The sequence below is a fragment of the Cricetulus griseus genome, chromosome 5 (genome assembly GCF_003668045.3).
Source record: "Cricetulus griseus strain 17A/GY chromosome 5, alternate assembly CriGri-PICRH-1.0, whole genome shotgun sequence".
Lineage (NCBI taxonomy): Eukaryota > Metazoa > Chordata > Mammalia > Rodentia > Cricetidae > Cricetulus > Cricetulus griseus.
The window spans coordinates 99328678-99470188 of record NC_048598.1 but is presented as its reverse complement, the minus strand read 5'-3'; the positions used below and the strand labels follow the sequence as shown (position 1 = coordinate 99470188).

At 47.3% G+C, this 141511-nt stretch overlaps 5 protein-coding genes across 27 annotated transcripts in view; all 5 read right to left on the bottom strand.

Moving 5' to 3' along the window:
- The window catches only part of Brd4 (bromodomain containing 4), an 81218-nt gene extending 60227 nt beyond the window's left edge, over positions 1-20991 (bottom strand). The window contains 1 exon segment of the mRNA XM_027419485.2: positions 20939-20991. The gene's annotated coding sequence lies outside the window, so the exon portion shown is untranslated.
- A 13184-nt stretch (positions 20992-34175) lies between these two features.
- Akap8 (A-kinase anchoring protein 8) lies at positions 34176-53000 on the bottom strand. 3 transcript variants are annotated; one of them, XM_027419486.2, is made up of 14 exons: positions 52851-53000; positions 50429-50467; positions 49411-49443; positions 48626-48911; positions 47786-48287; positions 47250-47379; positions 47026-47072; positions 45788-45821; positions 43946-44033; positions 41433-41574; positions 41087-41180; positions 39915-40045; positions 37371-37466; positions 34176-36077 (listed from the first exon to the last, which is right to left on the bottom strand). In XM_027419486.2, the coding sequence occupies exons 1-14, from the start codon at positions 52867-52869 to the stop codon at positions 35646-35648; spliced, it is 2073 nt and encodes a 690-aa protein (XP_027275287.1). In that variant the 5' UTR covers positions 52870-53000; the 3' UTR covers positions 34176-35645. The 3 variants fall into 3 exon arrangements, with proteins under 3 accessions (XP_027275287.1, XP_027275288.1, XP_027275289.1); XM_027419487.2 differs by lacking the exon at positions 52851-53000 and adding an exon at positions 52403-52668; XM_027419488.2 differs by lacking the exon at positions 52851-53000 and adding an exon at positions 51009-52306.
- A 208-nt stretch (positions 53001-53208) lies between these two features.
- Akap8l (A-kinase anchoring protein 8 like) lies at positions 53209-89050 on the bottom strand. Of its 3 annotated transcripts, XM_027419490.2 has the most exons (15): positions 88902-89050; positions 77915-77989; positions 71746-71778; positions 71073-71130; positions 70890-70970; positions 68812-69265; positions 68634-68730; positions 68478-68548; positions 68127-68190; positions 67149-67257; positions 65579-65720; positions 65387-65492; positions 65057-65187; positions 53690-53785; positions 53283-53576 (listed from the first exon to the last, which is right to left on the bottom strand). In XM_027419490.2, exons 1-15 carry the CDS (start codon positions 88912-88914, stop codon positions 53283-53285), a joined length of 1824 nt encoding a protein of 607 aa, XP_027275291.1. In that variant the 5' UTR covers positions 88915-89050. The 3 variants fall into 3 exon arrangements, with proteins under 3 accessions (XP_027275290.1, XP_027275291.1, XP_027275292.1); XM_027419489.2 differs by having other exon boundaries at positions 53209-53576; positions 70890-71130; XM_027419491.2 differs by lacking the exons at positions 53283-53576; positions 53690-53785 and adding an exon at positions 64294-64937 and having other exon boundaries at positions 70890-71130.
- A 2870-nt stretch (positions 89051-91920) lies between these two features.
- Positions 91921-121140, bottom strand: Wiz (WIZ zinc finger). 17 transcript variants are annotated; one of them, XM_027419493.2, is made up of 14 exons: positions 120987-121127; positions 120335-120485; positions 119269-119531; positions 112807-112879; positions 108234-110350; positions 106701-107024; positions 101805-101975; positions 100411-100914; positions 99099-99488; positions 97966-98517; positions 96484-97011; positions 95909-96328; positions 95288-95483; positions 93848-94007 (listed from the first exon to the last, which is right to left on the bottom strand). In XM_027419493.2, the coding sequence occupies exons 3-14, from the start codon at positions 119471-119473 to the stop codon at positions 93848-93850; spliced, it is 5640 nt and encodes a 1879-aa protein (XP_027275294.1). In that variant the 5' UTR covers positions 119474-119531; positions 120335-120485; positions 120987-121127. The 17 variants fall into 17 exon arrangements, with proteins under 17 accessions (XP_027275299.1, XP_027275301.1, XP_027275298.1 ...); XM_027419498.2 differs by lacking the exon at positions 120987-121127 and having other exon boundaries at positions 91921-94007; positions 99186-99488; positions 120335-120825; XM_027419500.2 differs by lacking the exons at positions 120335-120485; positions 120987-121127 and adding an exon at positions 110684-110950 and having other exon boundaries at positions 91921-94007; positions 119269-119312.
- Positions 121141-122835: 1695 nt separating this feature from the next.
- Positions 122836-136382, bottom strand: Rasal3 (RAS protein activator like 3). Of its 3 annotated transcripts, none has more exons than XM_027419506.2 (17): positions 135998-136382; positions 132426-132565; positions 132220-132298; positions 132052-132113; positions 129892-129962; positions 129360-129486; positions 129176-129274; positions 128162-128698; positions 127549-127693; positions 127183-127327; positions 126206-126442; positions 125910-126111; positions 125685-125803; positions 124171-124561; positions 123827-123984; positions 123106-123169; positions 122836-123005 (listed from the first exon to the last, which is right to left on the bottom strand). In XM_027419506.2, exons 1-17 carry the CDS (start codon positions 136380-136382, stop codon positions 122850-122852), a joined length of 3117 nt encoding a protein of 1038 aa, XP_027275307.1. In that variant the 3' UTR covers positions 122836-122849. The 3 variants fall into 3 exon arrangements, with proteins under 3 accessions (XP_027275307.1, XP_035301847.1, XP_035301848.1); XM_035445956.1 differs by having other exon boundaries at positions 132426-132583; positions 135998-136313; XM_035445957.1 differs by lacking the exons at positions 122836-123005; positions 123106-123169; positions 123827-123984; ... (2 more) ...; positions 125910-126111; positions 126206-126442 and having other exon boundaries at positions 127179-127327; positions 129925-129962; positions 132426-132583; positions 135998-136313.
- Between the last annotated feature and the right edge of the window lie 5129 nt (positions 136383-141511).

Here is a 141511-nt window from a genome sequence, read left to right as displayed (position 1 = left end):
AGTGCTGAGATTAAAGGAGTGCACCACCACTGCCCTGCTGCATTTTGTATATTGGTACAATTTAAGGATATTTTTGTCATATTGCACTATACAGTTCTACCTCTGATCAAGACTGTTTACTTTTATATGTGAAGCTTCCGTCAATAAGTAATATATGTTATTGAAAATTACAGGCAATAGTCACCAATGCTTTTTATAGTTATGTAAGTCAGGTTCTCTAGATGCACAGAAATGTATTCAGCATAGATATCTGATCTTCAAACACTTCAAAGACCTACAGAATATGGCATTTAAATATTTTAATAATTTAGAATTCTGTTGACATGAGACACTGCTCCTGTCAGCACGGAGCTCTATCCAAGAGACTGCTGGGCACCAGAGACTCTCCATTTGGAGTTTGTTTGCTTCTTGGCATAACTGGCCTATTGGGCAAAAGACTGTCCTTGCCTCAACTGCTGACAGTAAGCATGCTGTCCAAACTGGACAAGCATGTTAGAGATAAATGACTGCTGAACCTGGTCAAGACAAGGTAGGACAGTCTTTCAAATTTTCCTGCTTCTGATAATGATCTGTAAGATATTCTAGAACTTAGCCAAAGTTGGTTGCCCCAACATTACTGAGAGACCTTGGGTGACTGTCCAGGCAGGCAGCTGTTTCTGTCAATTCTTGCACTACTAGGACTTCACCCGCTGGTATTTCCTATGTGCCCAGGTAATATTATTTTCCGTCTCAGATCTTTGATGAGGTTGAAAACTAAATAATCACAGCTAATATCCTTTCATGTCCTGGCTAAGACATTTTAGATATAAGACTCAAGACTCCTCAGGATAGAAAAGCTGTTGGAATAATCTCAATCTCTGTATTTTTGCCAATTACCTACAGCCTGGACATTTAGTATGTGTCTCTTGCTTGATGTTGTTCTTGCTGGCTGTAGATCTAAATTTATGTATGTTTTTACCTCTTTCTCCTGGACAATACTTGGTATCTGTTCCTACCTTAAATAATTTTTGATTCAGGTTTAGAACCCTCTTATTTAGACAATAAGGGGGAAGTATAGTTCTGCCAATAGTTCAGAATCTTAGGGTGTTATGCAGATGTGCTCCCTTATAAGGAAGACAAGGGGTAACTCTCACTTTCTCAGGGTGATGGTCATCATCCTGATCATCATCCTGCACTGCACCATTCTGCACCTCCAAGGGCAAAAGACCTCAGCAGCACTTCACCTTCATCGTGTGAGTGTTCCCTAATTTAATATTTGTTATTCTTTTACACTTTTACACTATTCAATGACCTTTGAATCTTGTCATTATGACAGCTGATTAGAGTAAAATTTAAAAAGAGATGTCCACTAACCCTTCATGGTCACTACCTACCTTTCTCCAGAAGAACACTCAAAGCTGCCCTCACTGCCTACATCTTTAAACCCACCACAGAATTACAATCCATTCTATTTCTTCACAAATCATTCAGAGGAGACATGTGGCACATATGCCAAAAGCCAACAGATACCCTGCCATCTGTTTGTTTGCCCACAGGAACACAAACTGTGTTGAGCATGCATGATCTCTAAACAAGCATTTCTGCCCCAGAAGGCTCAGCTCAGCTAAAAGCCTTCAGCTAAAAGTGGGAACTAAGTAGGCCTTAGACATAGCCTTGTTTGTGGCCCAACCAGGGATACAGGAAATGGGTAGGGTGTTAGGGTGTTAGGGTGTGTGTGTGTGTGTGTGTGTGTGTGTGTGTGTGTTTACACTTGTGCGTACAGTAGCCAAAGGACAATCACCATGTATTTCCTTAGGAACCACCCACTTTGTTTTGAGACAGGATTTCTCACTAGCCTAAAGCTTGCCAAGTGGGCTAGGCTGCTTTGTCAGCAAGTCAACCTGTCACCACCTATGAATTTTTTTCCTAATTTTTTACATGGGTTCTCAGGTCTCCAAGACCGCAAAGCAAGTGCTTCACAGAAGACAGTCTTTTTGCCTTTCACTGATAAAATGCACAGCTATGACATAAACTAAGACTGATTAAGCACCATGTTAACTACAAGCCAACTACTCCCACTAGAGGATTTGCTGAGCCTAGTTGTCACAACTGGAATTGGTAAGCAAGGCCTTAGCAGCAATTTTCCCAGTTAAGTGCCAACTTTCCCTGAATACCACCTGCTTAAAGAATGAGCCTTCTATGTGAGTTCGAGACCAGCCTGGTCTACAAGAGCTAGTTTCAGGACGGCCTTTAAAACCACAGAGAAACCCTGTCTCGAGGAGAAAAAAAAAAAAAAATCGAAACTGGCAAAATTAATTAGTAACCCATTGATAGTGAAATTATGAATGAACATTTAAAAACTTGGCAAGGGGCAGGGTGTTGATGGCACACGCCTTTAATCCCAGCAATCGGGAGGCAGAGGCAGGTGGATATCTGTGAGTTCGAGACCAGCCTGGTCTACAAGAGCTAGATCCAGGACAGCCTCCAAAGCCACAGGGAAACCTTGTCTCAAAACAAAAACAAAAAACAATAAAAACTTGGCAAGGTAAACTGCTAACAACTGTTCTGAAAATACTTAGCTGGGGGCTGAAGAGATGGCTCAACAGTTAAGAGCACTGCTCTTCCAAAGGGTTCAATTCCCAGCACCCTCATGGCAGCTCACAATTGTCTGTAACTCCAGTTCCAGGGGATCTGCCACATACATGTAGACAAACCACTAATGCACATGAAATAAAAATAAATAATGTTTTTGTTTTTTGAAACAGGGTTTCACCGTGGCTTAAATCATTTTTTTTTTTTAAGAAAAGAAAATACTTGGTCATTTTACTATAGCATCTCTACTGACCCAAATATTCCGTTCCTGAGTATTTGCTGAGAAACTTACACATCTTAAAGGCTCATGACAACACTGCTCTTAATATGACTTAATATGCACTTAATATGACCAATAAAAACAATTCTGATTACACAAGTGTCTACCAAAACTGAATATGTACACATATGCACAATAAATAAGATATACAGGAAAATGAACAAAAGCACACAGAATATAAGATAAAAAGTTCAACATCTATCTTGACCACATCATTCATTCAGGCCTGCACACAGGACCACCCTACAGCAACTGGCTGTTACATGACAAGACTCTCCTGAGAAGCAGTAAGAACAATAAGAAAACACAACTATGAGCTGAGTGTGGTAATACAAATCTCTAATCCCAGCACCGAGAAAGCCAAAGAAGGATAGAGAGCTTGAAAACAGCCTAAATTACATAAAGAGTTCAAAGGTAGTTTTGGCTACTTAATGAAACCCACCCACCCCCCCAAATAAAACAAGGATGTAGAAAATCTAAAAGCCTAACAGCATCCTGGAGAGAATATAACATGGGGCAAACACTTTGGAAAACCATCTGGCAGTACCCGTACATGTACACTTCAAAGAGAAAAAGGAAGCACATTTCCACAAAAACAAAACCCCTCATGTTTGAAAATTCACAGCATTACTCATAAGAGACAAAGCTGAATCAACCAAAACATCCATCAACTGATTAAAAGGATGATCTGTTAAATGGACACAACCAGATTTGGGGGGGGGGGGGGGAAACACCTCTGATGGAGCAAATTATATAGTGTAGCACACAACTCCAAAGCTTAATAGTGGCCTTCTGAGAACTAATATTCAGACCCAAGAATCACTGGACAGGAGAAGAGGAAGCAATTCATACCCATTAAGTGAGTCAGACTACTGAGGCAAAACTTGTCAACACTGGCACTGCTAAATTTTGTTTCTTCTGTTGTATCTACTCAAGAAATGATGGAAGTCTCTGACTTTAAAACATTAAGCTGCTCTAGCCATACTGAAACAACAAATAGAGAAGTGTTACCTTTATTTAATGAAGTTTTACAGAATGAGACCTGATGAATCAAGATATACCTCAGAACTATCCACGGCACATGTATGACGGGGGAGGTCTTTCTGTACGCTGTTTCTCTTATTGGTTGATGAATAAAGCTGTTTCGGACAATGAACAGGCAGGATGTAGCCAGGCAGGAAGTATAAGCAAGGCTACCAGACTAGGAGAATGATAGAAAGGGAAACTTGGGAGAGTAGCCAGAAACACCATGTAGCCACCAGAAAGGTAGGACACCAGGATATTCTCCAGTAAACAGGACCTCAAGGAGATACACAGATTAACGGAAATGGGTTATTAAGAGAGCTAGCCAATAAGTACCCTTAGCCATCATCCAATGTCTTTAACTGGGCTGTGGGACCTAGCAGGAAAGAAACCTTCTGCCTACAAATGGCACCCACACGTGGGACACGTAAAACCTGGCAAAAGCTTAAAAAGGTATTTTAAAAGCAAAAGAATGCTTTAGTCCCAGCACTCACAACTGTCAGTAGCTCCAGCTCCACAGGGTCTGCCCTCCTTTTTGGGCCCCTGCACTCATGTGTACAAACATATGTAGAAAATGGAAATCTTTAAAAAGGAACAATTTGAGTATCAGCTTTGTGTTAAGAATAGGTAAATGAACTAGGCACTGGTGGTGCACACCTTTAATCCCAGCACTCGGGAGGCAGAGGCAGGCAGATGTCTGTGAGTTTGAGGTCAGCCTGGTCTACAGACCCAGTACCAGGACAACCTCAAAGCAATACAGAGAAACCCTGTCTCGAAAAACCAAAAAGGAAGGAATGTAGAGAAAGAAAGAAAACAAAACAAAACAAAAACAAAGTCAAGCAAGGCTTCTTGGTGGCAACATTTTCTCAGGTGGGTTGTTTGCTAGGGGCTAGCAAAGGTACAGCTCTTTAAAGAGAGGCTTCCTAATTCAGCATTATTGGCAAAAACCACAAGGCTTTTAAGAGGCCCTGCTACCAAACAATTAAATGATGTTTAGGAGCAGCCAGCGGCATGCTTCTTGGTAGTGACCTGGACCTATAAATTCCAAAAAGTTGTGGCAATAAGCATGGCTCTCACCAGTACCTCTGCCATTAAGAAAGCTAAAGAATAGGATGGGGCCAGCCTCTGCTTTAATTTTAGCCATGCTATTTAGAGGATAAAGACTCATGGTCAGAAAGAGATACCCAATAAAGACTGATTCAGATGAAGAAAAACCTCTAAACTGTTTACACTGTGTTTAAAAATATGTGTAGGCTTGGGAAAGAAAAGAAAAAAATATAGTCCTTAAAAAAGAAATAGAGAAGCCAGGCAGTGGTGGCATACACCTGTAATCCCAGCACTCGGGAGGCAGAGGCAGTAGAATCTCTGAGAGTTCAAGGCCAGCCTGGTCTACAAACCTACACAGAGAAACCCTGTCTCAAAGAAAAAAAAGAAAGAACGAAAGAACTACAGTAGCTGGGTGTGGTGGTGGCACATGCCTTTGTGTGCAGGCAGATCTCTGTGATTTCAAGGTCACCCTGGTCTACAGGGTGCGTTCCGGGATAGCCAAAGATACCGAGAAACCCTGTCTCCAAATAAATAAATAAATAAATAAATAAATAAATAAATAAATAAATGTTTAGAAAGAATTTTAAAAAACCTAAGTAAAGATGACAACTACAGTCCCCAAAACACCGAACAACCCAATTAAAAAGTGGGGTACAGAACTAAATAGACAATTCTCAATAGAGGAATCTAAAATGGCTGAAAGACACATGAGAAAGAGTTCAACATCCTTAGTCATCAGGGAAATGCAAATCAAAACAACTCTGAGATACCATCTTACTCCTGTCAGAATGGCTAAAATCAAAAATACCAATGACTGTTTATGCTGGAGAGGATGCGGAGAAAGAGAACACTCCTCCACCGCTGGTGGGAGTGCCAACTTGTACAGCCACTGTGGAAATCAGTATGGCGACTCCTCAAGAAAATTGGAATCAGTCTACCACAAGATCCAGCAATTCCACTCCTAGGCATATACCAAAAGAAGCACATTCATATAACAAGGACATATGTTCAACCATGTTCATAGCAGCATTATTTGTAATAGCCAGAAACTGAAAGCAGCCTAGATGCCCCTCAACCGAAGAATGGATAGAGAAATTGTGGTACATTTATACAATGGAGTACTACTCAGCAGAAAAAAAACAATGGAATCTTGAAATTTGCAGGAAAATGGATGGAACTTGAAGAAACCATTCTGAGCTAGGTAACCCAATCACAAAAAGACAAACATGATATGTACTCACTCATATGTCGACCTGCTTTAGGATACATAGTAGTGACCATGCTTTAACAGAGATGTTTTTAATGATGTTGCTCAGAATGGTTTCCTCCCAGATGATGACTGAGAAGCTAATTTAAAAAAAAAAAAAAATGGTGCCAAGAACCACAAGAGTAACAAACAGAACTGTGCTGTTTTCTAAGATTTTGTTTTTTTTACTTTTTTGTTGTTGTTTGTTTTTGTTTTTTGTTTTCTGTTGTTTTTTTTTAAATGGAGTGTGCTGGATGTCTCTACAATTTTGTTCAAATGAATGCAGAACATGGAAAAGCTGTTGCTGCTATTGATGCATAACATATTGCTCTTTTATATAAATATATATATATATACACATATATATATGTGCTAATTGAAACTCAAATATGTGATGAATCCAAGGTGTTTCAGTGAGTGCTCACCTGTGCATGCAAATTTGATTTCATCTTTAGTAAGTAGTAAAGTTATATGCTTGCCAAAAAAAAAAAAAAAAAAAAGTGACACACTGGAAGACAAATGTCACACAATTTCAATTTTATGTGTGACCTGGAAATGATGAACTTATGGGAACAAAAAGCAGAATTGTGGCTATTAGGCTTCAATGTGGGTCTTTTAACAATGGGGAAACGATTGGTTTAAGGATATAACACTGCAGTTGGACAAAAGGCATGGACTCTCTGAAGTCTTGAGGTCTACTGAGAGCATGATAAATATGGTTGATAACAATATGCTATATTTTAAAATGGATTATGTGTGATATAACATGTTAATTGGCTTAATTTAGCCATGCCATTGTGAACATACTGTATTCTGTATCATAATTGTGCATGACTTTATTTATGAGCTAAATAAATGAATGAAAACTACACAGAGAGTCTGGATAGTGAATGTTACTGTATTGTCTTTTAATTTTTTGATTGCTGAGGAAGGAGCCAACAGCTGCTAAAAGATATTTGATTATAAATGATGCTGGATTAAACCAACCTATATATTTTGAAAATGCCTTGACTTCAAATTTTAAGTCTAAGGACAGGTTATTTTGGAAAAGAGGTTCTGTTTTTGTTTCCATGGAAGATGAAAGCTCATCATCAAGACCCCCAAAGCAGTGGCCCAGGTGATCCAGCATCCAAAACAGCTGAGATGATGCAGCCTCAGACCTCTACAGCCAGGATTTGGTCAGTTTTCTGAGTTTTCTCAGGATCCCCTAGGGATTAACAGCTCCCCCAAACAGCAGGAAGCAGTTTGGAAAGAACTACAACCAAATTCCCAAATATTGTTTATAAATGCTTGTTTTCATTTAAACAGGGTTGGTTATAAATGGTTAATGATCACAGTCAATCCCTTTAAAAAAAAAAAAGGATAGATTTTAGTTTACTGATACAAATGTTAAGTCAATTTTAATATATATATTAAACTACATATAACTATATATATATAGTTCTTTTAAAATCCAATGTATAATTAAAAATACAGATTATAGTCACCTATAATAGTCAAAACTTACGTTAGGTGTTCTAGATATAGAGACTTATTTCAAAGTATAGGTATTATTCAAAACCTTTCAAAGACCTATAGAATATGGCATTTAAAATGGTCTATTAGGGTCTTTCATGACAATGAGACATAACTGTTCCTGGCAACACCAATTATGTCAGAGGAAGATGGGCATGGAAGAAACTCATTTTGGCAAAACTGACCTATTGGGCAAAGAAATGCTCTTGCCTGGACTGCTTGACAGCAAGCTGTCCAAACTGGAAAAGCAGGTTACAAAGAATGACTGCTGAACTTGCCAAAAGACAGAAATGGTCCTTCAGGATTGCTGCTTTACAAAAGAAAGCAACTGATGAACTTTGACAAGACAAGACAGATATTCATATTCCCTACTTCCATTAAAAAGTCTACCATACACTATGGTCTATGGGCCGAAGATAGATGCCCCAATATTACAGAAGAACTTTGGGTGACTGTCCAGGCAGCAAGATGTCTCTGTCAATTTTAGAGTTTATGTGTTATCCTTCTGAGGTCTTTGATGGAGTTGAAGACAAGACAGATTTTTTGTTTTTGGTTTTGTTTTGTTTTGCCAGCAGCATTTTCTTTTGGGGGGGAGTTTTCAAGACAGGGTTTCTCTGTGGCTTTGGAGGCTGTCCTGGAACTAGCTCTTGTAGACCAAGCTGGTCTCGAACTCACAGAGATCCGCCTGCCTCTGCCTCCCAAGTGCTGGGATTAAAGGCATGTGCCACCACCAAAAGAAAAATGTTTACAAAAACAATCAACCCATAAGCTAACTGCAGTCAGTGATATATGTAAGTAAAGTCTAGAGCTGGGACTAAAGGCGTGCACCACCAACCTCCCTTTTTATTTAGACAGAAAAGATAAAGGGAATGTCCTTCTGTATGCTGTGAATACATGTTTCGCTTATTGGCTGATGAATAAAGCTGTTTTGGCCAATGGACCAGCAAGATATAGCCAGGTAGGAAGCATAGGCAGGGCTACCAGACTAGGAGAATGTGGGGAAGAGTAACACAGAAGAGTGACCAGGTACACACTATGTAGCTGCCAAAGGAGTAACGTGCCTAACATTTGGAAGCATGTATGGGTAAGCCACAGCCTCGTGGCAATACATAGTTTAACAGAAATGAGTTAATAATTAAGAGAGAGCTATCCAATAAGAAGCCTGAGCCATCAGCCAAACAATTTACAATATAAGCCTCTGTGCGTCTGTTTATTTGGGTCTAAGCAGCTGGGGGACCAGACAGAACAGAAACTCTGTCTTCACGTGTTGAAATGATAAAGCTGGACCTCTAGATTAACTGATATTAGACTTCAGTAAAGTGAAGATATGTGTCTAATCCATTTAACCAGTTGCTTTTTATTTTTGGGGTTGGGATGGGAACCCATGGCCTTGAGCAAGTCAGACAAACCCTTTTCTACCAAGCCATTACCCAGCCTTTGACTTTTTTGTTTTGTTTTTGATACGGTTTCACTTAGTCAAGACTGAAAATTTGAGATCTTCATTCCTCAACCTCCCAACTTTTGGGATTACAAGTATGCCATCACATCTGATAATCGTTGTTGATTTTTTTTTTTTATGGCTGTTGTGAAAGATACTGAATGAACTATTTCCTTGGCCCTTGGATACATTTATCTCAGCTGCCTAATAGCGTCTCCCAATTGCAGGACACTGTTAATGTGTAGGTAAGGGTACAATTCTCATTTGGTATAATTCTCTACAATTGTAGAGAATTGTAGCTACCAGCAGGCCTCTACAGTTCTAGCCTGTGCTCAGAAAGCAGGGAGGTGGTGACCTGTGGCGGTACACATCTTTGATCCCAGCACCCAAGAAGAAAAGGCAGATGGATCTCTGTGAGTTTAAGGTTGGTCTAGTCTTCTGAGTTGCAGGACTATAAAGAGACTCCATCTAGATAGATAGATAGATAGATAGATAGATAGATAGATAGATAGATAGATAGATAAGTGTTTGGGCTAGAGAGATGGCTCAGAGGTGAAGAGCACCAGCTGCTCTTCTGAAAGACTCAGGTTCAAGTCCCAGCACCCACATGGTGGTTTACAAACATCTGTAAATCCAGTTTCAGGGGATTCAACTCAACCCTTTTGGCCTCCAAAGGCACCAGACATGCAGGTGATGCACACACATACATGCAGACAAAACACCCCCATACATAAACAAAATAGATTTTTAAAAATTTAAAAAGGCTGGGTGTTGGTGGCTCCACGCCTTTAATTCCAGTACTCCGGAGGACAACCTCCAAAGCAATAAGAGAAACGCTGTCTCTAAAACAAACAAAAATTTAAAAGAAAGTGTCATAGGCACACGGTGGGGTATTTTTAGCCAATGAGATATTAAGCTACTATGTGGGTGTACCTAGTAAACATTATCTTAGCTCTAAGCCAGTTACAAAACAAAAAGATACCATTCACATAATGTGGTATAAATTCATAGAAACAGTAAGTGTAATTGTCATGATGTAATAGGACAATCTTAATAGTTAACAGATTTAAATTAAATTTTATCTTTACAAAGTAAAGATGTCTGGGAGGAGCCACCAAGGTGACTCAACAGGTAAAGGCACTTGCTGCCACACCTGCTGACCTGAGTTCAATACCAGGAACACACATGGTAGAAGAGAAAAACTATTCATTCCCTTTCTTCCCTCTTCTCCCCTTCCCCCCAGACAGGGTTTCTAGGTGAAGACAGTCCTGGAACTCACTATGTAGACCAGGCTGGCCTCAAACTCACTATGATCCGCCTGCCTCTCCCTCCCAAGCACTAGGATCAAAGGTGTGAGCCACCATGGCCTGCTGCTATTCCCTCCTTACTACACCCTGGTTTCTGTGACAGGCTATCATGCTCCATTTCTGTGCTGCCTTACTTCCTCCAGCCACACTTCCCATTCTTCCTGGTATCCAGTTTGAACTTCACGGTGGACCTGCTCAAATCATTTACTCACTAACTCATTCATTCATTTCTCCAGCCCTTTCTCACTTTCTTTGAACTGTTTTGTTTGTGAGGTGGGAAAGATCTTACTTGTATTCCTGGCTGGAATTACAAACCATTTGAGTGTTAAGAATGGAAACTAGGTACTCTGGAGGAGCAATACTTAAATCCCATGTGTCCACTTAAAAAAAAAAAAAAAATCCTGTAGGTAATCTTACTTCTCTTACAGAAGAGAAAAACTTCTGAGTTAACAAAAGTCATGCTTTTACACTAAGAATAGAATTTAAATAAATGGGAATAATTAAAAGCTAACAATAGTAAATGAATGCAGGAAAATAGCCATTAGTATATAGAGAATTTTCAAACCTTAGAAGTTAGGGAGTGATAAAGGAGTTTATAATAGACACTACACTGTTTTCAGTAGTAATGAATTTTTTTTCATCCTAACTCAATTCTGCCCCAATTATTTAAGTTTATGATATTGTATTCCCTGTTTCTTCCACCAGTCAGCGATGTGGGGAGGGGAGAGTAGAATGAAGTCCAAATATAGCCTGGTATAGTGTGTCCTCATATCTGATGTGAAGAATGGTATTTTCCCATAAACTGTCTTCTTCAGCCTTCAGGTTCAAGTATATGTCTGAACAGTTATTCAATAACTGAGAGCAGGCATTAAGCCACACAAGAGAACATAGCCAAAGTCTATCTATCCAATACCACCAAATAAATAATCAGGTTGGCTAAGGGCCATTATAATATGCCATTATGAATTCTGTTTTTTATTTTTTTCTTTTATTTCATATGCATTGCTAGTTTTGCCTGCATGTATGTATGACGGTGTTAGATCCCCTAGAACTGGAGTTACAGTGGTGAGCAGCCATATGGGTGCTGGGAATTGAACCTGGATCCTCTGGAAGAGCAGCCAGTGCTCTTAACCACTGAGCCATCTCTCCAGCCCCTGAAATTTCTTCTTCCCATTAAACAGCACAAGTAAACTGGGCGGTAGTGGCACACACCTTTGACCCCAGCAGCGGGGAGGCAGAGGCAGGCGGGTATCTGTGAGTACCAGGCCAGGCTAGGGCTGTTACATAGAGGAAACCCTGAGGGGGAGTAATAAGGTGAAGGAGGATAGAGGCACCCCAGCAGTATGGCAGCACTGCTGATTCAAAGTCTATGAATGCATGCAAGAGATCTTCAAATTCGAGAGGGCTCTCCAACCTTCCCTAGAGCTAACAACTGATGCTCCAGAAAAAAGTATGACTGGTCTAATTCTTGACCACCAGACTTCCACTGGGGAACATGGCCTAAAGCCCCAGTACACAGTGTTTTTGCAATGGGGGTGGGGGTGGGGGGGTTTACTATGCCTAAGGCCTCTATCCCAAAGCCAGTGTTGGTAATAAAAGGTGATGCAATGAAAATTCTGCCTCCTGTTTGCTTTTCCTCCCCTCCTTCAGTCAATTTTGACAACTGTTGTCAAGAGCAAGAACCATAGGTAAATGATTATTCTGGTTGATCTTATTTTGATTATAGAAGTAGGCCCTCCCTTGTAATACTAGAGGAATGCTAAGCATCAGATTTTACAAAACACTGGGTATAGAAACAGTTTAGCAAAATCATGAAACTACAACAGTTGCTTCTCTAAACTTGGAAGACAGATCTACCCCATCTTCCAGCAAAGCATCAATCGTGAAACTCCTGAAACTCAACCTATCTGGCTTCTAAACCTTGATGGTGTAAACCTTTCATCTTTGTGTTTCCTGAGTGTTATTTTCAGCCACACTGAGAACCCTATTAGCAGAAGCCTGAACCCTGAATCCTGCCCATCCAGTATAACTCCTCCCCTAGAGCTGAGTCCCCAGATTAGTATATCTGTACAGAGCATTGCCAGTACCTCTCTCTATACCTGACAAAAAGTAAGTAAGGTATAAACCATGTCTTTCATTTCTATTACTAACAGATTTCCCCAGCACTTAGGAGGCAGAGGCAGGTAGATCTCTGAGTGTGAGGCCAGCCTGGTCTACAGAGTTCCAAGACAGGCTCCAAAGCTACAGAGAAACCCTGTCTCAAACAAAAACAAGACAACAACTCTCTCTTTCTCTCTCTCTCTCTGGGCAAGGTGGTCTGTATCAACACTAACATAGAAAGTCCCTGTCTAAAATTAAGGGCATGTTTCAACACATAAAATCAGGCAAAGGTTTTATGAACTTGAAATGTGTGATATCCTTTGTCACATCTTAACCCACTAGTTCATTTTATGACCCATTGTTTGAGAAAAAGATAAAGAATTACTATTGGGTGAGATGACTCAAAACACCTGTAATCTCTACCCTCAAAAGGCTATTGAGGAAGGCTTGCTGAGTTAGATGCCAACCTAGGGTACAAAGATCATACCTCAAACAAACAACCAGCAACAATACTTTCCTCAAACTCCAGACTCTGGAACCTAAATCTTTTTCACTATTTTATATACAAGAAACTGAGCCCTGGAAAATCAGAGTAGCCCAAGGGCAGCTGCCCAGTATGAACACCGCCAACCACTGTCAGGTTCTGTACTCCATGTGGTTCTCAACCCCACAAAAATTATCAGCTCCCATAAAATAAATGCTTCCTCAAAGTGAATGCCAGCTCTTTCAGATATAAAGTCCTCAAATTTAAGTCCCCCTTTAACTATTCTCTTCCTGTTTTTTTTTTTTTTTTAAACACTACCTCAAAGGCCAAACTACCTGTGTGCCTTATTACCTGAGGTAGGACAACTGGGGATATTAACTACACTCAAGGACACAGGAATTACTAATTGGTATTTCTGGAAATTGCATAATACCAAGTCCAACAATACCTCTCTCCCTTGGCACTGTCTCCACAATGTCCCCAAGACTCTTGATGTTAACGGCAGCTAGAAACAAATAAGCAACTCTGGCCTTGAATGGAAAACAAGAAAAGAGTGGACACTGCAAAGCAGAAAAGACTCTCCGTCCTTTCAACAGAACAAATGCTACCGCTTTCCACTTTTTCTACCCAATGGCTAACAAGTACAGCACAACAAAGATGTGTCACACATACAGTGCCACTCTTGTTTGTCCACAAAGCTTAGAATACTGATTCCAGTTTACAAAGTTCAGACCTGTGGCCTTGAATCTGAACCCTGACAGTGACCTTCCAACCACTGCTTGCAGCAGCTATGTTTTAGAGCTGCCCCACCATAAAACAAAAGGGCAAGCCAAGCATGGTAGTACACCATTAATCCCAGCATCCAGGAGATGCCAAATTTACTCAATTTCTCCTTCTTGGTTTAGTTTTGTTTTGAAGACAGGAGATCACGATGTAGCTTTGGTTAGTCTTCAGAATGGGATGGCCTTGCCAGGCATTGGTGGCCCACACCGTTAGTCCTAGCACTCGGGAGGCAGAGGCAGGCGGATCTCTGTGAATTCATAAAAGACCAGCCTGGTCTCCAAGAGCTAGTTCCGGGACAGCCTCCAAAGCCTCAGAGAAACCCTGTCTTGAAAAAAACCAAAACCAAAACCAAACAAAAAACCAGAATAGTATGGCCTTCAATTCAGAAATCTGTCTGCCCTCTGCCATCTCAGAGCTGGGATTAAAGATGTCACCACTACACCGCAATTTTTCTTAATTTGGAGTTAATGTTTACATTATCTGACCTATTTGTAAAAGAAACAATCAGACGGCTGGGAGGCAGAGGCAGCAGATCTGTGTGTTTGAAACCAGTTTGATCTACAGAGTTCAGGACAGCCAGGGATACACAATGAGACCCTGTTTCAAAACAAACAAGTAAAAGAAACACAACACACCTTTGAATTTCACACAAACAAAATGGTCTTTCCTCAGGAACTAGCCTGCTCAACCATCAGCTGCCAGTTTCACCCCTTGCTGGAGACAAGAGTACTTCATCAATCCTGAACATCAATACAATTCAAAAGGAGGCAAGGGAAGCAATGAAGATATAGAGAGATATGCCTGTGTCTCCAGTCTACCAGCATCTTCTGGCTCCTTCATAAACATAAAGTTACATCAACAGGCCTGCTCCTGCTTGAATATTTCCCCAAACTACAGCAAACATCTCAAAGCAGATACCTTCATAACTAGTACATTTCAACTAATCCCATTATCCCGCTCTTCTTGATCAGGCACCATCTCCTACATTAGTCTGCACTGAAATTTGCCCAGAGGGAGACAGCACCCTTGGAAGGCACCTGATGGATAGTGGTATGATTGTGTAACTTGCCTAGAAAAACCAAGCCCTGATTCTTGGAGTCAGGGCTAAATTATTCCTACCTGTGGATACACTCCATGCCTAGTACTTTCTTCCCACCTCACTTACATAAACAAGACACTGCTAACTTCTGACAAAAGGAATGGAACTGAATGTAATCAAAAAATTTCGAAAGTGCACACCCTACTGATATAGTGGTCTTGTTCCTAGAGATGAAAAAGAAAAACTGAAAACCACATCCAAAAGTAAAAGTTATAGTAGAATTAAATGATGGTATAAATCTGGGCAGTGGTGGAGCACAGGAACCCTTTAGTCCCTGCACTGAGGAGACCAAGACAGGTGGATCTCTGAGTTCGAGACAAGCCTGGTCTATGGAGGGAGTTCCAGGACAGGACAGACTCCAAAGCTACACAGATAAAAGATAAACAGAAACCCTGGGGCAGGAGAAGGAGGACAGTTTATGTGCTTTTAGAAATGTTTACCTGTAGCAGGTGTTGATGGCGCACAACTTTAATCCCAGCACTGGGAGGCAGAGGCAGGTGGATCTTTGTGAGTTCAAGGCCAGCCTGGTCTCCAGAGCGAGTGCCAGGATAGGCTCCAAAGCTACACAGAGAAACCCTGTCTCGAAAAGCCAAAAAAAAAAAAAAAAAAAAAAGTTTACCTGTATAGTAATTTGGTGAAAAAAAGAAATTAGGCAGGCTTTGCTGGTGATCCCAGTAATTGGAAGGCAAATGCAAGCTGATGAATTTCAAGACCAGCCAGGGTTACAGAGGGCACTTTTCTCAAAAAAACAAAATCCCAACAGAGGCAAGTGAGACTGCTCAGCAGATCAAAGAGCTTTTGATGTGCAAGCTTGACAAGATTGTCAGAACCTACATAAAGGAGAATAGACAACCAATCAAGTCTAAAAAGTTGTTCTGACTTCCACACTTGCACCAAACACTCACAAACTCTATCACATTAATAAAAACCCCACAGAAATTAGGCTCAGAGGTAGAGTACCTGCCTAGTTTGTGCAAGGATCTAGGTATAATTCCCAGGACCAAATCCTAAAAACAGAGTCCAACCCAATTTTGTTACAAAAGTACAGGGGGATTAAAAGATTAACCCCGGTTCAAATCCTAGTACCCACATGCACACTGTTAACTCCAAGATCTGACACAGTAACACAGATGTACCTGCAGGTAAAACACCAGTGCATATAAAAAGTAAAAAAATTTAAAAAAATAAAAAAAGGGGGGCTGGAGAGATGGTTCAGAAGAGCACTTTCTGATCTTACAGAGGACCTAGGTGTGGTTCCCAGAAACCATACAGCTATCCTTAACTCCAGTTCCAGAGGACTCTATGACCTCTTCTGGCTCCAACACACATATATGCAGATAAAACATGCAAACACATAAAATAAGCCTTTAAAAAGAAGAGAAACGCTGGGCATTGGTGGCGAATGCCTTTAATCTCAGCACTCGGGAGGCAGAGGCAGGCGGATCTCTGAGTTCGAGACCAGCCTGGTCTACAAGAGCTAGTTCCAGGACAGTGTCCAAAGCCACAGAGAAACCTGCCTCGAAAAAACAAAAAAAAAAAAAAAGAAGAGAAACATGCTGGGCAGTGATGTCACAGGCCTTTAGTCCCAGCACTTGGGAGGCAGAAACAAGTGGATCTCCAAGTTCAAGGGCAGCCTGGTCTACAAAATGAGTTGCAGGACAGTCAGGGCTACACAGAGAAATCCAGTCTCGAAAAACCAGAAGTGTAGGTCCTGTGAGATGACTCAAGTAAAGGCATTTGTAGCCAAGCCAGAGGACCTGAGTTCAATCCCCATGACCTTCATAGTGGAAGAAAGAACCAATCCCTACAAAAGACCAGAAGGCCTGGTCTAAACAGTGAATATCAGAAGTCAGAACTACCTCATCTCAAAAAACAAAAACCAAAAAACCAGCATAAATTTTGCCTGCCTGTTCCAGACTTTCTCCTATATACTTATAATCAAACTGTTCTGTGAGCACTTACATTCTTGGGCTTCAACTTCAGTATCTCTTCATTCAAATGTATTTTGCTAGACTTTTCTTTTGACCCTATGACATAAGCACTAGAAAAGCAGTTAAAGTCTCTGCATGTCTGGGGAAGACAGTTCAGCAGGTAAGGCACATGCAAAGCCCAGTATATAATCCCTAGCCATACATGAATGGAGGATGGTGAAGCACACCTGTAATTCCAGCACTCAAGTGGAGGCAAGAGGACCCTAAATTCAAGGTCATCCATCCTTGGCTATTAGACAGACCCAGTCTCAAACAAACTCCTTCGCTGAAGGAAAAAAGTCTCTATATATCTTCAAAATGTTAACTATAATTAAAAACATTCCAGCCTATCAAATTACTCCTATAAGTATCTAGTCCATAAAAATTAATTCATAAACTGGGCGGTGGTGGCGCATGCCTTTAATCCCAGCACTTGGGAGGCAGAGGCAGGCAGATCTCTGTGAGTTCATAAGAGACCAGCCTGGTCTACAAGAGCTAGTTCCAGGACAGCCTCCAAAGCCACAGAGAAACCCTGTCTCAAAACACTCCCCTCTCCCCAAAAAAACACTCAGGATACCAAAATACAAGTCATTGTAGAAAATATCTTTTTTTCTCTTGTATATACTGACATTTATACATGAATCAATGATAAAAACATTATGTTCGACTTTTTTTTTTAAAAAAAAGAACCAATATTTTACTGACAACATGAAAGTTAAGAAATACTACCCATACATGTTTATTACCTAGTTCATCTTCCTTTTAAAATACTTTCTGCACATCAGGTTGAACCACAGCTCTAACCACTCACCCATATTGCAAGTTGCTAAGTAGAACACTTAAGCAACTGTGTATCACATTGCTCAGACTCAGTAAGTTTACCACAATTACTAGGAATTTCAATGATACCTTAGTTAAAATTCACACTCCAGTAAATCATAGTATTGTTTTTCTAAATGAACTTGCATTTAGTATTATGTATGGCAAATTCTATCCAATTGTTTGGTTTGTTTTTTGGGGTTTTTTTTTGGGGGGGGGGTTCAAAAAGGGTTTCTCTGTGGCTTTGGAGCCTGTCCTGGAACTCGCTCTGTAGACCAGGCTGGCCTTCAACTCAGAGACCCACCTGCCTCTGCCTCCAGAGTGCTGGGACTAAAGCCGTGTGCCACCAACACCACCTGGCTCCAATTGTTAAGATGCTCTTTTAGGCACTAATGACACAATGGAGAATAAGAAAAGCAAAGCCAAACAAATCCCTCTCTTGTGAAATTTAATTCTGATGAAAGGTACCTAAGGAAAATCTGTTTAATGTGCATGACACATGTACTGCATGAAATAGCAACAGCAGGGTTTTCTCAGAGTTCTCACTTCGCAAATGTCCATTATTTTCTTACTAAACGAACAAAAACCAAAGAATTATCAGATACTATTAGCAGGGTTTTTGTTTGTTTGTTTGGTTGGTTGTTGAATTTAGGATTTCTAGAGTAGCCCTAGCTGTTCAACACCAACTGACTCTGTAGATTAGGCTGGCCTCAAACTCAGGAGATCCGCCTCACCTGCCTCGGCTTCTGAAGTGCTAGGATTAAAGGCCTGTGCCACCACAACAGGATCCATTAGCAATTCTCAATAGCAAATATTCTTTCTTGATCACAGAATCGGCATGTGGTCCAGACTATCCTATAATTGGGGATCTCTGTCAGCTGGCTGAGTGCTGAGATTCAGGGCTGTAACACTGCCCATCTTCTTTCCAACCAGTGCTATCAATCCCACAAGATTACTCAAATTTAAGGATCACAATTTTAATTTTTATTTTGGGGGTGTGTGTGCAGTGCACGTAGGGGCCCCATAAAGCCGTAAGACAGAGTCAGTTCCCCAAGAGCTGAAGTTATAGGAAGGACATTGTAAACTGGCCACTGTATATCCTACAAAAGAGCAGCTGAGCCATCTCTGCAGACTCTAGACATCAAAATACTTTATATCCACACAGATGATGATGGTGGGTTGTCAGAAGCACACTGCCCCAGATGGCTTTTCTTTAAAAACAATTCCAAGCAGGAAGTTGGGGGCTCACAGCACTTGAGAAGCTGAAACAGGAGGACTGTCAAGTTTGAGGACAGCCTGGACTAGAGTGAAACGTGCTCTCAAAAAAACAGTAATATCCAGGAACTGGAGAGACGGCTCACCTGTAATTGCTGTTCTTACTGAGGACCCAGGTTCTGGTCCCAGCACCCTCATGGCTGCTCACAACCATCTTTAACTCTAGTTCTAGGAGATCTGAGGCCCTCTTCTGGCCTCCAAGGGAAGAATGCACTTGGTACAAAAATTAAAGTAACCCCCAATCTACAAAATTTCTAATTCAAGTCTTTCAACAGCCTAAATTGTAAAACTTTAAAATACTACATTATTCCATTTCCAATAGTGAAAGTTATCTAGTACAAAGATCACAAAAACTGGCTCAAAAAGGTTATCTCTTGGAAGCAAAGTCTAAATTCCTTTAAACAATTCAATAATTTAGTGGAAATTTTACTAAGTGGTCTAAGGTTCTCCAGCAATTCTTAAGCTAATCTCCCCCTTGCATCCCTCTAAACTAGATACAGAAAACTAGATACACACACCCAAACTATTCCAGCCACTTCAGGATCCTAGCTTTCATTAGTAGCAAAATCCCTTATCTTTGGCAATTTGCATGAGCAATATGAAAACAAGATAAAAGGGGGTGGGTTAGTTCCAGTAAAAACTAACAACACCATTTTAAGAGACTTAACTCTAGTTTGAGTCCTACTCTATGGTCTACCAAAGAAATGGTGGGCAACAGGGCAGCAATATATTTTGTAATAGATTAAGGCTCTATCCTTCTTTATTTGATCAACTCAAAGTATTTGAGTTTTATCTTCTCCAACCTTCCTGGCTGAAGCATTTGGATAGGAAGGAGTTGGTTATCTATAAATGCCCTCCGTGGAAAGATCATCCCTATCCAAATTAAAATGAAAAGAATGTTCTTTTAAGTTATTGGAAAGGGCATAAAACACAGTGCCATCCGTAGCCTTGCTGAATTGAAAACATTCACAAATCCTTTTTTTTTTTTTAGTTTTTGTACATGACTTTCTTTACAACTTCCAAGGTCTACCAATTTCAGGGACTATTTATGAAAGTTGACATCTCCATTCATAAAAAATTTTTCAACCATTCATTATAACACTAAAGAGCACACTGTTTTAGAAGTACACTGCGTATTGGATTTTTGTAACCAGGGCCTATTACTGCCCCTTCGATGGTAAGCAAAGACATTTCAATTCTCAAGAGGCCTGCTGCAAGAGATCACTGGCATCCGACACACACAAAACACTAGAGATGGGGGGGGGTGAATAAAAATCTCACCAGGTTGCACAAAGCATAAACAAGCAGATTAAAACACTAAAAAAAAACCTTGTCTTGAGTAAAAGGGAGGTCAGCCACTTAGCAGAAGCACATGACTCATCCACCGACCTGAGCACAAGTATTCACACGGTCCACTATACTAACCTGGGATTTCCCATTCCCAACCAAGGCCCGGCCTTAGGGGCATCTCCTTGAAGTTGTGCTATTTCCGTGTTTGTGTGTGTGTGTGGGGGGGGGTGTCATTTTATTTTGCTGAATCACAACTCCCCCACATCCCCACCCTAAATCCACACACACCCGCAAATAAGTAGTAAGACCATTGCAAGGGACGCCAGCGAGCACAGGCCTGGCAAAACAAAGCACCCAAAGAGGGGGCTTCCGGACTGGGAGTGGGTGGGTCAAGGGGGACTCCTGGTCTTTCGTCACCGGTCCTGTCCCCTGGGTCCCTCCTGGGGCGGGCGGGCGGCCGCAGCCCTTTCCCTCTGGACAGGATCTTGGACCTCTTGATGGCAGAGCTGCGCGGACAGCCAGAAAGGTGAGACTAAGGAAGCGGGAACTCACTATCCCAGCACCGGCACGACTCAGGGAGCGGAAGGAGGGCGCTCCGGGGCACGGCGCGCAGGAGCTGCCAGTCCCGATGGGCAGCCGCAGCGGAGAGGACGAGCAGGGCCCGCGGACAGCGTCCCGGGCCCGGACTTACCCGGGCCGGGCGCGCGCCGCAGCCGCTTCCTCCTCCTCCTCCTCCTCACTTAACAAAATGGCGGCGGCAGGAAGTGCCGGGCGCTCGGCCCGCCCCCGCCCGCCCCCGGCCGCCAGTCCCGCCCAGCGCTCCCGCGCCCCCGGTCCGGGTCTCCGCCGCCGCCCGCGCCGAAGGGGACAGCGGCGGCCGCGGAGCCCGCCCGCCGCCCGCCCGCTCGCTCGCTCGCCCGGCCGCCGTCGCACCAACGGCGCGGGCGGCCCCGGCAGACCGCAAGCAGCAAGCAAGCTCCGGGCCCGCGAAGCTGCGGCCTCCCCGCCCCCGCGCCGCGCCGCGCCGATGGCGTAGGTGGTGGCGCACCGGCTCCATTACGCAATGCAGGTTACGCGGGCCGCGCCGTGGGGCCCGGCGGGCCGCCTCGCGGCCGCGAAGGACACCGGTCCTCACCTGAGACGCTAGGCCGCACGCCGCCTCACGCTGTCCGGGCCCCCCGCGCCGAGCTGGGGCCCGTCCGCCGCTCCCGCCGCGCCGCCGCGCTCACAGGCCCCGCTCGCCTGCGGACACCGCCGGCAGCCGCCGCCGCCGCCGCCGCCGCAGCCGCCGCCGCCACTGCTTCGGTTCCTCGGCTGCGGGAGAGCAGAACAAACAGCCCTGCCGCCGCCGCCAGCGCACTGACGTCACCGCGCACGCTGCGCGCGCGGCCCCGCGTCACCGCCGCGCCCGACGTGCGCGTCCCGCCGGCCCTCCCAGTTCCAGAGGGCTTTCCCGCGGCCGGCGGCCGTGTCAGAGCTGTTTACCATAGGCTGGCTCCTCCGGCTTGGGGCACCGTCGAAGACAATCAAGGGACCCCACGGGCCGAGGGAGCAGGTTGTGCACCCCGCAAACTGAGGCACTAACCCCACAGACAGGCGGCTTCAGGCCAACCAGGAAACAGAAGACTTCTCGGAGGAAGCCGATGCGAAGACCCAGGGAAGGAACCTTGCCGAAGAGTGACGATCGTCACAGGGAACCACCACAAGAAAAGATTTTTTCGAGACAGGGTTTCTCTGTGGGTTTGAAGGTGTCCTGGAACTAGCTCTTGTAGAACAGGCTGGCCTCAAACTCACAGAGATCCGCCTGCCTCTGCCTCCCAAGTGCTGGGATTAAAGGCGTGTGCCACCAACGCCCGGCTAAGAAAAGATTTTTGAAGCTCCAAATATTTAACCGTGGTCAGGTGACAGACTCAAAAGAGGCAGATGGTGGAGGGACATTAAGGCCAGAAGATTGTGGTTAGGCATGCTGGAACATAGAAGGTTGTGACCCGACAATTGCTGAACAGACGTGTTTCACTACATTCAGTGCTCCCAATTACGGAATTTTCTTCCTTGTGTCATTGTGTCAATACATTCAGAAATAGAGACTGGAGAGATGGGTCAGTGATTAAGAGTACTTTCTGCTCTTCGAATGACCTGAGTTGGTTCCCAGCATCCACTTGGCAGCTCACAACTATCTATAATTTCAGTTCCAGAGGATCTGATGCTCTCTTCTGGTCTCTGAGCATCAGGCATACATGTGGTACACTTATATACATGCAAGCAAATATTCATACACATAAAATATTCATACTCACATATATATTCTGAAATAAGAGAATAAGCTATCAGGACATCTTTTGTCAGAAAAGTGTCTTAAGAATTCTTGCCAGCCCCCTAGATCTTTATTTTTAAAAACTTTCCTAGAGCTAGGTGGTGCCAGCACTTGGGAGGCAGAGGCAGGTGGATCTCTGTGAGTTCGAGGCCAGTCTGGTCTCCAGAGCAAGTGCCAGGATAGACTCCAAAGCTACACAGAGAAACCATGTCTCGAAAAAAACAAACAAACAACAACAACAAAAAAAAAAAAAAAAAAACAGAATTCTTAGCCTAGGGCTGAAGAGATGGCTCAGAGGTTAAGAGCACTGGCTGTTCTTCCAGAGGTCCTGAGTTCAATTCCCAGCAACCACATAGTGGCTCACAACCATCCCTTATGAGATCTGCTGCCCTCTTCTGGTGTGCAGATATGCATGGAAGCAGAATGTTGTATACATAATAAATAAATAAAATCTTTAAAAAAAAAAAAAAAAAAGCTTATCCTAGCAGGGAGGTGGTGGTGCACGCCTTTAGTCCCAGCACTCGGGAGGCAGAGGCAGGTGGATCTCTGTGAGTTCATAAGAGATCAGCCTGGTCTACAAGAGCTAGTTCCAGGACAGCCTCCAAAGCCACAGAGCAACCCAGTCTCAAAAAACCTTAAAAAAAAAAAAAACAAAAACCACTGAACATTGTATTCCCAGCCCCCAATGTTTCTGCATTGATGTTTACTTTAGTCCTGTACTATATGTAAGGCCACTAATCCCATGTGTCAATCTTAAAATGAGGCTGTCCTGAATTAAGAGTTGTACATGTAAACTGTATGTTTGATTTAAAAAAATTCAGGTTGGGGCAGGAGAGATGGCTAGGTAGTTAACAGCACTTCTTGCGTTTGTAGGCAACTTGGGATTTAGTTCCTAGCACCTAAATTGTCATTCATAACCATCTGTAACTCCAGTTCCAGAGAATCCAATACATTCTGACTTCCATGAGCACCAGTCACACATGTGGTATACATACATACAGGCAAAACACTCATAAATCTTTATGACTTTTTAATTCACTTTAATTAATGTCTCAACTTCAGGTATAAAATGTAACATACATAATCCACTTTTATTGATTACATATTGAAGTAATTTTTATATATAATAGGTTATACAAAATACAACATTTAAGGGATTGTGAGATTGTTCTGCTGGTCAAGGTACTTTCCACTGAGCCTGGTGATCTGATCTTTGACAGTATGAGACATAAACAACGTGCACTCATCTCAGATAGGGAACCAAAGACAGACCCAAGTAAGGCTACTACCAAAGTCCAACTTGGTAAACCAATGAGTTTTATTGGGGTTCATTACAGAAGTATGGATAAAGGTTATTCACAGGAACAGAAATGACTCCAACAGCTACCTCACCAAATTCCCACCCCAGTATGGGTGACAGCTCACATAGAGCAGAGAAAATGAAGCTTGTATATAACTTATAGGTAGATTGACAGGTGTGGTAGAATCAGCCAGTCTGGTCTGAAAGTGTCTCTTAGTAGTCCTCACTGCTTAATATGAGCTTGGGAAAGGAGTCAGTTTCAGGGACTTCCTGACACCTTTGAGTTGTTAACTTCCTCAGTCTTATAGGGCCACCATTTAGAACACACTGAATTTTACTTTGCTTTGTCTACATAGCCCGAGCTGTCCTGGAACTCACTATATAGAGCAGGCTGCCCTCCAACTCAGAGATCTGCCTGAGTTTGCTTCCTGAGTGCCAGGATTAAAGACGTTAAAGACCAACACACCTTGAAGTGCTTCCCTGAAGGGTAGAATGTATCTAGTCCTGGGAAAATCGTAATTGAACACCTGACTTCTCTAGGAACTTGGTGAAAGAATAAAGAACTCCTGCAAGCTGTCCAATAATCACTGGACTTACATGTGCATACTAAATAAATGTTAAAAAAAATAAAGATTGAGCTTGGCGGTGGTGGCACACGCCTATTTAGTCCCAGCACTCGGGTTGAAGGCCAGACTGGTCTACGGAGTGAGTTCCAGAACAGGCTCCAGAACAATACAGAGAAACCCTGTCTCAAAAAAAAAAAAAGAAGAATAGAAATTAATGTATACATGATATTTCTTTTTCCAACTGCCCTTCTCTTTTCTTTAAAGGGATGACATCTGCAGACAAGCCTCTATCCAGATACTCCAAGGTCATGGACAGGGCAAGTGCCCACTACATTAATGTATCTTCAATTGCCCTCCACCATAAATCAACTTTACCCAGGGAGTCATCTCCCCAGATCTAGTTTGTTTTTGTTTTCCAACGTTTCTCTGTGTAGCCCTGGCTGTACTGGAATTTGTTCTATAGACCAGCCAGTCCTTGAACTCAGAGATTCTTCAGCCTCTGCCTCCTATATACTATGATCAAAGTGCACCACTGCCTCCATCACCCAGCTGGGCCTAGGTTTTTTGGTTTTGGGGGTTTTTTTTGTTGTTGTTGTTTTGTTTTGTTTTTCGAGACAGGGTTTCTCTGTGGCTTTGGAGGCTGTCCTGGATCTAGCTCTTGTAGACTAGGCTGGTCTCGAACTCACATAGATTCGCCTGCCTCTGCCTCCCGAGTACTGGGATTAAAGGCGTGCGCCACCACTGCTCGGCTTGATTTTTGGTTTTTTTGAGACAGGCTTTCTCTGTGTAGCTTTGGAGCCTATCCTGGCACTGGCTCTGGAGACCAGGCTGGCCTTGAACTCAGAGATCTGCCTGCCTCTGCCTCCCGAGTGTTGGGATTAAAGGTGTGAGCCACCAACGCCCGGCTCAATTTCAAGTATTGTCTTGCTTTTTGACTGGAGTGGGAGGAATGTTTTGTTGAGTCAGGGTTACTTGTAGCCCAGGTTAGCCTCTAACACCCTATGTAACTGAGGCTTACCTGAAACTCCTGATCTTCCTGCCTCTATTGTCCAAGTGCTAGGATTACAGGTTTATGCCACCACACCTGGCTTTCAGTTTAACTGGAACTGGGTGTGGTGTTATACATCTTTAATTCCAATACTCAGAAGGCAGAGGGATCACTGTGAGTGTGAGTCCAGCCTGGTCTACAGAGTAATTTCCAAGACAGTTATGGCTGTCTGTGTAAAGAGACCCTGTCTCAATGCACCCCCCAAAAAGAATCCACTCATATGCATCTTTTTTTTTTAAAGCTCTGCAATAGAGAACTTGCTTAGCATATCCAGTGCCATAAATTTGAGGCCCATCATCAACAAACAGAGAGAGAATATACATGTAACACTTAGTAATGATTTCTTAAAGTCAAGAATGCAGCCCGGCATTGGTGGCACACACCTTTAATCCCAGCACTCGGGAGGCAGAGGCAGGCGGATCTCTGAGTTCAAGGCCAGCCTGGTCTCCAGAGCGAGTGCCAGGATAGGTCACTTTTGGAAAAACTTAAGTACGTTTTTTTTTTTTCTTGTACTGATTCTATGTCAGTTTGCACCATGTCAATTGACCACTATGTTTTCACACTAGAATGTCACACTGTAGAACTCAAATCTCCAAACAAACAAACAAACAAAAAAGCCCTGGGAAAGAACAGTTTATTAGTCGGGCAGTGGTGGCGTCCACCTTTAGTCCCAACACTCAGGAGGCAGAGGCAGGCGGATCTCTGTGAGTCTACAAGAGCTAGTTCCAGGACAGCCTCCAAAGCCACAGAGAAATCCTGTCTCAAAAACAAAAATAAATAAATATTTTTATTTATGGCTGGAGAGAAGCAGTTAAGAGCACTGACTGGTCTTCCAGAAGTCTTGAGTTCAATTACCCACATAGCAATTCACAGCCATCAATAACTGTAGTCCCATGGGATCCTATCTGTTCTTCTGGTGTGTATATATGTGGACAAAACACACATATAGATAAATAAATAAATCTTTTTTCTCCTTTTATTGAAAATAGATTCAAGCTGGGCAGTGGTGGTGCACACCTTTAATCCCAACCCGGGGCTGTCTTGGAACTAGTTCTGTAGACCCGGCTAGTATTTAATCCATGGAGATCCCCCAGTCTCTGCCTCCCAAGTGTTGGAATTAAAGGTGTGCGCCGGCCACTGTCTGTCCCTACCAAGTGCTTTAAACCACCAAACCTTTGGGGCTGGAGAGATGGCTCAGCAGTTAAGAGCACTGACTGCTCTTCCAGAGGTCCTGAGTTCAATTCCCAGCAACCACATGGTGGCTCACAACCATCCATTATAAGATCTGGTGCCCTCTTCCCTCTTCTGGTGTGCAGATATACATGGAAGCAGAATGTTATAAACAAATAAAATCTTTAAAAAAAAAAAAAAAAAACCAAACCCACCGAGCCTTTGACCCAGCCTCCAGTCCTTCCCTGCTTCCTGCTTCCTTTTTCTACAAAGAAACTTCAGTTGCCCTGATCTTGAGGATTTTTGTTTTGTTTTGTTTTGTTTTTTGTTTTTTGTTTTTCGAGACAGGGTTTCTCTGTGTAGCTTTGGAGCCTATCCTGGCACTCACTCTGGAGACCAAGCTGGCCTCGAACTAACAGATTTCCGCCTGCCTCTGGATCTTTTGCAAGTAGTCATAGCTGCTCTGATAAAAACAGTACTGCCTGCCTGGTGTTGGTGGCACTAGCCGTTAGTCCCAGCACTAAGGCAGAGGCAGGATCTCTGAGTTTGAGACCAGCCTGGTCTGCAGACAGACTCCAAAGCAATACAGAAAAACCCTGTCTCGAAAATCCAGAAAGGGAGAGAGAGGAGAGAGAGAGAGAGAGAGAGAGAGAGAGAGAGAGAGAGAGAGAGAGAGAAAGAGAGAGAGAGAGAGAGAAACAGTCCACCATGGTGTTATGGCAATGCAGCATGAGCTGGCTGATCCTTCATATCAGTGAAAACCAAGCTGAATGCTAGGGCTCATTCCACATTGTTCTTTCTTACTCATCACCTGACCTGAGCCTATGGGGACAGTGCTACTCAACTTAGGGCTTGTCTTCCCTCCTCAACCAGACCTTTCTGGAAGCATCTACACAGGCATATCCAGGTGTGTTACCGCAGTGATGCTAAAACCAGTTCTATCGGTTTTAGAGAACTTACAGAACTTACAGAATATATGTATTTCTTTATATTTACATATATAAAGGGAATTTATTGAAATGACTTATGGGCTGCAGTCCAATTAACACAACAGTGGTAGGTGTGAACGGAAAATCCAAGAATCCAGTAGTTGCTCAGTCCCACAAAGCTGGGCATTTCAGCTGGTCTTTTGTATATGCTGGAATCCTGAATCCTGAAGAAATAAGCTCCAGAGCAGGGAATCGAAGGGCAAGTGAACACACTCCATTCCTTCTTCCAGCAGAGGGTGCGGCCCAGATTAAAGGTGTGCCCTTCAGCCTCAAGATCTGGATTAAAAGCGTGTCATCCAGCCTCAAGATCCAAATCAAAATCTTGTGTATCCCTGCCTCAAGATCCAGATCACAAGTATGCCCTCCATTTCTAGATTGTAGGTCATTCCAGATATAGTCAAGTTTATAACCAAGAATAGCCACCACACCAGTCAAGTCCAGTGAGGATTGCACACCACAGTAGGCCATAAGACCTATAAAATACAGCCAACACTTGCAACCAGCTTTAGCATAAAGGCTCCATATGTAACACCTAAACAAATAAGTGTGGCTGTGTTCTAATGAAGTTATAGGGATAGGTAAATTAGGATGCCAGGCCCAGGCATGGTGGCACATAGCTTTGATCCCAGCACCTAGTAGGCACAGGTAGGTCTTGGTGAGCTTGAGTCCAGCCTGGCTCATGTAGCAAGTCCCAGGCCAGCCAGGGCTACAAAGAGAGACCTCAAAAAAATAAAAATTGAGGGGCTGGAAAGGTGGTTCAGTGGTTAAGAGCACTGACTACTCTTCCAGAAGACCTGGGTTCAATTCCCAGCACCCACATGGCAGCTCACAACTGTCTGTAAATCCAAGACCTGACACCCTCACATGGTCATACATACAGGCAAAACACCAATGCAAATAAAATATAAACAAACAAACAAACAAATAAATAAATAAATAAATAAAAATTGAGTCGGGTCACCTTTAGTCACAGCACTGGGAGGCAGAGGCAGGCAGATCTCTGTGAGTTCAAGGCCAGCCTGGTCTACAGAGCGAATGCCAGGATAGGCTCTAAAGCTACACAGAGAAACTCTAATAATAAATAAATAAATGATGGGGCATAATGGCACATGCCCTTAATCCCAGCACTCGGGAGTCAGACGCATAAATATCATTGTGAGCTTGAAGCCAGCCTGGTCTACACATAGAGAAACCCTGTCCTAACACTGCCTGCAAATGATCATCATCATAATCAAATGATAATGATAAATAATAATAATGATAAATAGAACATCAATTCATGAGTCAGGAAGTATTTGTATTCTTTTCAACTTGTTTTGTATGTGCATATGTGTGCATGTTCCCATGGATGTAGATGGACGTGTGTTGGGATATGCAGGTGCTCATGTCCATAGGTGTAGGTGTAGGACGGAGAACAAGGGCAGCTCCCCTATGCCCAGCATTTTCTTTCAGTGTCTTGGGGTTGAATTCAGGGCCCCATGCTTGCAAGACAAGCAGGCTACTGACTGAGCTATCTCCCTCAGCCTCTCAACATCTCTTTCCCCTTCTTTTGAGACAGGAGCTCACTGGGTAGACCAAGCTGTCCTCAAACTGACAGAAATCTGTTTGTCCCTCCCAAGTGCATCACCATGCCTGCAGTTTTTCAACAGTGTTTAAAGTCACGAAAGAAGTCTTAGTTGTTGTAATGCTATTCAAAATCAAAGAGCAAGAAGCATCTGATGTGTGGGGTTTGTTCTGACTCTCATCTAGAAGAACTAGTACTTCACAAAGGCACCCCACAACACGTGCCAGGCGGTGGTGGCACACACCTTTAATCCCAGCACCCAGGAGGCAGAGGCAGGCGGATCTCTGTGAGTTTGAGGCCAGCCTGGTCTACAGAGAGTTCCAGTACAGCCTCCAAAGTCACAGAGAAACCCTGTCTGGAAAAATGAGAGAGAGAGAGAGAGAGAGAGAGAGAGAGAGAGAGAGAGAGAGAGAGAGAGAGAGAAACGTTGTATGTGTGTGGTGTTTGTGTTTTGCTGGTTGTGCTAGAGACCAAATGACCACAGCCTTGCTTGCAGAAGATAGACAAGCATTCTACCACTCAATACACCCAAAGTATCAGGGTTGGAAAGACATCTCATGGTTAACAGCGCTTACTGTTCTTGCAGAGGACCTGAGTTCAGTTCCCAGCACCCAAGCCTGGTGGGTCTCAGCTACCTGTACCTCTAGCTTAGTCTATGGCACCTGTAACTCTTGCTCCAGAGGGCCCAATATCTCTGGTTTATGAGTACTTCCACTCACATGCACATTCTACCCTACATACGAAAAATTAAAAGTACATTTAACGAACAGTTGAGTGAAAAAAAATTTGTGTGAGGGTAGATCTCACATATTGACACAAAACACTTTCACCCCAAAGGGAATGAGTCATCCTTGGCCTAGGAACACAGATTCAGGTTGCCTCAAAGGACAGTTACATGAAATTTTTGTAGTCACATAACAGAACAAAGTTATCAGCAAGGCATGCCTATAATCTCAGCATTTGAGAGATAAGGGTAGGATTGTGAGTTCAGAATCATACTCTGGCCCATATCAAGAATAAGGCCGGGGCTGGAGAGATGGCTCAGAGGTTAAGAGCACTGACTGTTCTTCCAGAGGTCCTGAGTTCAATTCCCAGCAAACACATGGTGGTTCACAACCACCTTAAATGAGATCTGGTGCCCTCTGCTGGCATGCAGGCAGAAGACTGTATACATAATAAATAAATAAAATCTTAGAAAAAAAAAACTTTATAAAGAATAAGGCCATAAGCTGGGTGTTGGTGGCACACGACTTTAATCCCAGTACTCGGGAGGCAGAGGCAGATCTCTGTGAGTTCGAGGTCAGCCTGGTCTCCAGAGGGAGTGCCAGGATAGTCTCCAAAGCTACACAGAGAAAGCCTGTCTCCACCCCCTCCCCCCCAAAAAAAGAGCACTGGCTGCTCTTCCAGAGGACACAGGTTCAATTCTCAGCACCCATATAACAGCTCAGTCTATAACTCCAGCTCCAGAGGATTCAACATCCTACTAGAGACATACATGCAAGCAAAATACCAATGCACATAAAATAAAATTAATAAATAAAATATTTTTTGAATTTTACTCATTTTTATTTCATGCATGTTGGTGTTTTTTGCTTGCATGTATGTCTGTAGGAGGGTGTCTGAAACCCTGGAACTGGAGATACAGACAAGTCTGAACTGCCATGTGGGTGCTGGGAAATTGAACCTGGGTCCCCTAGTAGAACAGCCAGTGCTCTTAACTGCTGAGCCATTTCTCTGGCCCTAAGAAGTAAAAATATTTTATATAGGGCTGGAGAGATTGTTAGTATTCAGGAGTTTGTACTGGCCTGCTCTTGGGGTTCTGGCAGGATATGCCCTCAGATGTAAAAACTGTACATATTCACTATGTTCACTATGTTCCCCTTTAAAAAGGCCCTGCCCACCTTCCATCTTCCTCTTTCTCTCCCTCTCTCTCTTTCTTCCCAACCCCCCTCCTATCCCAGAGACTGGTCTCCTCACTCCCCTTCCCCTTTTTTATTTATTTATTTATTTATTTTGGTTTTTCCAGACAGAGTTTCTCTGTGGCTTTGGAGGCTGTCCTGGAATTCACTCTTGTAGACTCCCTTTTTTACCTTTTTACAATCACTTTTCCCTAATTAAAAAAAAAAAAATTTCCCATGTAAGCTCTCACACTTCTTTTTAAAATTACAACAGATATGACTCATAGGTTAAGAGTACTGGTTGCTCTTCTAGACATCCTGAGTTCAATTCCTAGCACCAGATCTGGTACCCTCTTCTGGTGTACAGGCATACATGCTGGCAGAAAATTGTATGCATAATAAATACATTTAAGAAATATTTTAAAAGTAAATATTTTTTTGTCCCCAACAAGCATGTCAGGAGACTTACAACTGATTATACCACCAATTCCAGGGTATCTAAGGATTTTGGCCTCCACAGGTACCACCACATTTGTGGCATATACATACACATACATAAATGTCTTTTTAAAAAGTTTTAGCTGGGCGTTGTTGGCGCACGCCTTTAGTCCCAGCACTCGGGAGGCAGAGGCAGGCGGTTCTCTGTGAGTTCAAGGCCAGCCTGGTCTACAAGGGCTAGTTCCAGGACAGTCTCCAAAGTCACAGAGAAACCCTGTCTCAAAAAACAAAACAAAACAAACAAACAAAAAAGTTTTTGCTGGTCTTCCCAAGAGTTGGTGGTGCATGTCTTTAATCCCAACACTTGGGAGGCAGAGACAGGTGTATCTCCGTGAGTTCAAAGCCAGCCTGGTCTACAGAGCGAGTTTTCGAGGTAAAGAAACAAGCTGGAGCCTGAAGCTTTAATCCCAGCAGGCCAGCTGATCTCTGAGTTTAAGTCCAGCCTGGTGTAGAGTTCCAAGACAGCCAGGGTTACACAGAGAAATCCTATCTCAAACAAACAAACAAACAAACACCAAAAAAACCCAAAACAACCAAACCAAATGCAAACAACAAAAGGAAATCAGCAGGGCTATTACCGAGTGTTCTCTCTTTTTTTAAAAATATATTTTTATTTATTTATTATGTATACAACATTCTGCTTCCATGTATATCTGCACACCAGAAGAGGCCACCAGATCTCATAAGGGATGGTTGTGAGCCACCATGTGGTTGCTGGGAATTGAACTCAGGATTTCTGGAAGAGCAGTAAGTGCTCTTAACCTCTGAGCCATCTCTTCAGTCCCCCGAGTGTTCTCTTTGGGGGTAGACACAAGGTCTTTATCTTACCCTGTTACTCCAACATGCCAAATGCCGGGAATGTATGTGCTACCATGTTTGGCTTATGCTGAGTTGCTGACTTAAGAAAAAGGAAAAGAAACCCGACATCTACACCAATTCATTATCTTTTTCTGATCGTCTTGGTCATCTGTGGTAATTACTCCGTGTTTTTTATTTTTATTTATTTACTTATTGTTTTGTTTTGTTTTTATTTTCTGAGACAGGGTTTCTCTGTGTAGCTTTGGAGCCTATCCTGGAACTCGCTCTGGAGACCAGGCTGGCCTCGAACTCACAAAGATCCACCTGCCTCTGCCTCCCGAGTGCTGCGCCACCAATGCCCGGCCTATTTTTTTTTATTTTTATGTGACAGGTTTTCTCTGTGTAGCTCTGACTGTCCTGGAATGTCCGGTTATGGTTGTGGTCCACAGAGTGCAGATGCCGCTGGAGGAGCTGGTGCTGTGCAGGAATCAGCATGTCACAGGCCAAGCAGTGCGCCGCTTCAATCTTCTTGAAGAAATGCTCCTGGCCAATCCCTGGAATGGAACCCAAATAAGCAGTTCTTTCTCCTTTCCAGCAAGGCCCACAGTCTCCCTGTGTCACTCTCTAAGGACATCATTAGGACAGAAGCTGACAGGGTGGAGCTCACCCTCCTGGACATCCCCACTGTGAGGAGTGCTATGTCCATGCTTCACCCTTGCAGCTGTGTCTAAAGCAAGGAGAGAGCAGCAGCAGCAGGTTGTGTCATGTGTCACTTAGGTAAACAGTCATGCAGCTGTGTTCTCACTTCACCACACCCAGGGCTAGCATTGCATTGTTTTTTGATTTGTTTTGAGACAGGGTTTCTCTGTGTAGCTTTGGAAGCTGTCCTGGAACTGGCTCTGTAGACCAGGCTGATCTCGAACTCACAGAGATAGGCCACACAATCCCCCTGAGGTACCCAATTTTTCTTTGTTTTTCTTTTTGGTTTTTTCGAGACAGGGTTTCTCTGTGGCTTTGGAGGCTGTCCTGTAACTCACTCTGTAGACCAGGCTGGTCTCGAACTCAGAGATCCGCCTGCCTCTGCCTCCCGCCTCTGCCTCCCGAGTGCTGGGGTTAAAGGCGTGCGCCACCAAGGCCCGGCGGTACCCCATTTTTCAACCCACATTAATTATTCCTGATCTTGGTGAGTTTACTTATCTCAATGCACAAGAATAAAACAATCCATGCAGTTTGACATTGAGTGGGGGAACACACACTGAAAAATCAGATGTTTCTCAATGTCAGGCCTGCCTACTCAAGTGGCAGTGGTGCACTGGAGGAAGTTGCAAGTGGCAGATGATGTCTTGAGTTTGAGGTCAGCCTGGCTTATAGAGTGAGTTCCAGGGCAGCCAGGACTACACAGAGAAGCCCAGTCTCCAAAACTTCTTAGTCTGTTCTTCACATTGCTATTCAACTGACAACATGTTTTTTTTTGTTTGTAATCCCAATACTCTGGAGGCTGAGGCAGAACTGCATAGGGAGACTGTCAAAAACAAAGCTGGAGATGGCTCACCAGGTAAGGGTGCCAAACCTGATATTGAGTTGGATCCCTGGGACCCATGACACTGGAAGGGAGGTTCCCACAAGTTGTCCTCTGAACTCCGTATGCACACCATGGTGTACGTTCATGTATAAATAGACTAGTGTTAAAGAAAAAAGAATTCTGCTTGCCATGAGGCCTAGGTTCCTTTCCCAGTACAAAACACTCTTCAGCCCGCATCTACACAGCAGCAATGAACAGAAGTGTTTCAGTGGCATTACTTTATTGCTTATTAAGTTTTGACATTGCTATTCCCATCACAGTTCATTTCATATCCCAGTAATGCTCCTTGACAGGAGTGCTGATGGAATCCCTGCAGTATTTTATTGCCTCTTTTATAGTTATTTCCCACTGGTTCATGTTTCCAAGATGTGAGCTGTGTACAGTCAAGGACGGACACAGCATTGTAATTTCAAAAGGGGGAAAGAAAAATTACCATTCTGATCCTAAAAACCTGGCAATGCTACCTAAGACATGCTAAGCCTTCCTTTCTAGGATTCAGAACTGCCAAACGAATACTATTTGCTGAACATGGAAACATCTTCACTAACTGTATGAGCTTTTTACAGATAGATCCCAGCTATGGAAGTTTATATTTATTTTCCATTAATGGAGTAATTTCATGTTTTCTTCCTAAATACTAAATAGGTGGGAATAACAGAATTAAGGAAAAAACAAAACAAAAATCCAAACCCTAAAATCCCACATTAATGGAGACAAGGAACACAAAAGTGACAAAACATGAACCTAATTAGCAAGCACTGAACATGGAGAAGAATGCCCTTGGCAGTGAGTGTCACAGTTCTAGAGGCTCAGGGGGGGGGGTATGCTTCCTATGGAACAGCAGCACCAGGGGGTACGCTTCCTATGGAACAGCAGCACCAGGTCTTTTTCAGACCTCATGCACAGGCCAAGGTCATTGCAGTGACAAGGCAGATGCCTAATGCTAACAGGATGCTGCCATATCTGGTGAGGAACATAGAATACAGTGTATTATAAAAAGCAAAGCCTAGCTGAGCATGGCTGAATATACATGGTCCCAGTACTCCAGAGGCTGAGACAGGAGGATTGAGTTGAGGCCAGAGTGGGAAGCAACATGCTATCTCAATGCCAAAGCTAAAATAAAGACAAAAAAAAAAAAAAAAACAAAAAAACAAAAAACCTGCCCTTAGGCATGACCATTTCCTGGAGGACAGATGTAGAGGGGGCACAATCTCAGCTCTCACCGACCTGGACGGTTAAACTTGTATGTCCCACATCACATACCATTTGGGTGAATAAGGGAATCCCCATAGAAAACAAAACAAAAACCCAACAGCAAACCCCTCCACAATTCCCCCAAAACACTTGAGCAAGTTATATTCCTATCATCAAGCTGTTTTCCAAGCAAATAACAACAAAACCCCCACATTCTCTCAGTTGCTGTAATTAACAAGTATTAGGAAGGTCTTTTATTATTTTAACTGCAGTGCACAAACAGCCATCAAAGGCCACTTGGGAAAATGATTTACCTCTTTTTGTATCCTAACAGAGGTGGGAAGCCATCCACTGTATAGCATCAGCCCTTGAGGTATATTGGGAAGGAACCGGCTGAGTCTTTCCACCCAGTAACACACACCCTAGTACTGCTCATAAATCAAAGAGACAACACATCCCTTGAAACGGAAGAAAAGGTCACTCAGTGGGAGTATCTTTAGAGTCTGCATCAGTTTGTCCCACTCCATCATCGTCCATGATTCCTGGAATAGCTGTCACAGGTATGGTGCTCTCTGTCTCTGCTGCTGGCATGACTGCCTCACTTCTGGCCTTGTCTTCAGGGTTCCCGTCTTCAGGCGCTGTTTCACAGGTTCGCTCTTCCAGCGGCTTTTCAGTGTGGCGGTCACTACTGGTCTCCATGGTGTTCACAGGGCCTTCCACTTCATCTGGGACTTCATTATGCTCTGCGGCTGGCTCTCCTTCCCCCTCTACAGCTCTCACCGCTGCTGTAATCACCTCTGCTAAGACTTCTGCAGCTACCTCCTCTGGCGTCTCCTCCTTCTCTCCTCCTACATTTTCATCTCCTTCTGTCTCAAGATCACCTGTCTCACTGGCAAAAGGATCCTCACCCTGGTCAAAGAGGAAACACAAATCAGTGCTAGAGCCAGACAGAGGCCCAGCTGTGAGGAGCTCTTGTTTTTGGGAACAGAGTCTACGAAACAGTAGACTACAGCAGTAGACTGCAGCTTTCAGCTCTCAAAGCTTACCCACTCAGAGTTCCATTATTTCTATTTATTGAGAATTTCACGCATACAGAAGTACTTCACACCATTTCCTTTCTCCTTGCTCCAATCCTTCCCATGTACCCCTCTGCCCTCAAATTCATAACCCCAATTTGTTAATTGTCACACTCATTTTGGGAGGAGAGTGTCAGAAATCACATTCAAGTCATCACACATGCTAAACAAGTACTCCATCACTAGTGCCACCCAGAGACTCCACTGGCACTATTTTCCGCTTGTTATTATGGCCCTAGCTGGCCTTAAATTCAGTTATCCTCTTGCATCTGGCTCCCAAGTGCTAGTATTACAGGTGTGTGTCACCATACAACCTGCTTTAATACTTTTCATTTGATTTATGGTTTGTTTCATTATTTTCTTATGAGACCAGGTCTTCCTACATTCCCATGCTGTCCTCAGTTTTCTGGGCTGAGGAGATCCCCGCATGGCTCCAGGGTAGCTGGGACTCAGGCATGTGTCACTGCACCTAGCCTGGATGGCTTTTTGGGGTAAATGCAAGCAGCAATGATCCAGCCATCCACTAAAGAGCATCACAACCCAAGGTCACAAGGCTGTAAGGTACCAAGTCTCTAGAAATCCTCCATCGTCACAGATACAGCCCCCGTGTGTTTTAATATCCCTCAACTTTCCCCCCCCAAAATCCAGAAATTCTAGCCCGATATGGTGGCACACGCCTTTAATCCCAGCACTCAGGAGGAAGAGGCAGAGGCAGGTGAATCTCTTTCAATTCGAGGCCAGCCTGGTCTAGAGACTTCCAGACAGCCAGGGCTGTTACAAAGAAAACCTTGTCTCAGAAACAAATTATTAAATAAATAAATATTCAGAAATGGGACTGGAGAGATGGCTCAGCAGTTAAGAGTGCTGCCTGCTCTTCCAAAGGTCCAGAGCTCAATTCCTAGCAACCACATGGTGGCTCACAACCAACTGTAACGAGATTTGGTGTCCTCTTCTGGTCTACAGGCATACATGCAAACTGAACACTGCACACATAATAAATAAACAAATAAATAAATAAATATTTTTTAAAAATTCAGAAATGCTCAACATTGTACTCTGGCTACATTTCATACAAATCTTCCCTTACTCAAGGCCTTTCTGGCTCACTAGATTCACAAACACAAACCTTGAGGTATTTTTCCAGCATCTTCACTATATGTTTGTTGTTCAAAACACTCTTAGCCACATGAAGACTTGTTTTCTTGAACTGTTCAGCAGCCAACTGCAAAAAGGCAACCAAAAGAAGGCTTTTTAAAATAGACAAGAAAAACCAGAGGACTAGCTAGCATGTGTGATGGTTAATTTATCTGTCAAATTGGCACAACCCAATCACTTGGAATAAAGTCTCAATGTTGTACTGTATAGATCAAGCTGGCTTGAGTCACCCCTGAACTTGTAAGGAGAGAGAACTAGCTGAGCACAAAGCATGCATTCAATCTCTCTCTGTTCTGGACTATAGATGTGACAAATGACTTCCCTGAAATGATGTGCTATAATCCTGGAATTGTTAACCCTTTCTTCACTAAGTTGCTTTTGGTCAGGGTATTTTTTTTTTTTTGTAATTCTTCTCTCATATATTAGATCCAGATGGGTTTTCCCTTCCTCCCCTCTCCCAGATCCACACCATCCCTGTCTTCCCTCAGAAAACAGCAGGCCTCCCAGCAACAGACATCAATTAAACAGGGCATAATATGTTACAATAAGACCAAGCACATACCATCACATCAAGGCTGGCCAAGGTAACTCAGTAGAAGGAAAAGGGTCCCATAAGTAGGCAAAAAAAGTCAGGGACTGTCCCTGCTCCCACTATTAGGTATCCCACAAGAACACCAAGCTACTCAGCCATAATATATGCAGAAGACCTAGATCAGACATCTACAGACTCCCTGATCTCTGAGAGTCCCCATGAGTCACGGTCAATTGATTCTGTAGGCTATGTTCTCATGGTGTACCCGATTAGGGTATCTTATCACAGTTAGAAATGAAAATAGAATACTATGCCAAGGTGTCATGACATGCAACTGCTACCTTCCTTAATTTTGGAGGAAAACTCAAAAATGCCAAATATGAAAGAAAGTACCAGAGAGCCCCCGAAATAAAAGCAGTGCAGCGAGGCAGTGGTGGCGCACGCCTTTAGTTCCAGCACTTGGGAGGCAAAGGCAGGCGGGATCTCTGTGAATTTGAGACCAGCCTGGTCTACAAGAGCTAGTTCCAGGATAGCCTCCAAAGCCACATTAAAACCCTGTTTTGAAAAACCAAAAAACAAACAAATAAATAAAAATAAAAACACTGCAACTAAATGGAAAGCTCATACTCTAAGACAAAAACAGGTATGAAACCTAAGACCATTTATTGTATGCAGAGGTAAGGCACCAGACACATAGTACACAGATACACAAACAAGCAAAACAATTATACACATAAAATAATAAATCACCACGTGCTGGTGGCGCACACCTTGAATCCCAGCATTTGTGAGGCAGAGGCAGGCGGATCTAGGCCAGCCTAGCACACAAAGAGTGTTAGTTCCAGGACAGTCAGAGCAGTTACACAGAGAAACTGAAACCAGGGGGCTGGAGAGATGGCTCAGTGGTTAAGAACACTAGGCTGGCCTTCCAGAGATCCTGAGTTTAATTCTCAGCAACCACATGATAGCTCACAACCTTCTGTAATGAGATCTGGTGCCCTCTTCTGGTTTGCAGGGATACATGCAGACAGAACACTGTATACATAATAAGTAATTCTAAAACAAAACAACAACAAACCCTCAAGCACTAAGAGATGGGTAGGCAGCCACTGGTACTCTATCTTGATTGAGATGCTAACCAGCAATGTAGCCATATCCACTCTTTATCAACTGTCGTTGCTTCTGCTTATCTACAGCAGTTGTGCCACACAGCACAGATCAGATGTTCTGGACCCGCAGAGCCGTTCTAACAACAGGGAACTGACTGAGTTCTTGGTCCCTTCAGATAACAAATTCCAAGGACATTCAAATGTCCTATAAAATGGATCTGCCTGCCTCTGCCTCCCAAGTGCTGGGACTAAAGGCATGCGCTACCATTGCTTGACTCTCTACCATGTTTTCAATCCCCCATTGGTTCAATCTGTGATTATGGAATTTACAGATGTAGGCCAACTATATTTATGATCAGACATTTTATGAGAGAAACAACAAAACCTTGCTAACCCCTGGGTCAAACAAAAAAATAAAACAGTCCTAGAACCCTGGTTGGTTACCTAGGCCACCTCACAGAAACCCAGTTTTCAAGCAACTGAGAAACTTCAGCTTCAATTCAGAATTTCAGCTACTATATACAGCCAATCCACCTACCAAATTTCTATGCCTCTCCCGCTAAGAGAGGGCCAGGATGGGTGTGGATGTATACAACCTTTAGTCCTTGGAAGGCAGAGGCAGGTGGGTCTTTGAGTTCTAGGTCAGCTGGTGCTACCCAGTGAGAACGTGTTTGAAACAAGAGAACGAGAGAATGAAAGTCTGTCTCTCAACTCAGCCTCCAAGTAGGTAGGAAACCCAACTTGCATTTTCAGGAAGATGACAGACTCACTGCAAGGCCTGCTAATGATGTGAGCATTCCTGGTGTAACAGTGAGGGTCTAACCTCATTCAACTGGCAGCAGAGGAGTGGTTACTGCATCAAAAGAAGACTTACCCTCCGGTTATGGTTGTGGTCCACAGAGTGCAGATGCCGCTGGAGGAGCTGGTGCTGTGCAGGAATCAGCATGTCACAGGCCAAGCAGTGCGCCGCTTCAATCTTCTTGAAGAAATGCTCCTGGCCAATCCCTGGAATGGAACCCAAATAAGCAGTTCTTTCTCCTTTCCAGCAAGGCCCACAGTCTCCCTGTGTCACTCTCTAAGGACATCATTAGGACAGAAGCTGACAGGGTGGAGCTCACCCTCCTGGACATCCCCACTGTGAGGAGTGCTATGTCCATGCTTCACCCTTGCAGCTGTGTCTAAAGCAAGGAGAGAGCAGCAGCAGCAGGTTGTGTCATGTGTCACTTAGGTAAACAGTCATGCAGCTGTGTTCTCACTTCACCACACCCAGGGCTAGCATTGCATTGTTTTTTGATTTGTTTTGAGACAGGGTTTCTCTGTGTAGCTTTGGAGGCTGTTTCTGGAACTGGCTCTGTAGACCAGGCTGATCTTGAACTCACAGAGATAGGCCTGCCTCTGCCTCCCGAGTGCTGGGATTAAAGGTGTGCGCCACCATCGCCTGACTCCTAAACTCTTTTATGATTAATCTCAAGTATTTTTTAATCTGAATCCTAAGCTTTTCTAGGAACAGTGGGCTCATCTTCTTTAAATCAAAAAAAAAAAAAAAAGAAAGAAAGAAAGAAAAAGAAAAGGACTTGTATTTTGCTTGCACATATGTCTGTCCATCACGTCTGTGCCTGGTGCCCAAGTAGGCCAGAAGAGGGCACTGGATCTCCTAGAACTGGAGTTACAGACAGTTGTAAACTGCCATGCTGGTGATGGGTATCAAATCCAGGACCTCTGGGAGATCAGCCAGTGTTCTGAAATGCCACTGCATTTGTTTCTTTAGCTCCTGGACTGGTTTTTATGGTGTAGGGATTAAACAAGTCCAGGTCTCATGCATGCTAGCTAAGTACTGTAACATATAGAAGTGTACAAGTTTCTGCACCATAATTTTCCTTCTTCTTCAATCTTATGTGCACAGAAGACAAAAGGGGGCATTGGATCCGGGGACTGGAGCCACAGAAGGTTGTGAGCTGTGGTAACTGGAATCCCAGCCTACATGGAAACATGCTTTGCCCCTTTCAAAACATCTAGAATAGCATGGACACTGGGATCCCTACTGACCTTTGAATGGATCTGGTTTGGGTTTAGGGCTTTCCTTCTCCAACAATTCCTGACGCCGCTTTTCAATTTTCTTATTCCTGTTTATGATGTACTCCTGGAAGAATAGAGAGATGCCACCAAATGAGAGGAGAACACACTATGCGGGGCACCTATTTCTCAACTACACAAAGGGCAAGAAGATGCCACTGTGGTAGCTCCAGCTCCACAGGCAAAACCTGTGACACATAGTTCTAATTTGGGGAAAGAAATTATATTTAGGCCCCCCCTCCTTCTCCTTAGCCCTCTGAAGGCCACTAACACTGGCATGCAGGGCTTTCCACCAGCACTGCACTGCAGTACTCTTTACCTGGAGGAACTCCACTGTCTTGTCAGGCAGTTTAGTACTTATAAACCGCAATGTCTCTTTGTGAAATTTGCTTTGCAGGTGCTTTTGGATTTCTTCATCTTCAAAGCTACGAAACTTGCATACAGAACAGGCAAACTGAATCCTAGAGAGGAAACAAGGAAGGGAGTGGTAATACAGGGTTCACCAGCTCATCTCTGGGTACAGAAATGCAAAAGCAATGGGATTCTTCTTGTATTTCAGTCTGTCTCTCAGGTGTTGAGCCAGTAAGCCCATCTAGGAAACAACTTAGTGAACGTTCCTGTCTGAAGAGTGGGATATAGCCTTGCAAATATTTCCTGAAAATTCCATTAGTATTTCCAAAATACCAACTGCTCTGAGCCAAAGAGAACTCTCTGAATGAAAAGGCCCTTTGAGCTGGCTGATTGAAAAACTACTAAAGAGCTGTGGGGCTGACATTTCATGCTGCGATTCTATTCTCCTTTCCGACAATCTTGTTTTTATGAGACAGGGTTTCCCTCTGTGTGGCCTTGGCTGTCCTCAAACTCAGAGATCCACCTGCCTCTGCCTCCCAAGTGCTTTGATTAAAGGTGTGCACCACCACCATGCCTGGATCTCTCTGACAATCTTAAATTCCTTTGAAATCCTTGGTCATTAATGCAGAGACAAAACAAAACAAACAGGAGGCATGAGGCCACAGATGTAATTCAGTTATTACAGCATTTACTTTGCATGCATTGGGTTCCATCCCCAACATCACAAAAATAAATGTCTTCTCACCTTCTGACTGGCATGAAAATAGACCCAAATCCTCTCATCATTTACAAGTCTGCCTGCTTATGTGTGTGGACATACACACCTATCCAGATGCTAGAGGTCAGATGTTCTGTTCTGTCATTCTCCACCTTATTCCTTTGAGACAGGGTCTTTCACTGAACCTGGAGAGCTATGCTATCAGCCAGCAAATCCCTGTGATCCTTCTGTCTCATCCCCCAGTGTTCCAGTTACAGATGTACATGTCTATGCTTGGCTTTTCCTGTAGGTGCTGGGCATTTGAATTAGGTCATCATGCTTACAAACAAGTGCTCTACCTACACAACCATTACCCCAGAACAAATGGCTTTTGAAAGACTTCATTTATTGGGGAGTGGGGTATGTGTTTGTGCGGGTCAGAGGACAATTTGTGAGAGCTGGCTGTCTCCTACCATGTAGATCCCAGGAATCAAACCCAGGTCAACAGGTGTGGAACAACTGACTTTATCCATTGAGTCATCATGCCAGCCCAAACCAAATGTTTCGATGAGCTTCTAGGAAAAGGTAACTTTGTTTTGCTCTTGGATCCCTAGCTTCTACTGTTACCCCTTTTGCTAAGCATTTCTGAGACAAGGGTTCTCTGTGTAGCTTTGCAGACCAGGCTGGCCTTGAACTCACAGAGATCTTTCTGTCTCTGCCTCTGCCTCCCAAGTGCTGCGATTAAAGGTGTGAGCCACCACTGCCTGGCTGTTAAGCATTTCTCTGTATGGGAAAATGATGATAGTATGCTGCCTTAAGACCAAGGGTTACAGCCTGGAGAAATTGTTCAATGAGTAAAGACACTTAGACACCAAGCTTAAAGACTTGTGTGGATCTGCAGGAAACCACACAATGAAAAGAGAACCAACTCCTACAAACTGTCCTTTGACCTTCATAAGCATGCTGTGGCAGACGCACATAAGCATGCACATAGGGGGGAAAACATCTCTGCACAAACACATGCCCTACCCCATGATAAATCAAATTTAAGAGGTCATTTGGTCTGGGGAGATGGCTCTGTAGGTTAAGACTACCTGCTGTGTAAGGACAGTGACAAGAAGCAACGCATACTAATATAGCCACTGGTGGGTGCCTTTTGATTTCTAGCCAGTAGCTGCTTAATGAATCATGAGGGACAGACGCACGGTGTATCAGAGCATTTTACCACTCTTCTATTTTGAAACAAAATCTGGCTTGTAGGCACGCACGCACGCACGCACGCACGCACGCACGCACGCACGCACTCTCAATCCCCTGAATTGTCTAGATTTGGACAGGGAACCAAAACACCCTCTTCTTGCCACCTCTGTTGAATGAAGGTCACTTTCAAGGCGGCTGACTGTCAAGTCGGCAGACAGGATTGGGCACCCCTTGGGCCTGCTGAGGAGGAAGAGAGACCTCCTGATGGGCATATTTGAGCTCCACAGTTGTAGCACCAGGGCCCTAATTCCAAAGGTGAGGAAAGATGGTGGTCTCAGAGGTGAATTCCCCGAGCAAAACCAGGAAGCTAACTACACCCATCTTTCACACACTTCTCTAAGTTGTACCCCCCAACAGTCTGGCTAAGACTTCTTGATAGATGATGTTACATCAAACCCAACTCCTGTGAACTACAGAGGGAGGACTGGTGAGATTGGAGAGGATGGTAGTGCCCAGATTCAACTGCCTTCAGTAGAGGATCTTTATTTTACCTAGCCAGTCAACCTGTCTCACTGGCCCCTTACCTGTCAGCTGCTCGGTCCCGCATCCGGTCTCTCCTCCTCTGTTTCTCTCGTCTCTTCTTCACATCCTCGTCCTCATCCTCCTTTTCTCCTGTAACAGAAAAGTCCCTTCGAGACACTGAGGAGCCTGCAGCTGAGGTCAGCTCAGGGCCAAGTTAGATGCTGTGGCTTGGCAGCCACACCTTGCACCCAGCTTCCATTTCTTTTGTGGCAGAGCCAGAACAGCCCAAGGCACTGTTAGAACCCAGAGGAGTTGCCTCACTCCATCCATGGCCTGATGGGCAGAGGCCCATCCCACTCATGGCCACCTACTCTGTTCTGTCCTAGCCAACTGGTCCAATATAGCACTCTGTTGTTGGGTCTTCTCCCAAGTCATCAAAAGAGCAGCAAACATCCCCACAGAGGCAGCCGTTGGAAGGCCTCAGGAAATAAAGCAGGCTGCACCGCCGCCCTCCATCCCACCTCTAGGTGGGCTGTGGTGACCATCCAGTTAGCCTCACCTGAACTAAGGACTCAGCAGGTCTGATAGTCCTTGCTGGCCCGATATCTATCTTGCACTCACAAAACCAACAACCTTGGACTTTCCCAAGGCTGAGTGGGAAGCAATCCTAAAAACAAAATGGGAAGAGACCAGTTGGTCCTCCCATCCATTCCTTGGGGCTGGCATAGCTCCCAGGAGAGCCCTGTGGCCAGCATCTCAGCATGAGAGCACGCTGCATCTCCAGGCTCAGGGCCAGGGCTGGATGCTGAAAAAAGGTTGGATAAGCATCTGAACTGTAACCCCTACCCCTGATGCCAGTCCCGAGACTGTCCCACGAAGATGGCGACCGGCGTGCGCTGCTCAGAAGCCTCTCAAAAGGACGTGTGGGACTTTTGGCAAGAGGTCACTGCCTGAAACTATGACTGCTGTTTAATAGCAAAGTCATCCCGGTTGGGTAGCAGGACCTGTGCGCAACAAACATGTCACCTTTGCTTTAGCATTTACCCGGCTGCATGAGCTGCTGAATGCTGGGGGGTGATCCCGCGCTGTGGACAAAACTTCAATGTGTGGACTAGGACTTCTGAGGGTAGCTAACCTGAGACTCTTAGAGGAGCCAAAGGCCTTCACATTATAAGGGTAAGGGCTAGCCTGTGACCCTTAAGGGTAACTAGCTAGGATAGGCCCACAGAACAGGGAGAAAGACCAAGTGGCTGCAGGGGGATCTTAAGGCCTTGCAGCACAGGCTGCTTCTCCAAGTCACCCTAGTGGTATAACCTTGTTGGGCTCTTAGGTCTCTTGCCCTAGAACTGACAAGACCTGTTTAGTGGTAACTGCCTGAGAGCAACTTACAGGCTACTCTCACAACCTCAAGACCAACCACAGCAGGTATTTGCTCTCTGTCCACACACACCAAAGTTGCCATTATTTCTGGCAGAGGCCAGGGTACAGACAGAGGCTCACAACTGAGAAAAACAAAAAAATAAAAAACAAACAAAAAAGTCCTCAAAAATCAAAAAACTAGATGGCAGGAATAGTGAAGATGGGCCAGGATATGGGAAGAAGATGGGAATAAAAAAGGGGCCACATTCTCTTTAGATCCCAGAAACACACTTTCCCTACCATGGGTATCACGGATACCCAGAGATGGACTCCCCAACTCCCACTACCCGATATCTGTATCCACTGAGGCAAATGAACTCTTTTCAGGCAAATCCTGCCCCAAACATTGGACCAAAGCTTTGGGGGTGGTTGCCACAGTGTAGGCCCACTGCCCAGCTGCAGCTCCTCTGCCATGAGCCACGGAGCTCAGCAATGAGTGTGGGTCAGATAGAGGAAGGCTGTAAGGGATACTGGGTAATGCCTACCTCTCTGCTTCCTGGAGTCATAGAGTTCATCCTCCTGAAAAGAAGTACATGCAGTGTTAGGCAGTGAAGTGGCAAGTTCCAGAATTCTCTATAACCAGCCCAAGCTCTAATGCCTAGTGTGTGATCTCACCATAGACCTTGGCCTACCACGGTGCTGGGAAATGAGGCAGTGTCAGTGTAAGGGAAACCTCAGAGCCACAGAACAGAGCCCAAGTGCCCTCTTAACGATACCCTGCCACAAAGGTAATTAATTTCTTTTCTATAGTCACCAACTTGGTTTTCTCCAAAGTGACCGAGCCTGCCTCTGGAGGGGTAGTGGCGACAGTGGAACATTCCCTACAGTTCTGTACCACAGAACAAGAGCCCATCCATTGGTGGGAGAAGCAGCTTGTCTGTGGTATTGGAATCTCAGCACTGACTGGAAATAGGCTTTCCCAAATTTCCAAGTGTGTGCTTATTGCTCTAACAAATTAGGATAAATACAGATCCTAGGATTATTTAAGAAGAGCCAATGCCTTGGGCAGGTCTAACATCTTCAGAGACTTCCAGCATCAAGAGTTAAGTCAACTGAAAGAGGAGCAAACAAGATTCAGAAAAGTGTCAAAGTTATTGGTAATACCAAGTGGGAAGTGGCAGAGCACTTGAAGAGCATTGTTTAAGCCCTGGATTCTATCTATATCCTGCCATACGAAAGAGAAAAGCTATTGAAGACCCTGTTGGCCCACCCTCACCCCTTCTCTCCACCTGACCACCAGAAATACCTAGAGGAAATTTCCTAACATCATAAGCAGGGAGTAAGAAAAATACCCTCCCCCACAGGAATGTGGTGTGGCTCAAGAATTGGCCTCTGCTCACACTCCCCAGTGACTGGCTATCTGGAAAACAGGCTGTAGTCAGTCAGTGGCACCCTAAAGAGCCCCACAATTAGATGACTGATGGCTAGACTCAAGACTGTAAGGCAAGGGAAAGGGTTGGGGTGTGTGTGTGTGATGACACAGGACGGGGAAGGGACAGGGGACCCGATGACTAGGAGGGGAATCTGTGGTTGGGATGTAACCATCCCATATGAGAGGAGGGGAGGTGGGGGGGAGAGAACAGTTGTTCCAGGATGCACTCAAGAGATATGTGGTTGTGTGGTTGAGTCTACCAAGACAGCTATTTTCACCTCTGTGAGGGAGGAAGAAAGATAAAGGACAGAAGAAACCCCAGAGACAAAGAATCTATGAAGGTGAACTTACCCCCCTGAACTCTTCGTCTCCTGACCGTAAGTCACCAGCTCCATCATCTGCCAGACACAGGGAACAGAAGTGTTAGCCCCTAGTGGGGTGTCCCCCAGAACGTGTTCATGTTCCCAAACTCACTAACCAGACTGACAACAGGGACTAAAGCTGCATCAGTCAAACAATGCAACCTCAAGTCCTATCACCTTATCCCACTTGCTGCAGCGGTCCCCAGAGCATACCATTTTCAGACAAGTCCCCGTCACTGTCAGCACGGGCCAGTTTGGCATCAGGTTCTTCATACATTGGAAACTGCTTCCGCTTCCTGCCCATGTTGTCTGGTCCAAAGCGCTCAAACCCTCTCCTCCTGGGCTACAGATACAAGCACATGCCATGTACTGCTGATCTGGGCCAGTAAGATGCCCCCCACCGAGGAAGATCAGAGTTTGGAAGAAAAGAGAGCAAAGGCAGGAAGAAGCCTTCGAAAATCAAAAGATACATTTGGAGTTCAAAGCTAGTGTCACACTCGAAGAAGCCAGACATACAAAGCCATGTGTGATTCTATAGCTATGAAATATCCACACCAGGCCAACCCAGAACAGAGAACAGATGAGTTGATGGAGATGATCTAAAACCAAGTGGTGGAAAGCAGAATTGCACACTGGGGAGTAAGGGCATCTTACAGCAAGGTACTTATAGGAAGATATACAACTTTTTGCCTCCATAAAGCTGTTAGGAAGAAAAAGAAAGAAGGCCTGACAGCACTTGGTCAACTTACCCAATCCCGTATCCGAGTCTGGGACCGGCCATATCCGTAAGGCATGGTGCTACCAAAAGTGCCCACCCCCTGCACGCCCATCATGCTGTAGTCAGCGGCCATGGACTGGGAGAAGAGGGAAGGAGGTGGCCTGTTGGTGGAGGGCCCACCTAGACCACGTCCACCCATGTAGTTCAGCTCATTCCAGGTAGTGGGTAGGGGCTCCGAGGAGGCTGAGGGTGGCATGAAGGGGTCACTACGTATGAAGGTGTTGGAGTTACTCCGGTCCTGGAAGCGGCCTTGGCCCTGGCCCTGGCCCTGGCCCCGGCCTCTCATGAAGCCATCAAGGGAGCCCCGTTCTGGTGTTGGATCCCGACAGTCATTGAATGTCCCACCAAAGGTACCATTGCGGTCAGCCCCCAAGTCAAAGTCATAATCATAGCTGTAGCTAGGGCGGTAGGGATTATGCTCAGGCAAACAGGGTCTGGAGTCATAGGGCTCATATGACTGGAAGCGGAAGGAACTGCAAAGGAAGCGGACAACCTGTTAGGAACAGCCACCCAATCATTAGCCCCCAGCTTAACTTTACACTAAGCTGACCCCGTTACATTCAGAACAAGACCTTCTGCTAACAAAGAGCACGAAGCCCTTGCCAGATGAAGACAGAGTCTGAGATTAACTAAATTAAATCAACCAACAGCTTAGCCTTCAAGTTCTATTGCAGAAACCCCCTCCCTGCAGGGTCCAACTCCTTTCTAACACACAAGAGTGGGGAAGACGTCCTTCTAAGAGTTGGTACCCACTCCCACCTAATGAAGCCAGAAAGGGATTCCACCAGGAAAGTCTTAAGGCGATAATCACCTGTCTCGGTCCTGCATGCCCTCCCCACTGCTGCTGGCCCCGCCCCTGCCTCCTTCCTTGGACAGCATGTCCAGACGTTGGTTGATCTTGGCAATGAGTGTGTCGGAATTGTCAGTGCACGGCTCTGGGGCAAAAGAGGGCATCTGCATGGCAGAGTTCCCAGCTGCCAGGCCACCATCACTGGCCTTGGTGGCCTCCCATGAGGTTGGGCCATAACTATAAGGCGCTCCTGCAGAGACAGTGGCAGTGGTGTTCTGGGCATTGTAGTAGTTGTAGTTTTCATAACCTATCAGAAGAAAGAGGAACCATGTCAGAACTCAGTACATGAGGCTGGCCATGACATTATTGTATTCAGGAGCACTCTCTGCCTGCCAAGAAGGGAAAAGTTCACCAACATCATACCACAACATACAAGTGTGATCAAGACCAGAGACAGGTGGCCACAGGTTGCAGTAGCAGGTTTTCTTTAAAAGATAGTAGCATTTGTTCCCTAAGCAACGCCAGAGGAGGCTAAGAACCTTGAAACAGCAATTCAGGGTACTGACAAAGACTTTAGAAAGCAGCTATTTCTCCACTGTATCCACAATCCCTCTCCAAAAAGTTCAAACTCCCCCTCAGGCCAGCCTAGCTCTGGTACTCCTCAGCACCGGCTATCCCCTCAACTCTTAGCCATCCACAGAGCTGTGTACACAGCCAGGATGGAGAACGGGGACCTATACCTCAGCCCCTCTGGGTGGCTGCTCAGAGCTTCCCTTAAATACCTCAAGACAGCCTTCAGGTCTTACCTTGCCAGCTGGCCATACCGCTTCCATATGCACCTTAGGAGAGACAACACAGAAGCGCTTCAGTGTCAGAATTACAGACAGCTGCCACTTCACTGCACCACAAGACAGGATGTGATAGTGGTGACAGTGGTCCTTGGTATGCTCATGTTTTACAGAATGGAGACAAAGCATTATCAACATTTCTCTCCCAGGGAAGCCTGACTTTCCCAGGGAAGCCTGACTTTCCCAGGGAAGCTAGGGAGAGAAAGGTTAACAGTAGTCCCCACGATGCTGACCTACACTCGAATGTCAACTGAGAGGTCAGTGTGGCCTGGACCTCAGAGTCCCTTATATAGGCTCAGTTCTCACCAGGAGTCAAAATCTAGTTACTGTCAATCATACCAGTAGGGCACCAGTGGAAAACCACATTCTCAGCTGAACAAGATCCTATTATGTGGCATGGGTGTCCTAGATATCACCTCCTGGGACACAGAAGATACACAGAAAACTGGCTTGCCTCCCATGGTGCTAGCGACATGTCCCAGGACTGGAAAAAGGGAAGCTTTTGTCTCCTACAAGGGACTGAGCGTGGCCCAGGTTCTAGACTCAGAAAATAAGGATGAGCAAAAGCTTAGGCCATATCTAGCGCAGTTTTTTTTTTTTTTAAGAGTTCTTGACTTAAAAATAGGTTTTATCCCTCTAAATGGTCACAGGAAAAGTACCCCCAAAACAAAAACATTCCATGACATACTAAATATAAAAGGAAATGCACAATTTGCACATATAGACTACATATAGACTAATTGGGGTGGATGGGTGTTACCGGGGCCACTTGCAATGTTAAGTATTTACTGAGACCCTTCCAGATTTTAAAAGAAAACTGAGCACTGGGAGGGTGGTGGAGTGACACAGGCAGAATTCTATTTACTAAAAGAAAAGGCAGTTTTACTCTGGTGAAGGCTGATGTTGGATTCTATTACAAAGAGGCATCCAGTGTGGGGGAACCCATGATTGAACCCACCAAGCAGGAACCACTTACCCTGGGTGTTGGCAGGTGCAGCACTCCATGCCCCATAGCCTGTGAAAAGATCATGTGTCAAGATTTATCCACCACCAGGAAAATGAGGGTTGTGAGAATCTCTAAATAGTCTAAAGATAGCCCAAAGGCATTTCCCTTTTCATAAGTAAGTGCCCCCGAGTGGTAGTAGTGGGGTTGGTAAGGCACATGCCTTTAAACCCAGAGGTTGTGGTGGCGCTCGACGGTAGGATTTGCCGAAGGAGGCAGAGGCAGGAGGATCATGAGTTCCAGGCTAGCCTGGGCTACACATTGCTGGGCGTTGGTGGCGCACGCCTTTAATCCCAGCACTCGGGAGGCAGAGGCAGGAGGATCTCTGTGAGTTCAAGGCCAGCCTGGTCTCCAGAGCGAGTGCCAGGAATAGGCTCCAAAGCTACACAGAGAAACCCTGTCTCGAAAAACCAAAAACCATTAAAAAAAATAAATAAATAAAATCCAGAGGCAGAGAGGCAGGCGGATTTCTGTGAGTTAAAGAGGCCAGCCAGCCAGGACTACACAGAGAAATCCTGTCTCGAAAAACAAAACACATTAAGTGCCAACTTACAACAAGGGAATGTAATGTAGCACCCTCTCTCATCCACTCCGGCAACTGAAGACAATCACGCTTTACCTGGCTGAGCTGGGGTCAAAGCAGAAAAATGAGGACACAGGACCAGCTACACAGCCCCAGGTCATAGTACCCACCCTACTGGTGCAGCCACCACTTAAGTGGGAAAACAGCTCAGATTGCTGCCAGAAATGCCACATAACTGAGAAACAAGCTGGGAATTTGGTGACATCAACTATAGGGTTTGTTTCCATGTAACCAAACACTCAATGCCCCAAGCTTTCAAGCCTCAGCCTGACTTCCAGTGTTTGTTGCCATTCAAGTCAACCCTACAACACTCTGGACAGACGGGGTTACATTCTCTTGTGTCCCTGGAGTCTAGCACATAGCTTTCCAGAGTGGCACAGCCTCTGGCTACCAAACAACTTCACTTTGATAAAGTGAACTGTTATTTCCATTTCCCGTTCCAGAATATCCCTCACCCATTAACATAGCTCCTTCAGAGTGCTGACAGAACATAAGCTCAGCAAACCCTAGCATACCTAGTTGCTACTCAGAGCAGAGGGAGCTGAATTGCCTATGTTAGAGAACTTATTTACTGGTTCTGAAGCCGTTTGCTTTTCCATCTCTGCAAACTGTACCTGCCCCACCCTGTCAACCAAGCAGCCCTTTTAACAGTAAGTGAACTATCTCTGGGCACTAACTGTGTCCTTGTGAGACACTGGTCTTTATAATTGGGGCCACACAGTCCTAGAGGACTGCAGGCTGCAAGAGCCTAGGTAGAAAGTGGAGGTCAAGGCGGGGTTGCGAAAGATAGCTGGTGGGAAAGGCAAAGAATGGAAGACCTAACTAGGATCTCAAAGGCAAAGAGCGCTAGGTTGTCCCTGAAGATACCCAAGCAGGTGTGCTCATCACACCTCAGGTTTCTGCCAAGTCCAGTTCCAGGGATCTCAAGATACTTCCTCTAGCGGCTACAAGCCATTAGCAACTCCCTGAGCCCACTTCGAGCCCCGTCCCATGTGCTCCAACTGTCTCCTGTAGGTAAATTTTAGAGATTAAAAGTAGCTCGAAAAATGAGGTCTAATTGCAAAAAGATGCTGAAATTGACGTTAGGAAAGGCAATATTCCCGCTTTCGCCATCCTCTTGGCGCCCCCAGGCCACGATCATTTTTTAGTCAAGAGATCTAGTCCCTCAGTAAACTGACACTTGAAGGTCGACTAATCTATGGTCCTGGTCGGAGAACATCAGGTTTTGCACAAAACCCCAAGAGCAGCACACATCGCGCACACTGCAGAGACCCAAGCAGGTTATTCCGGGGGTCGCGCCGCTGGGCTGACCGCGCGCAGCCCGAGAGGCTCGGGAAAGCAAGCCCCGGGGCACGTGCTCTCACCGATGGCCTGCTGGAGAGGAACTCCCGGGACTCCGCCCGCCGCCGCCGCCCCGGCGACCCCAGCCGGCCTCACCCCTCCCCGCACGCTCTAGCTCCGCCCCTGAGCCGCCATTTTGTGTCGTCTTCGGAAGAGAAGGCGGGATCGAGACCGCCGGGGTGGTCGGGTCTGGGCCGCGATGAGATCCTCTAGGCTTGCGTGGTGCAAACGGCCCGAGTGCCTCCACAAACCCGGCCCGGCACCGACCTCCGCGCCTCATCCGCCCCCGGAGCCCTACCGGCCAATCCACACGCAGAGCCCCGGGACCGATTGAGCGGAGGCCCAATAAGCGGCGCGCGCGCGTTCCGGCTGCCACTCGGCAGGCCTGGGCCCCGCAAGTGTTCCGGCCGCCGGTAGGCCCGTGCACCTCCGTGCAGCTGTCCGCCGCGCTTGCAAATAGCCCGCACTCACCTCCGTAGCTTTGCTCCATGTCTTCAACGCGAACCGCCAGCAGACCCTTTTCTTAGCTTTCCTCAGGACGCATGCGTTCAACGTGCGGTCTGCTACTGGAAAACGGAGGACGCACGTCTTTCCTCCTGAGCACTATCATTGGTTGGCTTCCAGCTGAGCCCGCCCCCGCCGTCCCGCCTCGCCTTCCGGGTTGCTAGGCTCAGGAGCTGAGCCTCAAGGGTAAGCCAGTGCGCAAGAGCGGCCAGGTTCGCGCACGCGTGCGCTGCTCTAGCGCTCTCACCCGCGCGCACGCTCACTTAGTCTCTGAACACTTTCCAGGGCCCGCCCCCACTCCTCAGTTACAACACAAATGAGGACCTGGGGTTCGAGAGCACTTTATTATGCTGGGCTTCCAGCCTCGGCGGCGCGAGCCCTTTCCGCTCTTGGTATGGGTTATGGAGCACCCCCACCGCCCTCCTCGTCGTCTTCCACGTCGAGGCCCGGGATCCCTCGGATCCGGCACTGCAGCGCCCCGCCCAGCAGGGGTACTGCGCCCTCCTCCTCTGGAGGCGGTGGAGGTGGCGGTATCGCAGTCTCTGGGGCGGGCTCCAGGGGCACCGGGGGCTGTGCCGGCACGCCCTCTGCGAGCCCTGTCGCTTCTCCTGGTGTCCCCTCATCCAGAGCGCCCGCCTCCACCTCGTCTTGCTCCTTCTCCTCCTCTGGGCTGTCGGTGAAAGGATTCTCACCCTGTAGAGATTGATGGAGACCTTAAAAGAGAGGAAGGATTCACAGGGACGGTGTGGGGACTAGGCCCACGAAGAGCTCAGGGTTAGGGCAGCACTTCTGCCTTTCTGCCTCACCTTCAGATAGCGCTCCAACTTCTTGCTAATGAGCTTGTTGTTGAGAATACTGCGGGCCACCATGAGAGAGGACTTCTTGGACTGCTCCATCATGAGCTATGGGCAGGACAAACAGGGCTAGTGAGGCTGCTCTGGGACCTCAGTAAACTCGGCTGAGGCTCGGATTCACCAATAACTAGACCTAGTGGCTGTAACTGCACCTGGAGCATAATTGTCCAGTCACTGATCTGATCTTGCTGAAATGCTCCATTCATCCACACCGTATTACTGTATGTGAAATCTGATTTGCTCACATAGAAACAATAGTTAAGTGCTAGGCCTACTGGCACAAGCTGTTAATTCTAGCTCCCCAAGGCCAAATGCAAAGCCTACTCGGACTACAGAGTTCAAAGACAAAAACATGGCTAGGGGCTGGAGAGATGGCTCATAGGTAAAACACTTGCTACTGTTTTCAAAGCACTTGCTACTCATTCAAGGACTCAGGTTAGATTTCCAGCACCCAGTAACAGTGGCTAACAAAAGTCTCTAATTCCAGTTCCAGAGGTACTGGCAACTCTTTTGGCCACCACAGGCAACCAGGCACTTGCATGGTGAGCATACATACATGCAGACAAAACACACAGAAAATAATAAAAGGTAAAAAAAAAAAAAGGGGGGGGAGCTGGACATAATAGTTCAGTGATAGATTGCTTAGTTAATACTCCTGCAGCTCTAGGTTCAATTCCTAGATACACATTCACCCACAATACAGGTGAAATAAAACCTATTAAAAGTAAAATGCAAAAACCATAAAGGGGCTAGCAAGATGGCTCAATGGGTAGAGGCATATGTTACTAAACCTGACAAATTGAACAAATCCCCAGGTCCCACGTGGTAAAAAGAACCAACTCCTGCAAGTTGTCCTTTGACTTACACACACACCCAAATAACAAGGAGCAAATTGCCCAAACAAACAAGGAGGTTATTTTTTTGTTTGTAGTTTTATTTTAAGACAGGGTTTCTCTGTGTAGCCCTAGCCATCCTGGAACTTGCTCTGTAGACCAGGCTAGCCTCCAACTCACCGAGATCCCGACTGCCTCTGCCTTTCCAGTGCTGGGATTAAAGGCGTGTGCCGCCACCTGGCATTGTGTATCCTTTTAACCCATAGGATTTGGACATAAAGAAACATAATGGTGAGGTTGAAAAGACATGGATCAATTGGTTACAGACTTTGAAAAGCTGTTTGCAGGACTATACAAGAAGTACAAATTTGCCTCAGTAATTCCTATCCCAAAGTTTAAAAGCTAGAAATTTCCACATTTACTAGGTGTAGGGATAAAGAACTGGAAAGCATTTATGTTCTTTAGTAGAGAAGTAGGTAAACCACTCTTATCTAAAACAACATCCTGCAGCTCCTCCCCCCATTAAGTCCTGTTAACACAGTATGAAGTCTGGGCCTTTGGTTTTGTTTTATTGAGACAAGGTCTTGTGGTAGTTTAGAATGTTTTGGTTTGGGGGGGGGCTTGTTTGGTTTACTTGGGATTATTTTTGTTTGTTTGAGACATTTTGTAGGCCAGGCTGGCCTGAGCTCACTATGTAGGCCATGCTGGTTTCTCAAAGTTGTGGCAATTCTCTTGCCTCAAGTCTCCCAAGAACTGGGAACGTGTGAATATGCCTGGTTTATAAACTGGCTCTGAATTTATGATCCTCTTGGCCTCCTTAGTGCTGGAATTACAGATTTGTACTATCACATCTGGTCATTTAGTCTGTAAGACTTTCTGTAAGACTTTACATCAACTTGGTGGTTCATTTCTTTAGAGGTAGGAATGCAAACATGATTATTAAGCCAAAGAAAGAATGAAATGGTTTTCTCTTCCCATCATGTGTGTACCAGGGCTCAAATGCAGGCTGCCAGACTTTGCAATAAGCATCTGTACCTATGAACACCTCTTCAGTCCTCAGAGTTTTCTTTATACATTTTATTTATTAGCAGACTGAGTGTATGCAAGTAACAGGTTAAGGTTATACAATCAGAATACTACTGCAGTTCCACAGTAATTCTCACTGGCCAACACATTGTCCTGTATTCCCCTCCATGTGTCCAGAAGTTGAAACACAGCTGTTTCCATAATGACCAAAGATGAGAAATACTACTTATATATTTCTTTCAGATTGGTGCTTTTAATTCTAACTAAATTCTAACTAAGTGATAGTGAGGGTCTGATTACCTAGTGCCTCCTTTAGCCTTTAATCCAATAGTGCCTCACACTTAATTGCACAAGCCTTAAAACAACCGACTGTATAGCACTCAAGAGGAAACCTGACCTGGTCAGTGGGGATTAATATGTAGTACCAGCTAATGCAGAAGCAGAGCAGAAAGATGAGGTGAACCCAAAGGTTCAGTTTGAGACCAGGCAAAACAGATTCCTCTTACCTGCCTCTTCTAGGCATTGGTTGTTAAGTTTTTGATGTCAGATAAAAAGAAAGTTTGCTCTTCTGGTGCACTGGCCACTAGCAACCCTGAGAACTCTGATGTGCATGCTGAAATAACTGTCCGGGAGTTTCCATAAGGTCAACTCCCCTTAGCTTCTAGATTGCTTGGCCTGCTCAGGAAGATTTATTTGAACAGTCAAGGTAAACATATGATCTAATTTTCTCTCTGATCTCCTGATCTCTTATTTTTCACATTTATCTCTAGAATTCAGTACATGGTATGAAGCAGGAGTACAACTTTTTTTTCCCAGAAGTTTATAAAATACATTTAGTATTTTCCTACTTAACTGAAATATAGGTCTATAATCTATTTTTGCTTTTTGTTTTTCAAGCTAAGGTTTCTCTGTGTAGTACTGGCTGTTCTGGAAATTACTCTGTAGACCAGGCTGGTCTCAGATCTGTCTGCCTCTGCCTCCAGAGTACTGGGACTAAAGGCATGTGCCACCACTGCCCTGCCCGTCAATCCTATTTTATTTTTTTAAATAAATTTAAAATCCAGGGCTGGGGATGTAACTTGGTGAAACAATAGCATGGCATGTATAAGACGCTGAACTCAGATCTCAGCACATATGCACACATACACACCCTCACACTTCCATAAGGCTTTAGAGAAATAAGCACCCATCCTACCTCCATAAGGGTTCATAAGAGAACAAGTTTTCTTCTCAGTCATTTGGTGTTGAAACATAAGCCAACCTTAGGTTTTTTATTCCACCTTTATATATCCTTGATGAATTATTCATTATTCAACTAATGGTTCTTTCCCAGATTCAGATAGAGGTTAGTATAATACCAGATTGGCTTTCTGAAACTCAAAGAGATTCATCAGACCCTCCTGGTCTTACCAGCACGAACTAACATCGAGTTAAGCAAATGCTGAGAGTTCTGACACACGATGGATTCTTACTAGACTCTGTCTAGTTTTTAATTACTGGCCAACATCAGCTTTTTTAATATTAAATTATATTGGCTTTGCAGTAAGTTTTTTTTTAAAGATTTTATTTATTTATTATGTATACAACATTCTGCTTCCGTGTATATCTGCACACCAGAAATCTCATAATGGATGGCTGTGAGCCACCATGTGGTTGCTGGGAATTGAACTCAGGCCCTCTGTAAGAGTAGCCAGTGTTCTTCACCTCTGAGCCATCTCTCCAGCCCCTTTGCAGTAAGTTTTAATCTGCTTAGCAAGTTCTTGAACTCACAACTATCCTTTGTCCAGTATTTTTGGCCACTGTTAAACATGCCTTTTTAAAATATATATATATTTTAAATCCCATCGGCTTACCACATTCCACTAACTTTAAGATCACTTTGCTATAATCATTCAGCTTCTCTAAGAATTTATTTATTTGTTTATTTATTTCTCTAAGAATGTTACCATGGGGCTGGTAAGATGGCTTCAATGGGTGAAGGTGCAGCCTGTAAAATCTAGGGACCCACAGGATGAAGGGAGAAAACCTACCTCCAAAGAAAGTTGTCCTCAGACTTGCATCTATGTGTGGAACTAGTGCACATGCATGCCACCACACAAATAAGAGACTAACTGTAATTTTTAAAGATTGCTGTTACATTGTATACACTTTCCCTTTCAGTGTTTTTATTGAGAATGTTACTAGATTATTAGAGTTACACACACACACACACACACACACACACACACACACACACACAGAGAGAGAGAAGAGAGAGAGAGAGAGAGAGAGAGAGAGAGAGAAACAAACAGAAAGCCTAAAATTTACTTAGAGTGGACAGACTTCTAGCATAGTAGTATGAAGGCTCTGTGGATTCCAAGTTCTAACGAAACTGATGAAAACTTAAAAACAAAACCTACCATTTGACATCTCTGGAAATGTTCCAAAGGACAAACAGTAGATGAAGAAATGCTTAATAAGGAAAATACTTTGACCAGTGACAGCAACAATTGCATTTCTCTTCTTGCCCCTGCTCCTGAGGCTCAGTTTCAGATGCAGAAATAATAGCTTAGATGCCATATAAGAGCCAAGCCTTGCCTTAGGGCACAGCATGCTAAGTTTATAAGGGCCTGGGCTGAGAGAGGCTATAGACTGTTCATGTCCCCTCATCTGTTTCTAAAAGCTGAGGAATAGCACAAAGAGAAGTGCTTGTCTTCATCCTTCAAGCCTTGGCTAAAATTCTGCCTTGGGAGAAGAGCCTACTCTTAGAACAGTGAACTCTCAGCCAAGCATGGCTTGCATACCCCTTTGATCCCAGCACTCAAGAGGCAGAGGCAGGCGGATCTCAGTGAGTTCAAGGTCAGTCTGGTCTACAAAGGTGGTAGTAGTTCCAGGAACAGACTCCAAAGCTACACAGAGAAACCCTATCTCAAAATCCACCCCCCCCCAAAAAAAAAACTCAAAAAACCAAAACCAACCCCCCCTAAAAGAGTGAACTCTCGGTATCTCCCCAAAGGAATGAAGTTCAAGATGAAGGGCTCTCTCAAACCAATGGAGACTATGGAGAAAGGAGCCTGGAAGATTGGAGAGTGATATAAATTCAACTAAAGGCTGGCTATGCTGCCACAAAGAACTAGCACAAGAGCTAAGAACAACCCCTGGACTGAGAATAAATCTCAGACAATAATCTCAGAAACCAACCCTGAAAGAAGCCCCAACTGGAGTGCTGGGTGCTGGGTCTGAACTCACGGTGTCAATGCATGCTAGTGAGATATTCCACCACTGATTCATACCTCAGTCCAAGAGCCAGAATTTAACTGGCTCAGATTAGAAAGCAAGTTAAATTCTGGGGCACTGCTAAAAACAAAAGAGCAAGCAGCCGGAAATTAATGTAGTTCATTAGCAATGTGACTAGGAAAGAGATAGGTGGCTTAAAGCCATGCTAGGTGATTCACAGTCATCTCAGGGTAGCAGTAACATGTCTATGGTTTCTTCCCTCAAAGGGTAACATCAAATTCTCACTATAGGAATGAAAGACCTCACTAGCAGATACCTCACTAAAGAATTTGGTTTATCCAGGTGGTGGTGGCTCATACCTTTAACCCCAGCGCTCAGGAGGCAGAGGCAGAGGCAGAGGCAGAGGCAGGCCGATCTCTGTGAGTTTGAGACCAGCTTGGTCTACAAGAGCTAGTTCCAGGATAGACTCTGAAGCCACAGAGAAACCCTGTGTGTGTGTGTGTGTGGGGGGGGGAGACAAACAAACAAACAACAAAGGAAAAAAACAATAAAAAACAAGCACACCCCCAAAATAATCAATTAGGAGACAACACTGTTAAGACTAACACTCTGCCCACTGCACCAAGAACCAACGAAAATATTGTAAAATAACAGCACTTCCCAAATTTATCTAAAACTCAACATAATTCTATCAGAATACCAACTAGGTTTTTCAGAGAAAATGACAAGTTAATCCTAAAACCAAATCAAATACAACAACCAAATCAATTTTTAAAACAATGTTGGATGCCACACATTTTGAATTTAAATTTAATTATGAAGCTATGGTACCAGATTACGTAAAGACAGAGAGTCCCAGCATGTGGGCAGTGACACAAAGAATACTTCTAGTTCAAGGCTAGCCCAAGTTAGAGTGAGATCTCTCAACAACAATAAATACACAAGTCTCTTGCCCTGTCACCACCCCAAAAGAACCAACAACAATGGGATAGAATTATAGTTCAAGAAACAAACCCATACAGTATGGTCAACTGACTTTTTTATATGGGGCAAAGGCCATTTACTGGGGGAAAGACGTGTCTCTCAAGTGGTACTGGGATAACTATATCCACGTGCAAAAGAATGAAATTACGTCCTGATCTTATATGATAAAACAATTAAATGGTGGATTAAGGCCTAACTGTAATCAGCGAAACAAAAAAACTCAAGGGCTAGAAACAGTGGCTCACACCTGGAATAGTACCACTCAAGAGGCAGAAGCAAGAAGACTGCCACAAGTTCAAAGCTAATCTCTCTACATAGTAAGTTCAAGGCCAGCCAGAGACAGATACATAGTGAGACTCCATCTCAAGATGGAGTGGGAATGGAGGTGGAGGCCCAACATAACCTTATTTTAGTGCATTTTTAGATGATAACACCCTAAGCATAAACAACAAAAGGAGAAACAGACACAGTGGATTTTTATCAAAATTAAACTTCTGGCTGGCTGTGACAGTGCATGACTGTAGCTGGAGCAAGATGCAGTTCCAGGCCATTTAGGGGCAGCCAAGCAAGTTTCAGGCCAGCCTGACCTACACTGTGAGATCATGTCTCAAAATAAAACAGCTGAGGATGTTGCTCAGTGGTAAAATGCTTGCACAAAATTGTAGATTTGTTCATTACAGCATGGCAAAACAAGCAAGCAAGCAAGCAAGCAAGCAAGCAAGCAAGCAAACAAAAAGCCATTTGTGTGGGGCTGGAGAGATGGCTAGGAGTTAAGGGCTTTTTCAGAGGACCCACGTGTGTTCCTAGGGTTCACATCAGGTGGTTCACAACCACCTGCAGGTCTAGCTTCGGGGATCTGATGCCCTCTTCTGGCTTCCACAGATTCCCACACTCACTCACATGTGTATAGTTGCATGGGGTGGGGTGGGGTGCACACACATTTAAAAATAACATTTAAATAACATAAATCCTTTTGTGAAGTAGAAGACACATTAAGAAGATGAAAAAATAGCTGGGCATGGTGGTGAATTTAATCCTGGCACTTGGGAGACAGAGACAGATGAATCTCTCTGAGGCCAGCCTAGTCTTCACGGTGAATTCCAGGATAGTCAGCATTATATAGTGATACACTGTCTGGAAAAAATAAAGTGAAAAAACTGACAAATCCTATCATATAAGGGACCCGTGTCTCAAATATACAAAGAATTACAAGACTGGGGATAAAGTCTAGTTAATAGAGCGCTAGCTCAGCATGAACAAGGCCCTGGATCCAATCCTCAGCAATCAGCATGAACAAGGCCCTGGATTCAATCCTCAGCAATCAGCATGAACAAGGCCCTGAATCTAATCTTCAGCAATCAGCATGAACAAGGTCCTGAATCCAATCCTCAGCAATGCAAATAAAATCTAACAGCAACACAAAGACTCTGGTAGCTGAAAACAACATAATTTTCAAATGGTCCAGGAATACGAGTAGACTTTCCAAAGAACAGCACTTTTTACTCCCTAGGATGGCTAGACCAAGTTGAAAAGGCTGGGGATGTAGCTCAGCTGGCAGTCTGCTTGCCCAGCATACATAAGGCCATGGTTCCATCTCCAATACTATATGAACTCTTCATGGGGACACATGGTACAATTCCAGACAGGAGGAGTAGGAAGGAGTTTAGCTACATACAGACATCAGTCTGGGGTACATGAGACCCTGTCTCAAATAACATTGGTGAGAATATAGAGAAGCTTGAACACTCCTATGCTGCTTTTCAGTATACAAAATGGTGCAGCTACTTTGGAAAACAATTTCATAGCTGCTTAAAGCAATTAAGAGTTACACTTCAAGTCACGTGGTGGTGGCACATGCCTGTAATCCCAGCACTCCAAGAGGCAGACACAGGCAGATCTCTGTGAGTTCCAGGCCAGCCTAATCTACATGGTGAGTTCCAGAGCAGCCAAGGCTGTTACCGTACTGTCTCAAAAAAAAACCAAAGAGTTACACTTCAATGCAGACATTCTATTCCTAGATATATAGCCAAGAGAAATAAGAAACATACCCACACATTTAACCTGTAAACAAAGGTTCCTAAGAGCATTATTCTTTTAGCCAAAAGGTGGAAACAACTCAAATGCCTGAGAGCAGTGGTTCATGGGAGGCAGAGGCAGGAGGATCTCTGAGTTCAAGGCCAGCCTGGTTTACAGAGCGAGTTCCAGGACAGCCAGGGCTACACAGAGTAACACAAACAAACAGAGCCACAGGGGAGAATTATACAGAAAAGAAAGTTTGTAGATGTCCAGAAGACATGACCACAAGCCAAGTAAGCCAAGAAATGTCTATAGCCAGCAATCTGAACAAGGTCTGCACCCTTGCACACCAGGCTCTTTTATCAATTGAGCTAACCCTTCTACTCTTGCCTTCCCAGTCCCACTCCCTCCCTCTCTTCCTCTTTTTCCTTATAACACTGTCTAATGTCATTCAGGCTGAACTTAAACTTGCAATCCTTCTCAGTCTCTCCAGAGCTAGGATTAGAGGTGTATATCACCAACCCAGATAAACTCTACTTTTGTTATTGTTGTGCCAGGGTCTCATTATGCAGACCAGGCTAGCCTCAAACTCACAGAAATTCCAAGTGCTGAGATTAAAGGTGTGTGCCACCAGTTTGGCTAAACTGTACAGATTATGAAGCTGTTATTATTGTTGATATACATCAATTACAATTTAGTAATCAGTTACCAAAATATTAGTAAGGGTTTCTCTGTGTAGCTTTGGAGCCTATCCTGGCACTCACTCTGGAGACCAGGCTGGCCTTGAACTCACAGAGATCCACCTGCCTCTGCCTCCCGAGTGCTGGGACTAAAGGCATGCGCCACCAACACCCAGCTCCTTTTCTTTCTTAAATTAAGCTTTACTTTGTAGCCCCGTCTGGCCTGGAGCTAACAACAACCCTTCTGTCTCAGCCTCCCATGTGCTGGGATAATAGGTGTGAGCCACTATCTAAATTTTAGCCACTAGTCTAAAATTGCCTCACCTATAACTTCATCAAAGGCAAAGTCTCTATGTCGGGACTGGAGAGATGGCTCAGAGGTTAAGAGCACTGCTGACTGCTCTTCCAGAGGTTCTGAGTTCAATTCCCAGCAACCACATGGTAGCTCACCATCATCCATTATGAGATCTGGTGCCCTCTTCTGGTGTGCAGATATACATGGACGCAGAATGTTGTATACATAATAAATAAATCTTAAAAAAAAAATCTCTATGTCAATTCTGACTTTATATTTTCTTAGCTATTGCTATTTTTCCTTACATTTTATCAATGTTATGCATTCTCTATCTCCTGCAACCTCCTCTCCCTAACTGGACCAGGAAACCTAGTTAACTATCCAGGGCTACTGAAGTCATGGATTTGGAAGAAACCCTACAACCACCACTTCATTAAAGCAGCATAATCCTGAGATACATTTTTTCCCCCCCTGGTGGAGGATGTTTCGAGACAGGGTTTCTCTGTGGCTTTGGAGGCTGTCCTGGAACTAGCTCTTGTAGACCAGGCTGGTCCCGAACTCACAGAGATCTGCCTGTCTCTGCCTCCCGAATGATGGGACTAAAGGCATGTGCCACCAACACCCAGCCTGAGCTACATTCTAAATACTTGTCCTTATCCCAACAGATAAATTCAGTCTTCACTCCCCATCATGGAAACATCTCTTTGTAAAGTCAGAAAACCACAACCAATTAAAACACAGAGTTGTGTCTAAGGCTCAGGAATCATTGAGGAAGAAGGGTGAAAAGATTGTAAGAGCCAAAGGAACAGAGTTTGCTGAGATTGTATCTTCTAGAACTATCAAAAGCTACATCCATGATGTCTTATAACATGACTGTCTAAACATAACTTGAAAAGGACAGGATGAAACCAGTAGACCTGTTAACGCCAAATGGAAAAGGCCTCAACCTAGACAAAGAACTACAGGCAACTAAAAACTGCTGAGTGGCCGGGCGTTGGTGGCACAAGCCTTTAATCCCAGCACTCGGGGCAGAGGCAGGCGGATCTCTGTGAGTTCGAGACCAGCCTGGTCTTCAAGAGCTAGTTCCAGGACAGCCTCCAAAGCCACAGAGAAACCCTGTCTCGAAGCCTCCCCCCCACCCCCACCACCGCCCCAATGCTGAGAGTGGGAGAAATAGTCTTCCCTAGGGGAGAGTGCAGCACTTGGTTATCCAATTTTAGATCAGCCTTGAAGACATAAATACACAAATAACATTATGCAGACTCAGAAGGTTGTATTTATCTAGTTAGGGAAACATAAACACATATGCATACATGCACACTCAATACACACCAATTCTCATATGTAACAACAATTAAAAAGCGGCTATGAAGTCGGGCGTTGGTGGTGCATGCCTTTAATCCCAGCACTCGGGAGGCAGAGGCAGGTGGATCTCTGTGAATCTGAGGCCAGCCTGGTCTACAGACTGAGTTCCAGGACAGCCAGGGCTGTTATACAGAAACACTGCCTCGAAAAAACAAATAAATAAATAATACAAAAATTCTAAGAGGCCATGAATTTGAAAGAGAGCAAAGTAGGGGAGGCACATGGGGGATTTGTTGGGAGGAAAAGAAAGGGGAAAATGATGTAATAAGCTTAAAACAAAACAAACACATACCATATAGTTTTGCTTCAGAAAGGCCTAGGAACAATGAGGTACAATGTAATAATTTTCCTATTAAGTTTGTCTCTCCCTGCATCATATCTCATACACTTCTTCTGTCCATGATCATAACAGCAGCACAGTCTACTCAGCTCCTAGGAATGGGAATCATCCAAGGCTCCTAGTTCCTCCCCTAGGCCAATGTCCTGTTCCTGTATTTTGTCAGCATTCCTCTCCACATGGCCCCAGACCATCTCCCTGTACCCTTCATGGCAGATGCTCTGGTTCATCATTAACTCTAATACTTTACTTGACTATTTGAACATTGCCAATGACTGAAGCAAGCCTCTTAAGTTAATTCTCTTCTCTCTTTTAGCCACATTGGTAATTTGGTAATTGGTAATTTGTTGGCTTCTGGTTTTCTGAAACTAATTTACCTGTTGATCCTTGTACATATGAAGGACCCATATCCCAAGGTGCTCCTTAAAAGTTCAGCTCAACGTCACCCCTGTCGAACAGTCTGCATGTATCTCCTTGGCCTTCCTTCTTGCCCCTGCCTCCCTCACAGTCCCATGTGGGCAAGTGGAGGCCACAACCCCAATAGAGGACACCGGAGCCCCAACTCACCCTGCGGTTCCGGTTGTGATCCATAGTCTTGAGATGCTTTTGGATGATTCCAAACTGCATGGGGATGAAGAGGTCACAGGCTGCACAATGGGCTGCCTCCACCTTCTTTACAAAATGCTCCATAGCAATTTCTGTAGGGGTAGAAGAAAGCAGTCATCACTGATCTCAAGTGCCAAAGACCTAAGACTAGCTTAACTTTCCCTGCCACTTCTACATGAGCCTGAGACTCAGTGAACAGAGGAACATCATGTCACTGCACTGAGAAGCAGAGAAGGGCAGGCTGGGGGCCTACCTGGTGGCAGCCATCCTGGTGGGATGGAACCTCCTCACCTTGGGTCAGATCTTGGTCTCTGTAGATTTGCTGGATCAGACCATCAAGGTCCTCCACAGTTTTTCGCAGCTCCTCTGTCTTCTTGGTCTTGTTGGTGACATATTCCTATTGGAGAACAGATGTTTCTATCAGCTGCCCAGTACTCCCAGACACTGGAGAATCAGTAGCGGACATGCTGCTCAGAAACTTACCTGCAGGAAGTCAGCAGTCTGCTTGGGAAGCTTGGTGCCTACATATTTGAAGTGTTCCTTGTGGAACTTGCTGTCAAGGTGGCTACCCATCTCATCCTCGTAGAAGGTGCGGTATTTGCAGAGAGAACACACAAACTGGATCCTGCCACAGGGGGAAACAAGCAGCTGAGGATGTAAGGGTCCCAGGGAATGTCACTGCTACTTCACCCAACCCAGCTGTAGGCCTTGAAACAGGCCTCAATCTGAAGTGTAGTCCCAGCAGAGGGGTAGGCTGGGACTGATAGGGTCGGGAGCAGAAGGGCATAGTCTGCAGGCTGCAGTTACAGCAACGTAGGGGATAGGGGAAGAACTCTTCCTTCCCAAAGGCAGGAGGCTGAGACCCAAGGCAGCTGCTGCTGCAACAGGCAAAGAGTCGCTGGAAGGTTGTCGGAGGGCCTCTCTACCAAGGCTGGGCAGGAGCTTGTGCATTTGGCCCAGTTGGGGACCAGAAGGAAGGATGCCCTGACGAGAGCCAGGAGGCCCTGAGGTGCAGAGTGGAGTACGCAGTCCCGAGGCAGTGCCTGAAAAGGTGCTGCATCTTCCTTCTGGGGTCGGGGGGGTCTCAAAGGCCCAGCCCATCCTCTGCTCAGAATGCCTGGGGGTGGTGTCAGGAGGGACGGGAGGCAGCAGGCCTGGGCACCTGCTGCCTCATCTTCCTCTTCCAAGAAGAGACCAGTCTGAGCTGGAAGGAGGGTGCCCGCCTGGCCTGCCAGAGGGCAGCCTGGAATCACTGGGCGAGGTGCTCTGTCTGGGCCTCGTGTCCACAGCAGAAGCCTGGGGTCTAGGGCCTGGGCTGGAACAGGCCACCGTGGCAAGGGGCGGAGGAGGCCAGCCGCCACCGAGGCCTCGGGGCGGGTCCCTACCTCTGCCGGACGTCCTTATCTGGGCCACGGGGTCAGCTTTGTCTGAAGAGCCCAGGGGCCGGGCGCCGGGGAGGCTGAGTGGAAGGTCCAGCAAGAGCAAGAGTCTGAGGCGGAGGAGGCAAGCGCCAGTGCGGGAGCCCTGAGGGCAGACAGACCCGACCAAGGGGCGTGAAGGGCTCAGCCACAGACAGGCCCGGCCTGAGAGGGCCGGAGGGCAGGGCCAACAGCCGACCCCGAGGCTGCCATAGCCCACAGGTGCTGTCATCTCTCCTGGGCACGGTGGTGGCCTCTTGGCAGCTAGCTGGGGTGGCACAGGCGCCTTGGACCTTGAGTCTCTGATGAGCTGGCCCCCTCCCTCAGGGGCATCGGCCCCCTGCGCACCTCAGGGCTTGTGCGCTGAGTGACCTAGCGCTGGAACTTCTGGGTAATGGTGCTGAGCAGTGCCAGGTCTCAGGCCACAGATGGCAGCGGTCGCCAGGTGGCCACAGAGGGGCAGGGGATGAGCCAGGACTTGGGAGCTGGGCCTGGCGGGAAGCAGGGTCCATGCACAGCAGAGCAGGTGGCGGCTCCCAAGGGAGGCCAGAGGGCGGCGAGATGGCAGAGCTATGGCCCTGCTCTCCTGGTGGCAGCCCCACAGTGAGGCAGAGGGATGGAGGGAAGACAGTTACCTTTCCACCATGCGATCTCGCTGTCGCTTCTTCTGCTTATCTTGGCTCTTCTTGCTTGCCTGCAACTTGCGCTTGGCCTGGGTGCTCTCATCCTGGGCAGTCAGGGGCCCTGTGGTAACAGAGAGGCAGAGTTACCAGCAGGACTCTCACAGATTAGACCCTGTGGCCTGTGGCTGAATCACCCGCTGTCCACGCAAGAGGGTCCATCTGAGAGCAGCTGTATACATAAAGCCTCAGGCCATGAGCAGGGCTGGGTGCCCTGGGCTGAGCAGGAAGTAGATTTGGCTTAGGCACCAGGAGGGGGGGAACATGTGCTGACCCTTCTATTTTCCGGAACACCCACACTCTACAGAGTGGGTGCAGAGAAGCTGGAAGGCAAAGACAGGCTGTCTTGTTGGGAACACAGGCGTGTTCAGAGGGACTGGGTGGCGGGATGCAGGGAGGCCGTTCACATGGCCCTGCCCACCCCCCACCGGGCACCGCGGCAACAGTGGGCTGAGGCTGGATTTACTGTTAGGTACCTGCTGGCGCTCATCACTCAGGTGGGGGGACACGGACTCCCAACAAGGGCTGGAGAGGCGCTAAGGGAGAGGACACGCAAACCAGAGCCGTAAAAACTGCACCAAGGGTCCCAGCTTGGACACCAGCCACTGAGGACTTGGAACTGTGTGTTACTGAGGGACCAAGGGGAGGGGTTGTACCTGGGGGGCTCCCCACACTTTTGACTGCTGCCCCCACCTGAAGGCAAAACCAGAGTGCTAGGCTGGGGGCCACACCATCCAAAACCTCCGCTTAGGAAAAACAGGAAGACTGGGAGGGCACAAAGTAAGAAGAGGCCCTTGCTACACATACCCAGTCCCCTAAGGAAGGTCCCCAGCCGGCCATGTTTCTGCCACAACCCTGCCCTCAGCTGGATCCCTCCCACTACAAGTACCTGGAAGAGCCTCCCCAGTACCTAGGCACCTCTGGAAAACTCACCTTTCTCTGAATCTTCTTTGCCGTCTTCTCTCCCATCCTCTTTTCCCTCCTCGTCCTCTCCTTCCTAACACACAATTTTAAAATTCAACTTTTAAAAGGGTAGTCACCTATACTGGCTCTAAAAGGTTAAGGGTCAGTACTGAGAGCATCACCCCCTTCCTACCACCTGCTGCACCTACAGATCCCCATCTCTCCCAAAGTTCCCTTGTGTTGGCCACTCACCAACCTTGCATACAGGTGCCACCACATTGCTTGTGACCCCTGTAGCAAAGCCTGTGCTTCTTTAGGCCAGCTCGGTCTTCCTAGACCCCACCTGCAGAGGGCAAGTGCCTGGGGTCCAGGGTTACTTACTGCTCGGGAGCCTTTCTCCATAGCCTCAGCACTTTCAGTACCCTCTGCGGTTTCCCCCTCAGTGCCTTCATCTGCAAGGAGAGAAGAGTCAAGCTCAGTCCAGGAGCCCCTTGGAGGGAGGGGGCAGGGAGCAGGACTCCAGGCTGCCCAATTTACCATTGTCTGAGTCACTGTTGTCTGAGCAGTCTGTTCTGGTAGCTTTGCTGTCTGGCTCATCAGGACTGCCACCCTGCTTTCTCTTCTTCTTTTTGGTCTGGGTCAGAAAGAAGGAGCCAAATTAGAGGTGGTAGCTATACCCCAGCAAGAGTCAGGAGAGGTAAGCCAGCTTACTCACCCGGAAGTCAGCTGTGGTCCAAGTCTTCCAGGTCCGCCTCATCTGCTTCATGCCATTGCCAAATCCGAAGCCAAATCGGGAGCCACCAGAGAAGGCACCCCCACCACGCATGCCCTGGAACATGCCATACTCGGGGATGATGTTCTGGGAGAAGAGGGAGGGCAGCCGGGAGGCACCAGGCATGCACTGGCCCCGGGCCCCCATGGGGTCTTCCCACATGCGCCCATAGCCCGAGGCCATTGGCCGTCCACTCCGGGCATCCCGGGCCCAGCCCTGAGCCCTTGGACCAAATGTATCTCCTCCACGCATTCGAAACTGGTCACGGTAGGCATCATATTGGCCCTCATAGGCCATTTCCATCTCAGGATCAAGCTCGCCATAGTCATAGCCCGACCTGTAGAGGTCTCGTTCACTCAGGATGGCCCTTGAGTCACAGGCCTCATAGGAGTCATATCTGTGGAGACACATGACAAGCATCAGGGAGAGCCCCTTGGAGTTCCTTGACTCCAACTGGCCTAGCCTATTATTACTCCTGCCCTGTCCTGCTCAGTCACTCCCAGTCTTAGCCCTGGAACAGGAAATCCTGTAAGACAGGCTTGTTGTTGTTCAGAAAAGCCACAGAGAAGAACATCAGAGGAGCAAGAGCTCCTCATAGGGAACTTGAACTTAGTTATGTATCTGCTTGGGGACCCTAAGGAGTGACAAATGGAAGGATAGCTCTTATCCTCCACAGCCTTTCCAGAGTGTTTAGTCTGCGGTAATTACAATGGCCAAAGCTGCTCCTTATGAGCAGAGCCAAGCACAGGGAATGCTTTTTCAATACCTGTGACAACACTGGGCTAGTTTTATCTTGACAGTTGGGGGTACCCTTAAATCCTGAAAAGCTCTTCTATCCAGAACAAGTGACACAAAGTGTGGAACATTTCTCAAGAGATATTATGAGCTTACCAAGGGCTCAGAAATGGCTGGATTTGTAGTTCAGCTGTAGAGCATTTGCCCAGCTTTAAGGCGGGGGGGGGGGGGGTCGGGGTCTAGCTCCAGCACAGAAAACAGGCAAACAAAATATTCAACACAGCACCTAGTAGGAAGGCTGGTCTACCTGCCTAGGACAGAGATGCTTTACCCTCAGCTACAGTCTATGCTTAGGCTAACTTCCACCATACCTCTCAGGTATGGGGCTCTCTCTGTACTTTCTCCAAGCCTCATTGGGCAGCATCAACAACTGCAAAAGATAAAGCACCTGCCATTTATCCCAGGCACCACGGCAAGCTGCAGTGTGAACCAGGCAAGCCAAGTCTCTTCCCCAGGAGCCCTGGGACTTTATTTGGCCCTCCCAGTGACCAGTCCAGCCCCTCTCTCCCCCACCTATCATTTGAAGCTATCCAACTTCCCTTCATCCTATGCTAGAAAGATATGTGCCCTTCTTACTATGCACAGGCACTCCTAAACAAAACCAAAACCAATTCAGCCAATGACAACACACTTGGGGGGATCCTCTACAGTGGGGCAGACCTGAGGGCGAGGCACAGTCCTACCACTGACTTAAATTTAGGCAAAAGGTGTGACCTGCTTGCACTTCAGTAGCCCTATCTACAAAACCAGAACAAGAGTTTCCCCCAGGGATGCTTTCAACAAGTACACACTTATAAGGCACCAGCAAGTGGCCATTAAATACTCTTATCTGCCTAACCTCTTGGGTGGAGATGACCTGGCTCGAAGTGTTAGCCCCAAAGGCTTATCTCACCCTTCTCACCAAACCCAATTTGCCCTTCCCTGGCACTGTGGAAGATGCAAAATCTAGACTGAATACCTAGCTGTCATGAAGGGAGACATTAACTCCTCTACTCCCGAGGAGGCATTCTGTGGGTATAGTCAAGACAACTGGGGCCTGCTCGTACCCCTGCACATAGGGGAATTGGCCATTGGGGGGGTTAGCAGGGAGGTTATTAGGAACACAGCCTCTGGGAAGTACAGAGCAAGGAGAGAGAAAGCAGACACCAAGGAGCATTCAGGAAAGATTCCAGCAGACAGTGTGTCAAGCCTGAAGAGCCTTAGCCCCTAACAGCACCCCAACTCACCTTTCTCCACCTGAGCCGTACACACCTCCTTGTATCATGTCTGTCTCCAAGTGCGGCATCATATCTAAGCGCTGGTTAATTCTGGATAAAACGGAATCGGCACTGGCGCTACCCGAGGCACTAGGGTTTGCATTTGTGTCAGAGCTAGCCATTTCCCAAGAGTGTGAAGTGGCCATACCATACCCATAGTTGGTGGTGTTATCCTGGCCATAGCCATAGCCATAACCATAGTTCTCGTAGCCTGCAGTTAGGAAGATAGAGGGGCAGAGATAGCAGAGGTGGGGAGAAGGGAGGAGGAAGCAGACAGAGACAAACATAGAAAAAAAAAAAGTTGTTTTTGGTGAAAAAACAAGCTAGGGGAACTGCTGTGTAACAATCCTTTTGTACACTATGAATATGTATTCCTTTCATTGGCTAATAGAAGAGTTCACTGGCAGGAGGAGGTTAGGTGGGAAAACCAGACTAATGATGCAGGGGAGAGGAAGGGCAGAGTCTGGAGTCACCAGCAGACACACAGAGAGAAGCAAGATGGGCGTGCCAAACCAAGAAAAGGTACCAAGCTACATGGCAAAGCACAGATAAGAAATATGGGTTAATTTAAATGTAAGAGTTAGCTAGTAACAAGTCTGTGATATTGGCCAAGCATTTATACTTATTATTTGGGAGCTCTGGTGGGACAGGAGATCTCTGCCAACAACAAACTCTTAGCTACTTGAGGCTGGGTAGGCCCTTCTCATTGTAAGGACTGCCTATGCCAGCCCTGGAGACACCCACCTAAACCCTGTTTGGTCACATGGGCAGTTAGAGAAACATAACAGGTACAGTTCAAAGGTGATAAGTATGGCCAGATACTTGCCTCTATTTGTCCCAGAGTTCCAAGTTCCATATCCTACAAAAAGCAAAGGGGGCAATTATTTCTACAGTAGATTCTAGTACAACATGAACTTAAGCTTACTACAATTTAATTCAAAAGTACAATTGTTCTCAGTATCTGGACTCAACTTTCCAAGGTGCTATACACTGCTATACACTGAACCACACAGACATGCCTGGCCACTCCCTGACCTGATACTCAGCCTTCTGAGGCTCTGGGGACACGGTATTTCAGGAGCCTCCTGTCTCTAACACTCTAAGGAAATAAACTTGGCTTCTATACTCCTTCCCTACAGACTTAGAAGACGATCTTCCCCTCCAGGATAAGCACTAACTGGAGGAAGAAAAGAGCTCACAGTGCCTCAGAGACTGCAGGTTACAGTGCCGGCCTAGCATGTGCAAGGCCCTGAGAAGCCTTGTATAGAAACATACCAAACACAGCTAATTATGTTTTAGTAATAAGGTCTAGGGATAAAATTCAGAGATAGAATTTTATCCTGTATTACAAAATAATAAGTGACTGAATGACTGGTGACTGACTTAATGAATGAATAAACATTACAAACTACTGTACAAAAAGTACATATTCTCAATGAAATCATCACCCTGCTGTGGAACTCTGTCCTCTGAGTATTACATGGCCATTGCTGTCTTAAAATCAGATCAGGTGTCACTACCCTCATGATATCCTAACAAGACTGAGTCTACCTGAATTCACTTATGAAAGGGGTGAACAGCACACAAGGCTCCTTCCTACCCAAGGACATATGAACAGTTAATAATTGCTTTGAGGAAGACGCTTTAGTGATGTAGATGTCTGGGAGTTGTATGTGCTCCTAATAACAACCCCTCGCTCATGCTCCTGTAAGTAACCCCAATTAAACTCTGGTTCACCAAGCTAGAATGGACTGTATTTTCTTCCTTTGGCCAGCTAATGGTGCCATACCTAAGGAATAGACATTTGTCCCCAGTGCCCCAGGAAAAGACATGCAACACACCCTACCACTCAGCTGCAGCAGGGAAACAGACAGTCCAGGAACCCTAAACATCTGCCTTAACAGGGAGGGCCAAGAAGTCCTTGAATGACATCATCATATCTGGGTGCATAATTCATTAGGGGAAGGACAATAAGCAGCTCCCAGAACCAAGCATGGTGATGTACATCTGGAATTCTAGCACTTCAGAGGCAGAAGGATCTGTGCAAGTTCAAAACAATCTTAGGCTACATAGTAAGTCGCAAGCCATCCTGGACTACAGAGTGAGACCACACTGAAAAAAAAAATCCCAGGGGGCAGAGGCAGGCAGAACTCTGTGAGTTCAAGGCCATCGTGGTCTACACAGGAAATTCCAGGGTATGAAATTGTTTCATTTGAGACTGTCCCAGCAAAACAAAACAACAACAAAACACTTAGGGTTGGGGGAAGCATAACTCCTAGCTTAAAAAGTATTTGATGCTGGGTGGTGGTGGTGCACACGCCTTTAATCCCAGCACTTGGGAGCCAGAGGCAGGTGGATCTCTGTGAGTTTGAGGTTAGCCTGGTCTACAGGGTGCCAGGACAGGCTCCAAAGCTACAGAGAAACCCTCAGGGTGCGGGGAGGGAGGTGTTTTTGAAAGAACAATGTGAATCCTAAACTAAATGTACCCTGGATCTGATCCCATGTAGTAAAAATTCATACCTTTAGGAGAGTAAAGGCCACAGGTACAAATGCCACATGAGAACTGAGTCAATAGGATTCCCCAGAGGGACACACAGCACCAATGCCCACTTTGGTAGTACCTCTGGTGAGAGTCCCAGTCACCTCCTAGCACATGCTACAAATGCTCCACTGACAGACAAACCATATTTATCCTTGGACAGGAAAGCAAACTGCAGTGAGAAGACAGCATAGTGAATGATAGAGAAAGGGGAAACTAAATGGAAACCATGTGCATTTGGGCTGTACAAAACAAAATGGAAAGTTGATGGGAACCAGCTAAGCCATTCTACAAGACGGCTACATTTAATAAACAGTGGCAAGAGACATCCTCTCAGGATGAGGAAACCTAACCGTGTGTGTGTGTGTGTGTGTGTGTGTGTGTGTGTGTGTGTGTGTGTGTCTGTCTGTCTGTCTGTCTGTCTGTCTGTCTGTCTGTCTGTCTGTCTGTCTCACAACAAGTATCTTGGCAACCGAATTCCTAGATGCTGTTCATGCAGAAATGCTGCTTGCTGGTTAGAGAACATACGGAAGAGAAAGACCTTCCAAGGAAGAGTGCTCTAGAAGCCATTTCCACAGGCAAGAAAGGAGGTCAGCAGAGTCATGAAGACAATCAGAGCCTGGCCATGAGGCAGGGTGACAGCATCAGAAACAGTGGACACCAGCTCTCACGGGGATGGGAGGCAAGCACACATACACTAGGACTGTTTGTGGGGTGGGTTCTAAGTGTCATCCAGGCTTTAGCTACCAAGGAGCTATTAGAACTAAGTAAGAAACCAAGGGAGTGAGTCAGTGGAAGACTTTATGTTTCAAGGAGAGACAAATGGCCTCCTGTGACAGGATTTGCCACCAGCTATTAAGCACAGGTAATCCTATTTACTTAGAAGAATCACAAGTTGAATGCCTACATGGGTTACAGGAGTCCCTTTGGGCAAGCTTTCACTATATGTTACTTGCTATACCTGGAATGACTGCAACTCTCTGATGGACTCTCAGGAGGTAGGGGGTAGGCGGCTGTCCCTTCAGAAGGAAGCTACACCTAGAATGTGCATCCATGAGACCTGCCTCTTCAGAAAAAGCATCTCTACTGATTCTGTCCGGAGGGAATGAGTTCATGGTTGACAAAGGAATTGTATTAGTTTTTTAAGACAGGGTTTCTCTTTGAAACCCTGGCTGTCCTGGAACTCACTCTGTAGAACAGGCTTGTCTCCAACTCAGAGATCCTCCTGCCTCTGTCTCCCCATTGCTGGGATTAAAGGTAAATGCCACCGCCACCCTGCATAGTTAGTTATTTCTGAGACAGGGTCTCACTGTGTAGCTCTGGCTGCCCTACCATGTAGATCAGGCTGACCTCAAACCTCACTTGCCTCTGCTTCCAAAGTGCTGATGATGGTGTGCCACTACACCAGGCTAACAGAGGAAATTTTACTTTTTTTTTGTTTGTTTTTGTTTTTTGTTTTTTTGTTTTTTCGAGACAGGGTTTCTCTGTGTAGCTTTGGAGCCTATCCTGGCACTCGCTCTAGAGACCAGGCTGGCCTCGAACTCACAGAGATCCGCCTTCCTCTGCCTCCCGAGTGCTGGGATTAAAGGCGTGCGCCACCAACGCCTGGCAACAGAGGAAATTTTAAGAGAGAGGAAAGTTGAGTATGGTCCTCTACATTTATAATCCCAGCAAAGTCAGGCGGACTGGCAAAAGTCACATGCCATCTGGTGATACCAAACAAATCCTGCCTCAAAAAGAGAAGGAGAGGCCCACAGTAAGCAACACCAATAGACCAAGTGAACATGCTCTACTGGGTCAACATTAAGGATTATAATCTCAACCTGCTCAACTAAATACCAGGTTGTGACGGATAATGTCGGTTGCCATCTGGACCTGACATCTGGAATCAACTAAAGCCCAAGCAGCTGGGTAGCCTGTGAGGGACTTTCCCTGACTGGGTCATTTGAAGTCAGAACCCACCCAAAATCTGAGCCACACCTAGTGGTGGCAGCCACATAAAAGGACGTGGAAGAAGGACGCTTTTGTTTTGTCTGCTTGCCCTCACTCTCACTGGCAAGCTCATCGGATGCTGAGAAACTCCTTCGCTGGTTTGACACCCTTCTTCTTCAGGATTCCAATGCAGACCAGAGACCAGCAGTTCCCCAGGAATCCTCCAGGACTCCAGCACCAGATGAGAGCTGCTCAGACATCCAGTCTTGTGGGCACTACCAGATTCTTGGCCTTTCCATCAGGAGACAGCAACTGTTGGATTACCTGGACCATAGCCTATAAGCCACTCTCATAAACACCCTTCTAATATGTATACACACACACACACACATAGTCAATTTGCCTTAATCCTTTAGAAAACCCTAACACACAGGTACATACAGAATCTATAATGTAACTCCAGTACTAGGGGAGTCAATTTCCTCTCCTGGCTTCTGAGGGCACCAGGCACATAAGCGATGCACAGATATACATGCAGACAAAACATTCATATAAATGAAATTTTAAAAATGAAAAGAAATTAATTCCTTTAATCTTACTAGGCAGAAGCAGGCAAATCTTTGAGTTTAAGACAAGCCTGATCCACATAGCAAGTTCCAATCCAGATAGGGTTTTAGAGTGAGACCTTGTCTCAAAACAAAACAAAAATCTCTTCAGGATTTACTTTGATAAAAAAAAAAGCGATGCAATGATTTTAAAATTTTATGCACAGAAACAAGCAAATTATAAGCAAGACAATTTTTTTTTTTTTTTTTTTTTGGTTTTTGGAGACAGGGTTTCTCTGTGGCTTTGGAGGTTGTCCTGGAACTAGCTCTTGTAGACCAGGCTGGTCTCAAACTCACAGAGATCCACCTGCCTCTGCCTCCCGAGTGCTGGGATTAAAGGCGTGCGCCACCAACACCTGGCTTCGATTTTTTTTTTTTAAGTAAGAAAAGCCAGATGTAGTGGCTAACACCTTTAATCCCTGCACTCGGGAGTCAGAGGCAGGTGGATCTCTGAGTTTGAAGCCAGCCTGGTCTATATAGTGAGTTCCAGGACAGCCAGAACTACACAGAGAAACCCTGTCTTGAAAACCCCCCAAAAGACAAAAAAGGTGGCACAAACCTTTAATCTTAGTACTTAGGAGGCAGAAGCAGGCAGGTCCTGTGAGTTCCATGCCAGCCAAGGCTACACAGTGAGACCCCTGGAATCCCTGTGTCAAAAAACAAACAAACAAAAACACAACAACAAAAAACCAGAGAAAAGAAAGAATAAATCTAGGGGCTGCATTGATAGCTCAGCAGTTAAGAACACTTGTTGCTCTTGCATAGGACCCTCTCAGCATCCACATGGTTAACTAATAACCATCTGTCCATTTCTACAGGATCTGATGCCTTCCTTCCATGGACACTGCACACATATGGTGCACAGACATACATGTAGGCAAAACACTCATACACATAAAATAAAAAAACAAACCTAAAAAAGAAAACTGGCAAAAAAATTAAAATAAAAGGACAAATCCATGGGACTCAAGATTTAATAGATTTCAAGACTTGTATCATCCAATAATTAACATAGAATAGGCCACTAAAAGAAAACAGACTTTAGTAGATAATTGATTTCCAGTGGATACAAAGGCAATTCAACAGACTGACCTGAGTTTCATTCTGGAAGCACAGACACATAAATAAGTGCAAGGGAAAGGGAGGGAGGGAAACAGGCCAGAGAGATGTCTCAGGAGGACCCAAGTGGTGACGGAGAACAGACCCCTGACACCAGCTTTCTCACTTCTGGGCTGCACTGGCAACAGAGCAGCACCTATGGCACTCACTGGGCTGGGCGACTACTCCGCTTTGTCATAGTGGATTACCAACTGGGAATTCCCAATCTCTGAGATGCAGCTAGACAATGGCACACGGCAGTCCCTTCCATGGCAGGCTACTGCCACGACCCTGGGGGGAGGGAGCACTGAAGAAACAGCTTGGCCTCTCCCCCATCAACTTTTCCAGTTGTGCTCACCAGGAGACGGCTCTAAATGTACTGAACACAAAATCTAAGTTTTCTCAAAGCACTATGATTTTTGTTTTTTTTTTGCAAAACTTATTTTGTAACTCAATTGTATTCCTCTCCAGTGAAAATTTTGTAGACAACAATGTCATATGTTACAATGTCAAAAACTGCTAGACTTTGACTGGCTTCTTCCCAGATCCTCAAAGGAGGTTACTGAATCTGTATCTTTGGTCAAGAACCATGTTGCTTCCACAAAATGTGAAAAAGTCCAAACAAGTCAATGTTTTACAGGCTAGCTTGCTCAGTAATACAGCTATCATTTACAGATTGCCCCAAAGAAGCACAAGCTATTCAAATGGACCTCAGTTCCATTTATCAGTCTGGGCTGAATTAAGCAAGACAGGGTGAAAACAAAGCCAAAAGCAACCAAGCAGAAGACAGAGCCCCCTGTTTCCCACCAGGCCACACTTACCATAATCACAGGTGGGCTGGGCACTGGTGTCAGAGTATGTCGACTGCAAAGTGGTTTCAGATCCTTGGACAAAACCTAAACATATACACAAGGTGGTTAATTTCCCCCAAACCAGCCATAGGAAAGCAACTAAGGTGACATTTCAATAGAGACTAGCAGGCAGGTCTCCCTTCAGATGAGAAACCTCTAAAACTTGTAGATTCCAAACTTTAATTAAACCCTTGAATACAACCAGTAGAAAGGCAGTCATGTTTAACTTCCTACAAGGACTACTAAAAATGTGTAAACATTTAAGTTACTAGTCTACTGTGCTGAATGAGTATCCAAATTATCATTCTATTACATAAGGAAAACACTTGTATCACTACAAGAAAAGTTACCTCCATCTCAAACAAAAGTGAGACTAGTTTTAAAGTTATGTTACTGTCAAAAACCCACTCGGGAGTCAGAGGCAGGTGGATTTCTGTGAGTTCGAGACCAGCCTGGTCTACAAGAGCTAGTTCCAGGACAGCCTCCAAAGCCACAGAGAAACCCTGTCTTGAAAAACCAACAAAACAAAACAAACAAAACCTTGCCTCTTTTTGAGATAGGGTCTCACTCTGTACCTCAGACTGGTCTCAAATTCACAGTATTTCTCTTGTTTTAGTTGCCTAGGCACTAGCTATTACAAGCAGAAGCCACCATACCTGGCTTATAATTTTAGTTTCCCCCATATGAAAAAGTGTGCACTGCCTGACACTTAAAGAGGAAGGTTTGGGGCTGGTGAGATGGTTCAGTGGGTAAGAGCACTGGCTGCCATTCCAGAGGACCTAGGTTCAATTCCCAGAACCAATATGGCAGCTCACACCTGTCTGTAATTCAGTTCCAGGGAATCTGAAACCAATGCACATAAAATTAAATTAAATAAATATATAAAAAAGAATAAGGATCATTAGATGTCCAAGACCAGGCTTGACTACACGAGATTCTGCCTTAAAAAACAAACAGAAGCGTGTATCAGCAGGGCAGTGGTGGTGCATACCTTTTATCTCAGCACTCAGGAGGCAGAGGCAGAGGCAGGTGGATTTGTGAATTTGAGCCCAGAGTGGTCTATGGAGTGAGCTCCAGGACAGCCAGGGCTACATGGTAAGATCCTGTTTCAAAAGACAAAACAGGACAATAAAAAGAAGTGTGTATTAGCTTGGTGTGTTGTTAAAGATGAAACCCAGGACATCAAGCATGATGGGCAAACATTTTATCTCTGAGTTTTATACCTAGACCTCATTGCTGTGTTTGGCATATTTATATGGAATTAAGTATACTATACATAATAATACTATACAAAATATAAGTGTATCTAACCTTAAATCTGGTTGGTTTGTTTGCCATTTTTTTCCTGAGTCAGGATTTCCCTTGTTGTAGCCCTGGATGTCCTGAAACTTGCTCTATAGACCTGGTTATTCTAGTTTGCCTCTGCCTCATGAGTCCTGGAATTAAAGGCGTGTACCACCTATAGTCAGTTCTAACCTAAAATGTTACACCCTCCAAAACCTAAAACTTTCTGGTTTTTGTTTTGAAACTTTATTTTATGTATGTGTCATTTTGACTGAGCATGGCAAGAGTGGTGGCTAGATGGCATCAGATCCTTTGGAACCAGAGTTACAGACAGCTGTGAGTTGACATATGGGTGCTAGGAAGCAAACCCTCTATAAGAGTAATACCATCTCTAGACCCCTAGGGTTTTTTGTTTGTTTGTTTTTTAAGACAGATCTCTGTACCTACTCAGAGCTGACCTTGAACTCATCACTCTTTGTCCTGTCTCCAGAGTGATGGGATTACAGGAAGATAACCATGCCTGATGTCAAAATCTAAACCTTTCTATCGCCAACTTGAGGCTACAGGAGGAATATTCCACACCTGACCTGACCTGATGTGACAGATTGCAATTCAAATGCAAGTAAATTAGTATTATTTTATAAAAATTACCTTCAGGTAACTGGATGTGGTGGTACACATGTGTAATCTCAACACTCAGGAGGCAGAGACAGGGATTTTTTTTTTTTTTTTAGTTTAAGGCCACTGGTTTACATAAAAGTTCCAAGCCAGCCAGGTCTACACAATGAGAAAATAAAACTAACCAAAACAAAAACCTTCAGATTATGTGTACAGGGTGCATGTGACACAGAAATGATTTACTGTTTAGTCTTAGGTCATCAGGGATATTAAAAAAAAAAAAAATCTGAGCCGGGTGTTGGTGATGCACATCTTTAGTCCCAGCCCTCAGGAGGCAGAGGCAGGCGGATCTCTGTGAGTTCGAGACCAGCCTAGCCTGTAAGAGCTAGTTCCAGGACAGTCTCCAAAGCCACAGAGAAACCCTGTCTCGAAAAACAAAAACAAAAAACAAACAAACAAAAATCTGAAAGTACTTTGGGTTCCAAGCATTTGGATAAGGGACTCATCCACTCTGTAGTAGTCACTATGAAGCCACACATGGTACACCTGTAACCGTATACTCTGGGAAAGCAGAGGCAGGAGGATTGTGCGTTCTAGGCATGCCTAGTTTACATAGGGATGCCTCGTTTAATACAAGATATATATCTTGTATATCTTTTAACACTTAGTGTTGAAATAATTATTAAGAACCACTAAGAGCCAGGGCATTGGTTGTGCATGCCTTTAATCCCAGCACTGGGAGGCAGAGGTAGGCAGATCTCTGTGAGTTCCAGGCCAGCCTGGTCTCCAGAGCGAGTGCCAGGATAGGCTCCAAAGCTACACAGAGAAACCCTGTCTTGAAAAAACCAAAAAAGAACCATTAAGAACTGGGCGGTGGTGGAGCACGCCTTTAATACCAGCACTTGGGAGGCAGAAGCAGGAGGATCTCAGTAAGTTCCAGGCCAGTCTGATCTACAAAGTAAGTTCCAGGACAGCCGGGCCTATTACACAAAGGAACCCTGTCTCAAAAAACAAACAAAACAAAACAAAACAAAAGGAACCACTAAGCCCATGACTCAAAAACCAATGACAGCACTTCGAACAAAAACATACATCAAATACCATCCACCCATCTGGGTACAAATTCCCATACAGTTGTTCAGTGGAAGACTTACAGTCTAAGTACTAGCACTCATGAGGCTGAGGCAGAAGGACCACCATGATTCAAGGCACTGGAATGTAGAATAAGATACCCCTCCACCACCTCCCCCTAAAAAAACCCCCGAAACAATAGCCAACACTGAACTCTTAACAAGTGCTTCCCTGCTGGATGGTTTACATACCTCACTCCATCCCCATCAAAGCCAGTATAGGGAGATCTCATTCCCTGTCCAAAGTTCTTAAAAAGTATCTACTTTTCAAGTCCAAAGAGTTCTGCAAATCAGCGACTCTCAGAACTGGGGATGAGGTTGGATAAATCACTTGACTACAATGCTTAAGGCTTCCATCCCTAGCACTTCATGAATACAGCAAGTGCCCTCTGCAAATGTGAACAAACGCACATTGGGGCCAAAGGGACCTGGAAGAATGAATACTGTTTATGAATGTGGTACATTATGAATATGGTTCTTACTTTGTGGTCCGTGGGATGATCCCAGACCTCTGGCATGCTAAGCCAACACTAGGTCACTAAGTTGTATCCTAGTCCCTAGTGTATTTAATTGCAGGCTAGCACCCTGACCACATGCTTCCTTCTCCAAGCTGGAATTCCAAATGCATCCAGCTGCAAGGGCTGCAAACAAGAAAACTGTGGACTTAGCTTCAGCTTTTACTCCCCATGGAAGAAACAGAGCCTGGCCTCCGGGAAGGAGAAAACAAACACAGAGACCTCTTTGCAATCCTCCCTGAAGAGGTTGTATTCAATTAGATCCCCCCCCAGGGGTCCAGGACCTTCCCATGATGCTGAAATTTCAAGTACTGATAATTCAATAATTGTCTATAATAATTGGAGAGAAGGCTCAATGATTAAGAATACTGTCTGCTCTTTCCAGAGGTTGTGGGTCCAATCCCAGAATCCAAGGTGTGGCTCACAATCATCTGTAACTCCAGTTTTATGGATTTGACACACCCTAAGACCAGGCATTCACATGGTGGTGCACAGACATACATTCAGACAAAACACTCATATGCATGAAATTAAATAAATTAATTTCTTTAACAAACAAACAAACAAGTCCACGGAGGGGCTGGATAGATGGCTCAGGAGTTAAGAAAAACTGCTGCTCAGTCATGAGGACCAGAGTCAGATCCGAGCATCCATGTCAGGCAGCTCACAGCCACATGTTAACTCCAGCTCCAAGGTCTGGTCTCTAGTGGCACCTTCATACATGTTGATACACTCACACAAACACATAAACGCACAAGGACACGTGTAAATCCAATAAAAATTTAAATAAGTAAAACAACAAAGCCACTGAAAGCCAGGTTGGGGAAATAGCTCAGCTAGTAAAATGCTTGCTATACAAGCATCAAGACCTGAGTATCAACCCAGACCCACATAAAGGGATGGTAAGAACTGGGATGACAACACAGGTGATTCCTTGGGCTTGCTGACCAGCCAGCTTAGCGGAATCAGGAAGTTCTAGGCTAATGGGACCCTGCTCAAAAAAAAGTAGCTGGGACCAGAAAAATGACACCAAAGTTGACCTCTGGTTTGCACACACACACACCCCTCTGTACGTATACATGTATATACACAACACTAAACATAAAAAATATTCACTGGGGAATTCATGTATAGAGAATAATCAGGATGATATAACCAATCCCAACTTTTCCAGTTTTGTTTTTTGTTTTTAGAAATGTGATTTTTTAAAAAAAAATTATTTATTATGTATACAACATTCTGCTTCCATGTTTATCTGCACACCAGTAGAGGGCACCAGATCTCATAACGGATGGTTGTGAGCCACCATGTGGTTGCTGGGAATTGAACTCAGGGCCTCTGGAAGAGCAGTCGGTGCTCTTAACCTCTGAGCCATCTCTCCAGCCCCCAGTTTTGTTTTGTTTTTAAGACTCAAACCACCTTTAATGTGCCAAAGACAAATCACTTTATAAAAATCTTGAACACATTTTAAAACATCAACTTTGGACAAAGTACACAGATTTTAAAAAACACAAACAAGACAATAAATACAGAAACACCATCCAATGGCCTGATCCTGCAAAATCAATATCTGGATCCCAGTATAATTTAAGACTTTTAAGTATTCATAAAAATATGCCTAGTCATGGTCCTCTCTATCTGAATGCTAACTTGTTCTCTCTGTCCATCTCCACAACATTTCAACTTCAAGTGGCCCAAGGTTCAGCTGTGGCCTGTCAGTTAGACATACCATACAAAATAAACCTGTATCTAGCACTGGACAGAAATGTTTACTTTCAGGACATATGGGAATAGGCAACAAGTCAAACTTTAACAATCTATTTGACAGAGAAGAAAAGAAAAATGTATTGCACGTAATTGAAGAAATTTCCAGAGCAAGGGAAGACCTGCTCAGCAGCAGTAACCACCTTTAGCAGCATGTTGCTATACAGATCTATCCTGCTATACATCTTACAGGGCAGAACTTCTTAGGAAAAGTGGAGCTTAATCTGTCCCACACAGTTAAAAGCAGCCCCCCAAAATCTTCACCTCATTAAGTTGTCTTAGAGATGAAGAAACACGTTGCACAAGGTGAATGCATCCCTTGTGGCAAGCAGGAATCAGCATTTTTGCTCTCTAACTCCCAGCCTGGGATATCAGCATTTTGCTCTCTAACAGCCTGGAATATCTTCCTGTGTATCATACTGTCTTTCACTCTATTACTTTTCCTTCCTTATGAAAAAGCCCAGGTTCTAGCCAAAATGTGTTCTGACATTAAAAACTGCTTGATGCCTTGTGTCCCATGAGGCTAGGGGACCGCCAGCCAAATGTCTGTTTTAAGGACTCTCCACATACTTGACAAGGTATGTTAAGTCAATCACAGGCTAACTTCTTGGACCTCTGCTGGGATTATTCCCTAAGCCTCTAGCAACTCATCCAAGGCTGGGCACCTGCCCTTTTCTCCTCTCCAGCCTGAGTGTGTTAACTGTTCAGGCAATGTGAGCACCTGCTGCTCATGAAGGAGACATGATGTTGGAAGGGTTCAACTAGCAACATGGAAATACCAACCTATTTCAACTGTTCAGGTTAAAATGTTCAAACTCAAGAGCAACGGGAGAAGAAAAGTGTGTGCGGTAATGACTTAATTCACTTGCTGAGTCAATCATATTCCGTAAGTGAGTGGGACTAGAAGAGAAGAATAGAGCTGAAAGCCTGGGGGAGGAAAATGGTGGTCAGAAAGGAGGAGTCAACTCAAGAGTTCCCGGGACTAATGAGTCTTGATTTGTGTCCCTGAAAAATACTGTTTGCAGTAATCTGCCAAGTGTCATGCTTAGTATGCCTTGTTGCCTCCAGAGTCTCCTTCTGAGGAAGGAGGGAAGTGCCCAACATTTCAGTGTTTTTCAGTGGTCATTTCAAGCTCCGTGGCTCCAGTTCTTAGACAGCTGCACTCTGTCTCTGCTGCTTCTTGTCCTTCTTTTGAACCTTTTCCACTCTTCACCGGTTTTGGTGGTTCTTTCTCTTTCTTGTTTTTATTCGGCATGGCTGGTGCAGGCTGCCACCGCCAGGGGACTTTGTCGCTAGTCGGCTCTCGCTTCCCCTTTTCCAGGATCCCAGAGGCTGCGGCGTCTCTTCCAGTTTGTTTGTTTGTTTGTTTCTCTTTTTAAATCTGTCTATAACAACACTACTACCAAAATGCTCCCAGGCTTTATGTAATATGGTAATTTCTGAGGTCCACTGCATTGCTTGAGTAATGTAATGAGGTTTCTTTTCAGGATCCCCTGCCCCCAATGGTGAGGATCTGATTCAGACTCCACTATTGAGCCATATCTCTAGCCCTGTTTGGCTTGCTCAGTAGGGTCTAGATACATAACCTCAAATCCTTAATTCTGTCTCCTGCTCCCAAATTACATGAATGCACCATGGTGTGGTGAGTAGTTTGTTTATTAGGCAAGCACTCAATTACTGCACTGTATCTCCAGTCCTCTTTTTATTTACATGACATTTTGAGATGTATTCACTTAGTTCCCAGACAGGCCTCAAATTCACTCTGTAACCCTGACAGGTGTTGAACTTGTGAGCTTGTATCATTTAGAGCATAATGGCAAGAAGTCTGCACATGGTTAATAGAGATACACTCCCCACCCCCACCCCAAATGTTTTCAGTCCTCTACCGGCTGAACTCACAAACACAAAACTTACAGATGTAGAAGGCTAAGTATACTGTAACTGTAATGAAATGCCACATCTTAACAAACACATATTCTGAGTTCAGCAAGAGAACTGCAGAACAAAGGGTTTGTGTTTAAGACATGAGGCAGTCTTAAATTCTCCACGAACAAAAAACTAGAGATAGGGACTAACAGGTGGGGCAAACCTGTATCCCTAATACCAGACAGACAGGCAGACAGAGACAGAGACAGACAGACAGACAGACAGACAGACAGACAGACAGACAGACAGACACACACACACACACACACACACACAGAGAGAGAGAGAGAGAGAGAGAGAGAGAGAGAGAGAGAGAACTTGTCAGGCATGCAGAAGACCCCGAGGCTCCATCCCCAGTGTTGCAAATAGAGAGAGAGATGGAGAAGGATGCTGATAACCAGCCTCTGAGATGAACTGCAAGGATTCTGCCTTCCTGAGATGATACAGTCTCCTCCACCCCCAATTTGGAGTAAAAGAGGTAGCTGGTGTGACCACTAAGTCATGCAGAAATGACTGACTTTTTCTCCTTTTTTTTTTTTTTGTTTTGGTTTTTTGAGACAGGGTTTCTCTGTGGCTTTGGAGCCTGTCCTGGAACTAGCTCTTGTAGACCAGGCTGGTCTCGAACTCACAGAGATCCGCTTGCCTCTGCCTCTGCCTCCCGAGTGCTGGGATTAAAGGCGTGCACCACCACTGCCCAGCCAGAAATGACTGATTTTTGAGCCTTCTGGAGTGTTCTTTCTTGTCTGGGGAAAAACAGCTGCCATGTTGTTAGGGTTCTTCTGGTGGCCCTACAGAGCAACCCGTATGGCAAACCAACCACAGCTAGCATTAATTGGCCAGATACACGAGTTTGAGTCATGATAGAGGTTGGGACTCCTGTACCAGACAAGCTTTCAGATGACAACTGTCACCCTAAATGTAACCTAGGCTAGAACCACCAGCTACAGCACTTGTGGCATTCTGAACCCAATGAAGCTGTGAGATAAGTGTTCTATAAAAAGACCAGTACATGTCAGACCTTTGTTTGAAGGCCTGATTCTAGATCCCCCCATCCCCCCCACCCTGCTGTTTTTCTCCTGTTCCAATCCTCTCCACTTGACACTAGAGATGGGTTCCAAAGCTGAATGTGTTGCTCTTTCAGTTCCCAGCACCTGCATATCGGCTCACTACACTTGTAACTCTAACTCCAGAGGATCTGACATGCTCTTCTGGCTTCTATGGACTTCCACACACATATGCATACACCCATATATTAAGCACATACACATAATAACAGTGGCATATACTTCAAAGCTTACAGGACTTAACCTCTAAGTTATACTAAAGTGACTTAATCTAACACAAAGGAAAATGAGGCAGGAGGACTGCCATGAGCTCAAGGCCAGCCTGGGATACATTATATAAAAGATGGAAAGCCAGCCTGAGTTATAGTGTGAGACTATTAACAAACAAAAGTGTCCTAAAATTTCTTTGAATTTAGTAACCTTTTATGAGTTTTTGTTTTTTGATAGAGTTAATGTAGCCCAGGCTGGTCTTGAATTTACTTACATTCCTGTTTCTCAAGTGCTGGGATTATAAGAATGTACCACAAAGCCCAGCTTTCTAGTTGGCTTCTTTAGTTTTTCGAGACAGGGTTTCTCTGTGTAGCTTTGGAGCCTATCCTGGCACTCGCTCTGGAGACCAGGCTGGCCTCGAACTCACAGAGATCCACCTGCCTCTGCCTCCCGAGTGCTGGGATTAAAGGCGTGCACCACCACTGCCAACGCCCAGCTCTAGTTGGCTTCTTTAAAGGGGAAGAACCATATTATAGGAAGAAGGGAACTGGGATTGTCATGTAAAACAATCTTGTTTCTAGTTTAAATTTAAAAATCTAGAAAAAAAAGAAATTAAAAAAAGAACCATATTATAAAGTTACTGCCGGCTGTTTAGTCTAAGGAGAGGAAGGAGAAACTAATTATCTCATTAGCTTGGCTACTTCAGTGCCCACAAAACCCAGGGTTACAGCCTATAAAACCTGGAGCTGAAACTCAAACTTGACCATTAGTGAACTAATTCCATTATCAAGCTATCCCATAAGATCCACTCATTCATCTTCTTGTTCTTCAGTAGCCCTGTTTCTAAATGCAGAACTGTTTTCAATTCTTCATCAGAAAGGTGAAGAGTATTACATCTTAATTCTAGAGATATTAAGCATGAGTTCTACCTAATGACTTTCCTTTCTAACTACTACTGCTGAAAAACCTCCCAACACTTCTACCTTAACCTCAGATGTTTAGCACACACACACACACAAAAAAAATTGGTGGTGGAAGCCATACTAGACATTTCGGGCTGCAGAGCAGCAGCTCTCTCCTTTATCCACTAGATGTCGGTAGCACTACTGCATAGCAGCCCCTCCACACTCTAAAATGAGACAACAAAACAGGACTCTAGATATTGTCAAATGTCCCCGAGAGGTGGGAGGCAGGCAGAATCACCCTGACTGAGAACCACAGGCCTAGGGGATGGTTGTTAGAAAATCTAAGGTTCTTCGAAAGCTTTTGATCAAGTACTGGCGTAAGGAGCCTATACAGAAGCTTAGGTTCCATTCAAAGCCTTGAACATTCCCCAGCAGAATGTGAGTTACCCAGCAACCACATAAATTCAAGCCTGAAATACCTACAGCGAAGTGGGAAGCACTGTCTATGGCTCTGACTGATAAGATTCATTGGTCACTGCCAAGGCAAACCCAGGCCGTCTTGGCAGCTCAGTCAGATATGATGTACAGTCACTCAAGCATATTCCACACCTCCTCATCCTGCTCATCACCCACTTTCCTCTTTGCTCAAATACCACTGATCTCCCGATAGCAAGATTTAAGGAGGTAGGCTGTTGCAGTCCAGGACGTTTTGCAGCAACAGCTTATTGGGCCAGCTATCTTCACTCTCATTCCACTTACATGTCTTAAACCTCATCCCTTCCCAGTGGCCTCAAAGCTCTCTATGTAGTGAGTGGCTGGATTCCTTCAGGATACCCAGGGCCCAAGAATATAGTGAGCACTCATTTATGGGTCTACTAATGTCTGCCCTCGACTATAAGCTGCTTAAGAAATTTTGTCAGTATTCTCAGTGCCTACTCATCACCTTTTCGGTGAGCTGAATGAATTAATGTGGAAAATAGTCAATCGTCGCCAGGGTTTCAAGCTCGGTCCCTAAAGCTCCCTGCATAGCTCAGACCCTTCATGTATTTGCTAATCTCCCCTCGGGGCCTGGCGCTTCTCCCAGCTTTGGACCAGATGAAGAGGGGAATGGAGTGAGGAAGAATCGGCGACGTTTTGCACCGAAACTGTGCGGGGGAGGCAACGGCGACAGCAGCTGAGACAACGGACTGATCTCAAAAGCTCAGGCCTAAGAAGCGATGTCTTAGGACGTGGAGGTCCGTGGGGCACTAGCCAGAGACGTGGGCGGTGGCAGCTGGGACCTAACGCCGAGGCTCGGGGCCTAGGGTCACAGAAGACACAAGCAACACCTGGAGGAGCCAGGAGTCCGGGATGCCCGACTGAGGCCACTGGAGCCGAGGCTTGAGGGATGCGACCCCGAAGCGAAGGGCCTGAGGCGCCATTTTGTGACCGCAGAGGGCAGTGACCGCGACGCCACGGGAGGCGTGGGCGAGCCTGGCGTGGCTCAGCCCGTCTTTGTCCCGCCCCGGCCCGGAGCGCGCCCTTCACCCGGCTCGGCCTACCTGTGTAGCTCATGGCGGCAGCGAACGAGCGAGCCGCAGACACAGACCGCTACTCTGCGCGTCTGACGCCACAACAATCTCTGGGGCCCCGGCTACACACGGCCAGCCCGCCCCCTGATCTCACTGGCTTGTGTCAGCCTCGGACTTCACGCCTATTGGGCTAGTTAGCTGTCCATTTCCACACCTCTTCGCAACAGTGGTCGGAGACACTGCCAACCCCTGATGGCCCCGCCCCGCCACCGCCTCCTGTTGACCAAAGTCTGCGCTGATAGGCCAAGTGGAGACGACGGAGAGGTGGAGTTCGGAGGGGCGGGGCTACGTGCAACCCAGTGGCACGAGCGCACGCCTGGCGGGCGCCGGGTGTCTCTTCGCTGGACGTTCGCGCGCCCGTGGTAGTGCAAGTGTTTGTCCTGAGCTCCACCACTGAAATGCTAATCAAAGCCGTTCATGTGTTCTTTTGGCCTTCAGTTCCTACACAAGAATGGTAAAGCCACACTGAGATAAGAAAATTAAGATCTGACAAATATTACATGAGATAGTTTAAATAAATGAGTCTGGGCACGTGTGGTTAGGTGACTCCTGTAATTCCAAAACACAGGGGCCTGAGGCAGAAGAACGGCCTTGAGTTTGAGGTCAGATTATGCTATATGAGTTCTAAGGGACTCCAGGTTGCACTTTGACTGTCTCACGGAAAAGGCTGGGACCAGGTTCACAAAGTCGTATTTTCGCATTATTTATCACATAACACATCTTTGTTATGGGTTGTAAGGGCTGAGGATGTAGCGCGGTGGTAGAGCACTTTGTTCTAGCATGAATGGAAGGCCTGTGTGAAGTCCCCAACACGGCTAAATATAAAGATGCACGTTTAAATAGACAAAACCTGGTCATGGTGGCTCACACCTGTAACCTCAACACTTGGGAGATGAAGCGTGGAGGACCATGTTTCAAAAATTAATAGTTGGTATTGGTGGCACATGCCTTTAATCCCTGCACTCACAGGAAAGTATCTCTCTGTGAGTGCAAGCACAGCTGATTTTACAGCAGATTATGGCCAGCCAGGGTCAACTCTGTCTCAAAAAAATTTTTTTTAGATGTTTGTGTATGGTATTTGTTATGCAAGCAATATACATAAATGTATCATGTATTATTGCAAATGCTTCACATATGAGAACCTATGCTCAATGCTCAGTTCCACAAAACAAAAAGCACAGCCCAGTACCAGTCTTGTTCTAAGCACCATACCTGGCTGTGTGGAAAGTCACCATGAGACAATCTCATAATTGTGGGAGGGAACACTGTAAATAAAACTTAACATTTGGGAAACTGCATCAAGCTGTGCTTCATACACTTTTGTGGTTTGGGAAAATTTTAAAGTAGGGTGTCATATTAGCATTAAGTAATGGTTATCAGTTGAATTTTTTAGGTTTATGTATGTTTTGCTTCAATGTATGTCTGTGCAACCACGTGCATCCCTGATGCCTGAGGTGGTCATAAGAGGGTGTTGGTTACCCTGGATTGGAGTTACTGGCTGTGAGCTGCCATGTGGGTGCTGGGAACCAAATCCAGATCCTCTGCAAGAGCAGTATGTGTGCTCTTTGCCACTGAGCCATCTCTCATTTCTTGTTACCAGCCAGTTTCTTTAGGGACAATAATAATGGTATTTTTTTTTTCTTTTTTCCCCGAGACAGGGTTTCTCTGTGTAGCTTTGGAGCTTATCCTGGAACTCGCTCTGGAGACCAGGCTGGCCTTGAACTCAGAGATCTGCCTGCCTCTGCCTCTCGAGTGCTGGGATTAAAGGCATGCGCCACCAACGCCTGGCTAATAACAGTATTCTTTAAAAGTCTAGATCCTTCAAAGAAACATACTGAATTACTGTTGGTATGACATAATTTAGATGGGGAAGGGGAGGTATGGTGCTATGATTAACAAGGGCTCACTTTACCATTTATCCGGGATAAAAAACCTGGCTAACACTTCCTCCCCAAATGGACTTTTGCAGACCTTGTGGCCCTCATACCCATGGAAGACCACCATTTGCAGTGCACTCTGCATGTGAATGCAGAACATGCAACAGAGGTCTGCTTCACATGCATTACTGCTTTGGGATGCCACACTGGCATGCAAACAAGGCCCATATCTCCTCTAGATTCTGTAGTTTGCTTTGTGTCATTTGCCACAGCCATCATTTCACCCAAGACTTTCTTTAATTTCTGATGTCCTAAGGGCTTGAGATCAAGTCACTCAAAGGTTAAGGCTGCTTCTTTTGAGACCATAGAGTCACTTAAGCAAAGATTTGTTATGCTTAGGAGTTTTAGGAAAAGGTCCCTCTTGTAAGAATGGTAGGTGACCCTTGCAGAGACAGCTATCAGTGTACAGTAATGGATAAAGAAAACCTTTCCATGTTAACTATGTGCAGAGACACAGTCATCAGTGTACTTAAGTGGGTGTGAAGGCCCTCCCATGTTACTGTCATTGGAACTTTCAAAATCCACTCTATTGCTTTTATGTTAAAAAATTGATTTTTAGCTGGGTGGTGGTGGCATTCATCTGTAATCCCAGGACTCGGGAGGCAGAAGCAGACAGATCTCGGAGTTCGAGGCCAGCCTGGTCTACAGAGTGAGTTCCAGGACAGCCAGGGCTACAGAGAAACCCGGTATCACCTCCCATCATCATCATCACCACCACCACCACCAAATGCTACAGAAACATGTTTGGGTTAGTTCTTACCATGAGAAAGTCCACTTCTTTCCAATCTTGGATATTACCAATGACAGTGGATGATGAGAAGAGCCACCAAATAAAAGAACACACCCTCACCCTCCCCTCCCAAGCTAGACAAAGCAGCCTGCTAAACTCTCCTTCCCAGGCAGAGAGGCACAGTACGGGAGGCTGAGAAAAAACAGGGTTGGGTAGGGGCCTGCTGCTGTCCACACCCCATGAGATCATTCCCACTTGGCTGGGTAGTGAAAACGATGAACTGAAAAGACACATGAGATAAACAACAGGAGCCAACGGAATCTTATCACCTCAGAGATGTTCAATAAACATTAGCTGAGCAAGAAAATATGGGTAAGCCAGGCATGGTGGTACAGGCCTTTAGTCCCTTGGGAGACAGAGGAGGCCAATCTATGTGAATTCAAGGATAGCTTGGATTAAAAAGTGAGTTCCATGACAGCCAGGGCTGTTACACAGAGAAACCCTATCTGGAAAAACCAAAGGCACTGTAAAAAGTTAAAATCAGGCCAGGCAGTATCAGCACATGCTTTAATCCCAGCATTCAGATCTGAGTTCAAAGCCAGCTCTACAGAACTAGCTCCAGGACAGCCAGGGCTACACAAACCCTGTCTTGAAATACCAAATAAATGATTAAAACGAAAACAAAACTCCTTTCCTTCTTGTTATTTGGGTTCCTATGTCTCTTCTTAACATTTACCTTGAATCCAGGAAGGGATAGCTCAGTGGCAGGGTACTTCCTTGGAATGTTTGAGGCCTGGGATAAGGTCTCCAGTGCTGTATTTAAAGTCCTATCTTAAAGATAGCTGAGTCCCAACTCTGCCACTTCATTCCCACCCAAAGCTCCCAGATGTGTGTTTTACCCAACACCTACAAAGAATTCCTTCTCTTGGTAATAGCACCAAGGCCAGAATCACTCCTGCAGGCATGTTATTGCTGCTGGTTAAACCCAACCAGCCCTTCTGTCTTGGCTCCCTTCCCAGACCAGCCAACCAGAGCTCTGGTTTCTCCACTCAGGGGAGCCGATTCCCCAGGCAACCAGAGCCCCCACCATCCACAGTATCAAGGGCCAACAGCTGAGAACTTGGGCTTATCCTCATCTGTGTCTGGTCAATTTGGTGGCCAGTAGGGAAACCCAGGGACTCTGGCCAGGCACAACGCTAATCCCCAGCCCCAGCTGTCAGCCAGTGCCAGCCTGTCCACTCGACAGAAAAACACACACTGGCTGCCTGCCCTGGGGTATTTCCAGAAGAGAAATTTAATCTAATTTACATATTTCTAGGTACATTGTTAACCAAAAGATGGCCACTGAAAAAGGTTAAAAGGTCAATTAGCTCCCGGTATCTAGCTAGCCCAGGATTGCAAAATAAAAAGATCCACGTTCCTTATTCTCTACACAAAACGCATTTTTTAAAAAAGTGAAAGATCTAGGGAGCTATACATAGAAAGCAACAGTGAAAAGGGGAGGGTGGTAGGGGTGGGGGAGGAGAGTCCCACCCCTCACTCTACCCTCCCAGCCCTGGAGCCCCTGAGGCTCTGACATGGCAGGAGGCAGCTGTCAGCTCTGAGCTCTTTCCAAGCTAGGAAGGCCCCTTTTTGGGGGGCAGCTAACAAGAGTTTCCGTGGCATTGTGGGCTCAGTGGGGGCTCCCAGGCCCTAGTGGGTTAGCAGAGGGAGCGTGGATTCCCCTGAGCAAGCACCGTGGCATGATGTGGTTGGTCGTTTGACTTGGGAACTGTGGGGGCTAGAACAGATCCCAAGTCTCACGAGGTGCGTGTGCGTGTGCGGGTGCGTTTGCCTGTGCATGAGTGAGAACAGATATTCATGGGGACAAGAGGAAACAGGGGTCTTTGGGGTCTTTGCAAATGGCCACGGATGGCAGACATAGCCCTGCCTGGTCGCTAGACACAGGGAAGTGCTGTTCTCCCCTGTAACCAGATTGGCCACCACCAAAGGCCTGGCTACAACCCCTGCTGGACCAACCAGGTGGGCTCAAGGAGGGTACCCTTGTGGCCCCAGAGTCCTCAGGCTAGGGGGAGGGTGGCTAGCTGGCTCCCGGCGCCCAGGTTGTAGTGTGCCCGGCCCCCAAAGGGCGCCGGTTTGAGGTTTTGGCTTGCTCCTTTGGAAACGGAAACGAAAGAGGGAATGGGGGAAGAGGACAAAGAGAAACAGGAGGGACAGGCGGTACAAGAGGGATCTGGAATGCTTGTACGTTAGGGCGCCTCGACAGCGGCTGTCTGTGCCTGTGGCGCCTGGGGCTCCTCAGGCGGAGGGTCTGCTTTGGAGAAGTTCATCTCCAGGATGTGCCGCTGTAAATGCCGCACCCAATCTTCCTGGATGGAGAGTGGGCCCTGGAATTCCACTTCACAGAACCTGTACAGGAAAATAGACAACACAAGTAGCCACTGCTTCAAAAAAAGGCAGGGGTGTAGTCCAGTCCAATTGCTTAGTCATATCTATCACTACTCAGTATAGATCTGTCAAGACCAAGACTCAAGGGAAGAACTATCTTCCAATGGACAGTCACCTCTTCTAGTCTGCTGGGCGTGAAGTCTTTAGTGCTAGGTAAGCAGGGGATTCTCCAAGCGTCTCTGTCACCGATGTGTATGCACTGAGATGATGGTGGGTACAGAGAAGCAAAGCCTGTTTAGCTCTCACAAGAACCATCCTTCCTCTTCCTTATGATAGCCTTAAGCTAGGCCTCCAATGAACATATGCCTAGAGCTTGAGCTCTGGGGCTCCAGAGAGTTGGGTTGAAATTCTACTTTTTTTTCCTTTGGTTTTTAGGTAGACATGATCTCTAATTCTGTAGCTCATACTGGCCCAGAAATTATGTAATACAGCTGAATTTATAATTGTGGCAATCTTGTCTCAGCCTCTCAAGTGCTAGGCTGATAGGCCTGAATCATCACACACAGCTTGGATACTACTTTTAGCTTGGCCTGTACTATATAGCCTGAGTTGAATCACCTCAGGTCTCAAAAGTCCATATTTGCTGGTATCTGGTGCTTGTGTATTAAATTCAGTGCTCATAATAACTCTATCAAGTAGGGCTGAATGATATTAAAAAAAAAAAAAAAAGGGTTTTACCTTGCAGCCCTAGCTGGCCTGGAACTCCCTATGTAGACCAAGCTGACCTTGAACTCACAGATACACCTGCCTCTGCTTCCTGAGTGCTGGAGTTAAAGGTGTGTATCACCACACCAGGCTGAATTCTTTTTAAAGGTGGAAACATGGAGGCAGGGAGCAGGTAAGCTCTTGTCTGAGGTCACCAAGCTGTGAAGTGAGTCGGTCTGGTTACAAAGTTCAGGGTATCAGGGTGACACTCTCAAGTTCCACTATCAAGGAGAAGCTTTTTGGATTTTGTTTGTTTGTTTTTAGAGACAAGGTTTCTCTGTGTAGACTTGACTGTCTGGAAATCACCTTGTAGACCAGGCTGGCCTTGAACTCAGAGAGACCCGTCTGCCTCTGCCTCCCAAGTGCTGGGATTAAGGGCATGTGCCACCAATGCTCGGTGAGAAGCCCTGCCATACCCCAAAACCCTGGGCCCCACCATACCCAAAAACAGCCCATGGCACCCTATGTCCCAACCTGCACAGAGACTCACATTTCTAAGTTTCAAGTAGCCAAGGCATAGCTAGGTATTAGCATACCTGCACTTGAGGGTATAGATGTTCCCCACAAACTTGACCAGTGATGTTTGGGGGGGGCGAGGCACCAGGGAAGGGACTGGTCGGACCCGGGGTGGGGGTTGCCGCACTTCTTCCAGCTTCTGTTGCAGGTCATTGGCCTCCTCACCACCCCGAGCTGCAGAGGCATCTGGGGGTCGGGCTTGTCTGCGTTCAAATTCTAAAGCAGAGAAAGGGATAAATGATGAACAGGAGGGCTAGGGCCCTGGAGGCACCCCTGTTTTCAGTGAGCACAAGGGGCAGAGGTTGTTGGGACTCAAGACTGGACACCAGGACTGGAGAGATGGCTCAGTGGTTAAGAGCACTGGCTGCTCTTGCAGAGGACCTGGGTTCAATTCCCAGCACCCACATGGCAGCCTGTAACTGTCTGTATCTACAGTTCTGGGGGATCTGATTTCATCATACCAATGCACATAAAATAAAGTTAAATAAATTATTTTTTAAAAAAGAAGAAGATTGGACACCATATGCACAGGTGGAATGGCATACTGATAAGGGGAGGGTATTCAGCAACTGAGATGTAGTGGTTGGATGAGCCCTAGAAGATGTCTACTGCCCTCCCAACCCTCCTGCACCAGCACTTACTGTTAATATTCTGCCGTTGGTGCTCCTCTGACTTCACGGTCCCAGGTGGGCTGGTTGCCAGAGGCCGTTCACCACTGTCAGCTGCCCTGCCAGCCTCAGGCCCTGGCTCCCCCCCAGCACTTCGGCCAACCAGGGACAGGCCCCCAGGTGCCAGCCCTAGGGGTGGCCGCTTGTCACTGTCACGGCCATGGCCAGCACTGCGGAACTTCTTGGTAAAGGGGCGGCCACCCTGGATGTAGCTTCGGTAGGCGCCCGCTTTCTGAGGCCGGTGTTTGATCCACTCACTCAGAGTCTCGATGGGAGAGCCATTGACACACCACTCCGTCACACCGAACTGCCGAAGGTGCGCCCTCGCATGGCTGGCTAGGGCTTTGCGATTTTCAAAGTAAAGGCCACAAAGCTCACAGCAGGCCTCGGTGGCTACAGACAGAGGAGGTTGCTGTTCTAAGAGTGCAGGCATACCCAGGTGGCCTAAGCAAGATCAGGACTAATCCCACCTCCCACAGGGACCTTGCCTCAGGGGCCCTGCTTGCCCTGACAAATGCCATCCCAAGACCCTACCACCCACTGCTTACAGGAGTGGGAGGTCTTCTCATGGAGAGTCTTTGCCTTGAAGGGCAGTTCAGTCTGGATGTAGGTCTTGGTCTTGACCTCTGCTGGGAGGAAGTGGTCTTCCTGTAGGGGCCGTTTGGTTGCCACTGAGCCCATATAGCTGGTGGCTGAGGGCTTAGCCCCCGAGATGGGTGACAGGCTGAGCTCCCGGGGAACCTGGGTTGGCCCAGCTCCTGGCTTTCCAGGCCGGCTAGCCAGGGGTGAGAGAGGCAGTGGGGAATGCATGGCCCCAGGAGCTGCTGTGGGGGAGCCATCCTCAGCCAGGGCAGGAGCCAGGTCTCCAGCTGGAGGCTCTTTCTTGATGAGGCACAGCTTGGACTTCTTCTTCAGGATCTCCCGCAGTGTGTCAATGGGCGAGCCGTTCACAGACCACTCAGTCACACCCATCTGGCGCAGGTGGGAGCGCGCATGGCTGGACAGGCCCTTGCGGTTCTCGAAGAACTCACCACAGAACTCGCAACGGATGTCACGCACTGGCTCTGCCCTGGATGCTGCAAGGGGTCCAGGATGGGGGAAGAGGAGGAGGCAGTGACTATGGGCAAGAAGCCTCCAAGCTCAAAGCCCAAGACAGTGCCAGCCTTCTGGCTGTCCCTATCCATGTGCCCCTTCCTTCCAGACGCCACTGAATTGCTACTTCATCTGGGCCTTCAGAGGCATGGCGTACATCCACCCCTTCTGTCTTATTGCCTCAAATTCTGACTTCACAGGTCTCCCTGAGTGAGGCTGGGCAAGCTACTTCCTCTCTCTGAGCCTGTTTCCTTCTTGGCAAGATGGACATGAAAACCCCATTTCCCAATGTTGCTGGGCAGGTCTAAGATCAGAAGGATTCAGTGCACATAGCAGGGAGCTGGCGCATAAGCTCTAAGATGAAGTCTCTGCCACACTTCCTGCTTATAGACCATCAACCCAGGAAGAAAAAAATAGTGACAAAGTGCCAGGGAAGCAAGTAACAGTGACATGATAGCAATTATGATACATAAGGAGCTTTTTGCAACTAGGCACCATGCTTAGTGCTTAATCACACTTAATTCTCAAGAGAACTGTACTGACACAGGGCAGGGATTATACTGATTTCCATCTTCCAATTGAGGAAACTTGCCCAACTCACCACTACATGATGGTGAAATAGATTTTGACTCAAACTTGACTCTGAATGTCAAGCACTGGATTACAGGAATGCTATACCTCCACTCCAGCCAGTGGCAGACATCACTAATGGATCCCTACAGCTATTCTCCCTTAGGAATCTGGCTGGAGGCCACTACCAATTGGCTAAAGAAGGCATTAGACATAATTACATGACTCTGCCTCTTCTGCACAGGAGTCTATGTCCTTTGGACTTACGTATCTCCCATTTCAGTTCTGTAATCTATGGATACTCCTAAGCGGGTATGGGGAGGAGATCCAGCCAACTGGTCTACTGGCCCTGGCACAGTCACACTTACACAGGTTCAAAGGAGCCAAGTCTTCTCGAGGGGTGCCCCAGGGGCCCTCAGGTGGGTGTGGTTCCCCATGAAGGGACCCTGGCGGCATCTCCCTCTTGATCTCCACTCTCATTTGTTCAGGCTTCAGTTTCTTGGGCAGGGAAGGAGTAGCAAGGCCTGAGAACATCTTCCGGGCCGTGGGAGGAGGAGAAGCAGTTGGTGAATGGCCCAGGGGACTGCCTGGTGGTGGTGGCAACTTCTTGGCCAGGGGTGAGATGTGAAGATCCGAGGGACTGTGAGCTTCTAATGAGCTGCCAGGACCTCCGCTACCCACCACCTTGGCTAGGGTTTTTGGGCTAGGCCCTGGTGGGTGGAGGTGTCCACCTGGCCTGGATTGGGTCCGTCTCTTCAATATCTCCCGCAGTGTGTCAATGGGCGAGCCGTTCACATACCACTCAGTCACTCCCATCTGGCGCAGGTGGGAGCGCGCATGGCTGGACAGGCCCTTACGGTTCTCAAAGAACTCACCACAGAATTCACATCGGATGTCTCTTGTTGGCTCTGGGCCTGAAGCTGCAGAGGAAGAAAAAGGGGCATTTAGAATCATGAGCATCACCAGGACAGCGGCCTGCAGGAGTCTCCTGTCCAGCTAGGCACGGGTAGCAAGGTGTCCATAAGCTAGGGTAGTGGAGGAAGGCGGTGCAAGTGAGGGAGCTGAGGGGTGGGGCCAGACCCTGGGCAGCGGCAAGGTGGGGAAGAGGGGGCTCTAGAGAGCTAACAGGGCCTCTGTCCTGACAGAGGGCAGTAGGAATACTCCACAGCTTTGTGGGTCCCAACAAGGACAGGGCAGAAGACAGGACGCAGCCAGCCTAGGTGCCACATGCTGTCCAGACCCAGGGCACCTTCCACACCAAAAGGTAGGACCTTCCCCTTGGCCTTCATTCTCAGGCAGGGTCATGGAGATAAATGTCAAGACCAAGAGAGAGACACCAGCAGCCCACTGCCAACAAAATCTCTGGGTTGAGCTGGCCCACTGCCAAGGGCCCCTATCTACTCCCTACAACAACAGGGAGGGAGTAGGAAGGGGGCCATGACCCCCCAGGGAGGGGCTCCAGGGCCCACAGGGAGGAAGGGCAGCTGAAGCGAGAACCTACAGAGGTTGAGAGGAGATGGCTCCACATCAGAGGCCCAGAAAATGCCGGCGGCCGAGAGGTCCTGCTTCCCCCAGGGGATGGCCATACCCGAGGCCTTCAGCTTGGCCTTCTTGGCCGGCGGTGGGGGAGGGAGCAAGGAGAGGGCCGTGGAGGCAGAAGGAGGCCGCCCCAGCTGGGCCAGGGCTCCCCGCCCGGGTGGGAGGCGGATCTGGATGCCGTCCCTCCTGATGAGCCCGTGGAGCACGTCTATGGGGGATCCCTTGGCATCCGGGTCGCTGACGCCCAGGTGGCGCAGGTGAGCGCGGGCGTGGCTGGACAGGCCCTTGCGGGTCTCAAACCAGGCACCGCACAGCTGGCAGTCCAGCTCTCTGCCCCCGTCACTATCTAAAGCTGCGGAGACAAAACACAGGGGGAGGGGGTTCACGGCCGCCACCTTGGTCGGCCCTAGGGGATGAAGGCAGGAGGGTCTGTCTGTTGTGATTTTCAGCTGCCCAGGTGGTTAGGGCTCCAAGTTTCATGCTGCAGACAGGTTTTTGTTTGAGTTTTAGAGGTTCTAACAGCCTGTTCCCTGCGTAGCTCATTGGCATCAAGTGAAGGCAGGGAGCTTAAGGATGTAGACCTGTGCTAACCCTAATGCTCCAGGCCCTCTCTCTTGGGACTTCGGCTAGGAGAGCCATGGGGGAAGACTGGAGATGAAGAGCAGGGGGCACCAGACTACCCAACGTCCCTACCCCAAAACCACAGCAGGAAACACGGGTATCACCAGGCTCTAATACCTGCAAACATATGGGAAAGCATGAAGGACACCTCAAAACCTGACAGCTCAACTTGGAGGGTTTCTTCCCAAATCCAACTTGCCAAGTGCAAAGCAGCCATAGTAGAGGCTGAAGCCTCAGCACATATGGCCAGGAGACATGAAAAAAAGGGGCAGTGTAAGGACTTCCTGTCTGGTAGACTGACTACCCATCTACCTGTATGATTCAAAATATCCCAGATTCCCACTAGGAAAGCCAGGTCCACAGGTACCCTGGTTCCCTTCACCACCCCACCATCAGTCCAGAGAAGGGCAAAAGCTCCTCTCAAGTGGCAAGTAGGACTCTAGCAGGCCCCTAGGGGAAGATCAGCAGAATGGGAAAAAAACGATCACCTAAGGACAGCCCAATAGGGAGACATAATGAGTGCTTTGAGCAGTACTGACCTGGGGGACCCAGGACCTGGGAGCTGTAGGCCTCAGTTCCTACCCTGTGTCATCCTCATTTGAGGACCATGTAATACCCCAGCACCCCCCTCGGCTCCTAGTACCCACACTCACTGAGATTCAGAGGCCCTTCATCCTCAGACTGGGACCACTGTGCCTTTGGGGAGGTCGGCCGGGGGCTCAGGGATAGTTGGGGGCTCTTGTCCTCAGGATTCTTGGGTGTAGGAGATCCTGCCAGAGTCAGTGGGGCCTTCTTGAGAACTGGAGAGCTGGATGGGTGGGCCAGGCCCTTGGCTGAGAAGCCTGGAGGTGATTTGATGGCTTTGTTGACAGCGGGGGCATCCATAGGTTTGGCCAGGCTGAGCAGGCCAGGCCTAGTGGCCCCAGCAACCAACTCCTTTGGTGAGTTGGACTTCTTGGTCAGGCTGGGGGGCAGCCCAAGGGGAGCGTCGGGCAGGCCCTTCTGCTTCACCAGCTCGTAGAGAAGGTCAATGGGAGCACCACTACTTTCTGACTCTGCGACCCCCAGCTGCCGCAGATGTGAACGTGCGTGGCTGGACAGGCCCTTTCGTGTCTCAAAGCAGGCACCGCAGACCTCACAGGTAGTCAGGCTCTGAGCTGGAAGGTGAGATGGGGGCCAGGATGAAAGGCTATGAGGCCTTACAGGTATACTAATCCCCATTCTCTTCCCCTTATCCAGGTTCAAAGTAAGTATTCTGTTTCTGCCAAATCCCTTTGATCCTGACAACAATTGTAATTTGGTGGGCATTAGTATTTCTGGTTTGGAAGTAAGGAAACTGAGGCTCAGAGAAGGGAAGAGTTGTGTCCAAGGGCGCACAGAAGGAGGCTGCAATCTCTGTGGTCCAGTCAGTGGGGATGCCTTTCAAGACCTGCAACATACCAGGGTGCCCCGGCAGCATGCTTACACAAATACATGTACACGTACACATATATCACACATGGAGCTGATACATACCCTACTCTCTGTAACTTGATGCATACTTCAAATGATAAGTCAGAGGTACTAGCCACAGCCCCTGCCCACTCCCCATCTGCTTCTTGGCCTCCCTGCCCAATTTCAATGATACAAAGGCGAGGTTGGTTTTGCCCCTCTTAACACACCTAGTAACTAGCAAGATGCTTATCATTACTCTGAACAGCCTTGTAGTCTAGAGAAAAACAAATACTTATCACATGAAAGGTTCAGAACTAACAAGGTTGGCTAGTGACCTGGGTTTGCGTGTGATCTCTTGCCGACCATGCCCACTGCTTCCCTGGATGCCCCTTCTTCACCCAGAAAGGTAGCAGCTGAGGGCCACACATATGGCCGAAGCTATTGAAACTCAATGTAGAAGACAGCTGGGTATCCACCTCCTGGGAGCGTCATATTGCTAGAAGGAAGATGAGTGCTAGCCTGGGGACCTATGTTAAACGACCAGGCCAGAGAGTGCTTCTGTGAGCATGACTACCCTGGCCAGCACACAAGCCTTGTCACTTGGGCCACTCACCCTTGAGGTCTGGCAGCTCCTGTTTGCTGCCATGAGGAACCTCTGCAGCCACTTTGCTGCTCAGCCGACTGGCCACCTGTTCCAGGGTCCCAGAGACAGGCAGGCTCTTCTTTGGGAGTAAGGGAGACCCCAAGTCCATGGCCACCATTGTGTTTTCCTCAGAACAAAGGCCTGTGGGGTGGAGGAGACAGGCTCAGCCCAATCAATAGTCAGGCTGTCCACCCCAAGAAGAGGACTGAAAGAATAATACTTCCTCATCCTTGGCATCTGCTCTCACTTCTGCAAGCCACTCATTCCATGAGAGCTGAGGCTGTACCCATAAACCCCCACAGCAGCACAATGCAGAGACAGTGAGATTGTCCAATGACAAGAAAGACAAACAGCAGTTTTAGCCAAGCAGAAGGTTCACTGATCTGAGAACACGTTGCAAGTTTGAAAGGAGACTCCTGTCTGAAGACATGTTAAAGGAAATGTCTCTCTGGATAGAACTTATAAGGGGGCAAAGGTGGGAACGTCAAAAGAGATAAAGACCAGAGTCGGGAGGCAAGAAGCTGAGGACAGGGAGGGGGAGATCTCCACCAGACAAGGGAGCTGGAACTTCAAATACAAGAGCAAGTCCCAGCAGTAATCTATTCATCATCGGCTGAACTGTAAATGAAACGATGTAAGAATCTGGAGCCTGGACCAACTTGGGGACAGCAAGAATGGGAACGACACAAGTTTGCACGAAGTTACTTAAACTTCCATCGAGCGAGGATGCCTCCTCCGGTAAGAGATATGTAGGGAGAGGGAATCAAGGATGGTTTTCTTAGTCTAAGTTTTCATTAAAAGGGTTAGGGATGGGAAGTACTGGGAGGCGATGGAGTCGAATTCTGAACAAGAGCTCTGAGGATGAAAGAACTGTGTCAGATGGGCTTCGGAGACGACCAGTAGAATGCAATAGGGCAGGGGGCTAGGAAGGTCGCTCCCTGCCCAGTCTGAGTCCCACAGAGGCAAGAAGATAGGTCAGAAGGCTAACGAGATCATGACACCGAGTACTTTGTCAAAGTCTCCAGGTAGAAGTGGGCGCGTCTGTCAGATGGGGCAGGGCCAAAAGTGGCTTTCCACACCGAGGGGGTCGGAACCGTGACAACTGGGAGCTTCTGAGACTCCGAAATAGGCAGGGGAGTTCTGTCAGAGCCGGCGAGAGTCCCGAGGAGCCACGGCTGAGAGCTGAAGCCTGCGACCCTCTGGGGAGCTGAGGGAGGCCGAGGGCCCGAGCGCCTGCGGTGGGGGAGCCACAGAGACCGGCCGGCGGGTGTTGCAGGAGGCGGCGGCACACACGAGAGGGACTCCGACTTTCCCCTCCCGGAACCCTTCCCTTCACAAACTCTTACCCGGCGCGGGCGCGGGCACGGGCACGGACACTGGCCCGGGCCCGGGCCCGGGCTCCGGCTCGGCCTTGGGCCCGTCCCGCGACGGCGGCGGTGGCGGCGGAGGCGGGGGCGGAGGAGGCGGCGCCGGGAGAACCACCGGGCCTGGACTCGGGGGACCTGGCGAGGGCGCCCCGTGGTCGCGCGCTCCCGGGCGCCCCCCGCGCGCGGCCCCGCCGCCGCCTTGCTCTCGGCTTTTGTCACTCGGCACTGGGCGGTGGAGGCGGCCATCTTGGCTCCGGCGCACGCGGGGCGGCCGCCCCAGGCGAGAGCAGCGGATCGCCGTGCGCCGCGACCGCCGAGCATGCTCTGCTCCGCCCCTCCGGGCGCACCCAGGGTGACCTGATGAGCGTCGAGCGCCTCGAGCGAAATGCTCTGGGCGCTGAAGAAACGGCTTGCAAGCTCTAGGGAGCTGCCTGGAGCGCTAGGGCTCACGCACACACTCAGACCAAGCTTCCAGCCGCCTCCAGCAACCGCTCCAGACCAGGATCCGCATATCCCTACGGCTAGAAAGGGAACCCTCCAGCCTCAATTTACCTCAATATTATCACTGAGAATTAGAACTTTGACAGCAATGCTAGGACCTGCCTTGAGACCCTGTCCTATTACTTTTTTCCTACTCAAGGCAAACCTTCTAGAACAATCCTGAAAGACACTGGATCTTTGACCACGATGATCCTCGCCATCTCCACATCACCCTGGTATCTATCTAGCTGATCTCGGATAGAGCTGTCCCTCAATCCAAGAAACTCTCTCCTTCCTCACCTACGATTGATTCTAGCACTGTACACTCCTCCCGCCCCAACTTCAAACTTCAGGGTCAGGCTGTTCCTTGACAGATGGGTGGGGCCAGAATCTGGCCGCTGCCCCGCCCCCAACCGGGTACCCTCCCTTTACCGCTCACTTGGCAAAAAGGGGAAAAACCTACTAAAAGAACTGCCACGCAGGGCCACTGCCCAAACCTGGCCCTGATTTGGGACACCATTACTTTGCAAAGTTTTTAGGTTCGTTTCAGCTACTCCTTACATCCCCCATGTCCTCCATGTGTTTCCCCCAACACACCATAGCTCTCTCCTCCCTCTAGACAAAGCCAAGGCAAAGCTGACTCTACTTCCTCACACCCCACAATTTGGGTCAGCTCCCTCTGGGGAGTGGCACACTGATTTTTTTTCTTTTTTTTTTTGGTGGAAATAGATTGGTCATAAGTGAATTTGGCTGTTAGGTATTTGGTCTTATCTTTGGGAGTGTCTGTCTGGCCCAGATACCAGATAAGAAATGTAAGCATGCTCGGCGGTGGTGGTCCACGCCTTTAATCCCAGCACTCAGGAAGCAGAGGCAGGCGGATCTCTGTGAGTTTGAGGCCAGCATGGTCTTCAAAGAGAGTTCCAGGACAGTCTCCAAAGCTACACAGAGAAACCCTGTCTCGAAAAACCAAAAAAAAAAAAAAAGGAAAAGAAAAGAAATGTGAGCATGATATACAGGCCTGTGCTGGGATAACACAGAAACGGGGCCAGAGCTGGAGTTCTCATAGATTACTTTCCTCAGATCTAGACAGCCTTAGATCTGGCACTATCTTCCAGCCATCCCTGAAACATTATGAACCAAAACAAGACAAGTAGGGAAGCTGAATCCCTGGTGAGCAATCTTTTACCAAAGGCAAGAAGCCCCGTTCCCCATTCCTCTGCCTCCCTCTCACTTCAGCCAGCCACCAACCTATCTGTGCCTCAGTTTCTTTCTTGTTCAAGGAAGAGATGAACTTTTGACATCCCCACCCTGTCCCTTGAAAATTCTCAAGTGCCTCTACCTGGCTTACAGATGGGATGGGTCCAGCCAGATCTAAAATCCATATCTAGGCAGAAGCCTGGAAGCTGTAGGTAGAGGAACTATGGAAGAAATCCCAGTCAGATCTAAAATCCATATCCAGGCAGAAGCCTGGAAGCGGTAGGGAGAGGAACTATGGAAGAAATCCCAGTCCAGTAACCTGCATTGATTCCGCCAGTTTAGATGGGTTTCATTCCTCAGAACCAAGAAGTTTCAATTTCATTCAACTATGTCTCACAGCTGAGTTCTCTGACCCTCATTTTTGTTTCTTGAGACAGGACATCTTCGTGTAGCTTTGTCTGTTCTAGAACTCACTACATAGATCAGGCTGACCTTGAACTCACAGAGATCCACCTGCCTCTGTCTCCAGAGTGCTGAAATCAAAGGTGTGCACCACCTACAGCCTGACTCCCAGAAAGTCAACTTTTGCAAGACCAGGTTCTTCACTTTTCCTCTGTGTCCATCCTGCAAATCTAACACCAAATACTGATTCTAGTTTCAAGACACCACTAAAACAAGATGCTCAGACGTCCAGCTCTGCCTATATGTGGCTGGAACAAAGTAAATAGTCCACAGTTTCCTTGTAAGATCAGTACCAAACAATCCTAAGGCTAGGGTCATACCTTAGTGGTGAGAACATTTGTCTAACATGCATGAGGCCCAGGGTTCCATGCCCAGCACACCAAAGCAAAATAAAACAATTCTTTGCCCTACCAGTTTGGTTTTTTTTTGTGGGAGGGGGCATATCTGAGATGACAGAGATTGAAATCTTAGTACATGCAATTGCTTGAGTATGGGAGGGGTTTGTCAGAGTTGCTGGACAGAACTGGTTCAATCTAGAGACTAGATTCTACTCTTTTTTTTGTGGTGAGTACCTGGAACCAAACTAAGGGCCTTGCCCGTGATAACTATGTACTCTACACTGAGCCACATCCTCTAGTCTAGTCTGGATTCTAGATCTGTAGCATCCACTACAGTAAGATAACTAACGACCAGCCATATTTGAAGTGCTCAATGGCCACATGTAGTCAGTGGTGACCCTCCAAGCCAGCACCAATTGTTAAAGACCATTTCTGACATCTCACAAAGTTCTACTGGATGTAGTATTTAACATAGAAGATTTTTCCAGAACAAAGAATTTGCTGCCCAACTACCTGGATTGCAAAGCTTAGTTCTCTAGCTATGTAATTTGGGGCAGGTAAATTAAGTTCTCTGTGCCTCAGATTCCTCCTCTGTAAAATGAGTATGATGAAAGCACCCACCTTAATAGAGTTGCTGTAAGGAGCTCAATGGCTTTGTGCTTGTAAAGTGCCATTGCTTCGAGAAAGACTCACTGAGAAACTGGATTCAGAAAGGGCCATGAACCAACCATTGAATAAAACAGAAATTACATCTATGTGCCAATACAGTGGTGAGAAAATTTGTTAATATGCTTTTTTTAAAAAAAAAAATAGGGTCTGAATGTATAGTGTAGCTCAATCCTAGAACTTGCTATACAGCCCAGGCTGACCCCAATTCTCTTGCCTAAGCCTGAGAGCTAGAATTACAGACAGATGAAATGCTTCCAGGAACACAGAGTGGACACCCTCCAACTCACCCATCCATCCCTCTGAACTCCTGGGGAAGGATAGGGGCTCCGGTCTGGCCTGTACCCTCCCCTTACCATCTCCGTAGATTGGCCCAGGGTCCTCAGCCCAGGTGGGTGGGAAGGGCATGGTGAGAGGCAAGCGTGGCCGTCGTGAAGTCAGGAAGCTTCCAGGTGGCACACTAGGCTCATGGTCCAGGGGACTTGGGGGCAACTCAGCTGCTGAGGTGGCCAGCAGCTCTTGCAGGATGTTGATGGGTGAGATGGTAAGCTCCCAGTTGGTGATGCCAAAGTCACGCAGGTGGGCCCGGGCATGACTGGAAAGGCCGGCCCGGGTATCGAAACCAGCCCCACAGAAGTCACATCGCATCAGGCTAAAGGTGCCCGGGTCGAAGTTAGCCACTGCAGAAAAAAAGACAGAGACTTCCTGGGATGGAGTAGTGGTGAGGGGAGCCACTCTGCATCGCAACTCTACTTCCTTTCCAGGACTTCTCCCCACTCTATAGATCACCCTGGAATGCCTGCCTTCATTTCTCTTGTTGATGCTTCTGCCTGACCTGAAACTCAGCTTGGGCACCTCCCCAAACCACACACTCCAGGAAGCCTGACATCCCAAACCCCCTGCTTGCACAGCAGACCAAATTAGGGACATCTTCCTAGAAGAGGCTTCTCTGGATTTACAATATGAGAGTACTGGACCCTTTCTGTGTCTATTTTTGCTTGGCATTGCTCCAGCATTATAGATTGTATGAAGAAATGGACAATAGAGGATGGGTGTCTACATCTGGGAGCCTCTCTGAGCCCACAAGATAGAGTTAGGGTTTTTTTTCTCTCAGATTCTGAGCGCTGGTCAGTTGATGTCGTATCTGCCTACTTTCTTAGCAGTCTACCACTTACCCAACATTCTAGTCTCTCTCTCTCTCTCTCTCTCTCTCTCTCTCTCTCTCTCTCTCTCTCTTTCTCGTGTGTGTGTGTGTGTGTGTGTGTGTGTGTGTGTGTGTGAGAGCGCACGCGCACGCGCTCGTGCTCTCATTCAGTCAAACACCATGCTAGCACCTTTCTCAAGTAGGCTGTGAATTACCCAGTATCAGAAATACCCAGTGTGCTCTCCCTAGAGTCAGTCCTCTGGAATCAGAACCTCTTTTCCTGGAATCTTTACGTGTACAGGGGGCCCCATGTTCTGAAGCCCACCAAGAGTCTCGTTACTTGGTCTGGGCCATGAGTTCTAAGAGAACAGAACTGTTGTCTAGCTCACTGCTGGGACTCTCAGGTCCCGGAACAGAGGTGACCCAGTTCAATACACATTTATTGCATGAATGAATCAAATGGAATTATCTGCCTGTGGCTGATTGCTGTGCCCCAACTCCTTCCTTCAGCTGCCATTGTGACTAGGGCACCAGGGCCCTCCCGGCACATCCACCAACATTTGGTGGTGACATTGCCCATGGCTCCCAGGTCTCTCAAGAGGGGAGGCCCCCAATTTCACCCTTCAGGATGCTAAAATAGGATTCAGAGTGAGGGTGGGTAAGTTTAGAACTCTGCTGTCCAGCTCTGTGCCTCCCAGGCATGGAGAGAGGGAGATGAATTCCCAAAGCAAGGCCGATGCCTTACCTTTTTTCTTCTTCTTCTGGAAGGAAAACCTGCGTTCAATAGCCTTCACCTCCTCTGCAGAGATGAAATGCCGAACATTGTAGCTGACACCCACACGGTTCAAGTGGCCTCGGACATGGTTGGCTAGCCCGATGCCATTGTGGAAACGATCAGGACAGTAGGGGCATTTCCGCTCCTCATGCTTTAGAGCCATGGCTGGATCACCTTCTAGGAGTGTGTCCAGACCCAGTGGATCACCCAAAGGTGTATCTATGACCAGGAAGTCCAGGGGGTGGTTGCTTCCCAATCCTAGTTCCTCAGGTGTCAGCTTTGGGGATGCTTGGCTGGCTGTGGCCATGACTTGTGGCCTAAGCTTCGCCACCAGAACAACGGGCACCATTCCTTGGAGCTGCTGTTGCTGATCCTGTGAGGCCTCAGCAGCCTGCAGGGCATCCTGGAAAGTCTGCTTCAACTCTAGGGCTGATTGAGGGATGAGGCTTGTGATGGCTGGGGATGGAAAGGCCCCATTTTCAGAAGTAAAATCCATTTCAGAAGTCAGCACTACATCTTCATCTTCTTCCTCCTCCTCGTCACTCCAAGGGCGACTCTTGTTGTCCATTCTCTGAAGGTGGACAGCACTTTTGTTTCTATTGAGCTGTATGGGGTAGGAAGCAGATGCCATAGGGGAAGGAAAGGCCAGCTTTCCAAGAGGCTGCTGGCCTGAGTTTAACAGAGAGAAATCTCTCATGCCTGCTTGCTGACAGTCTGGGCCAAAGGCTAGTCCTGGGTCATATCCGGCAGGGTTCTCCTGCCACATAGAGGCCAAGAGAGGCTCAGATTTGCTGAAATAGTCTGTGGTGACACTGTCAGGGAAGTGGATGTGTGTATCTTGGCTAGTACCTGGCTGGCTAGTGAGGATCTCCTCAAAGGCCTCACCATCTTCCTCCCAGTGGGCATGGGCATGTATTAGCCTTATGTGCTCCCTGAGCAGATTCTTGCTAGGTGCTGTGAAACTACAGTAGATGCAGGTATTGAGGCCTGAGGAGTCTCCATAGGAGGGACAGACAAGGGTGCTAACATCTATGACTGGGCTGCCACCCCTGAAAGGTGCCTTGGCCTGCTGGTTGGGTAGTATCTCACGCATATGCAGCTTGGCATGTTGCATGAAGGCTCTAGAGGAATTGGTGCCAAAGACACACTTGGGGCATTGCAGCCGTGCCTCACGGCCCTCATCGCCTGGGAATCGCTTCAGCTTTTGGATTTCTTCAATAATCTTCTCCCGGGAAGCCTGGTGCAGTTGCCAGTGCTGCTCCAGGGCAGTAGGCTCTGTGAAGGCCCAGCCACATTCGCTACAGGCCAGTGGCGCCAGTTCAGCTGGGGGCTCCTGGCCTGGTGCGCGGCGATGCTGGCTCATGTGTTCTAGGAGGTGCTCCTTGTGCTTGAAGTAGATGCTGCACTCGATGCATGGAAACACAGCTGGCTCTTCCTCCTCCTCCTCCTCCTCATGACTGTCCACCCCATCAGCTACTTCCTGCAACAGTTCACACAGGTAAGGCTCTGTTGGGACTGGGGATATTAGTGGCTGCAGTCGCTCCACAGATGCTTCGGAATTCACTGTCCAGGTCTGTGTGGCCACTTCTGAGGCTGATGTATGGAGACCCCACTCAGAAGGCTGGGCCAGTCCCGCAAAGTCCTCTAGGTCCTCTCTGGTACCCATAAACTCCATGGCCAGTGTCTTGGGAGTGTCATCCACTGGCACAATTACCCTCCTGAAGGAAGTGACAGTTGGTGGCTGGGCAGGGAGGTCCAGGTGTAACCCTGCATCCTTCAGGGGCCCCTGCTCATTTGCATCTTGGAGCCAATCAAGCTTGTGGTGGCTTGAAGGGTATTTCTCTAAGAACTTCAGTTCACCCTGGTGGCGCAAGAACTTTCTAGAGCCCTTGAGCTTGGCATGGGGTTTCATAGTTCTCACAATAACTGAGTCCTCGAAACTCTGCTCAGACCGGATGCCCTCCCCGGCCTCCTGGACCATGGGGTGCTCCCAAGACCCCTGAACATCAAGGGATGCAGGGAAGGGACCCAGAAGATGGGGTGGTGGGGAGCCCGGCTGAAAGTCCAGGCTGTCTCCATCCCAGTAGCTGCAAGGAAGTGCCAATGGGGATAGGTTAGCATGAGCCTCAGTTTCCCTCCCTGGGGCAGTAGTGACAGGTAGTCCTAGGCTGGTTGGAGCAGTTCCTTGAAATCCAGCTTAAGGGTGACTATGGAGAGGCTGGCACTAACAGGGCAAAGGTGAGGAAGTCCACGTGGACCTTTCCAGAGGGTCTGCATCACATCCAGGTGCAACTCTTAGTGTACACCTGTCTGTACAGCCCAGCCCTGTCTCATCATTGGGGAAATGTGCAGAGACCACAGGTTGAGGGACAGAGTCTCAAGAGAACACTCCTAAATATGGTGGTACTGTCAACTCTCACCTTTCCCCAGGGAGGAGCTGGGGCTCCAGGCTGCTTCTGTCTTGGTCCTCCCCAAACTGTGGCGTTTAGTCACATTTCTCCCCCAAATTTGGTGAAGGTCAAGGTCACCTTTGTGCAGGACAGCTCAAAGGATGAACGTCCGTCCTCCCCTCTTGGAGGGGCAGAACCAGAGATGACTAATGGTTCCAGTGACCCTGACCTTCCTGGGTAGGGCTGGGAGGTCAGAGTAGATGAGCAAAGTGTTCTCTGGGCCTCAGTTTGCCAATCCTAAAAATGGAGATGATTTCCAAGAATCAGAAACCTTGTCTTCCTTATACAATATATAAGGAATTTTCTGACAGTTGTCACCAACAAAAACTACCACACAAGGCTGGTGCTTATTTAGAAGCAGGCCAACATGGGGACTAGGACCCTCTAACAAGATACAGAGTAAAGACAGGCATGATTCAAGTGCTTAGAAATCAGGGAACACTACCTCACCTGATGCCTGACAGAACTTTTTTTAGGGGGAAACAATGTCTCATTATGTATTAGAGGTGTGGCCCCTCTATCAGGCTCTGAGGCTTCTTTTTTATTTTAAACAGGGTCTCATTATGTAGCCCTGGCTGTCCTTGAACTTGCTCTGTAGACCAGGCTGGCCTTGAACTCATAGAGAGCCACCTGCTTCTGCCTCCTAAATCCTAGGTTTAATCCTAGGGATTAAAGTCCTAGCCACCACACCAGGTTCTGGGACTTATTAATGTAAGTATTCCTGAACAATTCTCTCTTCATCACCCCCCCCCCCCCGTGCTGGGATTTTAAACCTAGGACACAGTTCATGTTAGGCAAGCACTCTACCATAGAACTACATTCCTAGGCCCTTTCCCTTTTTAAAATTTTGAGACAGGATCTTGTTAAATTATGCTAACTTTGCATTCACTTTGTATTCAGTCAGGTTTTAAACTCAAGATCCTCTTCCCTCAACCTTTGAAGTAGCTGCAGATTATAGATCTGTACTACCAGGATGGGTTAGCTTATTTATTTATTTATTTATTTGAGGCAGGGCCCCATTATGTACCCCAGGCTAGTATTGGACACAAAACTGTCCTGTTCAAGACTGAACTTCCAGGTTCTGGGAGAATATTATGTGCCATTGTGCCCACATATACACATACAATATACATACATCACACACACATTATTTTTTTTCTTCTTTGAGACAGGGTCTCAGGAATCCATTTTGGCCTTGAATTCACTGTGTAGCAGAGGAGGATCCTCTTGTATCTGCCTCACAAGTGCTGATTGCTGGGATTACTGATGTATGGCTCCCTTCATTTTAAGAGCCTGCCTTTACAAAGTGGGGTGATGGGAGAATGGTTACATCCATGGATCGGATGAGGAAATGGGCACGACACACAGGCCAAGTGGAGGCCACAGTGCCACCTAAGCCATTGGTGCCACGCAGTATTAAAAGCACCATCCTCTCAGTGCTGTAGCAGAGAGTCTGTGGGCTGAACTGAGAGCCAGAACATGATAGTATTTATTTTTAGATCTGTTGTTAATCTTGAGATTATGGAAATTATATATTAGAGCCACCAAACTCTTTAGTAAAGAGTAGCTGGGGCTATATATAACTCAGGAATAGATGGCAGATGACTTGCATTGGCCTTGTATGTCCTCCCTCCTTTGAGTTTTGCCACCAGCACCACAAGTAGTGGCCACTGAGGTTGACCCTTGTTTTTTCCCAAAGTTCCTTGAGTTGCCAAGGCAAATTTGTGAAACATGTCTTGTGGCAGCTAACTTTCCATTTTGCAGACAAGGAAACTGAGGTTCAGAGAGGCATAGCACCAATCTAAGCATCATTTAACAGAGAGATTGAACTCCAAGGGTCCAACCTACAGACTTGTTCCTCTCTGCCTGGCTCCTGGCAGGGGTAATGAGAGTTGACCTTCTGTGTTGCTATCAGACCTCCCCCCTTGCCCTAGCACACACCCAGGGGCTGGTCTATGGGGAGCCACCTCCTCCTGTCTGGCCTCTTGATTCCCTCCTGTCCCCTTCTCATTCCCCAGAGGGCTTCAATGGAGCCTAGACACTCCTGCTCATCCCCCTGCCCTACCTGAGGTCAGGGCCAGCGTGGCACTCACCAGCTGCTGATCCGATGGGTAGCGGAGGTGGCACGGGGGAGGGCTTCGCTGAGGCCAGGATGGGGCTGCCCATCTGCAACAGAGAGGGGAGACCCTGAGGGGCCGGGATTCCCTGGCCAGGGCCCTCCATACCTCAGCTCCAAGAGCCTTGTGGGGTATCTCAGAAGGGCCCTGTAGGCCCCCAACCCTATCCTTCAGAGGCTTTTGACCTCTGTATTCCCAGTACCCTGAAAGGAGGTTCTTTGAAGGAATTCCCTTAGGTCTCTTGGAGGACCCTAGGGACTTGCTGCCTTCCAGGCTTCCCAACATTTGGCAACCAGGGTAGTGTTTGTTTGTTTGTTTTTAAGTCATACCCTGGGAAAACTCATATGCTTCTCATTCTAGCTATAGGTAAAAAGATGGAGTCCCACCTGCCACAACAATTGCACAATGAGGTCTGCGTCTTTATTGGTTTCTTCACCTTCACTTGCCTTTCCTGGACCCTTGCTGCTGTGCCCTGATTGCATTCTCCCCCGTCTCCCACCCCATGAAGCTTTGAGTCCTAACTCTCTCTGACCTCAGCCACCCCCCACTCCCCCACCCCCTCATGCCCCGTGTGTGTGTGTGCATGGGTGTGTGTGTGTGTTGAGGACAGGGTCTCTGCCTCCTGAATGCTAGAATTAAAGTTGTGCACCACTATGCCCAGAAGCCTCAGAACTTTTGCATTTGGTACTTCTTTGACTACTTAATCAAATGAGATGCTATGACTGTTTCTTTTTTAACCTAACATTTACTTTTGTGCAGCTTAGTTGGATTTCTGTTGGTTGGTTTGATTTTATTTTTTCTTTCTTTCTTTCTTTCTTTCTTTTTTTTTTTTTTTTTTTTTTTTTGAAACAGGATTTCTCTGTGGCTTTGGAGGCTGTCCTGGAACTAGCTCTTGTAGACCAGGCTGGTCTCGAACTCACAGAGATCTGCCTGCCTCTGCCTCCCCAGTGTTGGGATTAAAGGCGTGCGCCACCACCGCCAGGCTCTGGTTTGGTTTTATTTTTACTATTATTATTATTTTTGTGTGGGCACAGGGTCTCATGTAGCTCAAGCTAGCCTTAAATTCAATATGTAGCTGAGGATGACCTTGAACTCCGGATCTGCCTCTACTTTCCAAGTGCTGGAGCTACAAGTGTGTATCACTATGCCTCGTCTTAGTTTTGCTTTTGAGACAAGGTCTTTCTTGAGACCAGCTAACCTCAAAACTTACAATCCTCCTGCCTCTGTTTTCTGAGTGCTGGGATAACAAGCATGAGTCACCACACCTGGCTTTGTTTTGCTTTTTCTGAGACAAAGCTTCCTATGGAGCTCCAGTTAATTTAAAACTCATTCTATAGCCCAAGATAGTCTTACATCCATCTATCCTCCTGTCTCTGCCTTCTGAGTACTGTGATTATAGGCCTGTACCACCATGCCTGGCACTTGCCTTATTTATATTTTAGCTCTCCCAGGTATTGCCAGGTTCCCTCTGTGGATAGCTGCATGTCTGGGTCCCCTGTAAGCACACAAGCCCCCTGAGAAACTGGGACATTTGCAGCCTCATTCATGGCAGCATTCCAGCACCTGGCATGCAAGTACTAAACACGTGCCAGATGATGAGTGGGGAGCCTGGCCACCCTGAGCTACACGTGGCCCATGCCTGCCTTCTGGACCCTTTTCCAGGCCTAAATCCTAGAATGGAATCCCTTCTTGGGAATTCCCACCACCCCACAACAACACAGATAGAGCCAACTCTCCATTATCCTCCTGTAGAGCCAATGCCTGGAGCCACCACAGGAATCCTGGCCTGTGCCTCTACCCACCACGCTTGCCTGACATGGCAAGCCTGCCAAGCAGGGAGTAAGCCAATTGCCTGGGCCAAGGTTAACACGCTGGGGGAACTTGTGCCCTGGCCAGAGCCTGACAGATGCAATTGCTGGATCAACCTCAATTTGAGGATGGTCCAGAAAGGGTGAGGGCTGGCACAGAGTCTTCCAATCCTCCACCATCCAATTTGCCCTGGGAATTGAAAGCTGACCACTGGGGACAGAAGAATGAAAACAAGATGGGATGGTCAGGGAGGTGTAGTCTGCTGAGCCTGACAAAAGAGGCTACAACAATGGCATGGCCTCTAACACCTGGGGCAGGGGCACAGAAATTTGCATATCCTAGAACAGAGTGGTTTTAGTCCTGACACTTGGACAGGGTCCTGCACCACTGCCGGATGATTAACAATGTCCTTGACCTCTACCCACCCACACAACACTACTACCTACCTATCCTGCAACCATGTCATCCAAAAATGTCTCCACATGTTCCCAAAGTGTCCCCTGTGGGACCTGAGTGTCCCCATTTGAGAACTAAGGAGGTAGACCCACAGGGAGCAGGGTATTCTTGGATTTAAGGGCTGAAGTTATGCTGGGGTACTGGAGAGGACAGTAGGGGTTAGGACAACAATCACAAGAAACAGGTTCTCTTCTGGACACATCACAGATGAGAGCTAGTCAGGAGAGGCTACCAATTAGTGGTTAACCAGCCCCAGAGCAGTCTAGAGATGTGGGTCTGAGGGTCCCAGGTGTCCTGTTTCTGAAATTCGGAGTGTCCCAGATTTGATGGCTGTGTGCAATGGCTGGTTGTCTAAGAATTCGATGAGCCAGGAGGGCACACTGGCCTCTTTGTCTGAGCAGCTCCAACGAGGCTCCTATTTTTAGTGGCAGCAACTTTGGAGGAAGGAAACCAAGCAGGGCCTGCATCTGAGACACCTTGGAGGTGGGGGCTTTGCCCAGAAGCCTCCACACTGAAGGGGATCCAGAAGTTCCTACGGGTCATATGAGGCACCTGGGATGCAACTCGGAGTCAGTGGCAGGGCCAGAATCCCTCACTGGCTCCTGCCATGTGGGGTCCCCGAGACAGCTTACAAATGAGAGGAAAGGGTGTCCATGAACCACTTACACTCTAAGCCAGGCATTCTGCAGCTTGGCAGAGTAGCCAAGAATCTATACTTTGATGTCAGACAGCTCCAAGTGCAAGGCCCAGCAGTGTGACCAGAAAGAAGTTGCCTTCCAGGCTCCAAGTGTCAGTTTCCTCTCAGTATAACGCAAGCAGCCATGAATTCAGCTTCAAGGGGCCACTGATGAGAGCCAATGAGATCACAGGAAGTTCTGTCTGAGAAATTTCGATGTGGGGGAAGGAGGAGGTGGGTGTTCTGTGGTGTCAAGGCTGGCTTGATGATGTCCTGGGGTGGAAGCTGGAGGCTAGACTTGTAGCCTCAGGCTTGCTTTCTCCATGCTCTGATTCATTCCCTCCACGAATCCAGAAATGGTACATTCTTTGTTCCCAGGACTCCTGCCCCCAAACAATGGCAGGCATGCACCAGACTCTTCACTGATCTGAATGGAACATGTAAGCCCCACAAGACTTTGCTGCACCTGCGAAGTTCACCTCAGAGACTGCAATGGGCTTTAGGCAGGGTCCCAACTGACAGCCATAATGGAAGGCAGAGCAGGTAGTAGGCATATCCTTGTCTAAACAGAGAAGTTTGGGGGTGCCACTCCTGGGAGTCCTTGAGGGGCTCCGAGGACTGCATGGGGATGAGAGAGGGCCCAGGCTTCAGGAGGGAATAGCAGCCTATTCCTATTTATAGACATCACAAGACTCCCAGGGCAAGTGTCTAGTCTATGAAGTCAGGGGGGCAGGTCAAACTGGCTGAGAGGGCAGTGGGAGAAACATCCAGGCCTTCTCTAACCTCCCTGATATAATCCTGCTTCAATGTAGCCACTGCTACTTGTGGTCCCATTTGCTCAGGGAACCCATTAAGGGTGGCTGTGGTTCCCCTTTGGTGGCCTCTTCCTCCTTTTACCTAGGCTGTGAAATATGAATCATGAATCCCTGGTTGCTCTCCAGTTGGGGTGTGGGGTGGTGAAGACCCCCCTACATCTACCTTCCTCATCTCTCCAGCCTGTGTCATCTGCCACATGGAGACGACATGCCCAGTCCCTTGGAATCTACAGATTTCTCAAGTTCCCACAGCGTCAAGAGCCTAGCCCTGCCCTGGCTAGCTTTGTGACCTGGGATAAAGTCCTGCTACTCTCTGGGTCTTGAGGAGGGACTGCTAAGGGATAACCCTCTGTCCTCAGGATTTGTTAGTCACCATTCCCCGTTGCCTCACACTGGCAGGTGCCAGTAGTCCCGCCAAACCTTTACAAGACTAGATACCTTTTGCCTCTTTGTCAGGATGCTTCCTCCTCATTCTACTTCTTGTGTTTATTTTCCATGCCCCAGATAAAGGGGATAGTGGGGATGGCATGTGCCTGGTCCCCTCTTTATTTGGCTCTATGAAGGTAGGTTCATAAGTAGCTGTGCATAGGAAGTGCTGCTGAGCAGTGGCAGATGGGGGAGGGCTATGCGGAAAGGATGGGACCTGGGAATGTGGCAGGATGCAACAGTGCTTAGCTAACTTCGCCTAACTTCTCGACAACAAAACAAAACACAAGAAAGAAAACAGAGAAGAGAAAAAAGAAGAAAAATTACTCAAAAACTCAAAAAGAAGCTGGGCACATAACTAAAATGCCAGCACTTGGGAGGCAGAAGCAGGCAGATTTCTGAGTTCAAGGCCAGCCTGGTCTATAGAGTAAGTTCAGGATAGCCAGGTCTATAGAGAAAGCCTGTCTCAAGAAACAAAAACAAAACAAAAAATATATCAAAAAAAAAAAAAGAGTGGAGAGATACCGCAATGGTTAAGAACACTGTCTTCTTTTCCAGAGGACCGAGGGTTTGATTCCCAGCATCCACATGGCAGCTCACACCTATCTATTACTCCAATCCCAAGGGATCTGATTCCCTCTTCTGGCCTCTGAGGGCTGCATGCAGGAGATGTACAGACATACATACAAAAACCCATACACATAAAAGAATAGTAATGGAAAAAATCAAAAACTTAAAAAGAGGAGGCCCAGTGGCTCAGAACTGTGTGTAACTCCAGCTCCATGTAGCTAAGGTTCCCGGCCTCTGCAGGCACCAGCATCCACACGCACATATCCACATGCATACTTGCAGATCATTAACAAAATAAAATAAAAAAATAAGCTGAGGTTTGGAAATGTAGATTAGTGGCAGAGTGCCTGCCTAACATGGAGAATGTACAAGACAAAACACAAGAAGAAAGAAAGAACGACTAGACAAAAGAGAAGATATTTAAAAATTAAAGAAGAGGGCTGGGATGGAGCTGGGTGGAACAGCATTTGCAGAGTGTGCAAGGGCCTAGGTTCAATCCCCAGTTCTATAAAAAAAAATAAATAAATAAAGGAGGAAGGTGGTGAGGCCATATGACTGCCTGACTCTGTGACTTTGGGATTCTTACTTCACCCCTCAGGGTCTTGGAGTCCCCATTCCCAATGTGAATTCCCTACAAAGGTTCTACGCATGACATGATTTGGTCACTCAAAGAACTTGACACGCAGGAACCACACAAGAGGTGCTTGGAAGTTCTTGGGGGCCAGAGTTTTTGGGGGCCAACCAAGGAGATGGAGGGAGAAGTATTCCCCAGTCACACCAGATTCCTGTTAGGTCTTTAAACATGCCAGGTCCCTCCCTCCCTCTCTCCCCCCTCCCTCCCTAGCCTTTGCACTTACTGCTCACACTGCCTGATGGGCATTTCCCACCACTCATTTCATGCTCTACCTCAAATACCACTTCCTCGGGAGGCTTTTCCCAGGCCTCCCAGGCATGATCCTAGCACTCTGTTTAATATCTGCCTAGCCTCCGTCATCACCTCCCCTTATGACATGTGTTCAGTCTGTTGTCCATCGCCCCTTCTAGAATGCCAACCCTGGAGGACAGGAACCCTTGCCTCTTTGTCATGATCATTTCCCCCAGAATCCAGACCAGAAACTGACACACAGCAGTTTGTGAGGTAGGGACAGTGTGAGCTACCCTTGTACAGGGTAGACCCTTGAAAGGGGTGGCAGGCATCTCTAACCCCCAGTTTCTACCTTACCACTAGAGGGCACAAGCTGTTTTGGCCCATGGATCAGGAGCCATATACACTCCACTAAGATTGCACAAGGAGCTGAGTGAGATACACTGATATCCCATGGGGAACAAGTGGACTTTGGGCAAAGAGCTCAGGGTGCTGGTCTGGGTATTTGGATACAGCTTTTGTCTAGCTCAAAGTAGGGAGCCAGTCCGCTCCAAGTATGAATCCTAGTTCCTCTGAGCAACTGCGATCCAGTCCATGGGCTCCCAAAGGCATCTGATTGCATAAGGGCAAAAAACAAAAAACAAAACAAAACAAAACAAAACAAAAACAAAAACCAACCAAACAAACAAAAACTATGCAGAACATCAAGAGAGGGCTCTGGACATCAAGCAGAATTTGAATCCTAACTCACCAAGACCTGGTTCTCTCTGAGCCTTGGGGACCACATGGGATGCTTCCTTAGGGCCATAGAGCCCTCTTACCAGAAATGCCACTTCGGCCATCCAGAATGTCTCGTGGTCCTTCCTTGGTGATAGGCAGGTAATGAGCAGATCGAAAAATATCACCTTCCCCTTCAGCAGCATCAGTCCCACCCTCGATGTCCTCTCTTGGAGCTGGGCCAGGCAGTCTCTCTGGGCCTCGAGGATGATCTGGGGCAGCCAGGCCACCTGCCAGTACCCCCTCCATGGGTGCTAACTGCTGATCTTCTGTCAGTACCTGGCAGATTCAGCAGGACATTGTGGGCCTGGGGACAAAGAAAGGGGAGACCTTAGGAGAGGGAAGAAAGGAATTCTGTCTCAGTTTCCCCCTTGCTCAACACCACAGTCCTCACTTTCAAGGTCTGTTGCCTCAGTTTACCTCTCAGTAGAAACGAGGGGGTAAATGGTGTTGGGGCCCCATTGCCATCTAACACAATCCAATCACGTCCACTGTCAGCATGCTTCAGCACACCAAACCTTTCTCTTTTCTTCACAGCCTCCATTCACCTCACTTGTACAAGCACACTAGGTCACCTCAGTCTTCCCTCATCCATCCTTCTGCCTCCCCCATCCCTCCCATTGCTCACCCACAGGGCCCCCTTTCCCAGCTGCTTCCTAGCTTCCCTGGACCTGCACAACCTATGACAGTGCCTCCAGCTTCCAGGGTCCCAGCCCCTTCCACACTCCCAGCCCATGAATGCACTGTCTCTAGTGCCCCCATCTTTGCCCTGACACTTTTCTCACTTCTCTTGCCCCACATCAATTGCCCCCTACACTTTTCCCAGGCTTGGACCCTTCTCCCTAGCAGGGTTATCCAGAGTTAACCCCTTAACCTCGACACAGCCTCAAGTGACCCCACCATTAACCCTTTCCCTTCTCCTCAGCCTGATCTCTCATGCATACCAAGCCTGGGCTCCTCCACCCTGCCACCTTCCAATAATATTGGTTGCATCCTCCACCGATATTGGTTGCTCCGGCCCGAGGATGAAAGGGACCGATGGGGCTCCTGTTTCAGAAATAAGGACCCTGGGGGGAGGGGGGGCCGGCTGTCCTCTCCACCTATAAATACCTTCAAGGTAGAGTAGAAAGTGAAGGGCAGGAATGAGGCGCTCTCCCCGGGGAGATGGTGGTGAGGCCGGGCCCAGGCAACCGGGGCGGGGCCGGGTCTCCAGGCCTGGTAGCAGGCGTTGCCCTAGGGGGCCTGGGTGCTCCCGGGGGGCCTACACGGGGTGGGTTGACAGTCTTGTCAGGAGGGGTCCCTGCCCAGGCCCGGAGAAAGCACCTGCGGGTGCCCACGGGGGTGGGCACTGCCGGCGGGGATCGGGCAGGACCGCAACTTCGGAGCACTTTGGCAGCTTAGGGAGGGGGCTCCGGCCCAGATGGTCGTTCCCCACCCCACCCCCGCAGGGGTCGCAGAGGTAGGGGTGGCGCTGCGCGGACGCACCCTGCGGGGGAGCTAGGGTCCCGGGAATGCGCCCTTCGCCCGTGCACCTCGGGGCGGGAGACCCCGCGGGACGAGCCGAGGTGGGGGGAGACACCTGCCTCGAGACCCCCGCCCCTCCCCCACCTGTGCGGCCCCGCCCCCGGCCAGGCCCCGCCCCTGAAGGCCCCGCCCCGCCCCCGCCCCAGGGGGTCCCGCCCGGCCAGGCCGGGCCCAGGCCTCCCCCTCCCCGCTCCAGCTCCGCCCCGCCGCGGGCTTCCCAGGCTGGGTCTGGCCTCACCCGGGAGGCGTCGCCGCCAGCTGGGAACTCCCCTCCTTCGTGCGGCCGTCGCTGCCGCTACAGCTGCTGCCGCTCTTGGTGCCGGTGCCACGGCCTCCTCAGCTGCCGCCGCCTCCACTGCTCGGGGGACATTGTCCCTTTAAATCTCTCCCCCTGCCGCCCCGCCCCCCCGGCGCGCCGCCGTGACCTCAGCGCGACAGCCCCGCCGCGCCGCCATGATGAGGAGGTCTGCCCCCCCTTGTGCCACTCCGGGGGGGGCTCCAACGGGCGCGCGGCCATATTGGGAGTGGCCAAGCAGGTCACCCTTAAAGGGTCCGCAGGACCCGAGCGTCTAGGGAGGGGCTCTGTTACTATAACAACATCCTGTCCTCCTGCACCCCACTGATTCTTCCTATACTTGGTTTGTTAGTAACACCAGACGAGTGGGAAAGAAGCAGAGAAGTTTTCCCTGGGGTCATTCCTGGATCGTTGAGGAATCCACCAAGTCAGCCCTCAGCTTCCAGTCTCTTCCAATCACAAGGTCACTCACTGGTCCTTCTTCATTGTTTACATTGGACTTCAACATCTCCAAGACCCTAGAACTACTTTACACCTGTGCCGAACGCTGAGCTCTCCTTCCCTCGTCATCAAGTTCCAGCCTCCAGACTAGCTCACATATGCACATCACAAGCTGGTTTCTTTCTCCCGCACATCACCATTTGTCCACCCGTTTATCCACATGCTCAATCCATCAACCACTCAACAACCCAATAAACAAATCACCTATCTATTCATCCCTCTAAACACTTACTCATCTATCCAAAAATTCACTTAACCTATTCAACCATGTGTACTGGCCCATTGTTTCACCAACCAAGTATCTATTTATTCATATAATTCAGGGTTTCAACAATCCTACCAACAACCAGCCATACAATCACCCATCAAGTGCACATTTGTCTTCTCCAAGAAGACAGGAGGAGTTCATGTCTATCTGCTCTATTGTTTTCCCGTGGCTCATCTGGGAGTTCCAAAAGACCTCAATACATATGAGATGTGTGTGTGTATGTTTGTGTATTAAATTTGATTACTCATTTAGTCCAAGTATTAATTTCCTATTATGAGTCAGTCTTCTCTAAATAGACCTATCCATTATGATTAGTGACCTGCCTTAAATATCTACCAAGTCAAACATTCAGTGAATGCTACTAGTCTTCTGCCTATTGTTTCACCTACCTTACCCTTTTATCCATGAGTCAAATGTCTACCAATTTACTCAACCAGCCACAGAACTCAACTGTATTCTCCCCTTACATTCCCTTTCTTCATCTGCCTCCAACTCATTCCCTCCCTGCCTGAATTGTGCTTTGGGATTTACAAAGATTCATCACATGGGGCCTGAGATACTGATAGAAGATGAGGTGGGATGGGTGGGGGGAGGCCTGTGCTTCATCGAAAAGCAGGCACTTCCCATAACAATGATTAATACCTTTTATTGAATACTTTAAGAGTTGTCCACTATATAGAGAATTTTAGATATATTCGACAGATGAGGGAATGGATTCTCCTAGAGTGATGGCCTAGATCACAACAATAGTGAGAGTCTGCTTATTACTTCCATCTTCAGGAAACTTGAAATTAGGTAAGAAAAAATTTGAGTGCTGAATGGAGACCTGGGTATGCTCTCTGATTAATCGTTTGTAGGGGCAGAAAAGCGAGTGATTTTACTGAAATGGAGATTTAGTGGACAACCTCACAGTTTCAGAGTGATTGGCACCTCCCATTCTGTCCCCTACTAACGACCATGAAGGGCTGAGGCAGAGGCATAAAACTCTGTGTAGTGGCTCTCTTGACTTCCAGACCACGTGCAATGGAATGAGAAGCTCAAGTGCCCATTGACAGCTCAGCTCCATTGACACATGCTGTTTTGAGAGGCAGGGGCTGGCTCCAGGATCCGGGTGTCCCTGAAAGAAGCTGTAGGCTGTGGAGGGCATCCCTCAGCTGGTCCTGAGTACATTCCATCTCAGTCAGGCGGTGCTCCTGGGAAAGCCGTGGAAGTGGGTTTGGAGTTGGGGTTGGGGGTGGGGGTGTTCACCAAACAGACTCCCCACTCCCCTCCCTTCTCAGGCAAGAGTCTCACCAGACTTTTCAGCCTGTGGCTTCCGTTGCTTGGAAGACCACCCTCAGAATCCAACTTTGAGATCCTGTGGGAGATCAGATCAAGAGAGGGGGCAGGTCAAAAGCTGAGAAATTCCCTTCCATCCTGGGTGGACAGCCAAAGATCCAGTGGTTGGGGCTTGGAGTGGAGTTGGGATTTGTTCAGATTAGAGAGCCAGGTGTGTCTGAAGCAGGGTCTGGCTCAAGCTTGTCACAGCTAAGATGTAAAGACTGCCTAAGTATAGTGGTACAAGCCTGAAACTTCAGCACTCAGGGGGCCGAGACAAGAGGATGGAGAGTTCATGGTTAGCCTGGGTTTCACAGCTAAATCTTGCTTCACAGAGTTGGGGTGGGGGGTGAGAAGGAAGGAGAAAAAAAAGATGGAAGGATTAATCAATCACCATTTGAAGTCAGAGACTGACCAATGAGGGCCCAGGTGGCCCTATGGGGTTAGGAGACTCTGATTGAAGGAGTGTGGGGAAGTAAAAGGACCAGCCAAAGACAGGTGTGAGATAGGCCAGCAGGCTGTGAGAGAGGGAGACTGCCTGGGCCTGGGCTGGCAACTTGGAGGTTGCTTATCTAGAGGATGGAGCTATTAGGACCTGGGGACGGGCCGTTTTAGGCAGGGGGGTACTTTCTAGGTGAGTTTTGGACGGCCCTGACAATGAGGCAGGGCTCAGGCTACAGGGAAGGGCGGGACTCACCCAGCTCCCAGTCTGGAGTCCAGGTCCTGCAGCTGACAGCGCAGCTGCTCTTGCTGCTCCGTCAAGGCCTGGATGTGGGCGCTCAGCGACTCCACCAGACGGGACAGAGCTTTTTGTTCCTCACGGAGTGCAGCCACCTCGCACTGTATCTCTGCTAGCTGTGGGGAGATAGCTGCTGTGATCCGACCCATCCTCAGGTCCCTTCCTCATTTTATCATCTTTCTACCATGATAGGCAACTTGTAGGGTGGGAAAAACAGTCTCAGAGTCAGTCGGCCCTTTTTTAGTTCCGTTTCTATCAGCGGCCCGCCCCACGCCCAGGTTAGGATTTGGGCGGCATGTCACCTTGCTCACTGGTCGGTGCGTTCCCAGAGGTTGGTACCGGTCCCGGGGCTGGTCCAGCTGGCGCTGCCATGGCACCGATGGCTTTCGAGGCAGTGAGGCAGAAGCTCCAGTCCAGGTCTGTCCGCATGGCGCGGGGCCAGTGCGTAGTGAGTCTTTGGGTCTCGTTCTGGGACCTGCAGAAGGGCGGCGGCGGGCAGGCCGTCTGGCAGGGACGCTCTGAGTGCGCTGCACTCGCCTCGGCCGCTGCTGGGACCTTTCCTCATCTGGCCGCCGACGAGCCCAGCTCCCTGCCCCTTGAAAGCTGCGCAGAGACTGGCTCTTGGAAACGAGAGGGGTATGCTTGGGGAGGTCTCGGGGTGCCAGGAAACCGGGTTTCTCCCCTGAAGAGAAGCTGGGGGTGGGATGTGGAAGTTCAGACCCTCAATTGGCGGTGGAGATGACTCCACCCCAGCCTAGAGCCTGAAAGACCCCACTGGTTACATTAGTGTAACTCTGTCTCTTTGATCTATGACTTTGATGAGACACTGACCTCAACTTCTGACTACCATCCCAATCTAATCTTTTCTCTCCCTCTAGCTTTGGCTCTGACTTCTGACCTTGACCTGACCCTTTCCATAACTTTGATCCCAGTCTGACCCTGGCATCTACCTATGCTCACAAGGTTACCCAATTTCTTCCCAACTGACCCTCTCCTTCCCAGCCTCTGGGCTTGAACCGACCCTGTTCTTGCTGTTTTTTTTTTTTTTTTTTTTTTTTTTTCTTTCTTTCTGGTTTTTCGAGACAGGGTTTCTCTGTGTGTGGCTTTGGAGGTTGTCCTGGAACTAGTTCTTGTAGACCAGGCTGGTCTCGAATTCACAGAGATCTGCCTGCCTCTGCCTCCCAAGTGCTGGGACTGAAGGTGTGCGTCACCAACACCCGGCCTGTTCTTGCTTTTTAATAGAAAATGATCTCTAAGCCAGGCGGTGGTGGCACACACCTTTGATCCTAGCACTTGTGAGGCAGAGGCAAGCAGATCTCTGTGAGTTTGAGACCAGTCTGGTCTACAAAGCCAGTTCCAGGACAGGCTCCAAAGTTACATAGAGAAATCCTGTCTTGAAGAAAAAAAGAAAGGAAGAAAGAAAGGACGGAACGAAGAGTTCTCTAACCTGTTACCTAGTTCTATTTGCCCTAAGCCCTAAGCTTGACCTTTGCTCCTTGACCTTTGTAACATCTTGTCTCTACCTGACCCCTGACTTGACTCTCTGACATATGGCCTTCATTTTTTTCCCCAATAAGGCTACTTTCCCTGACCCTGGAGGTGACTCTTTCCTGATCTCTGACCTGTCTCTGTCCCAATCTTTAACTCTGATTGTGAATATTTGCCTTTTGACCACACAGTGGGTTACTCCCCTGCCTGCCTCCTTACATGACGTCATCCCCAGCCTCTGACCTCTGATCCTGCTCCTGAGATTATTTATCTTAACATAGGAACTCCTCCTGCCACCCATGAGAACCCAGGCCAGACTTGAGATTACCTGGAATGGACCTGATTAGTGATCCGGGGAAGACGCATTGGCACAGACACTGGGACAGGCCGGCCCTCCTCGATGGCTCGAAGTATGGTGGGCAGTGGTTCCAAGCTGTCCTGGGTTGTCTGTCAAGGCATGCAAGGAAGATGCTCTGTGAACTCTCTGGCACCAGTACCTCCCAACCTTCTTGCTTTTCTACCCAGCATCCAAGGTTCTGGGATCAGGCCACACCTGGTCAAGTTCAGCAAAGATTGTGCAGAGCTGGACATGAAGAACTGCCAACTGGAGGGCCAGGTCTCCACTGCCCTGGTAGCCACTAGATGTGGCATTTGCATCAACCACTGCCACCTGGTCCAAGAAGTGTTGCATGGCTGGTCCATGATCTTCCAGGAAGCTATTCATAAAGGCCATGTAGGCTTCCTTCTCACCAAACCTGAGTTGGAGCCAAATCGGTTGAGTCATGACAGACACCTGCCAACCCCCTACTCCCTGATCCCATCATTATCCCACATTCTCCCAGCACTTACGGAGCACGGTTGGCAAGATTCTGGATGACCTTGGCGATGAGTGTAAGGGTTCGGGCTGGGCCTGGCGCTGGGTGCTCTGGTACCAGGCCAAAGAGGCTGGGTGCCAATATGGCAGGGCATAAAAGCCTTAGGAAGAGGGAGGCACACACCAGCCGGGGGCCCAGTGCCTCGGAGCCACGTGCTCTGCATGCCTCTCGCCAGCTTGAGAACACATTGCCCAGCTCTGCTGGGAACCAGCTGGGGCAGAAAAAGCAATGGTTAGAAGAAGGTGACAGGGACATAAAGATCATGGATGATCCTAAGTCCAGAGGTCAGGTGTAGAAGAAACACTACATAGCTGTCTATGATCTGTTTCGTGAAGCCTGCATGTGCTTTCTTTTCAATGCACCTGTTGTCTGGGTTGCAGGGTTGGGGCTTGGGTTCCAGAGGCTAAGAATTTATAGAGTAAGTGTGGCAACCTCTAGAGTCTATACTCTCAGATTTGGGCAGATAAGATAACAAGAAAACAGAGGTCATGAGTTTGGGGTATAGTTATAATTCCACAGGAGAGTGACATGCCTGAGAATAATATGACTTAAGATGGGATAAGGGTTATCTGGGATGATAAATTATAGGATTAAGCATGGAAATTATCCTAGGAACAGACGCTAAAGGATTGAATGCTTATGTTTCCTATAATCATTTTCATGAGATTTTAGGACACAGGGTCTCTTAAGGTCAGGGATCATGGGGTTAGGAATATGCACCATCTGGGATTAAATCTTATATTGACCAAGGTTAAGTGGTTGGAATCACTGTGGTTAAAGGCAAAGGAAATGGGTCCTTAGGTTACTTGGGGTTAGGTGGTATGGCATGAGTGTAGGGTTTGCCAGATACAATAATAGCAATATCTCAAGTATTGAATCAAATTTAGTTGAGTGCCCTCACAGTGGCTGAGAGGCAGGGCTGGACTCTGGTGCTGAGTCCCTGATTTTTACTTGTAAGAGTGGATGATGGTTTCAAAAACCCTCTCGCAGCTGTTTCGGAGTCTAGCTTGGTGTTTGGACAGCTCTGGTGCAGGGCACTTGCTGGGGTCCACTTCACAGTCCTCAGTGGAGGCGCAGAGACACCGCACAACCTCTCCTGTGGTTCAGAAGAGATAGTGTAAGGTCATGAACCCAGACACATCACACCCAGCCTCCAACCCTATCTCCAACTTACTCTGGAAGCACCTAACATCTTGGGGAAATAGCAGCTCTCCACTCCCACCCCAAATCCTAGCAGAGCAAGGCATCATTCACTCCCAGAAGCCAGGTCACTCGGGGCTTCCTGGACCCGTGGCACCAATCCCTCTCTCAGCTTACCCAGGGTCTCCTGGAGGTACTCTTGCGCCACCAGTTTCATGTACTCATCAATGGCCTTGGTGGCTAAGGTATTTTCTCGGAATAGCAGTGCTTCACGGCCTCCACAGCGCACTAGCTCTGCAGTGCCTAGGTCTGTCACTAATGCCTGTGGAGGACAGGAGTCACATTGGATGAACTTGGGAATCCCAACCATTGGCCCAGCTTTCATACCTAGGCACAGGCCGTGTCCCTTCTTGAGCATGGATATTCAGGCACAGCGATCAAGTTTTTAGATGAGATCACAACCTCCACCTCTCACAGGACAAATGGAGCCTAGCAGCATAGAGGCTCACCTCCTACTCCTGCCTGCTCACTTAAGTTCAGACCTCTCAAATGCAGTTCAGGGTCTGCCTCTCACAGTTCAACTTAAGGCCCCATCTCTAGCAGCTGAAATTCCAGACTAGCCACAAGTAGTTGAAGTTCAGGAGTCTCTCTCATGGGTTAAGTTCATTCCCTGCCCCTCACGGTGCCCTGCCCATAATGGACACTGTCCAGGCTTTTCCTCCCCAGTACAACTCAGAAAGCGCTATCTTGTCTACCTCGGCCACCTGTCTGTGTAGTCACGGCTCCTCACCTGCGCCCGGCCAGTGGCCCGTAGCACGCGCACCATGGCTGCTGCCAGCTCCTCCTTGGCCTGAGCAGACAGCGTGGACTCCAGCGCCTCGCACAGGCGCGTGTAGTGGAAGGTGAGGAATTCAGCCAGTTCCTTGTAGCGCTCCGATGGCAGCACGCGCAGACGTCGCACCCTTATCCGCGCTCGCAGCGCTGCGCCGGTAGGCGCCCCTAGCACCGGGAACCAGCGCTCCAGGCCCGCGGCGGGCGCGCGGGGGATGCTCACCTCGTCCAGCTCCAGCGTCACTCTGCCCACGGTTGCACCCGCTGGACCTGCTCCGCGGAGCCGCAGTGACAGGCGACGGGCTGGAGGCAGTGCTTCGAAGTGGAAGCGCTCCGCCCAGAAGAGCTGACCTGGGCCGGCCCGCGGAGCAGTGCGTGCCAGTAGCGCCCCATCCAGCCACAGCTCCGCTCGCACTCCGGGTGTCGCTGCTCTGGGCAGCCCCTTGGCTTCATGCACCCAAACCGTCAGCCACGTCTCTTGCCGCTCCACGTTGTCCTGCGTGTAGGAGGAGATAGAAGGAGTGTTTCCGAGGTGTCTGCGCTCCAAGACGCGCACGGCTGCTACTCCAAGATGCTCATCGCGATCGGAAGCCTTGCCCGCTGGAAATCACAGAATCCCCTGCGGAAGAGGCTGGGGCCATGAATGTCTGGGAGCTGCTAAGCAGAACACATCTAGCTTTGGGAAGTGTTGCACATATCGGGGCTTAGGATATAAAAGGAGTAGCCCGGGACTGAGGACTTGGAGACCACTTGGTAGGCAGGACCTGGGGAACAAACAGATCTGGAACTGGATGCGGGAGTCTGACTTTCATAGGTGGTGGTTACACAGGTGTGGACTGGGCGGGTATGTTGCACGGGAGCGTTTGGGGTAAACTGTTTAGGTGGCGTGTAAGGGGCAGGGCCTGACTTGTGGAAGGGCCTTCTGTGTCCGCCCCTTCACTCCCCCTCCCCGCCCCTCTCCCGGGTCAATAACCTGGCTGGGCTGGAACTGCCTACGAAGGTCCTCGATCCAACGGTCTCGCTCAGAGCTGGAGCGACAGCAGAAACAGCGGCTCCCGCCTTCCCAGGTTACCTATTGGGTACAGGATCCAAGGATTTAATAGAGACTAACGTGAGGCCAAGGGTTTAGTAGAGGCTAAGGTAGGTTTCTCATTTACCTGGAAGCAGTATGGCTCCCCCAGGAGGCTAGGATGCAGTGGCCAGACTCTCACATCCCTCTCAGCACCTAGGTCCAGCTCAGAGAGTGTGGCCAGCGATTCCCTGGAACCCAGAGCACTGGGGGGTCTGGAGCCAGGAAAGGTGAACAAACGGTCATTCCTCGCACTCAGACCTTAGCTTTCTAATCACTAGTTAGCTTAGCTGCTGTCCCTTCCTAGCTGCTGTCCCTTTCCATCTCTTAGCGTTTGACCTGCTCTTTTCTTTCCCCCAGCCCTTTAAGGGTTAAATTCCATGCACTCTTTGGAGCTCCCAGATCCAGGGTGTTCATTTAGCTTCTATTCCAGAGACCACTCCCACCCTTCAACCAAGGGATGAAAAAATGGCTGGAGTCTATATGGCTTCCAATTCACCTGGTATGGGGCAGAAAAGAGAACACGGGAGGTGTTGGGTGAAGGTGAGGATAAGGAACCCAGAGGTGCAGACTGGCGCCATGTTGAGCCCCAGGCCCTCCAGCTTCCTAGAGACTCTTACCCATCTCGAGGGCCATGGGCTCCCAGCTCTGACTTGGCCCTCTTCTTCTCTTTCAGCCTCTTGAGTAACCCCTAAGGGGGCAGAGAGGTAGGTGAGCCAGGTAGAACCCTGTGCTTTATCCTCATTTCTGTCTTCCCAGAGTGTCCTTTAGGATCTGCTAGTCTTGGTGGACCCAGCCCATGTCCAGGCTGCATTAATATCTGTAGCCAGCAGATGACTTTTATATTTATGCTTTGCAATACTGGGAATCAAACTCAGGGCCTTGTGAGGGCAAATGCTCTTAAATCAAGAGCTATCTTGATGGTAACCCTCTGCCCAACAGCTTGCATTTCTTTCCTTCCCCTCCTTCCCTCCCTTAGTCATTCATGCCTTTTAAGTTAGTGTCCAAGAAAGCCAGCGTGTTCAACAACAGAGCTCAGCAAGCACCTGCATGGTATAAGGGTGCAGGGGCTACTGAAAAAGCCCAGAGTGTCAGGGAAAACATGTGTAGGCTTTTGTTCAATATCCAAAACAGTGATAGAAAGAAGGAAAAGGAAAAGTTCTACTTTCTGAGTTAGAACGCAGTAAAGCAGGCAGGCTTCTATTTCTTATTCTGGCAACATTGCTTCATATGTTCTTGTGTGTGATGTGTATGTGTGCATATGTGTTTGTGGAGTCCCGAGACTGACATCAAGAATCTTCCTCAGAGTCAGGCATGGTAGCACATGCCTTCATTCCCTTCACTTGGGAGGCTGAGGCAGGAGGATCTCTGTGAGTTTGAGGCCAGCCTGGTCTACAGAGCGAGTTCCAGGACACCTAGGGCTGTTACACAGAGAAACCCTGTCTCAAAAAACAAAGCAAAAACTTCCACACGAACTCTCTACCAGGAGTCAAGGTCACTCAGTGAACACTGAACTCACTGATTTGATGGTTTTGCATTTGTTCTGGGAATTCCTTGTTTCCACCTTCCAAGCACTAGACTTACAGGCAGGCTGCCACGCTTACCTAGCATTTGCATGGGTACAGAGTATCCAAACTCTGTTCCTCATGTTTGCTTGGCGGTGCTTTGCCCAGTGAGTCATCTCCCCAGCCCCAGCAGCTTTCATTTCTAAAACACTAATCACTCACTTTCCTGAATTCTCTATAGACTACTTGTAAAATAGAGAGGGAACAGAGTGTGGTGGCTCACATCTATAATTCCAGCATTTAGGATGCTGGTGTAGAGGCCAGCATGAGCTACATATCAAGTTACAGGAAATTCTGGACTATAGTATGAATCTTTTTTAAAAATAAATCTTTTTGTTTTTTTAAAACAATTTATTATTTTTATCTTATATACATTGCTGTTTTGCCTCTAAGTATGTCTGTATTTGGGAATCAGATCCCCTGGAACAGGAGTTACAGACAGCTGTAAGTTGTCATGTGGGTGCTGAGAATTGACCCCCCCATCCTTGGAAGGGCAGCCAGTGTTCTTAACCACTGAGCTATCTCTCCAGTCCCGAGACTCTATTTTAAAAATATAAAACCTAGCTGGGCCATGGTGGTGCATGCCTTTAATCCCAGGAGGCAGAGGCAAGAGGATCTTTGTGAGTTCAAGGCTAGAGTGGCCCACATGGTGAGTACAGCCAAGGCTACATAAAGAGACCTTGTCTAAAAAACAAACAACAAACAAACAAATCCCATACCTCCCCAAATATATTTCCAAACAACAACAACAAAAACAAAAAACACATGAATTTTCTCATTAGTTCCATTCAACAAACAACAGATGCAGAAGCTCAGAGCTGGCTAATGACCTACCCATGATCTCCTTTTTTCCTAGCCCTCCAGGCCCAGGACTGTAATTCCTGCTATTCAGAAGGCAGAGAGGTAGGAGGATCACAAAATTTAAAAAGGTGTCATTTTGTGTGTATATGTGTATGTTTATTTTTTAGGCAGTCTCAATATGTATCCCTGGCTTTCTTGGAACTCACTGTGGAGCCTAAGCAATCTTGTCTCTACCTCTGTGTACTGGGATTACAGCCACACCTGATATATATATATATATATATATATATATATATATATATATATATATTGAGTCTCCACATTGAGTTAGATGGTACAACATGTGCGAAGCCAGGTCTGGGAGACCTTGTTTACCCCGGCCACTCCCCGAGCCTGTCACTTTGGCTGTCATACCCGAACATTGTGGACCTGGTTGGAACCAGTAGCTTCCGGCTCAGTTTTTCCAGGGGTCCTATCTGTGGGTGATCAGAGATAGGAGGTTAAGGGTAGGAAGCATGGTAGATTATGAATCACTTTGAAGAGCTCCCCAATTCTACAGCCTCCCCAGTCTCCCAAATTTACCTGGATCCCTGAGGTTCCCCATGGATGCCTGTATGCTGGTCTCTGAGCTGGCACTTCCCATCCGGATTTGGTGAGGACCCTGTCCTCCCATAGAAGTTGGCAGTCAGAAAGGGAAGGCGGATGGGAGGGGGTGCATATGTCTCTGGTGTTTACCCCTCTGCTATTGCCTCCATCCAGTTCCCTTCCCTCTCCTTGCTCTCTCTTACCTCCTCCTCACCAAACAGCACCAGCTTTCCTTCAATCAGGGTGAAGCCCCCAATGTCCCAAACAGGCATGTCAGGAGTGGGAGGCTCAGGGATCTGTGCAACAGGTACCTCTGGGGCTGCGACCAGCTCGGGCTCTGGCTCTGGGACGAGGGGGAATGCTGATTTCAGAGCCCCCCTTTTCTTCCGGGTGGTGGTGGCCCACACCTTTAATCCCAGCACCCGAGGCAGAGACAGGCAAATCTCTGTGAGTTTGAGGTCAGCCTGGTCTACAGAGCTAATTCCAGGACAGGCTCCAAAGCCACAGAGAAACCCTGTCTTGAAAAACAAACAAACAAACAAACAAAAACAAACGAACAAAAAGCCCAAAGTCCCCCTTTCTCCCTCCGACTCCCTTCTGCATATAGCAAAGGTACATTGTTCAGCAACCATGTCTGGCTGGGTGCCATTGGGCAAGTCTCTTCCTTTGTGGGGTTTGTTCTCACCAACCCTAGAAGTGGACACAACCCACCTGCTCTGTGTCTGGTGCTATGTTTACCACTTTACATGCCCTCTCTCACTCAGTCCTTCAAAAGCCATTTAAAGGGCATTAGAACTGAGGCCCAGAGAGGTTAAGTGGCCTACCCGAAATCACACAGCTTTTGAGTGGTTAAGCCAGGCTTCTAACATAAGCATTCTCGTAAGCAAGAGAGTGAGCAAGGCTGAGCCTCGGAGGACACACCCGTAATGCCAGGACCTGAGACTTTGAGCTAGGAGAACAATGAGTTCCAGGCCAGTTTGGGCTGCTGATTGAGACGTATCCCAAAAGGGGAGAAGGGAGGGAGACAGAGAATATGGGCAGAAGTCTTGGCCTCTTACATACATAACTAATCTGGGGCCAGCAAGGTGGCTGGCACAACAGGTACAGGTGCCAGCCTGGGAATCCAATTCCTGGAACCTATGGAAAGGTGGAAGGAGAGAACCAATTCTACAGAGTTATCCTCTGACCTTCGCACACGGTGCACATGCCCACTGATAAGATAACTATTCTAAGGTAGAAGTATTCATCTTGAGAAAGATGTAGGGGAAAAAACTGGAAGTATATGGGAGCTTTCTTCCTCAGGGAGGAGATACTGGGGTAGAGTGGGCCAGGGAAGACTCCACTCCCTACTCAGAAAGAGTGCATCTATACTAGGTTTTGAGGTGAAGTCTGAATTTCACCCAGCCAAGATGGAAGGGGAAGGAAGCAGGAGAGTCTGAACAAAGGCTGGCAGATGGGGAAGGCCCAGGGAAATAAAGCAAGGGTGAGACAGGGTGGAGGGAAGGAAATGAAAGCTGGTTAGGAACTAGGGTTCGTTGTGGTTCTCAGCATTAAGCCCTGGGCTTGGCTCGTACTAGGCATACCCTCCATCAGTGGGCTACACCGAATCCCTGATCCACCCTGGGAGGAGGAGGAGCAGTGAGCCATGGGAGATGAAGAGATACGCAGGAGCAGGGTTGCTTGGTAGAAGGCTTTGTCTGGATCCTATGGAGTGGGCAGCTATGGAGTGGACCCCATAGGGCTTCAGAGAATGATTCTTCAGGGCTGGGGGCTTAGCTCAGTAATAAGCACTTGTCTTTCTTGTGTGAATCCCTAAATTGGAGGGTGGGGAAAAATACTTGGGTTTGGTGAAGTTCACTTTTAATCCCAGCAAGAGGGAGGTAGAGACAGGCAGATCTCTGTGAATCTAAGGCCAGCCAGGTCTACATAGCAACACCCTGTTTCGGGAGAAAATATCCCTACAATATGAAGCCATTTTCTAAATGTAACACTTTATGCTGAGTTGCTTTTTATGATGTTTGCTTAGTTTGTGTTTGTGCACACTAACTTGTCGTCACACACTCGAAGGCCAGAGGACAGCCCGAATTTATTTATTTATATGGGGAGTGGGAATGGACCCCATGCTTCATGTGGAGGTGTAAGGACAACTTTCAGGAGTCAGCACTGTCCTTCCATCCCGTGGGTCTTCAGGTTTACCACCAGAGTCTTTTCACGCCAATCATCTTGTCAGAGCCTCATTTGAGACAGGGTCTTGTTATATAGTTCAGATCAATCACCCTCCTGCTCCTGCCTGCCAAGTGCTGGAATTATAAGCGTATTATTGCTAGCTCCAAAATGAATGGAAGGTGTTTCAAGAATTTCTTGGAAATAGCTGAACTAACTAACCTTTGAGATTCCAGGAAATGAGGGCTGAATCTTCTCAGTTTATCTTCTACCCTGCTTCACCAGTAGGGGCAATAAGTACATTTTTCTTTCTCTCTTTCTTGGTGGTGGGTATACAACCCACAATCCCACAGCCTCTCCCATGTTAAACAAGTGCTCTACCACTGAGCCACATCCCACGTCCACAGCCCTAACTCTTTCTTGCTAATGGATGTCTTAGTCTATTCTAGGTCCTGGGCTTGTACTACACCACTGACCCTAATCTTCAGAGTCTCCACTGTCTCCCAGCATCTGTCATCTTTACATTGACTTCTTCTTTCTTCGTTTTCTGTTTTTGTCTGTAACTCCCCTCCCCCCCCCACCCAAGGCTCTGTGAACTCTACAGATCAGGGAGTGTCAGCTGCTTTGCCCCCAGCTGTCCTCAGTGCCTCAGTTAGGGACCAGAACTAATTCAATGCTCAAAAAACTTGGGCAGTGGTACACGTCTTTAATCCCAGCACTCAGGAGGCAGAGGCAGGAGGATCTCTATGAGTTGGAGGCCAGCCTGGTCTATAGAGGGAGTTCCAGGACAGCCTCCAAAGCCACACAGAGAAACCCTGTCTTGAAAAAAAAGAACCAAAAAACAAAAACCAAAAACAAAAAACCAAAACAACAACCACGAAAACTGTCTGCTTGGGTGAGCATAATGGCTCAGAAAGTAAAGGTGTTTGCCACCAAGGCAAACCATCTGAGTTTGACCCCCAGAGCCCAAATAATGGACAGAGAGAACTGACTCCTGAAAGTTTCACCATCTGACCTTCTCACTGGAACAGTGGCTTGCCCCCTCCCAACATAAATTAATAAATGCAGGTTGTCCTCAGACCTCAACATATGTGCTGTGATAAGGGAGATGAGATATGCTCACATCCAGGCACGTACACACAGACACACACATATACACACACACACACTGCATGAATAAACATCTGTCTGAATGAATGAGTGTGCTCTTCAAAGCAGAGATGGGGAGTTTGAGACTCAAGGAAACAAAGTAAGACATAGGTTGTAAGGCAGCTGAGAACCACATCCAGTCAATGCCTTGGTCAATGGGATACAGGAGACAACCATTAGGGCCAAGAGCCATTGGACATCCAGATAGTACTAAGGTGCATCTGTTCAATGCCCCTTTCTCAGACTGAATTCACCCCAGCTGCCTTCAGGTCCTGCGAGTCTCCCTCACCCCACTTTAGGGGGAGAAGAGAGATGAAGACTGCAGGGGGCCCCAGCCGCTTCCTGCTGGGCTTTCATACTCCCCACAACTTCCTGTGTCTAGAGGGCTGATGTTAGGTTGTCAGACAAACACCCAGGCATCCGGCCACCCAGCCTAGTCCCTGCTGGGGTGGGGGGAACGTACCTGGGGTCTTGGGATTTGGCTTGGGCTCTGGCGGTGCTGCGTTCTTGTGCCTCCCCCACAGGCTCTTGGAAATCCGGAGACGATTGGGCCGCGACTCCTTTGGGGGTGCCGAGAGGACCCGACGAAATAGAGATCGAGAGGCTGGCTGGCTGCTCACCATGGGTTCCTGATGGCTCAGGGTCCTTCCCCAGCCCGTGAAGCGGCCCCAGCGGAACCCTCCAGCAGCCTTCTCCCCTCCGCCTCCAGTGTGCCAGCGGTAGGATGTCAGTGGAGAGGGTGGCGTTTGGGCAGCTTCACTAGGCAGCGGTGGGTCCATGGCGGAGTCTCTGCTGCGAGACCAGAAGGTGACAGTTCTGCGCATTGTCTGCCCACATTCTGTCTTCATCTTCCCCGATCTCTTCTCAGCCTTGCCTCCAAGGTACACTTTTGAGGGTGCCACACGCACACCCTCCCTTACCTTGATTTCCTGATCAGCCCCAGAATCAGCAGCCGTCTGTACTGTGCCTAGCTTCCTTCCTCTGAACCTAGCTCCACGTGACCCTGCCTGTGCCCCCCCCCCCGCCCGCCCCCTTTACAGTCAGGCTGGAAGGGCATGATGGGGGCAGGATGCAGAGGTGCGGGGTGCAAGAGATGTGTGGTGGTACTGGCTTCTGGCGAGAAGGACTGGGAGGCAGTACATACTTCTCTTTGAGTTTCAGTTGCGTTCTGTGAAATGGGAGCAGGCTAGATAAACGCTGGCTGGCAAGGAAGGAAGGATACAGGTCCCCGGAAATCTCCTGCTGGCCACCTGTGTTCGGAAGCTGCCACGGTTTTCCTGGAATAGGTTTTATTTTCTTTTTGTCTGTCTGTCTGTCTGTCTGTCTGTCTGTCTGTCTGTCTGCCTGCCTGCCTGCCTGCCTGCCTGCCTGCCTGCCTGCCTGCCTGCCTGTCTGTCTGTCTGTCTTTGGGATGGGGTTCGCTGAATCAGGATTTCTCTGTGTCTCTGCTGTCTCCTGGAACTCTCTTTGTGACCAGGGTGGCTTTGAACTAGCAGAGATCTGCCTGCCTCTGCCTCCTGAGTGCTGGGACTAAAGGCATGTGCCACCAACGCCCGGCTTGGAATAGATTTTAAAGAAAGAATCAACATTTACTATTATTGTGTGTGGATGCCCCAGTGCTCATGTGGTGGTCAGAGGACAACCATGAGGAGTTAATTCTCTCCTACATTTAAGTGAGATCCCAGGATGGAAAGAGTTTCCAGGCTTATATGGCAAGGGTCATTACCCCTGAGCCATTGGCCACCACCCTCCTCCTTGGGAGTGGATCCTAGGGCTTGAGGATGCAAGGCCTATCTATGCACTGTCACTGAGCCACACACCTAACCTTTTTATTTTATTTTTTAATCGTACAGACTGGGCCTTGAGCTCACTGCATGTGTAGCCAAGGCTGGCCTTGAACTCTTGGTTCTTGAGTCTACACACTTGGCTGGACACCCCCACCCCTGCCCCGCCCAGGATTAGGGTAGAACCAAAGGCTAGGCACGTTCAGCAACAGCTGTAGCACTTACTGAGCCATACCTCCAGTCCTTATTCTCCTTGCATGGTTGTCTAGGTCTTCTTTGACCCAATATTCCTCCCCCCCCCCCAGGAAAACATCCAGTAGAGATGTCCACCAACGCTGCAGCTAATAACTCCAAATAACCCAGGTGTTCACTGATGGCAGAATGAACACTCGGTGGCAACTCTATATTAGAGTATCACACAGCAAGGAAAATGAATAAATTCTTGAACTAATGGTGTCGGAAGAATCACAGTGCTGAACTCAAGCAAAAGCTAAAGAGTATACGCTGGGTGAGTATACATCCATTCATATAGAGTCCTAAACCTTGCTGGGAGTGATGGCACACACTTCAAAACCTAGCACTTATGAAATCTGAGGCAGGAGGTTTTCCATGAGTTCAAGGGCAGCCAGGACTGTACTGCCAAGACCCAAGACCTTGTTTCAAAGAATAAAAAGGAAAGACCAGAAAAAAAAGTAGAAAGTTCAGAACCAAACAAATGAAGATAGCAGGAGTCTGGGCCTAGAGAGACTGCTCAGTAGTGAAGGGTGTGCACTGCTTTTGCAGTGGACCAAAACCTGTTCATCTCCCAGAACCCAACAGTTACCAGCCACCTCTAACTCCTTTTCTAAGGGATCTGGGTGTCTGTATCCATTTGCTCTCACACACAAGTAACACACACACATGCAAACTCATACACAATTAAAACATAATAAAAATAAATCTTTTTAAAAAGTCAAGGAATCAGTTTCATTTAGAGACACTAGCGACTGAGTAAAGACATAAAGGGACTTTTGGAAGATGGCTTCCTTTGTTTTGTTCAAGATGAGGGACTGTTGGGTCCTAGGCTGGCCTTGAATTTGGTTTGTAGACAAGGCTGGTCTTATGTTTCTTATCCTTCTGCCACGGCCTCCCAAGTGCTGGGATTATAGATGTGCACTAGATTCCAGCTTTTTTTTAAATTTGTTTGTTTGTTTGGTTTATTTCCCCACTCAAGGCCAGGATTTCATTTATTTTAGACAAATGCTTTATCAATGGATCTATACTTTTAGCCTGTATGTTTATTTTTCCCCCAAACAAGGTCTTCCTTGTAGCCCAGGCTAGACTTGAACCTTTGATCTTCCTGGAGTTTATGCACATGTGAGAGGGTGTCCGTGGAGGCCAGAAGCATTGGCCTCTCCTAGAGCTGTAGTTTCAGTTGTGTTAGCTGCCCCATGTAAGTGCTGAGAACTAAACTCGGGTTTAGCAGTGTGTTCTCTTAACTGCTGAGACATTTCTCCAGCCCCCATCCCATATTTATTTATTTTTTGGTTTTTCAAGACAAGAGTTTCTCTGTGTAACCTTGACTGTCCTGGAACTCACTCTGCAGACCAGGCTGGCCTCGAACTCAGAGATCCACCTGCCTCTGCCTCCCTAGTGCTGGGATTATAAGTGTGTGCCACCACTACCTTGCCCAGATTTTTTTTTTTTTGTAAATACAAGTAAAATTCATATGACATAAATTTAGCATGCTCTGTTTTTGAGTTTCAGTGCTGGTGACATGGGGTATATTCTCTTGTGAAATCTCTTTGAGGTGAATTTTGGTGTACTATCCAGTCAGTATCTTTGATACTTTGATAAATATTTACTTGAAAAAGAGGTGGGGCCATCAAGATAGCCCAATGAATAAAAGGTACTTCCCAGAACCTATATGGTAGAAGGAGATAAACGACTCTCACAACTTCTCCTCTGACCCCTGCACTCTTCTGCATGGCACATGCCCGGTATACACAAGCACATACAAAATAAATGAAACATGTTAAAAATGTAACAAAGAAGAAGTGGGTACATGTTCTGGCAGGAGTGACTCAGCATCGTTCTGACCCAGGTTGAAGTGCTGGCCGTCCTGTTTCTCACTGTGACCTCAGACAAGTCATTTCCTCCCTCTGAGCTTCCTTATTTGTAAAGGATGATGGTATCAGTCTCGAAAAGCTCACATTCAAGGGCTGGGGAGATGGCTCTGAGGTTAGGCAAGAACTGTTATGGCATGGGAGGCTCGCAACAGTCTGTATGTCCAGATCCACATGACCGAAGCAAGGTCTAGCTTTTGAGTGTCCTTATACTCAACACTGCAGGTGCACATACCCATACACAGATACACATAACTTACAAAAATTAAAGCTCACATCTGACAAATATTTCCTGAGTGCTGACTGTGTGCTAAATGGGGTGGGGGAAGAGAGTAAATGTGAGTTCTGTCCTCCTGCCACTCGCAGTCTGGGAAGGGGGGACAGGTCCTGAATTCAAAGGGACATTATGAATTTGTGCGGAAGACTGGGCAGAGACAAATACACTGGATGAAGAATGACCAGTTGAACAAACATGCCATTCTTCACAGGCTGCAAAAATCAGGGAAGGCTTCTCTAGGGAGGTAACTGTTGCAACCTGAAGCATGAGAAGAACACAGAGGATTGTACCAAGTAGAAGGAACACTTTGGACAAAGGCAAGGCTAACAAGAAGCCATGGGCCGCTGCACACATATAATCCTGGGACTGGTTAGGCACACACAGGAAGATTGCTTGCTACAGTTTGAAGCCATCCTGGGCTACATAGTGGACTCTGTGTGAGGGAAACTGGGTTCATGGAGTGGGAAGGATAAGGATGCTCCTTGGGCATATAGTGTTGGCAGTCACTAAGTGCCCAGGCTCTGAGGTCCCACACTTGGCTTAATGCTCTCCTTACTGTGCCTGTCCTGAAACTCCTGCTTTAAAAAAGGGATATTGTGCAAGGTGGTGGTAGCACAAGCCTTTAATCCCAGAACTCAGGAGGCAGAGGCAGGGGGATCTCTGTGAGTTCAAGGTCAGCCTGATCTAAAGAGTGCATTCCAGGAGAGCCAGGGCTGTTACACAGAGAAACCCTGTCTTGAAAAACCAAACGGAGTCGGGGAAGGGAGACATTGCATCTGCATTTCTTATACCTTATGTGTTGTAATCCCATTATGAAAAAGAATCTTATTTTTTTCCTTTGAGATTTTATTTTGAGGGCTAGAAGTTTGCTCAATTGGTAGAGGACTTGTCTAGCATGCACAAGACCCAGGATTTGATCCTTGGTGCCACATAAATCTGGGTGTGGTGGCACAGACCTATAATCTCAGTTGGGAGGTAAAGGCAAAAGGATCAGACATTGAAGGTCATCCTTAGCTACATAGTTGATTCAAGACCAGCTTAGGCCACATGAGACCTGTCCAATAAAACAATGCCTCATATATACTTCCACTTATTTTGACATTTCACTACATATTAGCTCTGCTCCTAGATCCCTGATTTTTTTTTCTTCTTCCTTTGCTGAGAATGGAACTCAGCACCATACACATAAGTGCTCTTCCACCAAGCCATGCCTCTGGCTCTAAATTATTTTTCCTTCATTTTATTTATCTTTTTAAGAAGATTTATTTAGTAGGATGGTAGTGATACTCGCCTTTAATTCCAGCACTTGAGAGGCAGGGGCAGGTGGATCTCTGTGAGTTTGAGGCCAGCCTGGTCTCCAGAGTGAGTGCCAGGACAGCCAGGGCTACACAGATAAACTGTATCTTCAAAAAACAAACAAAAAAATGGATAAATCAGTTTTTGTGTGTTTGTTGCCTGCATGTATGTGTGTGCACCATATGTGTAACTGTTGCCCATGAAGGTCAAAAGAGGGCATTGAATTTTCTGGGATCAGAGATACAAATATAGTTGTGAAACACAGTGTGGGTGCTGGGAATTGAACCCAGATCCTCTGAAAGGGCAGTAAGTACTCCTAATCTTTGAGCCATGGCTCTAGCTTTTATTTACATATATATTTTTAAGATAAAGTCTCATGTATCCCAGGCTGGTCTTGAACTTGCCATATATCTGATGACGACCACGAACTCCCAATTCTTCTGCCTTTTGCCCCTGAGTCCTGGAATTACAGGTGTGCAACATCATGCCTGGTTTTTGCAGTGTTGGATAGAGAT

Bases quoted from the DNA above. Each gene is read 5' to 3' on its own strand.
- Rasal3 (XM_027419506.2), bottom strand. From the start codon at position 136,382: ATGAAGACAGAATGTGGGCAGACAATGCGCAGAACTGTCACCTTCTGG. The intron at 128,699-129,175 runs GTTATTGACCCG...TCCTACACGCAG, and splicing joins GGCAGTTCCAGCCCAGCCAG to GACAACGTGGAGCGGCAAGA. The intron at 126,443-127,182 runs GTAAAAATCAGG...TTTCTGCCCCAG, and splicing joins ACCATCATCCACTCTTACAA to CTGGTTCCCAGCAGAGCTGG.
- Akap8 (XM_027419486.2), bottom strand. The intron at 48,288-48,625 runs GTGATTATCGCC...CTTCCTTTGCAG, and splicing joins GGCATGCAGGACCGAGACAG to TTCCTTCCGCTTCCAGTCAT. The intron at 45,822-47,025 runs GTAAGTTCACCT...ACTTCTTTTCAG, and splicing joins GAGACGAAGAGTTCAGGGGG to GAGGATGAACTCTATGACTC.
- Akap8l (XM_027419489.2), bottom strand. The intron at 68,731-68,811 runs GTGAGTAAGCTG...TTTCTGACCCAG, and splicing joins GGACCACAGCTGACTTCCGG to ACCAAAAAGAAGAAGAGAAA. The intron at 68,549-68,633 runs GTAAATTGGGCA...CTCTCCTTGCAG, and splicing joins CAACAGTGACTCAGACAATG to ATGAAGGCACTGAGGGGGAA.
- Wiz (XM_027419492.2), bottom strand. From the start codon at position 119,473: ATGGAGGGGGTACTGGCAGGTGGCCTGGCTGCCCCAGATCATCCTCGA. The intron at 100,915-101,804 runs GTGAGTGGCCCA...CTCACCTTCCAG, and splicing joins GGAGCTGCCAGACCTCAAGG to CTCAGAGCCTGACTACCTGT. The intron at 99,489-100,410 runs GTGAGTGTGGGT...TTGTCTCCGCAG, and splicing joins TGAAGGGCCTCTGAATCTCA to CTTTAGATAGTGACGGGGGC.